Source organism: Sesamum indicum, linkage group LG4, assembly GCF_000512975.1.
Source record: "Sesamum indicum cultivar Zhongzhi No. 13 linkage group LG4, S_indicum_v1.0, whole genome shotgun sequence".
NCBI classification, from domain to species: Eukaryota; Viridiplantae; Streptophyta; class Magnoliopsida; order Lamiales; family Pedaliaceae; genus Sesamum; species Sesamum indicum.
Window position 1 is genome coordinate 14,405,862 of NC_026148.1, and position 126,123 is coordinate 14,531,984.

The 126,123-nt window shown below is 34.3% G+C and overlaps 8 protein-coding genes across 12 annotated transcripts; 5 read left to right on the forward strand and 3 right to left on the reverse strand.

Annotated features, from left to right (window-relative positions):
- Nucleotides 36,376–44,979, forward strand: LOC105161040. 2 transcript variants are annotated; one of them, XM_011078603.2, is made up of 6 exons: nt 36,376–36,535; nt 36,705–36,758; nt 37,453–37,573; nt 37,943–38,376; nt 38,828–39,149; nt 43,543–44,979. In XM_011078603.2, the coding sequence occupies exons 2-6, from the start codon at nt 36,724–36,726 to the stop codon at nt 44,602–44,604; spliced, it is 1,974 nt and encodes a 657-aa protein (XP_011076905.1). In that variant the 5' UTR covers nt 36,376–36,535; nt 36,705–36,723; the 3' UTR covers nt 44,605–44,979. The 2 variants fall into 2 exon arrangements, with proteins under 2 accessions (XP_011076905.1, XP_020549040.1); XM_020693381.1 differs by lacking the exon at nt 36,376–36,535 and having other exon boundaries at nt 36,542–36,758.
- On the forward strand, nt 50,135–51,707 carry LOC105161041 (beta-D-glucosyl crocetin beta-1,6-glucosyltransferase-like). The gene has a single exon (XM_011078604.1). The coding sequence runs from the start codon at nt 50,214–50,216 to the stop codon at nt 51,576–51,578; it is 1,365 nt and encodes a 454-aa protein (XP_011076906.1). The 5' UTR covers nt 50,135–50,213; the 3' UTR covers nt 51,579–51,707.
- On the forward strand, nt 57,271–58,926 carry LOC105161042 (beta-D-glucosyl crocetin beta-1,6-glucosyltransferase-like). The gene has a single exon (XM_011078605.1). It carries the CDS (start codon nt 57,334–57,336, stop codon nt 58,768–58,770), a length of 1,437 nt encoding a protein of 478 aa, XP_011076907.1. The 5' UTR covers nt 57,271–57,333; the 3' UTR covers nt 58,771–58,926.
- On the forward strand, nt 63,662–66,355 carry LOC105161043. Its single transcript, XM_011078606.2, has 4 exons — nt 63,662–63,950; nt 65,334–65,444; nt 65,831–65,911; nt 66,003–66,355. The coding sequence occupies exons 1-4, from the start codon at nt 63,696–63,698 to the stop codon at nt 66,084–66,086; spliced, it is 531 nt and encodes a 176-aa protein (XP_011076908.1). The 5' UTR covers nt 63,662–63,695; the 3' UTR covers nt 66,087–66,355.
- On the reverse strand, nt 66,378–81,023 carry LOC105161044 (host cell factor). Of its 2 annotated transcripts, none has more exons than XM_011078608.2 (16): nt 80,693–81,023; nt 80,510–80,607; nt 78,158–78,296; nt 78,033–78,061; nt 77,826–77,922; nt 77,686–77,741; nt 77,484–77,591; nt 76,752–76,808; nt 76,139–76,230; nt 74,887–74,971; nt 73,010–73,162; nt 72,572–72,648; nt 70,981–71,142; nt 70,787–70,890; nt 68,918–69,008; nt 66,378–66,765 (listed from the first exon to the last, which is right to left on the reverse strand). In XM_011078608.2, the coding sequence occupies exons 1-16, from the start codon at nt 80,758–80,760 to the stop codon at nt 66,697–66,699; spliced, it is 1,485 nt and encodes a 494-aa protein (XP_011076910.1). In that variant the 5' UTR covers nt 80,761–81,023; the 3' UTR covers nt 66,378–66,696. The 2 variants fall into 2 exon arrangements, with proteins under 2 accessions (XP_011076910.1, XP_011076909.1); XM_011078607.2 differs by having other exon boundaries at nt 70,787–70,899; nt 80,693–81,019.
- LOC105161045 (pleiotropic drug resistance protein 2-like) lies at nt 82,490–89,285 on the reverse strand. The gene is made up of 19 exons (XM_011078609.2): nt 88,730–89,285; nt 88,519–88,639; nt 88,305–88,393; nt 88,094–88,178; nt 87,714–88,004; nt 87,545–87,635; nt 86,560–87,460; nt 86,281–86,441; nt 86,086–86,189; nt 85,812–85,977; nt 85,516–85,697; nt 84,984–85,316; nt 84,441–84,731; nt 84,263–84,346; nt 84,027–84,160; nt 83,701–83,928; nt 83,448–83,619; nt 83,112–83,366; nt 82,490–82,903 (listed from the first exon to the last, which is right to left on the reverse strand). The coding sequence occupies exons 1-19, from the start codon at nt 89,110–89,112 to the stop codon at nt 82,634–82,636; spliced, it is 4,341 nt and encodes a 1,446-aa protein (XP_011076911.1). The 5' UTR covers nt 89,113–89,285; the 3' UTR covers nt 82,490–82,633.
- On the reverse strand, nt 90,731–98,806 carry LOC105161046 (pleiotropic drug resistance protein 2). Of its 3 annotated transcripts, none has more exons than XM_011078611.2 (21): nt 98,639–98,806; nt 97,695–98,197; nt 97,445–97,565; nt 97,197–97,285; nt 96,855–96,939; nt 96,468–96,758; nt 96,301–96,391; nt 95,285–96,185; nt 94,971–95,131; nt 94,720–94,823; nt 94,456–94,621; nt 94,254–94,370; nt 93,919–94,058; nt 93,130–93,462; nt 92,721–93,011; nt 92,540–92,623; nt 92,331–92,464; nt 91,994–92,221; nt 91,714–91,885; nt 91,367–91,621; nt 90,731–91,232 (listed from the first exon to the last, which is right to left on the reverse strand). In XM_011078611.2, the coding sequence occupies exons 2-21, from the start codon at nt 98,096–98,098 to the stop codon at nt 90,963–90,965; spliced, it is 4,437 nt and encodes a 1,478-aa protein (XP_011076913.1). In that variant the 5' UTR covers nt 98,099–98,197; nt 98,639–98,806; the 3' UTR covers nt 90,731–90,962. The 3 variants fall into 3 exon arrangements, with proteins under 3 accessions (XP_011076913.1, XP_020549080.1, XP_020549082.1); XM_020693421.1 differs by lacking the exon at nt 98,639–98,806 and adding an exon at nt 98,517–98,632 and having other exon boundaries at nt 90,963–91,232; XM_020693423.1 differs by lacking the exon at nt 98,639–98,806 and adding an exon at nt 98,598–98,618 and having other exon boundaries at nt 90,963–91,232.
- On the forward strand, nt 115,784–121,102 carry LOC105161084. Its single transcript, XM_011078659.1, has one exon. It carries the CDS (start codon nt 115,784–115,786, stop codon nt 121,100–121,102), a length of 5,319 nt encoding a protein of 1,772 aa, XP_011076961.1.

Genomic DNA, 126,123 nt, shown 5'->3' on the forward strand with positions numbered 1-126,123 from the left:
AATACTGAAAAAATAAAGTTGACATTTCTGCCATTTTTATTATCGTCGTTCTTTATTCATCATAACTTGTGATACTGCACAAACAGTGGCCTTCGGAGTGCTCTTGTGCTGACTGTAATTCACATAATATATATATATATAATTATATCAACTCAATTTTGAAAAAAGCTATTTAAATTAACATGATTACAGAAAGGATAAGCTTTAGATATACTAGCAAGATGTTAAATGCGGGTGTATAAATAATCTTTATTATATTAAATTAAACACATAAAATGAATAATTAGTCAAAATTAATAAAATAAATTAACTTTAATTTATATGAGTTAAAAATACAAATAAGATAAATATAGTTAGGCGTATTTTAAGCAATTTGTATTATACAACCATGGCAATTATTGTAAAAGTTTTCCTCTTAATAAATAGTATAAATATACAAAAAGAATTATATTTATCAATCCACAAGGAATAAATCATAATCAACAACAATAAAAAAGGAATAATGAACGATGGTTTTAATTATCTATTAATTTTAAGAAGCAAGGACAAAATATTTGATATTTTATAGCACGTATTTAATGTCTTTATTATACCAAATGCTCTGATGTAGAATAAATCCTTTAAAACAAGATAATGTTAAGGCCAAACCGAAGGGTTTTACGAGAATGACTCTTCGACGCTTAAGTAAGTCGAGGATTCAAAGTCTTTGATAGAAAGTGTAAAAGTTGAAGTAGCAAAAGTTGTACCTGATGTGGGGGAGCCAATATTTATAGATGTTGATTTATTTGTACGATTTCACGGGCATCCTAAATCCAAAACATGATCAACGGTGTGCAGTGGGGCGTACATATCCTATTCTAAATAATGATAGACTATGGTCCCAAGCGACAAGCTGATACTTTTGCTAAGGAAGGACAACTATCATTTTCACTAAGTATAAAGGTATTTGGGATATCTTAGGTACTTGGACAAATTAAACATGGTTACAAACTTACCCATAAAGTGTTCAAATATACCCCTCTAGAGTTCTCCTCACATACTTGAGTAATGCCTTCAAATCTACGAAGGTCTCTTTGGTATTTAAAAGGTCTCTGATGTGTCATAATTATCCCCACATCAGAAGTCCCTCCACTTATTAAGTAACGGGATCACAGAAGTTGGTAAGTGAGTATAACATGACCTTCAAGCGATGGAAATATTTTGGACTCCTGTAGATCTTAAAATACGTTCGGACTAATTAGAATAAATCTTAATTCCTAGTCAAAATGACATCACTTGGAATTTGAATTTCAAATCCTGAAATAAAGTCTGGCAATTGATGGACACCAATAATCACATCCTTACACTTGTCAGTTATCTATCGTTCAGTCGAGTTGTGGCCAATGCGAGGCGATGTGCCTTATTTTATTTCTGCACTCAAGATGGCAAGCTTTAAATAACAGAACTTAACTGCAAAGTAACCTTTCCTCTACTCCGACATTTTTGTTCCTCCCCTGAAGGTTTTCTGTCTATGCCAAACAAATTTTTATTCTGGAAAATTCTTCACCTTCATGATTTTTTTCTTTGTACGATTAGTTTGTGATGTTTGGTTTACTGATGGGTTCTACTAGTAATTCTGTAAAGAGGACTTTGAGTGAAATCCCGCTTGGAGTCAGATCTGATCCTAAGGATACTGCTTCTGTTCTTGTTGCGAAAAACTGCTTTAGTTGTTGTGGGTAAATAACTCGAAACTCAGTATAAAGCATGAGAATGTAGATCTATTTCTTAAGGAAACCATCACAATGTTTGGTTTTGTGTTTTGGCCCATTTTAGAGATGGGCGAAAACACAAAACCTTGTTTGTTTTTGTGTTTTGCACACCTTCACTAGGTGTGCAATTGTAATTTAATTTTTTTTATTATTTTTTATTCTTCTCTTAACATAAATATATATATTATATTTCACTAACAAACAAAATACTATATATACATACACATATATATTACTAAATATATATATTAAAGACATGATTTGACATTGAACAGTAACTTCTGTCTCCCAAATCTCAACATCAAACATACACCACTTATTTTACATTATTTTATATTATTCAAAACACAAATCCAAATATACCATCTATCTCAAAATACATACTTACTTATCTCTATTTTTCTCTCTCTATCTCCAAAACACCAAAACAAAAACATTCAAAACATTAATCCAAACATAGTGCATAAGTTCTGATCGTCCTTGTTTGGGTCTTTCTACTATAACCGCTTCTGATCTTCAGGCCATTAAATCTCGCATCTTTATTCCAGATGACTATCAACTTCTTTTACCTTTAATGTAGGATACATCTTCCTCCATTTCCGGTGTAGAATTCTCTTGCTGATTTCGAAGCTAGGTTAAGATTTGCTCTACACCCTTTGGTAGAGAGATCCTTAGGAACTTCGGTCTTTGTATGTCTCGATTAACTCTTAGGTCGTTTGCTACCATCTCTGCTTTCATAATTTTGATGACTTTCCTCAAGATAGATCTTTCTTGCAATAACCTTTGTGCTTTGCATCAACTAAAAACTAGTGTTGGAGATGAGAGGCTTTTTACCTTACAAGAAAACTTCAGATTTGTCATACCTTATTTGATTTACCTTCGTGATTTCTTCCTCTTCCACGGGTTCTTCCTTGATTGAAATTTTGACTCCTCTCGTTACATGAGGTATTTTTGTCACTTCCTTCTCTCCTTCATGACCACGTCCTCGACTTTGTCCTCGAGATCCTCCACATCCTCGATCTCTATAGGATATTCCTTGATTTGTCTCCTTCAAAGATAGATTTGTCTTTAAAGCTTGTTCAACCGATTCTTGAATCGGTTTCAACATTCTTTCTTTATGAACTTGCAATGATCCGGCAAGTTCATCGATGGTCATATTGTCTAAATCCTTAGATTCTTCGATGACAACCACGATGTAATTAAATTTTGGATCCAATGATCTCAAAATTTTTGCAACAATGCGATCATCTTTCATATCTTCTTCATATCTTTTCATTTGATTCGTGATAGTCATGACTCTTGAAATGTAATCCGAAATAGATTCGGAATCCCTCATGCCTAGAGATTCAAACTCCCCTCTCAATGTTTGGATACACACCTTCTTTATTTTATCAACACCTTTGAAGGAAGCTTGAAGAGTTTCTCATGCTTGCTTGGAAGTAGTTGCCGCAGCAACTTTTTCGAACATCTTTTCATCCAAACTTTGATGGATGAGGGTGAGTGCCTTTTGATCCTTCTTCTTGGCGGATGCATCATTTTCATCTCCGCCATTCTCCACAGGATCCCATGCTTCATATACTCCAAGCAAACCCTTCATTCTTATGCATCAATTATCATAATTATCCTTGGCGAGAGATGGAACAACAAATGGAGTTTCGTTCTACATCTTCAAGCTTTGTCTCCAATCACAAAGTGGCTCTGATACCAATTTGTTAGAAATTGGAGAGCATAAATCTTTCTAAAAATTCTAAGAGAGGAGAAAACTAATGTGTATTATCTTCTAACTTCTTACAAAATGATGAATACATGGGTATTTATAGGTGATACCCAAGATGTATCTTACACACATTCATGAATCAAAATTAACTCAACTATTAAATTAAGTGCATGTATTGACCAAGAGTTCAAAGGTCATTCATGCATTCTCCAATGTTTATCCAAAATTTATTTATGAACTTTGACTAATTATTAATTAATCTAGTTTATATTTTCAACATTGATAAGTCATGAACACGATTATAGGATGTTCATGATTGAAGAGATCATTTCTCTAGTGGAACTATTCCAGCTCAATTTAAACTTGACTCTAGTTACCTTGGTACATTATTTAATTTTTTCTATTATGTTTGATCTCTATCAATCTTGTTCCTTCTACTAATGCATCTTACTTTTTTTTTCAGCTAGAACAATTATGGTCCCTAGAACATAACGTATGACCGACTTATATAATGCTAGGAAGGGAAGTTCTAGTCCTACTCGTCCGACTGCCATTGGACCTACTTCTCCTCCAACAAGAGGCATTTCGAATGTGCCGCAAGGTCCTGCTAGTCGAACCAGGGGGATTCATCATTAGTTGCTCAATCTGCAAGGTCTGGGAGTTAGCTTATAACCTCTGTTGTTAGAATAAGTGACTAAAAGTCAATTAGATTGGTTATTTGCCATTCGTTAATCTTCATCAAAATAATATTGGAATGATGAATATAGTAAGAGTTCATCAAACTGAAATTGTATTTTGTTGTGCTTACTACATACATAGAATGGTGTTTCGATTCACAACGAAATGCCCATAGACTGAAAGGTTAAAACAGTGGAGTTGGAGTACGCATAAGTTTGACAGCTATGAAACTAGTTAGGGTCGTTCTGAAAATATTTCAAGTTAAGGACCTCGAGTCAGGGCATCAAGTATCCTATAGAGACTTACACTAAATATTGTAGTTGTGTTTCATCGACAGGAGATTAGATCGTCTATGCAATTTTAGTGGATTGATTGGCAAGGTAGCTAACTGACTGAACTGACTCGTGGAAATCATCATGTGGAAAGCTTTAATGGCTTGGTCGGTATGAATGAAGTTCTCAATTTTGATAGTACGGATTAGTCCGCGGATTTTAGGTATCATAGCAGTCACATGCATATGAAAACTATATCTTGGATCTGCAAAACTATATTGTTTTGTGAGGTATAGTCATCATGAGCCATATCCAAGGCAATTGGAGTATGTAGCAAGGGTGGTGAATTCTATGACAGAAGTAGTCCCCTATCAATATTGTGACAATAGTGCCTCTATACATTCTGAGACCTATTTAATCCCTAAGAATCTATGACCATACTGACTGAATGAATGGGATAGGTTTTCTCGTATCAATCAGTGGGGTAAACAAGGACTCGAGTTATGAGTATAGTTTTCTAATCTAGGATGAGAATTGACGCCCAATTCTATGCCCTAGACTAAGGCCGAGAGAAAGTTGATGGAAGGAGCGTACTTGTATGAAACTCGGAGCCTAAATGTTCACACATAATTCACCTAGTTTCTAGTGTCATGGACTGTTGCTAGATGATTACCATGGTAACGGGCTATTTCTAGTTATGGGATAATCAGAAATAATTAATTAAGCTAGATCAAATTAATTGTGTTGGTTACACACGCATAAGTCTAGTTGAGGGTGAACCTAAAGAGTCATACTCTAATCACAGGAATATAATAGAATTAATTTAGAATCAATTCAGAAGGAAGACATTAATTTAATTGGATTAAATTAATTTGTTAGAGAGAATAAATGATTGAATCATTTATATAAAGGGTTAATCCATTTTGACCCCCTGTGATATAAAAAAATATCAATAACCCCCCAATGAAATTTTTAATATAAAAAATTACCCTCATATTATGAATAAATAATCACACCGCCCTCGGGTCAATTTGAGCATATTTTTTAAAATAAAATGACTAAAATACCCCTCTAGTCAACTGGTAAAACTAGTCTTATTAATATATAATTATTTAATTTATAATGCATATAATCTAATACTATTAAAATATATTTATAATATATATAATTATAATTTATAAACAAATAAAATAATAATTATATACTCCACCTCCCCCTACCCTGTCTTCTTCCCCGCCCCCTTCTTCCCCCCCTCCCCACCCCCACCCTCCTCGCTTGCAACCCCTCCTCCCTCCCCTTCCCTCCCTTTTCAAAATACAGGGAATAATTTATTATTTTATTTTTCACAGAGATATTTTTGTCCATTTCTCATATAATAGGGAATAAATTGTATTTTTTCTATTTTATTAACACAGATAAATTTGAGCTAATTTCGCATAATATATGAAAATTTTATGTAATTTACCCAATATTTTAAGAATGCCTCCCCAAACATACAACATAAAAAATATAATTTTGGCAAGACTAAGAAAAACAGGGGGTGGGGTGGGGTGGGGTGATATCCAATTCCTTATTTTGAGTGGAAGGAAGATGTCGAATTCCTTGTAATAGATATTTGTCACTTGCCCAACACGCAAACACAACTTTCCAAATCTTGGGGCAGGAGACATTTGGCGACTCCTAAAGCATTAAACCTATTTTATATTCACCAAAAAAAGCTAAAAGTCAATCCAAAGTTTTGATGGTTAATAATTACACCCACCCCACCCTCTATATAATATTTTTTTATTAAAGGATGAGTCACATGGCTACTCCTAAATCAAATTTATATCATCTATGCTTTTTCATATTATTTTTTATTTATTCGTACAAAAAGTACTAGGTAGTATTAATTAATTAATTATATATATATGTATATGTGTGTGTGTGTGTGTGAGAATAATGTTGAGGGTCATGGCCTTTATCACTTAGATTAGGTGTTAATATTTGGCAATATACACTTGTTTTTAAGCAATTGGGAAGAAGGGTTTTCACATGGATGATATATATATATGTTAAAATTAAATAATTTGGACTACTAAATATATAATATTTTAGGAATCGGATCTTTATGTGAAGATATTATGTTTTAGAGGGAAAAATTAAAGTTGTAATGGGTAAGAACATGTTATATATATTTATTGAGAAAAGTATTATTTTAGTTTGCTAAATATGTCTAATTTTAATTTTAGTTTGATAACTATGTCCATTTTTATTTAGGTCCAGTAACTTATTAAATTACTTACTTTTAGTCCTTTGGCAGATTTTTGGACAATTTTACCGCTATGCAATTTTTGAAAAGCAGTTTTAGTCCGTATGCACCCATAGGAGTAAAATTGTCTGAAAATTTGCTAGAAGACTAAAAGTAAGCAATTTCATAAGTTAATGGACCTAAACAGAAATGGACATAATTATCAGATTAAAATTAAAATTAAACATATTTAACGGATTAAAATAATACTTTTTCCATATTTATTTTAGTATCCCAAGTTTGCGAATCCATACGTAGAGGGTACCAAATAATAAAGTTCTAACTAAAGTGTATATATTTATAGTGGTCCAAAAGTTATGAACACAATTATGATAGAATATTATGCTCGATTTTGATTTATTTACCTGTGTGTATATCTATCTATATATTTCTGATAATATTGAAGAAATATTCAATTTAAAAAAAAAAAAGATTTCTCTTCCACATATCTTTAAGGCATTTTCTTTAGTAGATGCCTAGAAGCTAGCTAGACTCAATATTTAAGTATTAAGTGATAATAAATTTAAAAAAATATATCAGTAAGAATTAATTGTATTTAAATCGTTCCTAATGACTGAATTATTACGGAATAGTTTTAATTTTGGTAAAAATTTCAGATCGGGTTGCTAACATTTGTATCTCTCATCACTGTTGCTATCCTTCGTTAGTTTGACCGTCAAAACTAACGATCAACCCCATTTTGGAGGGAAAAATAGACGGAGTGTTGTCAATAAAAGACCATATTTGATAGCCACAGACATCAATATACCAAGAGGTTGGAGAGAGTTGAACTGAGGAAAATTTAGCAAAATATGCTAGCTCAGTTAGCACATATGCATTATATCGATTGTGGCGTATCCCTTAGCCTATTGAGGGAACAGCCTGATTGAACGAATTGTTGTACTATACGTTTACTTATTAATGAAACTTATACTTACCAAAAAAAAATATTTAGCAAAATATGATTTTGACGAGTCTGACTCCAACGAAAAACTTTTCCCCGTTCCTCTCATTTTTTGATAATTTTTCTCGATTCAACTCTTTCAAATCTCTCTTGTGTATTAGTGTTTGTGACTACCAAACATGGCATCTTATTGACAAAATTCCCACTATTTTTCCCTTCAAAATGGAGTTAATCGTTAGTTTTGAAGGTCAAACTAACAGATAATAACAAGAGGAATGAAATTGCATACATAAGATATCAAATTCGATGATTTGGAAACTTGGAATACCAAATTGAAATTATCTTGAATTATTGTTATTCTTATACATATGTCATTAATTATTTATAATAATTATTTTACATACAATTATTTTGTCATTTATTACTCATGGATAGTCACAATATATAGTTTTATAATTTCTATCATTAATAAAATTATAGATATTTTATTAATATGATAAAATAATTCTTTTTTTTATTTGGTACATATTAACAATTTTTATATTTTATTTTCACTTTTATCAAGAATATTATTTTTTATTGTACAATTATTAATACTATTACTATTATTATCATTAATCATCTTGCCTGGAAATTTTAGAAGAAAAGAAAAGATTGCTAGCTTGAGTGGAGAGGAATCTCAAAAGTCAAAAATCAACCCTTTAGTTTCAATTCCCACTACAAGTGAAGAAGATTTAAAACCACTCAATTTGGTCATAGAATAATTAATGAAACAATGTAGATAGAAAATTAATTTTTTTTAAAAAAAATAAATTCCTAGGTCAAATATCAAGTGACTTTCAAGAAAAATTATAATTTTCGCCCTCTAATTATGTGAGGTGACACTTTTGTCACACCTAAAGTTTATATTTGTAATAAAAGACAATAATTTTGTAAAAATTGACGTATTTACGATATTTGTCGTCGAAAATTACTTTTATGACTGAAAATATTACTTGCGTGTCATATGATGATTGCAATCTGGGACATTTTCCAGCACCGAGGATGTTTCGGAGCTTATAAGATACAAGAAAAAAATCTTGAATGGCCTAAAAATAAGATGTTAGAAGCTTATAAATTCTTTAAAAAAGGTAAGGAGTTGGCAACTTATTTCTAAGATATCGGGTAATCCTGCCATATATTTAATCCCACCTAGATATGTTTGCAGCGAGATAATTGTCTTTTCACCACAGCCGCGTCTCTTTTCGGAAGACGGTTGAGTCTTTTCGTTTTTTGTTCCATTCTCAAATCCCTGAACTTATGAAGTCTCGTTTTTGCAGTTGACCAATTCGTTAACATTAGATCTTATAAATTTCTTCAAATTAATTTCAAATTATCATTATTAATATCTTATAAGTTTCATAATCTTATTTTATCTAAATATTTTACAAATTTATCTTTAGAATAAGATCTAATATCTTATAACTTCTTAAAGCATTTTATAAAATCTTTTAAATAAGTTTATCCAAATACCAATTGTCATTTTCTGACCATACACTCGATTGCTATTTTCTGTTTTTAATTATTGTATTTCACTATTAAAATAAATTTCAAGTGAATAAAAAGTATCACCGACTTATATTTACAAGACCAAAATTATAATTTTTCTCATTTTTAGTGATCAGGCACGATTCTTGATGTCCTATCATGACCATGTGCTTTGCTTTCGTACCAATACAACCCAAAATTCCTTGATTTGTTTGTTTCTACTTTATCATATATATATATGTATGTATATATATATATAAACTTTTTGTTGATTTCAAAATCATGGATTCCAGGTTTTGGGGCTGAGATATTTATTTATTTTAATTCATAAAGTACCTAAGTCGAATTAAAAATTTTCCTCACATGCATGCATTTATGATGATATGACATCTGCTCAATAAAATTGAAGATTTATTTATTTTGCCGAAAGTGGCTTTGAGTTATATACATAACGTGTACCTGAACACATGCCCCTGTAAAAATAAAAAATTAAATTGCTTAAAATGCTTTATGTTTTTAAATTTAGTTAAAATCTTTTTATGTTAAAAAAAGTCTTCTATTTTTTTAAAATATTGTATACTCTTTTCTTCTGTTAGGTAAATTTATTTAATGGCGTTAAATTTTGTGCAAAATTACCCGTTATACCTTTTTTGTAACAACCATTGATTTTTAATTATAAAAAATTAACGGTTTAAATATTAATAACTTAAGATACATCTTTTTATTTATATATATTATACATACCTTATATATATAAAACATATATCAATAAAGACGGTGACGATCACCGTGACTGTTTTGGACAACGTTTTCGTCAGTAGTTCGTCACCCTCACTAGAAGGGGGCGATCTCGCTTTGCCCATTTTAGTCATCTCGCAGAAGGGGGCAACCTCGCCACACACCTCCTCCTTCCAAGGGGTAACTTGCCTTCGTCGTTGTCACCGTCTATTTTTAGAAGGAGCAACAGCCAGATCTTAAGCAACGTTGCGCGATTGCCCAAATCCACGGCGATGTCGCCCCCGTAGCCCAAATCTATTCAGAAGAAGGGCGACCTCTATCGTCCAAGCACCAACGACGCAAAAAAAGACCAAAAATATCTATATTTAGAAAATAAAGTAAAAGATTTATTTTTTTAAATTTTAAATATTAAATAATTTAAATATTATTTATAGTAAATAATATAACTTAAAATACTTGATATTGTTTTTTTGGTATTTCGATATTTAACTAGTATATTTTATAAGTAAATAGAATTTATTGAAATATATTTAAATGAATAATAATTTAATTTAGTTAATAATTATAATTGTTATAAGTGACTTTTAAAAAATTTATATACATTTTAGGTATTTTTATAATTAACTTAATATATTTCATAAATAAATAATTTACCGTAATATATTTAAACTCAATAACTAATTTAAATTAATTAAATATATAATAAGATATATTTAAATAAATTAATTTTAAAATATATTTAAATATGAAAAAAAGGACAAAATGGACATTATACACTTAAAGTAACCTCAAAAAAGGCAGAAAGATGAAGCCCACTTTAGCACAATAGATTAGTGTTAGACACTCTCCCTATTAGTTTCTAATGAAGAAGGAATTCTTCGTTGTATTTTATAAAATACAGTGAGTTTCTTTTTTCCTATAAAATTAACATAGAAGAATTTATCTCTATTTCACCAAAACACAGGGGATGTTATGCAATTTACGCAAATAAAAATAGTGCTAGTTATTATTAACTTTTGTAGAAAATTCTTGGAGTTTTATCTCACTGTAAAAAAAAGTTGTTAAAAATGATAATTATTAGAGAAATCTAAACATTAATAAATAAATTATAAGATGAAATTTAAATAAATTAAAACTTTAAAGGACTAAATTGAAATTTTATGAAGTTATTAGGATTGAATTATAAATCTAAAAGTTATTAATTAAGTTGTAATTTTTATAGAAATTGAAAAAAAAAAATAACATAATACTTTAATGGCAGCACGTGGGTTGGGCTGGGCTGCATTCACCACTTAAAAATTTAAAAAAGCGAAATAGTATAATTATGAAAGAGACGCACAGACGGATTCATTTATTAACTAATTGTTATAATTATATTATTTAATGAGTAAATTTATTAGTAATTAGTTAAATATTTCATTTGAAATAAAAATGTTATAATTATTTAAGAAAATTATTTATTTATTAGAGTTAGTCATTATAAATCCAACTTAACTAAATTATTAATCATATACTTGATTATACCTGATGATAAATTACTAGAAGCATAGAAAATTATATTTAAAAACATTGTGTTTATTAAAAATACTATAAAACTTTTGAAATGTTATTAAGAACGATAATAATAAGAATATAAAGAGTTTTAATAAAATAAATTTTTATGAGTTATTTGACAAATTATATATATACCTGAAAAGCTTATGATGTATGATTTATTTATAAAAGACAGATGGCGATCGAGATTTTCGTGGGAACAAAATACTAAAAGATTGGTAAACAAAATGTATGCTAGACTAATGTTTTATTTAGAGTTATGATATTCTCACTATATTGAATATAAGCATTTTAACACATTAGGACACGGGAATAAAGTAGAGGGTTGAACAGCTCCTTCTACTAAGTAGATCATTGTGAGATTGAGGTAAGCGTAGTTAATTAGATATATATATATATAGATATACGTATGTTTGTCTGTATACTACGAGTGTTATTTACTTGCCGTGAGTACTTGATTACCCTATGAAATTATTACGATGTGTTTATCAATGATTATACGTGCAATAAAGATGGATGAATGATTTTGTTATACTATATTTAATTGTGGAATGAAGGTGAATGATGAAGGTGAATGATGAAGTAATTAATGTGGATACGGTAAATTAAGACGAAAAGATAACTTGCCCGAGCAGGGGAGTATTCAATGATTTATGATGATGATTTGATTGATGACAATGTGCTTGATGATATGATACCACATAAGTTCTATGCAGTCCGATATGGAGAAAAGAATATAAACCTAGGTAGCATGGCACGTAGGGTACCAGGGTATTTCGGATAGCGGAGAATATCCTATGCTGATAGCACTGAGGTGGTATAGGATGTCATGTTTGTTGTAATGTCCTGTGCTATTGCAACACACTAAGATGGCGTGAGGATATCATATTCAATCTGTATCATGTGCTCTATATTATATAGCATTGATTGAGATGATGATGACCTATAAAATCATTAACTAATGTACACCAGTTAGGGTACGCAGGACCCTAAAAAAGTAAACAAAAATTTTGAGTATATTATGTTGTAGATCGATTTATGATGTTGGAATCGGTTAGTTCATGATTCTGTTGTAATTGCATGATGAAGGATCATTGGTAGGTGTCAATTGTGTATAATTTCTCCTAGTGGGTATGTGTATGTGCATGTATATATAAGCTAATTAACTATACTTATTGATTAAACAACTCATTTTTTACTACACATAGACAAGGATTAGTCTTATTGGATCAAAAGTTGTGCCACCGGTCTTATTAGGTGGGTTAGCAATTTCATCTTGAGCTGGGAGTTCCAACTCCATAACTAAAAAGAGATATTAGACTTTAACTAAAAATTGTAGCTATAAACTTCACTTTTCTCCTTTCTTTACGTTCATAAATGCTATGATTGAGTATAAAATTCAGAAAATTTAATGAAGTATTTAATTCATGATGTCTGTGTAATATATTGCTAAAAATGGGGTTTTTTTTTGTTGGGTTAAATGTGAATTCATTATGAGATGGAATATATTATAGAGACGACGATACTACATTTTCAGTCGTTATTACAGTATGAAAAGTTTATACACTCTAATATGTAATAAATTCTGAAATCTTATTTAGCAAAATACGTTAAAAGCTTATTTTTAAAATAAGATTAAATATTTTTAAACTTTTAAAATATATTATAAGATGTAGCAGTTTATAAAACGTTTTAAATAAGCTTAGTCAAACATCCTCTTAATTGGTGAAGTTGAGCGTCATTAATTTATGATAATTAATGATATATATTAAGTATTGATAATTAAATTTATAATGTAATCATAATGGATTTTTTTTTTAATAAAAAATACAACATTAATTAGGTGGTGGTAGAGTTGAAATAGACCAATCGTAGATCATTCCATCATACATGAAAGTAAACATCATAATCAATGGCGCCAAAAGTGCTGAATAAACGTAGTAGAATAATGTACCCACAGGCGCTACACCTCTTAAACTGTGGTTTGACTTAAACTTTGCACTAAACTAATTATATATATAAGCTTGATATTATTTAATTCCTTAGTTATAATTGCAATTTGCATCTATAGTACATACATCTAAATGTGATTAAAATAAGACTAGGAAAAGTTCTACTTAGACTAAATTTTGCACACTAATTAATCAATTAAATAGTTGTAATTATCATATAATTGATTATTTGCTTTAAATTATGTACGTATATAAATGCTACATTTGATTTCATAAATTTTTGTTTAAAATTACTTTAATCCTTCAAATTATTTTTTAACTTTAGCATGCTAAACTTTAATTTTTATCTTAGGTTGATCCATCTTTCAATTTTTCGGCAAAACTGTGGTTGACTTTGAGATTTTGAAGGGAAAGATGTTCACTTTAAAATTTATTTTTTCATGTTAAACCCATAAATTTATAAAACTATCAAATTCGTCCTTTTTTTTAACAGCAAAATCAATGTTTTTTTATAATTTTATATGCTTAAAATGATGTAATTATCTTTTTTGATAATAAAAACTTTGAACTCTTGTGAATATAGTAATAACATATTGCGTAACTTAAAATAAAATCGTCTCTTCATTACAAATAAAAATGTGGAATTTGTAATGACTTTTTTGGAACGGACAAAACGGATGGCTTTTATTACGTATATGTAACGGTTATGATGTTATGACGTCATGTCAGGACTGATAACAATTTAAGTTATTTGTACCTGTCGAAACTGTTTAAGAAGCCATTACAATATTAACGTATCCGTAAAGCTGTTATAGGATGATGGCCGTTACAATGTGTAATGACTTTTGTAATTATTTCTGAAGTAGGGATGACCATCGTTTCGTATAATGCTAGCCGTTACTAATGTTGTACAAAAACTTGCTACAAATTCAACATGACAAGCTGTTACAAAATCTGTTACGTATATTTGGCCATTAAAATTTTCGTATGGTTTTTGTCACGGCTGGCAAAATTTATAACGGCTCATGGAGAAAATGTGAAGCCATTACGAGGACTGTGTAAAAAATTGGGAGAAAGAATATGTTGAAACGTGTTACAAAAATTGTGTGAATATGGATATCTTCTTTTACCAGATAATAACAAAAGTCGTTCAAAACGCGGGCAATATAATGACTATATTTTTTGTTCCAAAGGCCGCTACAATAGCCCGTACAAAATAGTTTTATATATGTGTATGTTGCAAGTTGTTTTCATTTTAATTCATTTGTTGCAGAATTGCATGTTAACTACACATACTATCAATATCTCTTTGTTTCATGTATATACACTTGATCAGGTAGATTGTTGCTTAATTTTTGGACAGGCAACTGATAATCTCTTGAGTTGGTTGACCAGGTAACAACAATTAATTTAACCCTTTTTTGTTAATTAAATTTTAGTTTACTTAATTTAGTTTTATGATTTTTTGATCTTATATGTTATGTATTCTTAATTAGTGTAATGTAACTTTTATAAATTTATAGGGCGGATTATATAATTAGATATATATATATATATATGTATAAATATTCAGTGATATATTATCATGTTACGACAACTGAGGAGATGATTGTCTGATAAGAACATTCTGGGGAGGGCGGGTTTTACACCGGAGACTTTCATAAAATGGGCCAAGTGTCAGTTATCACTGCGTATACGGGGTCTATGCTAGAATATTATAATTGGACCTTCGCATGGCGAGGAGAAGGTGCAGGAGTACTTTGATGCTGTGATTGACCATCTAGTGCAGGAGGAGCAGACCCTAAATGCTCATGAGGAGGGTAATTATTCACACTGGGTGATGAACAACAAATGGATTGGCCGCAGAGGATGGTTTTTGATACAACAAGGTCGGGTTATTTTTTTTCTTACCACGATGGTGTGCTTGATGATGGTATGAGGTCTTGTCCTATTAATGCCTGTCCTAGTTCATATTATTATAGCGGTGGCCCCTATGATTATGTGTCAGCGTTGAGAAACTGGTTTTACGATGTAGTGCATGCTGTTGACCATCCATTGAAGAACGGTTATACCCAATCCCAGTTGGCATCTGTTGTTGAGTTGGTGAGTATCAAGTCGGACAACCATATTCCTTAGCAATCTTATGATCGAATATCCCAGTGGGCTAATAAAATATTGCCCCTCAATCGTACCCTGTCGAGATATTACTACAGTATGAAGAAGTTGATAAAGAATGTGGGTTTACCCATTGAGAAGATTGATGCGTGTAAGAATGGCAGCATGTTGTATTGGAATAATGACATTGATTTGGAATATTACAAATTTTGTGGAAACGCTAGGTACAATCCGAACAGGAGCGAGACCCCGGCAGCAAGAAGTCCCCGTATGTTGTTATTAGGTACTTGCCACTTACTCCCATTTGCAGAGATTGTATGATCCGATAGCAACTGCGGATCACATGACGTGGCATGTCACACATCAAACAGAGGAGGGCTCAATGTGTCATCCTTCTTGTATAGAGGCTTGGAAGCATTTTGACCGGACGTATCCTGATTTTGCAGAAAAGCCGCGTAATGTTCGATTGGGCCTTTGCACAAACAGTTTGCACGCACGGGCAATACGGTCGTACTTATTCATGTTGGCCGATTATCATTACACCGTAGAATCTCCCCCCGATATGTGCATGAGTTCTAAGTACATATTTTTTAGATGGTGATCTCTAGCCCTTCTAGTCTGAAGTGTTTGATCAATGTGTACTTGGAATAGTTGGTCGAAGAGTTGTTGCAATTGTGGCATGTGGGTGTTCGAACGTATGATAGTACCACGGATAAGGCATGCATTATGTGGGCGGCATTGATGTGGACTATGAACGACCTACCCGCCTATTGGATGGCGTCCCGGTAGAAAGCATGCTGCTTCGATTGCCACAAATAATTTCTACCTGAGGATCATCCCTACCGAAGGAACAAGAAAACCTTCACAAAGAATCATGTGGAATATAAGGTTGCACGTCTTTGGCCGACAGGAAGCAGATCCGCGATTGGTTTGCAGACATCAATCTTACGGTCGAAATATCATTGACGCTCCCTTCCGACTATTGTAGCGACCACAAGTGGATGAAGAGAAACATCTTCTAGGATCTTCCATGTTGGACAATGCATCTAATCCGACACAACCTTGATGTCATGCACAATGAGAAAATGTGTTCGATAATATATTCAACACAGTGATGGACATAAAGGGAATGACGAAGGATAATTTGAAAGCACGAATGGACTTGAAGATCATCTGTAATTTACCGGAGCTTGAGTTGGATGAACGAATACCGAATGCTCTACCTAAAGCGGTCTATACCCTGACGAAGGAGCAAAAGATGAGAATATGTGAATGAATTCGTGGTCTTAAGTTTTTCGATAACTACACGTCTAACATTGCCCGTTACATGGACGTAATGGAGTTGAGGATGCACGGTATGAAGAGTCACGACTATCGTGTATTCATGTAGAAATTAATCCCGGTCGTGTTTTTTGAGATGCTTCTCGAGCATGTATGGAGCGCATTAACAGAGGTGAGTATTTTATTCTAGAGCATTTGCTCGACCACGTTTGATGTCACCAAATTACATGAGTTGGAACACAGTGTTGCCGTCATCATTTGCAACCTTGAAAAGATATTTTCTCCATCATTCTTCGACTCGTGAAGCACCTCATTGTTCACCTACTATACAAGGCTCACGTACGAGGGCTAGTGCCATCTAGGTTGATGTACCCTTTGAAAGGTTCCTGTGTGACTTGAAGAAAAAAGTGAAGAACAAAACACATGACGAGGCGTACATTCTCGAAAAAATCGAATTATTCTCCTCACACTACTTTGAGCCGGACGTTCTATCCAAACGAAGCATGCCTCATAGAAGAGATTATCTCACGAGCAACAAAGATAGAATCCAACAGTCTATTTTCAACCATCCTGACTGAGCTAGTGGGGCCTTAAAGGAAAGATGGCACAGTGGAACCGCACGCCACATAATCGAGACGTATATATTAACCAACTGTGAAGTAGTCACGCCATATTATGAGTGAGTTGTTATTTTCCAACTTTGCAATTTTAATATACATGTTAAGTGTATATATGTATTTATAATCAAACTGAATTTCCAAACAAATTGTCCTTGAATGAACTATATCAGCACCACCATTTGGATGACCCAATTATTGATCGATTTGTATTGACTGATTTCAAGAATTGGTTCAAATGATGTGTAAGTTTATGCATTTTTAATAATTTATTATATTGAAACTATATGTTGTGCTACATACTATAATACATGAACCTGTAGGTTTATCCCAAGTCTAACTACAAGAACTACGAGCTCCTAAAGTGTCATTATTGGGGTCCCAGTGCAAAGGTGACGATGTTCAATTGTTACTTTGTGAATGGTTGCAATTTCCACACGAAACATCACAACGTGGCAAGCCAACCATAAATTGTAGGGTGTGTGTAAAAAGTTCATCGTATACAGATGAGGACAGCACTTCTATGGGATAATCGAAGAGATCATTTAATTGACATACCCACTTATTCCGAACTTGCACATCGTTCTGTTCAAGTGTCGTTAGGTCGATCCAGTAAGAGGCATGAAGGTACACCCTATTATCACCTTGTTAATGTAGACTTCAAAAAGGTGCAATTTTTAAGTATTAATATTTTTTAAATTGTAGATCCATGACCACCGATGCTCAGCCTCCACCAGGACGAGGTCATGCACGCGGTAGTGGCCCTACCAGCCCTTCTTCTGCTGTTGGTGCGGATGCACCCCTAGCACCCCATTATTGGAGCCTACAGCCATGCCGCCGGCGGTTCTTACAGATCCCACCACAGCCAGGTCACCCACGGCACGCCCTAGCATATCACAAGCCCCAGTCAAGTCATGGGATGCACCACCACCACCACCAGTGCCACCAGCGACCCAGAGACAGTATATTAGCTTCCAGGATGCGAGGTACGTAACTAACAATATTTTATTAATTTATTTTCTAAAATTTTCATTAATTTTTATTAATTTTAATATTGAATTATTTTTAACGGTCCGACTGAGATTTTAACACTGCAATCCATGCAATTATTTTTGTTTAACAATGTAAATGTAAGAATAATATTTAATTTTAAGTAATACTTATATTTTTATCTAATATTTATATTTTTTTAATATGTGAAATTTACAGTTGTCTTACTGGTGGGACTGCGACGACGAGTCGATTTTCAAGATTGTCAAGTCGCAGGCGGGTAAGTTCCTACGGAAGTGGTTCGCTGATGCCTGAATTTAGTTGGTCCGACGTTATGGCTGGCTGAGGAGATCTAATGCCAGTTTCTGGAGTACTGGGTTAGCCCAGAATTCCAGGCAGAGTCAGCCAAGAATAAGACCGGGCAGGGCAGCCAAACGCAACTGCTACCGTCTACTAGGGGGGGGGGCTCATACTCCATTGGGGCCCACAAGCTTAAGATGGTAAGCATTTTAAACTATAGTATTAATTTAATTTAATTTTTTAAATTTTTCATCTTTTCTTTAAATAGTTTTTGAACAGGAGTCACAACTCAGATGCCCCATCAAACAAATAGAGGTATTCGAGAAGTTCTACAAAAAGAAGGAGGACGACCAATGGAGCGGCCCGGGCAACGGAGGTCACAGTATGTATAAAAAAATAATTTAATTTTTAAATTTAAAATTATTTTTTTAAAAATATAATCATTTAATCTATTCATAGAAGTTGTTCTTGAGGATGATGGAGGAACACAAAAACCAAAAAAATAGTGATTAAGACCCTCCATTGTCCTCTCAAGGCTCGGTGGCCCCGACCAGAAAGGGGCTAAATACTCGATCTTGGCTCTGAGGCCCACCGCGTTGTTGCTGGACCATCACAGCTCATGGGGTCCACTACCCATCGCCCTTGCCACCACAACTACAGCGCCCCAACCTTAATAATTGTGTAATGAGGCTCGAGGTGTGGATGCGGCAGATGGATCCCACCTAGCCCGATTCTCCAGTGCCCCAGCCTCCAGTTGATCCCCAGGTACCCGACGGCAACGACAACAACGAACATGGGGCCGAAGGGGATGCTAATTTAGATTAGAATTTTATTTTATTTGTCAAAATACAATGTAAAAACGATACTTTTATTTTTCTAATTAAAATTTATTTTTATTTTCTTGTTGTATTACATATTTTTTATATAATATTACACATTTAAGAAATTAAAACTACCTATTTAAAAAATTAATAATTTATTTTTATAAAAATAAATATTAAACTAAATGAAATATAATTAAATATTACAAAAATTGCTTTAAATTATGTATGTATTAACCAACAGTCTATTTTCAACCACCCTGACTGAGCTAGTGGGGTTTTAAAGAAGAGATGGCTCAGTGGAACCGCACATCACATAATCGAGACGTATATATTAACCAACTGTGATGCACCAGTCACATACATATTATTTTATATCAACAAAACGTATAGGATTTTATTTTATTTGTCAAAATACAATGTAAAAATGATACTTTTATTTTTCTAATTAAATTATTTTTATTTTCTTTTTGTATTACATATATTATATAACATTACACATTTAAGAAATTAAAACTACCTATATAAAAGATTAATAATTTATTTTTATAAAAATAAATATTAAAATAAATTAAATATTATAAAAATATTTTTTGTCATTGCATTTATAACGGCTTTAGGAATAAGTATAACTGTCATATAATTATGAAGCCATTACAAAAATCGTGTAAAAGATAGGTATCAAATTTGAAAAGACCATCCAAAAAATCGTTACATCATAAATATAATACATGTATCATATAATATAATTGAGTGTATATTTTTTTAGACTTATTTTTTTAACTATGTATATATTTTGTAGAAGTGAATGACAAACTTTTAGAATAGATACCTTTCTTCGAATTTAATCCAGACACATTGGTACTCTTATAATTTAATTATTGCCAGTGATATTGAGCTTTTGTATAATGATGGAACTCAAGTTGCTTTCTGAAATGTAATTATAAAAGTTCAAAATTTTAAAATATCTCAAAAAGTGAACAATCATATTTTTCTGGCCCAAAAGCAATTTTGTACTTATATGTTCTGCATGAATAATGAAAAAACTATTAGTGACAAGATCTCATTCGATAATATCAAATTATGGAAAATGGCAATTTTATAATTTTAAAAATTTGATAATTTTAATTATTTTTATTAGAAAAACACATGTGCCTTGCAATGACCTTTATAAAGCTTAATTATTTTTTTGTTATAATAAAATTATAAAAATATCATTTATTTAAAATATCTAACACTTTTGTATCAAATCGTGGTTGCTATCCACGACTTGACACAAAAATATATTTTTTAAGAAAATAAAATCCACGACTCGAAGTCGTGGTGAGTCGTGGAATCAGTCCATGGCTCAAATTTAATTTTTTTTAAATATATGTATATATATTATTATATATTAAAATTATTTCATTATAAATATTAACTTTTTTCTAAATTACAATCAATGTAAAAAAATTATCAATTAGAAAAATTACGACCAATTTGTTATAAATATAAATCTCATTTTTTCTTTTTCTTCAGAGTTGACCACAGCATTAAGCGTGGTCGCTTCTAGTTGGATCAGCAAATCTGTCACAATTTATTCCTTCCTTCATTAAATACCTTCAATTGCCGTTTTTAGCTCAATTTTGTCATTTTTACTCCTCATCATATCTTTTGAGCTAGAAATGCAATAAATCTATATGAGTAGGAGTATTTTAGCTCAAAAGAAAGGTATAATATTATCAAAATATGGTAAATTGTGCACTTATGAATAAAATTAATAACACAAAAAATTAGAGCCTAAAAAATATATATTCAAATTCCAAAAATTAACGTTATGCCCCCAACACGAGATTTGAAGAGGATTGTGCTGGATAAGAAGACTATAAAAATATATTTTTTTTAATTAAAAATTCACCTATTTCTTACTCTCTAAGAGAAAGTACATGAATAAAGTCCATACTTAAAAAAATTAGGTTTCAAGCACAGATCAAGATGCTCCTAACATAGGGTGTATTGAGGGCAGTACTGAACAAATAAACTAAAAGAACTCGTATTTTTTTTTGTGAAAATTCCATTATGTTTTACTCTACATAGAGAAAATAAAGTAATAATGTCCTTTAATAGAAAAGTTAGAGCTTCATAAATGTATTTTTCAAATTTCACAAATCAGTATACCCGCAGCAAGGTGTTTGGCGAGGGTAGTGCTGAATAAATAGACTATAAAAATATTATATTTTTACTAAAAATTCACATTTTCTACTTCCCTTAGAGAAATTAAATGAATAAAATTTATAATGAAAAAGATTAGAGCCCTAGAAATATAATTTTCAAGCACGTAAATAAGCATGCCCCAGTATAGGGTTTGCCGAGGACAGTGTTAAATAAATGGACTAAAAAAATGAAAAATTACAATTTACATTCTTCAACTTAGGGGTTGGACCATCTTTGTCTTACATGAATTGATCATTTTTTAAATTTAGTACTATAACTTTGAATGATTGACAATTTTCATCCATTTTGGCCAAGAAAACACATGTACTGGATACATAACCTTTAAATTGAAACTTTTCAGCCAGATAAACATGAATCACTAAAGTGTTTTAGATGTTATGTGAATAAGTAGAGAATCAAATGGATGGAAAGATCGAGGTTTTAAGAACTAGTACTCAAATGCGTGAATATCTATCTGATCAATTTAAGGATCTATGTTGTGAGAAATGAATATTAAGATAATTGATATTCATGCAAGAAGAAATGGTGTTCTTGTAACCTCAACAAAATGGTGTTATTGCAAGAAGAAACAAGACATTCTAGGAAACAATGAAGTCCATGATGATGTAAGCTAACTTGCCAATTTATTTATTTATTTTTTTTATGGGAGATGCATTGTTAACTACGACCATTGAGAAAAATAAAGCGGTATTGCAGTAGTTGTGTATTAGAAAGTCAAGACAAAAATTGAAATTTTATCTTTAAGATAGCACTGCATACATTGCCAGCCAACGAACCAAAATCATATTTTGAACTCTCTCAAATAAGAACACTAGAATATTTGCTATTGTAAGGAATATTTTAAATTTGAGTTTATGTAAATAAAGTGAATAGGGGAACCCTATTTGTTGAAATTGGAAAGGTGTCATTAAATATATATGTCCACTTGGAAAAAATACTTTTAAAAAGTATGACATTTGATCTTAATGGACACATCGTTTCACCAGAAAGACACATCATGTCAACCAAAGGACACATCACTTCAGTAATTGACACATATTCAATTGGTTAGACGCAGGTTGATGATGATTAGGCATCGTCAACTATCATCCACATGTCACAAACTTGTCATATTTAACACATTGTAATCAATCACTTGTTATGATTTAATCTAATTGTAATAAATCTAATAATTAAATTTATTCTTTAATTTATTATTTAATATTTTCCAATAATTTCCCTATATGAATGAAGATTAATGCATATAAGCATGCGGACACTTAAAAGAGTTTCAAATGAGATGTCATTGCATGAGGAAATGTGAGTCTTCCTTAGAGGCATACCATTCAATTTACATGGTTAATCAATGAAGATGATGCCTTGAACCATTCAACCATCAGTATAAACCAAGACTATACCTTGTCTATTATCTTTGGTTCCACATCATCTTGAATTCATAATTATTTTCCATTTGAAGCAGACCATCTACACAGTTAAATAGATGATTTTCTATCATTTACTTAGTTCAGTATAGGAATCATTAAAAGCTATGGCTTAACCTCTACCTATTAGTTAATAACACTTAATATCATAGGAGGAGGAAGGTATAAACTCCAAGTCTTTTTCACAACTTTTATGAGTTGGTTGTCCCATAAAACCAAGATCTTGGGATCACCAATCAATAAGGTTGGGTTATCGCTATAAAGATTTTAATTTGTGGGTTCCCATTCCCCTAGATGAACATATATTTGATTTCTATAAAGACTTTTGTTAATGGGCCAACTAGATTAACCTTCAACTTATATAATCAATGGATATGATCACACTAGAAATCAACGGTCTTACTATATTATGTCTTTGATGTATATATCTAGACTTATCATTATACATATTGCTTTTTGTCTTTCCTATAGCCAACTGATTATCATATTGTTTCATAATTACATGCACCGATTTTGTCCAATAAGGAATGTCTTCGAAGAATTGTGAAGCCATTTAGCTTCTTCTCCAGCTTTATTTAAAGTTATGAACTAGGATTCTATTATGGAAAGAGCGATACAAGTTTGTTTTGAGAACTTTCAAGACACTACACCACCTGCAATAGTATCCAGTTGTCGCTTAGTATCAGCTATCCAATTGGCATCATCATATGCTTTAACACAGTTGGATATCTCGTATAATGTAATTAAAGTTTCAGGTATATTTTAGGTATCTAAGGACCCTGAATCAAACATTTCAATGATATTTGCTATGATTACTTGTAAATCTACTCAATTTATTGATTGAGTATGCGAGATCAGAAAGAGTACAGTTCATGATGTATATTAAACTATTAATTATCCTTGAATACTCAATTGACCTTCAAGTTCACCTTTGTTGTTTGCTAAGTGTAGATTTAAATTTGTAGGAGTCTTAGCAGGTGGATTGTTATAAGCATTGTACTTTCTAAGTATAGTTTCAATTGTCTATCAAATATTTTAGACATTTTAATCCCTAATATTATGTCATCTAAACCAATCTCCCACATATCAAAATATTTTGCTATCATTTTCTTGGTAGTCAAAATAAAGTCACAATTGTTTCCTATTACCAACATGTCATGTACATATAGACAAACTATGACGAAGGAATTGGGAGTGACTTTAACTCATTTATCACACTCGTTGATCTTGAAACCATTTGAAAACATTATTGTCAAATTTTTCATGCCATTGTTCAGACCTTCCTTTCTTGACCAGGAACAACAAAACCTTCAGGTTGTTTCCTATACATTTCTTCAACCAACTCTCCATTTAAGAATGTTATCATAATGACCATTTTTTATTTTTCTATGAGGATTCCCAAAGATCTTTTATAATCTTAGCTAAGGTATATATGTTTTAAAACATACCACTCAAGCCATTGTCGAAGTAGTTTCTGCCTAGGAAATCCCCATATCCCCATGCATCAAATGTATCCATCTTTTGGGCATCAATTTCCCACTCAAAAGCAACAAGGCCTTTCTTACTTAAGAACCTAGCCAAGTTCAACATAGTGAGGTAGAATAACATCTTTTGAAGTCATCTATTAAAGTTTTTGCCGCAAAATTTCTCCGGTCCCTCCTCTTAGGCAGTCATTAATTATGCCATAAGAGGTTGTGCAACCAAAAAAATTGAAGTGGCAGCAACAGACTCAGTTGCCATATTACTCAGTAACAAAATATTATCTTAAAATTATTGTTAACACTAAAGCTATATGTGGTAATTGTATATTAAGAAACAAGAATTGGACTCTTTATCTTTAAAATAATTTTTCACCATACTGGTGCTAATGGTGATGGTAATTTTTCTCCAAGATGCAACGAATTCATAATCTCAAATTAGTAGCACACTTTGAGAATCAATGAATCAAAATGATAGCACGACTATCTCAAATAAGAGTACTAGGATGCTTGTTACTTCTACGACTACTTTGAATTTGATTAAAGTGCAATGCAGGGGGGGGGGGTTGTAGAAGTTGGAAAGGTGTCAATCAATAGACATGTTCAATTGAAAAATATAGTTCTAAAAAGTTATGATTTTTCTTTCGAATGACATATCACTTCACCCAAAGGACATACCATTTCATCATAAAGACACATCATTTCAACTGAATAACAACTAATAGATTGTGTCATTAAAGGTTAAGAAGAAAAAGTCTATAAATTGAATATACCAATTTTTAAGGTATTAAGCAGTCTTCTTGACAATGGTATTTAAGATTTCATAAAGTAATAATCTCATTATTAGTTCATCATGATAGATAAGACCATTGTGTTTATAGTAAAAAATCTAAAAGAAAGTTTGTAATTCTTTCTCATTATGACATCCTCTTAGTTGATAATAATAAGGAGTATATCTAGACCATCAAGAAACGAATGTCTTTTAATTTTGAAATAAAAGATATAGGTGAAGTAAATTACATGTTTTTTATTCAAATCCATAGAGATCGTTCTAAAAATTACATATGTATGTCAAAAAATAGCTGCTTACTCAATCTTAATGGTATTATATCATTTTTTTTTTATCATTTTACAACTAAAAAGAGTTTATTATATCGAACATTCCAATATCTTATTTTATCTAAACACTTTAAAATTTTATTTTGTAAATAAGATTCAACAATTTAAAGCTTCTAAAACATCTTATAAGATAGGCGCCATACACCATCTAAATTGGATGCATAATCTTTTTCGGATTTGTGATGAAAAAAAATTATAGATTATCTCAAAATTTGGTATCAAGGCCTTGAGGGTTTGGAGTTGAGGAAATGTAAAACAATCATAGTTGCAACACTTCGTCATGATTGAGAGCTTTGAATTTGAGAGATTCAAATTTTATTTGCTGTGTGTAGTATTGTGTCTTGAAGGCTCCTATTAGAGCACCAGCTTGGTTGGAGATCACTATGAGATTATGAATGATTATCTTATAATCAATGGGGAGGAAAAGTGTTAAACACGTGATTAAAATGACTTAAGAATCTACGAGCACATCTTAACACATCCATTTTTCATCAAATTAAATACTGACAGAAACTAATGAAATATTTGTTGGAAATAAGGAAAATTTATGTTCTCGACTGGCGCAGAGGTTAGATCCTTTATTATCAAGGGATGGGCTAAGCCTGTAAGGGAATCATATCTGAGAGTAACCCAACCTTTGTGATTGGAGACTCCATGAAGAAAGCTTAACGAGTAGAAACTTTGCACTACTTGACTTATATATAACACATTATTTTGAGAAGAGAGTATTATCAAAAAAATTAAATACAATAATTTTCTTCTCATCCCTAAGGTGAAGTATTATAAAATGTAATGTTCTATTGGGCTTTGACACTAAATGAGATCAAATGTTGGATTTGAAAGAGATATGGGTCACACATACCTTGGAAGCTCACCTGAGTGAGTTGCCATAGTCCGTGGCTATGGGTTTGGGCTAACCCTAAACACAATATCGTGTGTGCGGTAATTGAAGTTTGGCTCAATGAGCATAATTCAACACCAAGTCCATTATTTCTCCTTGAAATAAGCATTGTCAACACTGAGCGTATGTTCAAGCCTAAAAAGACATATACATTGATTACATGGTATAAGTTACCATCAAAATTTAAACTTTGTGGGGATTGTTGGAAACAAGATTTAAAATTTTCTTATTTTACATTTTTTTTATATTTACTTATTTAATAATTTTTATTAATGACCTCATATTATTGCCAGTTTATTAAGGTATTCATTATATAACCATTAGGCTTTTAATATTAATTTTATGACCCCTTTATTGTGATTTTTGATTTGATTTATAACCATATTTATGCTCAATTTATAATATAATTTAATAGGACCATTATCTCATGTAACGGTCATATTTTCTATCTATATAAAGAGGTCATTTGAGGTGTTTGGAAAAGTAAGAAGTAGATTAAATAATAAGAAAGTATATAGTAATCCTATAAAGGTCAAGAGTCGGTTATAGACATATTAAATAAATTATTAAGAAAGCATATATAGGGAAGAAAATATAAATGAAAAAGGAAAAAGGGAAGAAAAAAAAATAGGGGAGGAAATATAAATGAAAAATTGTGACAATCATCAAATGGGCCCAAAATTTGAATGGGCTTAAAGAATTAAGTATTTTTATTTTTTTTTTGGAAAAAGTCTAACTAAAAATTTTACAAAGATGAGCTCTGTAATATGGATTTTTGATAATATATGAACTTTGGGCTTATATAATTTGAATATGAAATTCTCTAAAATAATTAATTATTTTATTAAATTATTATATATATATATAGTTAAAAAATAATTATATAATTGGCGGTGCAGTTCGATTATTGACAATTTTTTTAAGTTTTTAATTAAAATCAAACCAATAGTACGATGCGGTTTTACTTTAAATTTAGAATTACAATTTAAAAAATAAATTATAAAAAATAATTTAATTCGATTTGATTTGACGGTTGTGGGTTGTTTGAATGTTTTCTTTATCACCCCTACCTTAAATTGATATCCTAGCCTGTAAACAAATAAGACGTCCATGTAATAATTTGATTCATATTAACTCGGTCTATTAGGGTTCTTCTCTAGTTGGACTGGTCACTTTTGTCATGTGTCCTTAATTCTTGTTCTACTTATGCAATGCAAATTTATAACCAAACAATGTAATAAAGACACTCATTAATCTTTTTTCTTTAAAAGAAAATATAAGCAAACAAATAAAAAACTATTGTAAAAATTTATTACATCAATAGTTACGAAACTCGAATCCGCGATCATTTTTATTATTACAATTTCTTTTTTTTTTTTTGAAGTAAGAGCGATAAATTTTTATTACATTAAAATAAGTTGATTATAATTATTCCTGTCGAATATCAATATCTAACAAACCATTACAACAACCATACTGTGGTTAGTAATATCAAATACATTAAATCAAACAACACCTACTATTACAGTAGAAACACCACTTACTATTCAATAAAAACAATTCGCCTACTATTCAGTAGAAACAACATCCCATGCAGACGATAAAGTCATTTCAAAGAAAATAATTATGTGCATATTATCTTAACTATTATGTACAATTATGAGAAAATTTAGTACATACAACTACATATTTTTATTTTCAATTGAATATTTGAGGGGAAAAAATCCAATTTCCAACAATTATTACAAATTATACTGGACATCCAAAAAAAAAAAATCAGAAAATTAAAAATAGAGAAGAAAAAAAGAAAGGGTAATACGGTCATTTCCCATCTTTAGACCCCTGTGTGGTCTGAGTCTGACCACCTTGGCCAGCGACATCCTGCCCAACCACAACCACATTTGGTGTCCTTACTTTAAATCTCTGAACTTTAAATCCATCAATCTCGTCATCGACTCCTCGACGCTTGACGGCTCTCATGCTCAGGCTTCGAGGCATGCTCCGTGCCTTCTTCATCTCCTTCTTCCTCCTCAATGCATTCCCAATTTTCTTGAACAACTCCTCATGAGTATTCCCGCCAAAAATTTTCTTGAAAAATTCGTGTCGTTCCACGTAGATCTCTCCGAACGATTCCAACAGCGTCAGAAGCCTCGGGTCGACACGTTTGCCCGACTTCCATCGTATGAGGTTCGACGTTTTCGTGTAACTCTGGCTTTCGGGAACGTCGTCTTCCATGCTCGAAAAACTTGGATTGCTTTCAGAACTCGACGAATTTAAGGATTTTTGTAAGGGTTAATGATATAGATTGTTGAACTTGTGTTGGTGTGAATATATATGAGTTTGATGATCACTTGGTGTGCAAGGAAGAAGGGGTTTCGTGTTGGCTCAAGCTGAAGGCAAAACGCGGGTTGACTTGGAAATACACATACTCTAATTTTCTAGATGATCTATTCCGATTCAACGTGTATGTACTCGGATTGGATTTGTTGTTCCATATATACAGGCTTAAAATATCTTTTTTATCCTATAACTTCTCGATATTTTGTGATTTGGACTTTTTGGGGTCAATTTGAAAAAGTCGTGGAATAAATTATATGCATTCACGTAGTTTAATTGAGATTTTTATTTTTATTAATTCACTTTTGCCAACATGGACAAAAAAATTAAAAAAGATGATGTGGCACATGATTTATTGCGGCAATTTTTACAAAATCTTGCATCGAAAAGATTACAATTACGGAATGTCAAAAAGTTATATATAGTACTCTTTTTGCAATTCCTAGAAAGATAAAAGATAAAAATGCCAAAACCGCTAGGTGCACATGATCTATTCAGACAACTTTTGCAAAATTCGGTATTGGAAGGACCAAATTGCTACATGTCAAAAAGTTACAGGATTATTTTACAAATTTAGAAAAATAAAAGGATAAAAATACCAAAGTACCAAAATTATAGGACCAAAAATATATTTAAGCCCATTTATATACCTACACCATGTATATAAAATATTTTCCTAAATAAAATAAATAGTGTTATTTTTGTATACGTCTTATTTATCTATTAATTAGCATAGAATATACAAAATAATGTGGAATAAATATTCTAATCCGATGTCACACTAAATATTATTGACTATGAATTAAAACTGTGTTAAATAGTTGTTATAATTATAGTTAAACAAAATCGCTTCAATAATTCAAATTATCCATTATGAAAATTATTTTTGTCATGACCGTGAGCCATGATTAATATTTTTGTTATTATTTTTAGCCATGACAAATACTTTACTCACACTTACAAAAATTATATATGACTAACAACCATTGCATGATCGTAATCAATAACTATCTCTTACACGTATTTATTAGCTTTGGTCATATGTTAAATTTGTTTCAGTAGTAGCTGTAATTACGTGTATGCTTATCTAGTTTTAATTGAATGAAGCCCATTATTGAAGTAGGGTATGAACAAGTCAAGTTGTCTTGAGTCCACAAAAGATCATATAAATATAATTTGAATTTGATCTTTTTTTCTTTTTAAATATGTTTTTGATAGTTATGTCCTCGAGGGTTAAATTTTAATTGCTCCTGTAAAATTTAAAAAATACGCAAAAAACTCCTTTTGACTAATATATATATAAAAAAAGCACCTTAATAATTTGAAAAAAAAAATCTAATTCTTTTATATCTTGATATGTTCTTTACTTGCGCAATTTGCAACTATTTTTATATTTGTAACTTATATATTATTTATCTTTTCACTTATTTACTAACTATAAAAGCCCAAAATTCAGCTAATATTTAATTTGCGCCTATCTCGATTTTTATAAGAAATAATTTGAATCTACCCCTTTAAATCGAAATAATTTAATCAAAATGAAGATTTAATTTTATTCTCTTTATATTCTTATATGATATGATATAATTATTTTAGCTTATCCAAAAAGGGTTTTCATAATTTTTTTAGTAATGGAATTCGAATAGTTTAATCTATTTCTTGATGATGGCTGCTATGGCTATGTATATGTACGTAGAGTATTGGCTAGCTTTGCACGTCTTCAATGTGTGGAATAGACTTTTCAGATTTGTGGCCCTGCAGGACCATTTCTTGCCACATGTTGCTTGGATAATTCGGTGTTGGCTGGAGGAGTAGGGGGCTCATCAATGGGGCCAAGGCCACTTTGGAGGACATTTTATAAGGTCTCGTTTACTTTATGTTATGAAATAATTAAATGGGCATAGGATGAATATTAAATGTATGAAAAAAATTTAATTAATTGTAGTCAGTTTACTTAGTTTATTATGTTGGTAGTATGAAAAATAATCATGTATTTACTTTGCTATATGATAATAATGTAGATGTGAAAGGACCTTATTATCTTGAATTTTACTAAATTAAATGAGCCGCCCGAAATACGGTACGGTGTTTTTTAAATTTGTCGCAGTACCGCATGTACTGAGCGTCGGTTGTTTAACGGGAATGGTTCTGGGCGGGGCTGCAAGAAACACATTGGGAGACCTTCCAAGGCAAGAAGAAGTGATCCAGATGAATCTATGATAAAGACTAGAAAAGGAAAAAGAGGCAATGCAATGAAACTGAAAAGACAACTAACAACAGTCAAATGCTCAAAGTGTGGTAAAGAAAAGCATAATGCAAGGACATGTCCGACTAAAGATCAAACACAAGCAACTGAAGAAATTTAAGACTTGACCATTGAAGAACCAACTATAGATGTCTTTGGAGAGAATTGTGGAGCTGATGAAGATTTACCAACAAAATCAAAGCTCAATGTAAGGAAGAGATGGAGGATTTTAACACAACAATCCCATAATGTGGTAAACAAAGAACATAAAGTGGTTTGTCGGCATTTTTTATGTTATTCTTTTGTTTGTTGGTTAGGATTTTGTATTTTTTTCTGTTTGTTTTTTTATAGTTTGTTCTGATGTTTCTTAGGGGGAAAGACAAAGAAAAAAAAAAGTGGTCACAAATGAGGCAGAAAATGTGCAAGTGGACAATGAGGCAAAAATTATTTTACCCCAAATTATAGTAAGTGTTACTTCACATCTATTGCAGTTTTCTTTCACAATTTGTAAAGCTTTATTTGACATTTGTCTATGTTTATGCAGAGCTTTGTCACCTCACAATCTGCAGAAAATGAGCTCTTGATCACCCTCCAAGTGCACAAGCCAGTTTCCAACTCTCCCCAATACAGTAAGGGACCTACAATGTACACTCAACTGCAGAGTGTTGGACATTCTAGTAGTGCAACATCAAGGGTAAATATCAGAGACCCCCTCCTATGCTTGGTACTCAATACAGTGTTACACAAGATTCAATCCAAGAACACTTTCATGCAAGGGGGAAAGAAATTTATGACACTATCAAACTTGCAGAGTTTGAGCTCAAAAGGGCCTATAGGAAGGAGTAGCAAGAAATAGGAAAAATAGACTTCTTTGACTTAGTTGTACTTTTGATTGCCACCAAAACTTTGGCATTTTGACTTATCCGTATCTAAGTTTGGTAGTTTTTTGAGCCCTTCTTATTGCTAGTGTTTGGCAATGATATTTGATACACTTTTGATTGGCAGTGTTTGGCAATTTTTTTCAAACTTATTCCAACATATTCCAAGATGATCATATTAATATAATCTACTACTTACTCTTTTAATATACTGTTTTTTTATGTCTTTACAAATTGCATATAACATGTTTATAGCTTATTATATTTGCAGATTGCTTGATCCAATACAGATTGCTTATTATATTCAAAACACAGTATACATATTGCTTGATCAAATTTTTATGTAATAAATACATTATTGATCTTACACTAAAGGAACAGAAACATAAAAATCCACTTTATAATCCTTACTAATCTCGAACCACATAGCAATATACCATCAATTACATAAACATACAAATCCACTTCCTTACACAATTTACTCCGTCTTTACACCACTTCCTAGCATCCAAATTAAAAAAAAAAAACATGAAAAAGCAAGCAACTTGATGTAAAATTTCATCTTCTTTTCCATCTTTGTCTTCTTCTTTTCTAGCTAATTCATCTTCCTCATCAAGCCAAGAATTATAGACTTTGCTCTTGATCACGTTGGAGGATCTTCCTGAATATAATTGATTTTGAGGGCCTCGTGTCATTGTAGGGTGTGTTATGATGGCATGATGATACAGCATCCTCCGTTAGAAGGCATGTCTCCCACCCATATCCTGAGTAATATATGTCAATATAACAGACGCTTGAGCTCACTCAAGAAGAAGATAGATAGCCTATAGATAATAGAAACTAACATAACATTGCAATAGCTCACTCAAGTCCTGTTGGAAATACAACTAAAGTATTGGAAAATAGTGCAGTCCTGGTGATAATTGATAATCACAATGTGATCCGGCTCGTTTACGTGTGATTTATATCAACAATCACGACCTTACCATGTCACCTCTCCGAATCTGACATATCTGAAGATAAAACAAAACAAGTTAAGCTAGTCAGGTTCGTCCCCAACGAAGACACTCCGATGCTTAATTTAGTTTGAGGTCAAAGGAAAATGGTGCATCTGAGTTTGCGAGTAAAATGATACAAGTGAAGATACCTCTCTCTAGTGCGCTTGGGGGTATTTATAGGACATGCATGGGTCCCACCACTCGACACGTATCATCTCTTGAATCTACCCCTGCTATGACTAAGCGTCATCCTTTGGTGCCATCTGTCCGGGTTGGTGTGCGGGTCGGATCCAAATAACTTGACCCGGCTGCCATGATCATAACCCGACACGACCAGCGACCTTCTCCTCGACCTTGGAATCTTGTCCTCAAATGAAAGATTTTCCTTGCCTTTACTAAAAGATATCCCTTTTGCATTTAGCAGTAAAATCCCCATCACGATGAGGGACATTCACTGCCACAAATAGCAACAGAATTGTGAACTTTAGAAGGTGAGCACCTCACAATCAAACACTTATCCCCTCTAAAACACATACTCTGAGAATCATAACCAGGAAATATGAACATTGCTATCCACTTTCCAATTAACAGATAAATATTTGCAATTTTAAATGCAAACTGAAGTTGATCGACAACTAAACTCTTTGGAAAGCATCTTCAGTATCACTAAAATCATTTTCTGGGGTTAAAAGAAAATTACAACAACATATTCTCACTCGTCAAGAATTAAGGTAAATTCTCACATCACAACATCTAAACACAGAACCCCACCAAGAGGCTGCAAAAAGATGGTCAGGGATGCTGGCGAAACACCTTCCAATGGCAGCAAAAAAGACCAACCACGCAACAATGGGAATCAACGATGATTATTCAGAACTTTGGCAGCCCCTTCTCTTTGATCGGTCTTTGGAAGAAAAAATTAAGAATACATTAACATAATTAAACAATTAATAAATTCTATATAAATTAAACTCATAAGGGAAATTTAGGAAAAACCAAAATAGAAAGAAACCAAAAAACCTTTTATATAGATGTAGAGTATAGACATGTTTATGGTAAAATACATAAAATCCCCCGTGTTTTAAAAACTCGGCTAGAAATAGCATAAAACACACAGTAGTTGCACCTCAAATGCTCACATTACATTTTTGCGTACCTTACTATAACTAAAGTGTTTTTTATAGGGGATAAGTGATTTAATTGATTCTCATTCGTCATTTAATTTGTTTTACTTTTCATTTTATTTTATTTTACATGATAATTTATTTAATTTATTTTTATTTGAATACGATAAGATAAGTGATCTAACTAATTATTTTATCTATGCTCGAAAAAATTTCTCAACGCATTAACTCCTTTCAATTTTCATGAACTTTTCTAGTTATTTCGTATTATATGATTAGGGTTCTTTCTAAATATTTTAGTCTATCTTACTACCAAAAGTACTATTTCTTTTACAGGGGATAAGGATTTCACTGATTCTCATTTGTCTTTTAACATATATTGCTCTGTGAACTATTATTTTGCATGATAATTTATTTAATTAATTTCATTTGTCACACAACCTATTTTAATATGACAAGTGATCTAACTAATCCTCATTTATGATAGGTAATTTCTCAATGTAATGAATATATTCAATTTTTGTGAATTTTTTTAGTCATTCGCATTACATTGTAAGCGAATTTTTGATCCAATAGGTGTATTATATTATGAATACAATATAGAATAAGATTAATATAAATAAATAAATATAATGTAAAAAGTAATTAATATGAGTAAATATGAAAAATAATTAATAAGAGTAAATATTTCTCAATGTATTAAGTCCTTTCACTTTTCATAAATTTTTTCAGTCATTCATGTTATATTATAAGGGAATTTTTGATCCAATAGATTTATTATATTGTGCATATAATATAAAAAAAGATTTATTAAGTAAAATAAGAAAAATGTGAAAAATAATTAACATGACACCTCAGGCATATGATACTCATTCAAGCATATCATTTACTAATCTCATATTTGAATTAAACATACTTTAAATACCATGTATAGTAGGGAAAAGTATTATTTTAATCCGTTAAGTATGCCTAATTTTAATTTTAATTTGATAACTATATTCATTTTTGTTTAGGTCCAGTAACTTACGAATTTGCTTACTTTTAGTCCTCTGGCAGATTTTCGGATAATTTTACCCCTATGAGTGCATATGGACTAAAACTGCTTTTCAAAAGTTGTATAGGGGGAAAATTGTGCGGAAATCTGTCAAAGGACTAAAAGTAAGCAATTTTGTAAGTTACTGGACCTAAACAAAAATGAATATAATTATCAAACTTAAAATTAAACATACTTAGCGAACTAAAATAATACTTTACCTTTTTATGTATATTTGTCTACTCACCACTTCCAGTTGCAGTGCCAATTGCTAATCACTCTCTCAAAATCTAATCTTGGTGTTGCCAAGAATCTCTTCAGAAAAAAGATTGAGAATTTGACGTCTTTATTATATAATAGGATTCTCTCTCAATAATTCCAAAATCTTTGAATTCTTTGAATCATGAATTGCAGTGAAAAAATAATTCAGGAAAATCCCTTTTCTTTATAAGGTGAACTATACAAATGGTGTTCAAGTTTAGGGAAAAATGCCATTTTAAAACTATAGGGTGTAAATTGTCAAACACACCAATTTTAAGGGTGCAAAATGCTAATTTCCATCATAAACTTGAAAATGAAAAAATATTATTCGTGAACAAGTTCGAGATCATGGGTACAGATCTTACTGAATATATAAGTGTTTGTCTCATTTTATATTAATGTGAGCTATGGTAATTTATTTGTTGAGTTGATGTAATTTATTTATTAATTTTAATAATATCGATGTATTAGTTGAATGAATGTACTATTAAGAAACAAAAAAAATGATAAAAAAAAAAGGAGAAAGCGTTCATGGAGGATATTATTATGGGGTGAATAGCAATTTATTCTCCTATGATATTAAAAATGAGCAGATTACCTCCCATGAAAAAAATATAGTAATTTACCCCCAATACTTTTTAAAATGAAGCAATTTACCTTCTTATATTGATAGGTAAATTGCCTAATTTTAAAAATCATAGGAGGGTAAATTGTTCTATTTTAAAAAATATAAGAAAGTAAATTGATATTTATTTTTTCGTAAGGGGGATAATTTACTCATTTGCGATATGACATGGGATTGCTTGTAATTTCCCCTATTATTATGTTTATATTCTCTTACAAAGTTGAGCTCCCTCTGTTATTTTTCTTTCTTTGAGTCTCTCAGTTTCTTACAAGAAAACCGGAAATAAATTACTGAATTGAGCAGAGAAGAAGGAAGAAATACTAAATAGAATGAAAACGGAGGACCCTACTTATACTTTGTTCTATTGAAGCTGACTTCAGTAGTCAGCGTACTCAAGGTCAGATACAAGAATTGCCTGAAAATTATGATTCTTTACTTTTCAACTTTGAAGGGTTCTCTATCTCTCTGTGGAAGACTCAAATCTGTCGGGTTGTTTGTTGACTGAATCTGGTCTTTAAGTTTTTGGGATTAATTTATAGTATCTGTGTTGTATTGAATTGTTGTAGAGACTGGGAGAGCTAGAAAATGTCAAGTTCTGCGGACGAAGATCAAGAACAGAGGTATGGGTTTTCTTTTTCTTCTTTTTTCTTTCTATTTATCAAGTCAAGATTGTCTTTTTATAGTCTTCTGTTGAAGGTTTCCCTTTGTGGGTCTTCATCAATTTCTGCAGTTTCTTATTTTCTGGGGATTTCTTTATCAATTTCGGATTTCTTCTCCCTTTTCATCTTTTTCCTTTGTGGCTTTTGATTTATAGCAACAAAGCTTTTTTCTTTTACCACAGAAGTTAAATATATAAGTGGGAGTTGAGTTTGTTGATTCTGATGTTTATCAAAGAAAAGGATAATCTAATACGTTCTGGGTACAACTGAGTTGAAGTTTCTGTTCAGTGACAGGAATTAGGTGTACTTTGCAGCAGTTAGGTAATATGTTGTCTGAATGTGATACAATATGGCACTAAAACTTATTTCAGTTGTTGGTGTAGAATGTTGACGTATCCTGTTTGAGTCTTGCATCTAAAGTGGGACAAATAACTATTGTTCCATATAAAAAAAAAAAAGAAGTGGGAAAATACTTGCTTCAGAGAAAAGTAATTAGACATATGCTATTTCTAGATGTTTTCTTCTGTAGAGATGAATTGCTTGCTGAATCCAGTGATCGAATTGTTTATATCTTGTTGCAAGTTCATTTCCTTGATTTAGCTAGCTGATAATATTCTTGTAATAGCTCTGATCCTTTGAGGTGTGATTATGTCAGGAAAACATCTAGCATGGAAGAATCAGATTCGATGACAATTGAATTTCTCCGAGCTAGGTTGTTGTCTGAAAGATCTGTCTCAAAATCAGCCAGGCAAAGAGCTGACGACCTGGCCAAGAGGGTGAGTTGCACTACTTAACTTACTCTCTCTGTCTTGCATTTGCTAGTCCTCTGCTGAATTATTTAGGTCTGCATCCTTTTTTCGTTCGTGTTATATTCCACGACTGATAGGTAGCTCAACAAAAATGTAGTTAACCCAAATCCTTAAACAAAAGAGTCATTTAAGATTTTATCTACCAAGTATAAGGTGGGATTGACTATGACATTTGACTGTCTAAATGAACATGGAAACAGATGAACAAGTAATATGAATTAGAGAAACTGTGCTCTTTCTCTGTCCTTATGTTTTTGACACCTATTTCAAAAACTTGTGTCTTTGAGTTATCCAACCAATAGATTTTGTGTCATCTGAATTAGTAAATGCACGCAGGTAGAAGCACTTGAAGAACAGCTAAAGTTTGTATCTCTCCAGAGAGAGAAAGCTGAAAAGGCAACAGTGGATGTTCTCGCAATTCTCGAAGAACGTGGAATAAGTGATGTATCCGAGGAATTTGATTCAAGTTCTGAGCAGGATGAAAGCCCACATGACTTTAAGGCTCGCAATGGTTCATTGATGATAAAAGAACCTTCAACGAACACAGAACTAAGAAAAAATGAAGTGGAGGCAGCATATTCCAGTTCTGAAATTGAATCATCGCCATCAACTGGTAGAAGCTTGTCCTGGAGAAGTACTAAAGATTCTCAACATTCCCTTGAGAAGAAGAAAAACATGGACTCTATTAGAAGAAGAGCTAGTTTTACATCAAATAGTTCTTCAGCAAGACGGGCTGGTAAATCATGTCGCAAGATAAGGATCAGGGACAGGTGAATTTTCTTGCCTAGGATGTCGATCATTAATTCATTACCCATATAAGATCAGTTATGGGTGCTAGAGTTATAAAAGAGCCCCTGATTAGTATCTTCTATTATTGTGATTTTAGCCTTTCTCTGAGGTGTAGACAACACATTGATTTACTCCTAAGGAACACTTGAATTTTATTCATGGAAGATGACCCAACCTGGACAGTTGCAATTCACGACGACATTACGCATTGGCTATTGGCATACAGTGAAAGAAAATTATAACATTTGTATCATTCTTCTTTCCTTTGGTCTTTTCTTTCTTTCGGTTCTCCATTTTTCAACTTCTTTTTCCCATCCTGTTGATATATTGTACTTTGCTGTTAAACCAAATCAATCTCTTAACTATTTTCTTGAGCTGCAAAGCTAGCTCCTCAACTCACAAAAGTTGAAATCAATAAATCTGTGGTGCCAGATCAATTGAAGAGTTACAGAAGGATGGAGCTGAGAAACCCACATGTTCAAGCGATGTTTACAACTCCTTTGATGGTGAGCCGGTCGCACCAAGAGGAAGTTCTGGATATGCTAATGGGAAAAACCCACTGGAAAGCTCCATAGGTGGGTCTAATAGTGAACCCCAAAAAGTTTACGAGCATTGTTTTAGTGGACATGAGAGAAATGAAGATATGGAAAGTGCGCTGCAACATCAGGCACAACTCATTGGTAGATACGAAGAGGAGGAGAAGGCCCAGAGGGAATGGGAGGAGAAATTCAGAGAGAATAACAGTGGCACACAGGTATGTTTATCAGTTTTCAACTGGTGCATCATCATTGCAGTCCAAATGTCCATCCTAAAGAGTGTAAATTTACTTTTGACCAACTTGCATCAATAGGAGTATCTTATCGGGGGCCTCGCAAGTTTATTTTGGTCTTTCAGGATGTCATTTTGCAATTATCTGTGTTCTTGAGATAAATCCTAATCCAACTCATTTAACTCATACCTGATTAGGCATATCTTTCTCAGTAATGTTAACTTTGTTTGTGTATATACATATGACGATATCTTCTTTCGGCATTTGATTGAGGCATGTCAAACACCTCATCAACATCGGAATCTAGAATCGTTTAAAATAAACTATTCTACACAACAAACTTTTAATATCCTTTTTAACTTTTCATTACTTATCATATTTACATTATAACCCTAAAGGAAAGAGAAAACTTTATCTACAGTAATTTACTCATATTATGACAGATTTTAAATTTATATTATTAATAGATAGGAGTCTATTTAACCAAATGAAATATAACATTAAAAAGTAAAAAAAATTAATAGTGAATAGAATTACAAGGGTATATATGCCAATTAGAAATAAAAATGAAACATCTATAAGATTTTGTTAAGTAAAATGAAAATCATGGTAAAACTGGGGTATAATATAGAACATGTGGAAGTTTAGACGTTAATATGAATTTATTGATACACTCCATTAGTAAAATAATTTTATTCTTAAAGGTTATAATTTTGTATGGCATTACAAATATAAGTAATTTTGGCATGACTATATGTATAGTTTGTGGGAGAATTATGATTTTGGTCCCTATACTTAACCCCTTATTCAGTTTTGGTCCCCAAATTTTTGAGCTTGACAATATTAGTCCTCAAATTGACACTTGTTTGATAATTTTTGTCCCTGCCCTTATATTTTTCATTAGAATTAACGGAGGCAGCATTGGAGGGAAAAAAAGCTCCTTTTCCCCACCTTGGAGCTTGGATGCTTCATGAAATTGGTTAAAAACATCAATTTCCACCATTTTTGATCAAGTTTGAAGGTTTACTTGAGTGATAATTGGGGAAAAGAAATTTCTCATTCTCAAAACTCCTGAGAGGCCTAGTCTCCATTCTTGTGCAATTGTGGATTTAAGCTTCCATTTTTAATATCATTGACTCCTAGCAATTCGGGGAGAAAAATTCATGTTTGTCCAAATCATAATTAGGGTTTGAGGGTTCTACACTTTGGGGATTTGGGCCTAAAAACTCAAAAATTTCAAATGGGTTTTGAAGAAAAATGAGGAAAATTGGTTTATTTTGGTAAATAATAGAAAATTGTCAGCAAATTTGAGAAAATCATGTGGAAATTGAGCTAGGGTTCCTTTGGAAAAGAATGGGAGTCATAAAAATGAGAGAATGAAGCAGGATTTGTTAAAAAATGGTTAGATTGAGGACTAATATTGTCAAGCTCGATAGTTTGAGGATCAAAACTCAGTAAGTGGTTAAGTTTAGGGACCAAAATCGTAAGTCTCCCTGTTTTTCCCTATCATTTTTGCCTCACGTGCATATCACATGACATTTTTCCGTCAATTCTAACACCAAATCTAACGGTAGGGAGTTTGAGGACTATTATTGTCAAGCCCGAAAGTTTGGGGACCAAAACTGAATAAGTTGTTAAGTTTAGGGATGAAAATCATAATTGTCCCTATAGTTTGTTGATCAAATGGGAAAAAGTATCAACAACTTTTATATTCTTTATATGCAATTTTTCTGATTTTCTTATATATGTATATATATATATATATATGTATATGTTCTTTGAATTATTAAATACTATTAAATATTAATCAATAATATCATATGCTGGTTTCTTAACATTTACTGTATTTTTTTGACTTAAATCTTGAATCACATTTCACTCAATATAAAAACTGAATATAAATAGAATGGAACGAAATTTATAAATATACACCATTGTAAGAAGAGTAATTAGTATATGTATTAATTTGAAAACATGATCTCTTTTTAAGTTTTTAGATTGATTAAATACGATAATTCAAAAACCTAAATTCTTCAAATAATCAGATATCGTTTCCTAGAAATTGATTAATCTAAATCAAAACATTTGAATTCTTCAAAAGAACTAATCTAAACAAAATATATGATTAACATGTAATAATTATGAGTTGATGTATGTGTTTATATAATTGTATTCTGAATAATGTGTATATATATGCATTATGCTTTGTTGTAAGTATATAACTTCAGAGGTAGGAAAAGTTTTAAATATTTCTATGTTCCTTCACTTCTTGTGAAGACAAACCTATATAGGGTAGGACTAGAAAATTATACACATTTAAAGTTTAATTCTTTTTTTCTTTTTTTATGGGCAAAGAAAACAATTTTTGTGTTTTACTCAGGTCACTCATGGTACATGAGATCATAATTTATTTTTGGGATAATTATATTTACACCCTTTGATCTATGGCATGTTTACACAAACTATCCCTATCTTTTAGATAATTACACATACACCCACCAAAATATTATACTTACACAAACCACCCCTTACTTTTCTGCAAAATTGCACACACCTCATAAAAATATTAGCATCATTACACAAACTATCTCTATTTCTTGGCTATGAGGGGTAGCATCTGTAATTCTGCAAAAAACAGGGGTGGTTTGTGTAAATAGGCCATAGGTTAAGGGACGTAAATGTAATTATCCCTTTATTTTTTTTCCCCATTTTGGTAGAATTAAATAATAGTAAATTAACAATGCAATTTGTTAGCAATAGGACGAGTTTAAAAATGAAGTTAGTAGATAACACAACGTCCAAAACTTTTGACCAGATTTAAACTCATGATCATATGATGATAATTTATCTTATTTAGATTATGTACATGGCCTTTGAATATTCTGGTATATAAACTTGAAAAACTACTTTGATATTATGATATAAATGGTAACTCTAATATATAATACGATTTACATTTAAAAAAATAATAGGCATTGCCACAGAGAATCCGCCGTATGGTAAGGACTCTATACTAAATTTTTGTATGTAAATGGAGTATCCCTGATTAGTGTACCCATTTTGTGAGTGAATGAATTTCTTAAATTGTTTGTCAAAACTATCCCAGCTCCTTGCTTGAATTTCTTTTTTTTTTTCTTCTTTATACCCTTTATTTTTGGTTGAATTGATTCAAGATATAACTAAATACAATTGTACTATATTAAAATTTTCAAAATTTAGCAGAATATAATAAAACATTTAACTTTTAATATACTCCTACTGAATGTGTATAACTTGCATTTTTTGATCAAGACGTATTAATGACACTTGGAAGTAATCAAAGATGAAGTTTAACTTTTCAAAAATTCAAGGTTAATCATAAAAGAACGGGAATTACATTTAAACCTCCTCTGAAAATGTGAAAATATACATTCCCAAAAAAAGTTCTCAAAATTACAGTTACCCCCCTCCGAAAATTTCCCGATTAAACGTGACCCTCTTCCTTTAGGGTTTGGATGAAAAATATTGACGTAACAAAACAAGTTACATAAATATCTAACTTTACCCCTAATTTAACATTCCCATGTAATAAATCACTTAATGTATTTGTATATATATATTATATATACATATATTATGTTTATCCTTTTATAAGTACAAAAATATATCCATGTTAAATGAGGGGTAAAATTGAAAATTTATGTAATTTCTTTTGCTGCGTCAGCATTTTCCGTCCAAACTCTAACAGAAGGGGGTTAGGTGTAAATAGAAAATTTCTGGGGGGGTGTAACTGTAGTTTCAGAACTTCTTTGGGGGAAATGTAATTTCAGATTTCTAGAGGCAGTGCAAATGTAATTAACCCTAAAAGAATTGTGATAAAGGGTGTCTAGCTTTATGCCTGAATTTACCTATCCCTGTTTGCTTTTAGGCTGTCGAATAAGTGTGAAATGATACAAACTGGCAGTAAGATATGTTTGTGAACTTATATGCCACCCTTATTAAGAGATACCTCGTGGGGAACATATGAATGACAGGGCTGCTGGTGTCGTGCAACTTTTGTAAATGTGGTATCTATTACACCCCTCCCCTTGGAGAAGAATTGAGCATCATCAGGCTGTTGAATAATTGTTTGCAGCAGTTTGATGCTTTTATCTTGTATATACATCACTAGAATTTAGAATGTAGATCCTATTCTGCACTTGGGAATGGGACGACAGCTGTATATGCTTCAACGTTTTGTTGCTTGTTTTGGTATTTCTTATTCATGTTCTGATTTATTTTCCCCCTCAAGTCATTTTCTCCTTGTATCTAGTTGAGATCTACATCTTCCAAGTCATTTTCTACTTTTCTTCCATAATTCCTTTTTAGTTCAAGTTTTTTCTTCTCCATGAACCAACAGGATTCATGTGATCCCGGTAATCATTCAGACGTGACGGAAGAACGATACGAGGTAAAGTCGCCTGGACCATCCTTTGCTACTGGGACGTTGAATTCAGATAATCAAGAAATGAAGGAAGAGCCAGCTGATGCTCATTTTAGTGAACCCCAGACTTCCAAGAGTTCGTCATCTCTCGCAGATGCCGGCAAGGGAAGCCTGCAGGATGGGAAATGCAACAGCAACATAAGTGCTTGTGAATCTTCGGCATTGGAATGTTCATTTCCCATGTCAAATGAGAGCAGTGATCAAGGGCTTTCAGGAAAACAGCATGAGGCTTCAGCAAATATATCTTCTTCTCATGTGGGAAAAAACACGCCACTGCATGCGTCTTCAAGGAGCTCTTCGTCCAGTGAGCTTCCAATCGTGCCTCAAGAAACTTCAAAGAATGTAGCGTCTGTCTTGGATGCACTTCAGCTAGCCAAACTTTCGCTGAATCAGAAACTCACTAGCTTCGCTCCTGTAGCCAGAGGAGCTTCTGGCAATGCTATTAAACCCTTCAACCAGGAAATAAACAATGTGCACAGCTTCAGAGTTCCCGTTAGTTCTCCTGGCCTTTTCAGATTGCCAACTGATTATCAATATGAAGCAAATGCTAGAGCCAATCTTGGCATTGGCGGACGATCAACTTTTGCTAATTTTCTGCCAGAAATCGCTCCCGGCAGACTCCTTTCCGAACCTTTTGTTGAATCTCAAAGTCTATTCCCAGGCGACCCATTTCTCACTGCTCCCCATAGACCCTTCACTCCTGAAATCAGGTCGGAAATTCCTCCTCAGAGGTCTCTCAGTCTCAGCCAGCATAGACTAAGTCAAGGTCCATCCTCTTACCATCTAGACCATTTCACAAGCCCGGTTCTTCCACCAGTTAAAGATACTTACCCATTTCTCCCAGATATTACGCTTCGTGTACCCTTGAACGAAGAAGGAACTTCGAGAGCCTTTCCACGTCCAGAAAGCAGGTTACCTCCAGGTACACGATTGTCTTCCTACGATCAACATGTTAGACCAAATATGTACAACAGGTAGCCCACCTGCTGCGACGAACGCCGCATCTTTTTGCAGGCACAGTTCTCTTATACATCCTTTTCCATCTTTTTTCTTCTTTTTGACCCAGAATATACATCTGGACATGTTGAGCAGGACGAATTAATACATTGGCTGTTTCTTGTTGTGGATATGTTGTGTTTGTACAATACAATAGGGTTGTGCTGCTGTCAAATTTTGACAATACTGTATGTTTATTTAGTCATTCTGGGATCAGGATCAGTACATGATGTTATTAATTATTACATATGTACCTTTGCAGCAACAGAACAGTTCAAATAGTTTCTGTTTTGTATGATATCCAGAAACAAGGTTAATTTCTTACTAGAATTGAAGTGTGATTCATGTTCTTAAGCATTTGATTGTTGTTGAGTCATGCAAAAATAGCCTTACTCTTACATAACATATTTTAGGACATTGACAGATTTTGGAACACTTGCAGATAGCAAGAAATGCAAATCAAATGCAAGACAAGATTTACGTGATTCACAGGAATATTTCAAAGTCTATTCCCGAACAACTTATACATGTGGTTTCATCTGCTTGTTCGGCAGGGATGAACGTTTATTTTCGTATAAAGTGGGTGGAAATTTGAAATAGGACCGTCGATCGTTTGGTAGAATGATGAACAATGCAGTTGATCAAATCGTAATAAAATGGGTGAAAACGATTTAGTGTTCGTTTTATTGTATGATTGAACAAGTTAAATCTGCATTCTGAATGTAAACACACTTTTTTGTGTTGTTAATTGCTCCTTTTCCAATCACTTCTATTATTAAATTTCACGGAAACCAAATTTTGATAAAAGTTATAAGTTTGTATTTTTAATCCTACTGCAATTATTTTTCATTTAACTACCCGAAGTTCATTAAATAATTTGTAATTCCCTCTTTAACCTTAAAAATGAGGTTCATTTTGAATTTAGCTACACAAACTGTATTTACATAATCAATTATATGAAATAATAAGTCTAAATATCATAATAGTTTTTTTGCTAAAATTTATTATTCCCAACTTCATTCCCTGATAATCAATTTATCTTATATAAATTATAAGACCACAGAGCTAAATTGGGCACAACAACCACACAACATTTCATAGCAAATTTGTCACGACTTTTGCAACGGATCATGTTCGCGACAAACTTTGCAACGAATTTGTGATTATGTAACGAATAATATCTCTTGCAAAATTTTTGCCACAGAAGACGCAATTGCTAATGAGCCTCATGGAAGATAATATAGTTAGCACTGGAAAATATTATGAGTTCATCAGAAGATAGCTTTCATTAATCTGCCATCCCAACCACCTCAAAAGATTGTGAAAATGATGATGACCCTTTTTTCTTTTATTGGATATATTGAATTCTCCTTTCTATATTTACTTTTAATTAAATGTCTGGTCATATTTAAATTTTATAGATTGTTTAGATGTTAAATATCAAAATTGAAAAAAATGTTGTAAAAATAGAATTATAAAATTTTATAGTAAAAATTTGCAACGGAATTTAGAGAAAATTTTTACCAAAAATTTTCATTGCAATTTTGCTATAATTTTCATTACATATGTCGTTGAAACATAATATGATTTCGAATAAGATTACTGCAAACTTTGGTATGAATATATTATCACAAATATCATTGCAAAATATTGTAAAATCCGCAGCAAAAGTCATAGTTTTCGTTGTAAAATTTGCTAAACATCAAAGTTCTCAGCGCCGTAATTTGGAAAGAACTTTTGCCACAGACAAATATTCGTGCCAAAATTTATCACGGATAAAAATTCATTGCAACTATAGCCCTACTACTAATAGCAACGGAAAATTTTCCATTTGCAAATTTTTTTTGATATTCTTTTTACGATCGATTTTATCTCAAATTTATCCCTAATTTAGTTTCTAAAATATGGTTTTTCATAGCAAATCAGTCCCAAAAAATTTAATACATTATTTGAAATTAGAAGGGAATTTTCGACAGAAGTCATCACAAAATTCGTCCATAAATTTTTTTGCTTTTTTTTTTTGTCAAGTTTTTAATATTTTATACTTTATTTTTGAAAAAAATAAATTAAAATTAATTTTAAAAATATAAATATAGTGTAACAATGCGAATAATAATACAAAAAATACGCCAAAAATCCTAATCTAGCAACTCGGGCTGATGCTCATTGGCGGGTTTAGGCTCGGTAGCATCCTCAGCTAGCTGCTACATTGATCCCTCAATTGGAGCGTCCTTGATTGAGGGGTGAGGTGCGTCAGCTACAGGTACAGAAACATTGCTGGGAAGCCCATTCTCGTGCATATCATGCTCAAGCATTTGCTCAAGCTGTGATATGATGTGAGGGTTTGTTACAGGTAGAACGATAGTGGACGTGGATGGTCAGGTGTTTGTGGTTCACGAGTGGGTGGTGTCTGATATATATTACAAATACGTCTTATGATCCTTCTGTGGCTCTTTTCACGAAAAAGTAGTGTATCGATTTTTCAACTTAGGTTTTCGCAAATCATTGGGGTTTACATTATTTAGCAAATGACTCGAGAGCAATTTGTTTTCTGTCTCAAAGCTTGCTAGATACACTAGATAATTGAAATCTCATGAAGCTAAATCATAATTGCAAAGATAAGGAGTCATAAATTCAACCAAAAGACACATCCAAGTTAGACTCGAGTCTATAAAGGAGTTGGTTGTAGATGAAGTAATCAAAATTGACCATGTGGGGACAAAGGACAATGAGGTCGATTGTTTGATGGAAGGACTTGATCTGTCATAGTTCAAAACTCCAGATTGGGGATGGGAATGAAAACCAACAATAATGTGTTCTCGATAGCAACCGAACATTCTAAATGAAGATCCCTTGGAGAAGGTTCAATGTGGTATTAATAAGTCATAGGATACATCTTAACACCTAAATTTAGGCTGATATTTTGTATCTAAAGTTTATCCCCTATAAATCTACTAGGTGTTGTAAGTCCTGATATAGTAAAAGTTCAACTCTCAACTGGGTTAAGTTTATTAAATGAGATGCAAGCAGTGCATCCTTGAGATGCCAACTAAGTGAATGTAGTTGTTTGCCGACAACCAAGGAAAGGGTTTTTTCTGAAAGCATTCATGAATGAGTCAGGATACAAGGCCTATAGTGTCAACCCTAAAAATCAACATATTGCCAGTAGCTTGTTACCACTAACTAACGCTGTCCTAACCACGCTCAAGTTCAAAGCTCAGTACCATTTAGCCCAGTGGTAACTGAGCTCAGATGATTGGAATTACATAATGCTAATTTTGATAGGTATGTAAATATATATTGGGATTGTAAGAGTTAAAATAACTCGTAACTTGTCCAACATTGGAAGTTCTTTGAAAAAGAATCTTCTTTTATTGAGTTCAAAGTTCAACTTGAGTTTGAAGTGTTACTAGAGACTAGAGTGAACTATAGAAACCACACACATGCACCGCTGCTCGCTCGCGCGCCTAGCCTGGCTCTAGCGCGGGTGTTATGACAAATGTCAAAATATACATGTTTTGCAGCAAAATTATTAGGATTGACTTAAATTTTGTAAGTGCTGAAATGTTTCGCTGTTACAGGTTTGTAACTATTATAAAGTTCAGACGTTTATGGCTGAAGTCTGGCGAGTTGTTGGTCGGTGATTATGACTGCTTTAATGCCATGAGCCATATATATAAGGATGCACCCAACAACTATACACACTTAAGAGTACAAGAAAACAGTTGTGCATTGCTACCTTCTCTTCTCTCTAAATTCTTTTTTTCTTGGATTTGCTTAGGAGTCCCCGCGACTGACTATTTCGAGGTGAATTTCAACATGGTGTAACGTGAAATTCTAATACCATCTTATCTTGGAATAAATGAAATTGTACTTAGTGCACATGGAAATGAGGTGTCTAATTGCTTTAGGGTAATCAGAAATCTTGTGTGATTCAGGGTAAAAAATGGCTTCACCCTCTCGACCAAGTACCTCATGATCTTCATCAAGTCAAGACTACTACTTGACCAATTTGATAGTTGAGTTGCAACGGCAATTACAAAACAAACACGATGAATTGGTTGAACTGAGGCATGAGATCTCCGGGCAAGCTTACTACTATCAATTGTCTGAGAGAAGAGCTAACAAGTTGGATGAGGAAAATCAGCATTTAAGGTGGGAGGTGGAAGTTTAGCACAAGGATGAGTTGGATCAACTCAACCAAGAAAACCACCTGCTCCACAACGAGTTGACTGAGCTTCGTGAAAATCTATAGAACTTAATAGTGGAGGATCTAAAGGTGGACAATGAGCTGACTAATGGGAGTGTAATTGACTGAGGTAGATATCCAATTGACATATATGAGTTGTTACTATACAACTCATAAAGCTAAGTTTTATTGCTTTATTCCATTTTTGCTCAACTTGTTATTTCATTGATTGTGATCTAACTGTTTTCAATGGAGTTGGTTTTATTCAATAGTTTGTTTTGGTTTAAAACACTGCCTCGCATGGTACCTATAGTTCATTTCAATGTATACTAAATTAATAACTAATTAATGGTATTAAAGTTCAAAATTATTGCGACTACGTTGATCATATATATATATATATATATATATATATATTATTAACTATATATGATTGACTTAAATGCATTTTTTATCCCGTAACTTAGGGCATTTTGCATTGTCATCCTTTAACTTTCTAAAATAGTATCTTGGTCTTATATCTTTTTAATTTTCGTGATTTTAGTCATTTTTTCGCCAAAGTTCACCCTTTTTGTTGGAAAAATAATCTCACGTGATATTTTTTAAAATTGGGGATTATGTTCCTATGGTCCATTCTACCAGCATTTGTTCCTTTAACCTTTTTGAGGTAGCATTTTGGCTATGTATCTTTTAAATTTTTGTAATTTCAGTTATTTTTCCCGCGAGAGTGAACCCTTCTTGAAGGTGAAGGTGATCTCCGGTGAATAAAAGGACAACAATTGCAGAAACTAAAAAGATGCAACCAAATTAACAAAGTTAGTACAACAAAATACGTTATTTCAGATACAGAATGAAAAAAGCATTTAATTCATATATGTTTAAAAGAGAATCGGTTATAATATATTAAACAACCCAAACTAACAAAGTTAGTACAACAAAATACACTATACCGACATACTAACCATACTGACAGCAACAAATAAAGAAAGGTCTATCAAAACATACGCGTGCTTTGACTGTGATTTCATTGATTACATGCATGGTAATACTAATAACTGCAATTCACTTGCTACGTATCGCGAAATCTTATGAATTTAAGTCAGAATCATTTTTAAGGGGTGAGTGAATTGCATTTATGAGTATATGATTGCTTGGGCAAATCGATGAAATCACTCTTTAATGATTCCCAGATTTCAGAATTCAGTCAAACCTCACAACATTAAATTGACAAGATCAGCCTCTTAGTATTTCCAAAAGTGAATAAATAATGTTCTTCAATTCAGAGGAATATGATTTTATGACCTGCCATGGAGACCTGTTTTTGAAGATTATAAAGCTTCTAACAGGCGAAGATGATACCTGCACTCCCTCTCTCCCTCTCTGTCTCCTCTCTCTCTCACATATGGGCACAGAAAACTCCTGTTGGAAAGTTATGATGTTGCCATGGCTGGCCTATGGTCACATCTCTCCATTCCTAGAGCTAGCCAAGAGATTATCAAACAGAAACATACAAACTTACCTTTGTTCCACACCTGCAAATCTCAGTTCTATCAAGAACAAAATCCCTGGAAAATACTCCTCTTCCATTCATCTTCTAGAGCTGCATCTGCCTGATTTCTTGCCTCAACTTCCTCCTCACAATCACACAACCAATGGCCTCCCACCCAACCTGATTTCCATCCTCAGGAAGGCTCTGGATTCGTCGAAACTGGATTTCTCCACGATCATGAAATCCCTCCAGCCCGACCTATTAATCCATGATACACTGATTGAATGGGCCGCGGGCGTGGCGTTTTCAAACAATATCCCGTCAGTTTCTTTCTTAACTTCCGGTGCAGCAATGTTTTCCTTCTACTATCATTCCCTGATGAAGCCTGACGTGGTGGAGTACCCTTTCCCAGCCATTAAATTTACAGGCCCTGAGCACGATATGATAAATGGTAACATTGAATCTTTCAGAAAGAGGAGTCAGGAGAGAGATCTTGATAATCAGGAAGCAACTGAACTCCTGCTGATCAAAAGTTCCAAGGAAATTGAAGGGAAATATATAGACTATCTTTCTCAACTTACGGAAAGAAAAATCGTGCCTGTCGGGCCACTAGTCTCCGCTGATCGAGGCCCTGATGATGAAAACTCTGACCTGATGGAATGGCTTGGAAAAAAAAGTGAGTTTTCGACTGTCTTCGTGTCGTTTGGGAGCGAGTATTTCTTGAAAACAGAGGAGATTGAAGAGATAGCTTACGCATTGGAGCTCAGCGACGTGAACTTCGTATGGGTCGTCAGGTTTCCAGGAGACGAGGAAAAAAGGGTTCAGGACGCACTGCCTGGAGGATTTCTTGAGAGGACGCAAGAAAAAGGTAAAATTATGGAGAAATGGGCACCACAGGCAAAGATTTTGGGACACCCAAGTGTTGGTGGATTTGTTAGTCATTGTGGTTGGAATTCAGTGATTGAGAGCATCCACTTTGGGGTTCCAATAATCGCCATGCCAATGCAGTTCGATCAGCCCATTAATGCAAAACTGGTGGTGGAATTGGGAGTTGGTGTTGAAGTTGATAGAGATGAGAGAGGGAGATTTAGGAGGGAGGACATATCGAAGGTGATCAAAGATGTTGTTGGAATTATTGGCGAAGAATTGAGGAGAAAAGTTGGTGAAAAGAGAGAAACTTTGAGGGCTAATGGTGAAGAAGAGATTGATGAACTTGTACAAGAGATAGCGCAATTGTGTGGAAAGAGTAGTGTTAAGGGATCATCCTTTATCAAGTAAAAATTGGAGCGATCGACAGCACATGGATGGAGATCAAGTTGTATGTTCCCCTGGAATGACTTGTATTCAAGACCTTTATTTGTTAGTATTTTGGAGTTGTGTTAACCTTTGCCTATGCATTCCTAGTTTACAAGGCACCAAAAGAAATATGACTATAACACAAATTGATTTGATAACTTTGAAGGTGGAATCCATATGTTTTGATCTTCTTTGAGTTTATTTGAGTCTTAAGTAACATCAATTCGAGAGTCCTTTAACTTATTTCCTAATTAAATGCTATAAATATAAAATATTCAGTGTTTTGACTGTCTTCTCGTCTTTGACTTGTGTTTTCACATATGTGTTTTAGTCTCTTACTAATAAGGAAAATTATAATTTTGACAATTTGGTCTTGCAATTTGAGAACAATTCCGATCAAAAATATCATAAATTGCCCGAAAACTCCATGTGTTGTAAGCGTGATAAGTTGATTCGGGGATTTGTAGCCATTTTGATGATGTGGCTTTTTGACATGGCTTTTGCATTGTTTCAGCATATTATGGAAAAATTCTTTCCAAATTTGGTCGAATCAAATCAATATACTTGCTCTGTGATTGGTCACTTTTCTTGAACTATACATCAATCACTCAACAAAATATATTACATTTGCTGTATAACTGGTTCAGGTTTGACCGAATCGAACTTGAACTAGAATTTTTCGCATATTATGTTGAAAAACGATCAAATATGTATAGTCCTACGATTTCAACAATTTTTCGCGTATTATGTGCTTATTTGTGGTTGTGTTTTATGAAAGTCAGATGAATGATTATGTAATCGTATAATTTAGTGTTGAATAAAATCGAATGAGAAAGTTATTGATGATAAAATAATTGTTAAATGAAATTAAATGATGATGATTGTTAATGTTGTGAATTGAAATAAAGAGATAGTTGTCAATTTTGAAAAAGGTCGTCTAAAAAGCTATTACTAAGCAATGTAAAAAACAGTAAGAAAGGAAGATATGAAACTAAAAAACCAACGTACGCATATGGAGTTACAAAGGACGTTATAAAAATTGTTGCAAAAAGAAATACAAAGGTCAATACGACAACCATTACAACATAATACATGACCGTTATGAAGAGTAATCCAAAAATCGTGCCAAAATTCAAGCACAACCATACATATATGTGTTACAAAGGCCGTTCCAATAACAGCTAAATCAAAATCAATTTAGTCATTCCAAAAACAGGTCCAAATGTATTTTTTGCTATCGAACAACTATTGTAACGACATCTCATGGCTGTCACAAATTGTAACAGCTTTCAAGCAAGCCTCGTTACAAAGAATTTGTAACGCCCAAAATAGCCATGGTATAAGGTGCCATTACAAAAGCTGTTACAATTTTCAAAAACAGTTCCAAATAATTAACTTGATCGTTAAAGGTTGTTACTATAAAATAATCTTTTTGTAGTGTATATAGCGAAAATCAGAATTTCCCCAAAAGAATTCGGACAAGAAAATTGCAATTTTAATCTTGAATTATAAAAGGGTGGCATTTTTAATCCTGTTAGAATTCAATTAGCTCAATTAGGCCTCGTAATCTAAAAAGAATTGGTATATATGTTAAGGGCAAAATTCATAGAAAAGTATAAATTTTGCCAAATTTGTGATTGCGACAAGTTTTGATGGTAATATATCAATTTCTTTTAGATTGCAACACCCCGAAATATAGGCTTTATTTTATTTACTACCTTGTATATTAGAAAATAGCAAAATAAGGATCATAAATATCGAAATGGCAAACAGCACCCCCCAAAATTAATTTTTTTTTTAAATTATAGGCCTCTGGCCACTAAATATTTAAAATGGCTAAAAGTTGCTAACGTGTAAAAATCTAAAACTTTTTAAATTGGGAAAAGACCTAACTAGACATGTTTTGAAAATATGGATAATTACATATTATGCTCCCTTGAGGTTTGGTGTAATTACACATATACTTTCTGTGGTTTGAAAATTAAATCTAACACCTCAGAGATTTGCTTCCGTCTAACAAATAAATCCTCCATTTAGTTTAAAATTTACCAAAATTATTGATATTATCAAAAACATAAAATAAAATCTATATTAATCCATGATTGTCTGATTAGTGAATTATGGTAGGTCAAACAATTATTTTCGAACTAAACTATCCTTATAATGGTGAAGATATACCTCCTCACATGCATTAACGCGTGGACGTATGAGAATAATTTGATCATAGCAAGATTTATTTGACCTGTCGTAAGTCGATATAAGTCAATTAGGGGTTAATATAATTTTTTTTTATTAATATCAGCAGATTCGGTGAATTTTGACTAACGGATTGACTTATTTGTTAGAACAAAGCAAACCTCATAAATGTTAGATGTAATTTTTCAAATTACTACAGATTTACGTGTAATTATACCAAATTTTAGGGAAGATGAGTGTAATTATCCCTTAAAAATAACCTTGAGCATAGCTAGGCGGCGGCGAGAGGGATGGATTGGGAGGGGGCCGAGGGTTGGGGGTTGGTTTTTGTTAAAATTTTATTATATATAATAATAATTTATTTTTTAATTTATAATTATATATGAAATATTAATTTTATTTTTTTATAATTTTATGTGTTTATATTTTTTGTTGCTAATACATTTAAATTGATTTTTTTTTCTTTTGTTTCCTTTTTTTTTTAAATTAAGGTATGTGTTATATATTTTATTTTAATTTATAATATATTTTAAAATGTATAAAATTATTAATTATATGCACGTTGAAACATTGTGTCACTATAGCTAGGTTGAAATATATAAATACATAGTTTGTTTTGTTACTAGAGAAGAGATTATAAAGAATATGTCCAATCACTAAAATATTCCAAAAAAAAAAATATGTGGTAGGGAAATTGTTTTACATAAACTCTTATGTGGCAGAAAAAAAGAAGAAAATATATTAGTTGACAGTTGATTTTTATTAAATTTTTATGTCAGTAAAAGCCCCCAAAAAACCACACTATGTTTGTTTTCATTTTCAAGTTATCTCAAGGACGAGTCAAAACATAACCAATAATTGCCATCATTCAGAAACACCTTATCTAGGTGTTTTAAACTGTTTAGTATAAATACATACATATACATAAAAATATATAAAAAAGACATGATTTGACAGTGATTTGACAATGAATAGTAATTTTTGTCTCCCAAAACATAACATTAAACATACAATACTTATTTTAAATTATTTTCAAAAATAAATCCAAACATACATAATATCTCTAACACACACTTATTTATCTTTGTTTTTTTCTCTCTATCTCCACAAAATACAACAAAACACTCAGAAAACAAATCCAAACATTATAAATAATTTTTGTACACCTAATCAATTTCCGCCCACTTCTAAAATTCGATGCCAAAGTCTCCAATTTCTATTTGTCATTTCTATATTTAAAATTTTTGTTTTGTTACCCCCTAAATATACAAGATATTAAATGCAATTAAACTACCCCAAATATGACCCCTCCCACAAAGGCATAAAAGAAAATTATAACTCAAATTAAATTTGATTGAACCAAATCAAATTATAAAATTATTATAATATATTTATTATATAATTAATTATTTTTTTAAAATTACATTATAATCACACAATAAATATATTGTATTTATTATATTATTAATTTAAATCGGATCAAATCCCACCTGAGTTTGAATTTTCTAAATGCACAAAACATGTATCATAGTACCTAAGATCCTTACCCCCTCAAACATATGATTTTCACATTTTGGGAAAAATTCTTCTCAAAAATATCATTTTCACATTTTGGGAAAAATTCTTTTTTGGCCCTATTAAAGGGTTATTTTCGTTTTTGGTACCATAATTATACAAGTGTCGTTTTTGGTACCATAAAATACAAAAATACGTCGTTTTGGTCTCAAGTTAACGACAAAGGCCATGTGCCTTGCACATGACTGTTAACTCCTATTGGCTCATGTGATTTTGACTGATTTTGAGTTCAAATGCCTTGTTTAATAGTACCACAAAATAAAAATATATATATACTTTTGTACCATTAAAAGAAAAAAATATTTTGACGAACTTTGACCACAAACAAAAAGAGTTTCTTTTTATTTTTTTAAAAAATAAATATATTAGGAAAAAATTGTTTTAATATATATAATAAATAGTTCTAAAGTTATAATTATTTTTATTTTAGATAACAATTTATCGCGGCGCAAATATGTCAAGTAAGCCGACTTACACGTGTCGAAAGTTCGATTCACAAATTATGAATTTCTTAATAAAAAAATTTATCTAATACTTTTATTCAAAAAATATATTTTACTTTTTATAGTTTGTGCTCAAATATTAATATATTTTTATACAAATAATAATTTAATTTTAAAAATAATAAAATAAATCCTAACATTATCTGAATAAAAATAATTATAATTTCATAAGTATTTATTAAATATGATGTGTATGGTCCAAGGAGACTTGGTCCAAGAATAAGCAAAAAGGCCCAAGGCCCCATAAACAAATATAATAGCCTATGAAGGAAAATCTACTTAAGATAGCCCAACTAGCAATAACAGGCTCAAAACCTATCTCTACACATCTTTCCATAGCACATGTGGCATGTATTTGGACCTTCCATGTGTACCCTTTATCCAGCATGGAGGACTCGTGTTGAGGGAGGTTCCCTCAAGAACTCGAACTCTTGAGCCAGCTAGACTCACTGCAGACCAGGAGTCATCCTCAGTCAAAAAATCTCTTTCTTACCTGGATAAAAACTTCAATTTCAAGATTAATTGAAAATACGGATGAATTATGTTTTATCTTAACTGTTTCTATCCACTTTACACCAAAAATAGGGCTCACGTACAATTTCTTGATGAAGAGGGACACTTCTCTATAAATAGAGGTTTAATCTCTTAGACGGGGATACCTTCTGAAAGTGAAACTTTTGCTATTATTCTGCTATATTATTTCTACATGCACTTTTGAAAACAAATTCCTCTTTCACATTTAGTCATTATATTTCTTTATTACGCTCTATCATTTAAACTTATTATTTACTAATTTGAACATTGGAGTGTTAATGTTGTTTTGCAAGTTCTGTTTTCCAAATTCTTTATTGGTTGGCCCAAGCCCATTATCGAAAGTCCAAGCTCATTGGACCCATGCTAAAATTGCAGGCATCAATACATATAAAAATAAAATTTTCATAATATTTTTATTTTTGTAAAAAAGAAAAAAAATTCTTATAGTTTGTGGCAAAGTTGGTTATATTCTTTTTCTTTTAATGGTATAAATATTGATATCATTAAACAGATATTTGAAGTCAAAATCACGTGACGGCTACATGCAAGACACATAGTATCTATTGTTAACTTAAGTCTAAAAAGTTATGTTTTTATATTTTATGATACCGAAAACGACACTATTATAATTGTAGTATCAAAAACAAAAATAACCGGATTTTTAGGGGAACAAAAAAAGATTTGCCCTCACATCCCATTTTCCAACACCTCTCCCCTCTATACATCCATCTCTCAACCTCCACTCTCCACGTATCTTATGTTCTCCCACGTGTATGTGTTACCAAAAATTCAGTCCCTTATCCAAATTTCTCTAAATATATAAATAAACAACCTTTGATCATTCCTCTGCATATGATACTTAAACGGAACTGCTTCCGACAAAAAACACAATATAAGGTTAGGGAAGAAGACAGCAATCCTTGTAAATCATGGATACAAGAAAGAGAAGCATCAGGATTCTAATGTTCCCATGGCTTGCTCATGGCCATATCTCAGCATTCCTCGAGCTGGCGAAGTCACTTGCCAAAAGAAACTTCGTCATTTACATTTGTTCTTCACAAGTAAATCTAAATTCCATCAGCAAGAACATGTCATCAAAAGACTCCATTTCCGTAAAACTTGTTGAGCTTCACATTCCCACCACCATACTTCCCCCTCCTTACCACACCACCAATGGCCTCCCACCCCACCTCATGTCCACCCTCAAGAGAGCCCTCGACAGTGCCCGGCCCGCCTTCTCCACCCTCCTCCAAACCCTCAAGCCCGACTTGGTTTTATACGATTTCCTCCAGTCGTGGGCCTCGGAGGAGGCCGAGTCGCAGAATATACCAGCCATGGTGTTTCTGAGTACCGGAGCTGCAGCGATTTCTTTTATTATGTACCATTGGTTTGAGACCAGACCGGAGGAGTACCCTTTTCCGGCTATATACTTCCGGGAACACGAGTATGATAACTTCTGCCGTTTTAAGTCTTCCGACAGCGGTACTAGTGATCAATTGAGAGTCAGCGATTGCGTTAAACGGTCGCACGATTTGGTTCTGATCAAGACATTCCGTGAACTGGAAGGACAATACGTAGATTTTCTCTCCGACTTGACTCGGAAGAGATTCGTACCAGTTGGCCCCCTTGTTCAGGAGGTAGGTTGTGATATGGAGAATGAAGGAAATGACATCATCGAATGGCTCGACGGGAAAGACCGTCGTTCGACGGTTTTCTCCTCATTCGGGAGCGAGTACTTCTTGTCTGCCAATGAGATCGAAGAGATAGCTTATGGGCTGGAGCTAAGCGGGCTTAACTTCATCTGGGTTGTTAGGTTTCCTCATGGCGACGAGAAAATCAAGATTGAGGAGAAACTGCCGGAAGGGTTTCTTGAGAGAGTGGAAGGAAGAGGGTTGGTGGTGGAGGGATGGGCACAGCAGAGGAGAATATTGTCACATCCGAGTGTTGGAGGGTTTTTGAGCCACTGTGGGTGGAGTTCTGTGATGGAAGGGGTGTATTCCGGTGTGCCGATTATTGCCGTGCCGATGCATCTTGACCAGCCGTTCAATGCTAGGTTGGTGGAGGCGGTGGGGTTTGGGGAGGAGGTGGTGAGGAGTAGACAAGGAAATCTTGACAGAGGAGAGGTGGCGAGGGTGGTGAAGAAGCTGGTTATGGGGAAAAGTGGGGAGGGGTTACGGCGGAGGGTGGAGGAGTTGAGTGAGAAGATGAGAGAGAAAGGGGAGGAGGAGATTGATTCACTGGTGGAGGAATTGGTGACGGTGGTTAGGAGGAGAGAGAGATCGAATCTCAAGTCTGAGAATTCTATGAAGAAATTGAATGTGATGATGATGGAGAATAGGGAAGGAATGTTGAGTGAAAATGCATGAGCATTGAGTTTATACTTACAAATAATAGTGGAATTATTTATATGTTATTTCATTATTACTTTAATATTTTTTTCGTTTTATTAGTTAGAGATAAGTATACTTTGTTCCACTGGGATTAGTGTATTTATACGTAGATTTCTTGTGGGTTGGAAAACATATGATATCTTTGAGGTTTGATTTTGTTTGATAATAAGTTTCTCCGTAGCTAAAATTCAATAAATTTATTGATATTATTAAAAATTTAGATAAGAAATTATATTAATCTTTCATTATCTATTATAGATTACAAAAAAATTAATAAATTCATTTTGATATTATCAAAAATTAAATAAGGAATTATACTAATGTTCTATATAGATTTGGTAAGTTAAATAAAAAATCTTTGTAATCATATTTTTCGTATATATTATCATACAATTAATGTACGCGAGGTATACTTTTATTTTTATGATACTTATTTAGTTAGAAAATTTTTTATTTAACCTATAAAATATTAGTACTATGTCTATCGATGGTGCATTAGAAAATTGTAGTTTATTGCCTGTGATTTAAAATTATAGTAAATAAATATTATTAATTATAATTAAATAAAACTTGATATAAAAATTATGGTTATGCATTATGAAATTATTTTTGTTATATCTATGAGCCAGAGTAATATTTTTATTAGAATTTTTAGTCATGATAAATTTTTACAGCATCCGCAAAAACTAGACTATCACCTATTGTGTGGTCGTAGTTAACGCTTATTTTTAACTAAGTACTTAATTATTGTTAAATATAAAATTTCTTATAGCATCATTATCAAGTTTTATTGAACTTTTTTGGTTCATATTAACAGCATTGAAGTTCAACTTATGGCGGGGTTTATTTGTTTTAGGAAAACAAACCTTAATATTATTAAATATAATTTTTTAAATTATAAAAATTTTATATATTACTATCAAATCTCATATAAAGAAGATGCAATTATCTCAATTAATTATGAGATGTTTTAGGGCTTGAGGTCAATCAAAGACCGTGGAACTCTTTATTTTGACAAAACAAAAAAAAGATGATGACCAATTATATATTCTTCCGAGGTTGGTGTAATTATATGTAAATTTTTACAATTTAAAAAATTATTTAATATTACTGAAGTTTGTTTTCTTATAACAAATTGGTCCTTCTATTCGTTACAATTCACCAAATTTGTTAATATTAAAAAAAAGAGGGATAAAAATTTATATTTACCTTTTATGGACTATTAGATTTATTGTACCTCACATAAATCTTATTATAATCATATTACCCTCATATGTCTTCACATATTAATGCATGTGAGAATGTATATCTTAACCATTATAAGGGTTATTTAGATGAAAAAAAATTGGTTGATCTCCATTAAGTCAGTAATAAATCAATCGAGTGTAAATATCAAATTTTATTAAATATTTTTTGTTAATATCAACAAATTCAGTGGATTTTGACTAATAGAGTAACTTATTTGTTAAGCGGAAGCAAACTTTAGGGGTATTAGATGTAATTTTCTAAACTACAGTGAATTTATGTGTAAATTACACCAAATTTTAGGGGAGAGAAATATAATTATCCTTACATATCATTAATGAGAATACTATTTTGTTGCTCATTTATTTTATTTTTGTAGTATTATAAAATTTAGGGAAAATTGAAATTTTAGTATAGTTTAGGGGGAGTGATATTGTTGGTCCTATACGAACTTATTTTTGTAATATAGTGTTATAATTTTAAAATTGTGAAAATTTTAATTCTTTTTAGGCCACCTTGGCCAGAAAACTGCAAGATTTACGCAGGAGCTAATTAAATTATTTTAAATTCGTAATTCGTATACATGATGCAGATGAAAATGTCAAATTCTCTAAGTTATATTATTAGAATTATAATTTAATTAGGTTATGTATAAGTTGTATATAATTATTTAGTCAAAATCGGCTTGAAAAGGATTGTAATTAATTGTCAAATATTTGAAGTTACAATACTATGAGAATAACTTATGTAGATTAAAGATATCACTCCCCTTAAATTGCAAGATTATTTTTTTTTTCTAAAATTTATAAGTTTCAAAACGAAGTAATGTAATTTTGTAAAATTTAGTAAAAGTCCTAAAATTAAGTGAGCAAGGAAACTTTAAAAAAGAAAAGACAAAAAACAAATCATTAAAAAAAGGGGAGTTTAATTTTGATACTTTAAAATTTTCCTATATTTAGACCAACTCTCAGAAACATCTTCTCAATCTTCTTCTCTAGTATGAGTAGAGGGTTTTTTCTCGTATGAGAGGTTAGTGTTTAGGTTGTGTCCAGTGTAGCATTGAGTGCTTTTGTTGTTGTCCCACTATCACTGAACTCGCCGTCCGACACTAATTCCAGCCCTACAACATGTGCTTCAATTGGAGTTCAAACGTACACTAATTGTAGATTATAGTCATGCGCTAAAATCAAGATTTACTTTCTCTCTCTTTCGATCTATCCAATGTTCGAGACCACCACCAATTGAGTCTCCACTTCCAGCGACTCAATTACATCCTTACCCATCCAATTCCGTCCACTATATGGACGATTCTCTCCTTTTTCATTTCCACCACTATTTAACAGCCCCGCCACTATTTCTCCGTCATATCTTCGCCGCAAGCAATCATCTTGCCGGCGGACCACTTCCCCTGCATTCGCCTCCCCATGGCACGCACATCTCTCTGATCAGTTTCTGTCAACAACTTGTCTACGTCATGGCCTTCTCATCATTTGACTTCTCTTGTTTCTTCTTTATTTTGCCACATCAATATTTATGTAGGATGTTGATGGGTAAATTATATTTTTAGTCCCATAAGTGGACCTATTTCTAATTTTGGTCCCACACTCAGGTTAATTTGCACATTGAGTCCCATATGTGGTGTGTTTGTTTTCAATTTGAGGATTATTGAAGGAATTTCGTCCAATACATAACGGCAGCTACTCTCTCTGTCACTTGCTGTTAAATGTGGAGGAAAATGTGGAGATTTGGAGGGTTCCTTCTATTTAAGTCTTATTTCTTCATTTCTCTCTTGCATTTAGTAGGAAAAATGTCATGATATATGGCTGCTAATCGAGAAGTTTTTTGTCATTGTGGAAGGCTTGCGATTTTGAAAACCTCATGGACCGACGACAACCCAGGTAGGAGGTTTTTTGAATGTACGAAAAAAGAAGCGGGTGTTGTTTTTTCTTTGGGAAGACCGGCCAATGTGTGCAAGGGCAAATGTTATTATACCCAGAGCTTCGAAAATTAAATAGAATGGAGGACAAAATTGCACAGATGCAACAAAGACAAACTGTTTTAGTTTATTTTTTGTTGTATCTTGACTTATGGTGTTGTTTAAGTATTGTTTTGGTTGAATCTTTCTCAATTTTTTTGGAGTATACGCTCCAATTTTTCATGTATTCGGCAATATTAGGTTGCTAATTTTAGGATATGTAATCTGTATTTTGTACTCTATCATCCTGTTGTTTTGTAATCAGCAATATGTAATTTTGTGACATTTTCCTATTAAATGAGAGAGAAATGAAGAAATAGGACTTAAATAGAAGGAAGATGATGTAATGGTTTTTCCCACCAAATTGCTGATTTTTCCTCCACATTTAACAACAAGTGACGAAGAGAGCAGTTGCCGTTATGTATTGGACGGAATTCACTCAATGGTCCTCAAATTGGGGGAAGAAAAAACAATATGGGACTCAATGTGCGAATTGGTCTGAGTGTGGGATCAAAATTAGAAAGAGGTCCACTTATGAGACCAAAAATATAATTTGCCCTGTTGTTGACTGTGTAAATGAGGTCTATTCTTTTCATAGGGGGAAGAATTTATTTATTTGCAATCACATGAGGATAAATTGCATTAAACCCTATTATAATACGATAAGAAAGAAGATGTATGACAAAATGCAGAACACTAAACTATCATTCTCTTTCATGAAAAGGGTACGTGGTATGATTTAAATCATGATAAATTATTTGAATTAACAAAAGTATATATATACATATGCAAATTAAATTTTTTATTTTAAATCATATTTCAGCTTCTATTTATTTATATTGTCTATTTTAATTAAAGCAAAATTGTATAGACACGAGGTGTATTAAATAAAATAGAAAATACAGCAAAATTATTGGAATATTAAAAGGTCATCTGGTTTGATCATAATATGTTTATGATATTTCATGGTTGAATTGAGTAATATGTTACGAAAACTCAAAAAAGAAAATAAAAACAAACAAACACACGGGAAAAATAATTAATAATTATCTCCAATAACCAGCCAACATTCACATGCATGACTTCTAATGTAAGGTAGAAAAAACATCTCCCTATGCCATCACTTGTCATAATTTGTTTCATTTCATGATCATCATAATCTGGAATGGATGGACGATTCTCAGTGTAACCAATACTGAGTTTGTCTTGCCCACATTTGAAGCAATATGATCTGTAAGAACTACATTAGTTTGTACTCTCCATCTTAATGCAAGAAAGAGACCATATTGTGTGTTCTAACATGCATATACTTAAGACGACTTTATTTTTTATATAAGGTTTTAGTATATTGAATCTAAGACAATCACAGCCATTCATTTATGTTCGGATATACAAACATCTGCAGTCTTTGAAATTTAAATTCCGAAACCTCCTAAAATTACAATAAGAAATGCATATAGAGCTCAAAGCTCAAAGCATAAAGTGGGCATAGCCCCAAAACATGTTGCTTTTCTTTTACCAAAAATAGCTTGAAAAGAAAGGGAGGGAAGGCAAAAGAGAGAGCAAGTATTAAAGCAAAAGCAAAAAAGTGGACAACCTTAAATGTGCAAGAAAATCATATATAGGTATATCATAAGATATGACAAAAAAAAATGCAGGCATATATATATAAGAAGCAGCCATGTTAGAGCACGGGTACAACTACAACATAGTCAAGTTCAAGAAAATGAAGAAGAGCCTTGCTGCAAGCATCGGGAGCAGCGGCCGGCTGTCGGCAGATGACGAGGACGACGACGAGGCGTCGAAGATGGCGATAGCATCTTATCAAGCGAGGGAAGAGGAGATTGAGAGGAGGAAAATGGAGGTGAGGGAGAGGGTGGAGTCTCAACTCAGTCGTGCAGAAGAAGAAGCAAAGCGTTTGACACAAGTTTGGGAGGTAAGTTCTTGAAAATGGTTAAATGCAATTTATCCTTTTTGATATGTGAAATGGGCAAAAAATCACTATAAAAAAAATTAGTAAATTATTTTTATAATTTGATAGGGAGTAATTTGCTTTATTTTTCAAAGCGAATGAAATAATTTGCTAAAAAAAATTCGTGGGAAGATTTTTGCTCATTTTTTATATCTGATGGGATAAATTGCATTTTTCTCTCTTGAAAACTATAGCAAATATTTGTGTAGAGTGTACATTGTGAGTTGATTTTTGATTGTGTGTATGAAAAATACATCGTGCAAGATACAATGGTTAATGATCCTAATCTTGAATTTTATATTATTTTTTCAGAAGTTTTAAGATCTTCTGAGCTTAAAAATATTACGTCTGTCAATATGATAAGATCCACATAGACCAGCATATAATTTAATAAATTTACATAATTTTTTTAGAATAATATAAAATTTTTAGGCTTTTACATTTGTGTTGTAAAGTAGACGCTCTTAAATGAGTTAGATTCAAGAAAATTGATTTTGAAATAAATGATATTTATGGAAGTATTGTATTTGTCAAATACTTGTTGTAATTATGTAGTTTCACAAAAATGCTAATTATAATATTTAGATAAGACAATAATAATTCCAATTTGAGTTATTCAAATAGCACTGCCGCAGTCCAATAGCAATTCAAAAGTTAAATTTCCAAACAAATTTACAATTTTTTTCAGTCAAAATGGAAATTTGGAGATTCTTACTCACTAGTTCGAAACAGTCCCTCAATCTTTTCTATTCTTTTGAGTACCAAGAATTGGACCTTTGACATGACTAAAAGAGTCGGAGAAAGAAGGATTTGAGACCCCGTCTGCGGCTTTATCAAAACGAATAAAAACAGAAAGAAAATGAGAAGCAAAGCCAATCATTAGAAGTCATTATTATTTGTCGATCAGGGCCTAGTTCAGTTGGTGAAATTGAATTATGGGAATGTTGTATGAAAACTCACCTTATACATGAGATGTTGTGTTTACTGAATAATAAATGTTGTATTTACTGTAATAGTAGATAAATTATTTAACATTGATTAAAGTATGATTGTTGTAATGATATTTGTTAGATATTGATATCCGATAAGAACGTTTTTTATTAATTTATTTCAATTAATAATAATCCATCGCTCTTCCTTATTTATTTATATGACGAAGATAAAAAATATTTATTTATTAAAATTTTGAAATCGTGATTATTTATAATGTAAGTAATAATTCATCTTTTTGCAGTTATACTAATATATATACTGAAAATTCAAATTGGAAACTATATTTATTTTTGAATTGTTTTACAAGTATTGCATATGCCTTATTCAATTTCACATTGTGAAAATTGGATTCAGGAGCTGGAAGTGTTCACAGATCCAATGAGAAAAGATGTGAGCAGTGTGCGGAAAAGACTAGACATGGCCAACCGTGATCTCAAATCTCTTCAACAGATCTGCCAAAAGAAAGTAAACATTCTTCTCTTCTTTTCCACAACAAAACATAAAAAGAAGGGTAAATTACAAATACTTCACGATATTTGCTATAATTAGAAATAAATCTCATTATTAAAAAATTATAAATACCCCTTGAATTTAATAATCATCTAACAAATACCCCATACAATGAATTGTCACGAGGTATTTGTCAGACAATCATTAATTTCAAAAAGGTATTTATAATTTTTCAAACAATGAAATATTTGTAATTATGATAAATCTTAGAGGAGGTTGTTGTAATTAACTCTACAAAGAAAAGAAAAGAAAAGGAATAAAACCATCCCTTTTGACCACATTTGAAAATAGAATCAATTCTTTAACCTTTTGTTCTCTGCACTGTTTGCACATTTGGACAGGAGAAAGAATATAAAGAAGCAATGGAAGCTTTCCAAGAAAAGAGCAAAGAGAAAGCACAGCTGACCACTGCCCTTATGGAGGTAATCTTGTTTGAAATCAAGATAAGCAAATTTTGACAAGAATTCAAGCGAATCACTGTTACTTCACTACCCTTTTCCTCTGGTTTTGCAGTTGGTGAATCAGAGTGAGAATTTCAGAATGAAGAAGCTGGAAGAGCTCAGCAAGATTGTGAACTTGAAAGCACAAAATACTTGAAAAATGTTATGTTTTTTCCTTTCTATTTTATAGTCAATGCAGCTTTTCTTGCCAAGTATGTCAAAGTATTTATGTCAGCACGGATGCAATAGACCAGGTTGTTAGACAAGTAAAAGAGTCGTCCCATTTGGCTGTAACGATCCAATAACATAAATCCAATCGTGCCATAAGTGTCACGACTCTGTAGCACTATAGCTAAGCACATCGTGTCCGAACCAAGGGTATACAGGATACTAGTTAAAGATGTTTAAGTTGATGGGATTTTCATAGTTTCAACTGCAATTCATAGCATATACAATCACAACTGACATAAACAACCCACTTGTGGACAGGACAGGAAAAGGTATCTCAATATCCATTGGAATGTAGTAGTAGGGCTTATTGTTGATCTTTCTTAGACAAATCAACTACAAATAACAAAAAGGTAAAGCTGAAATTGCGAGTGATTAGTGATAGATGAGTAATAACACTGTAGGCCCTGGCATTTGCCTCTGACTTTGCATCTCCCGTTTCTTAAAGGGAATGGCAAGAACACCCTTTTTTCCGGTTTTTTCTCTTTTCCTCTTTCAAATTCTGTCCCAATATATGTAAGGGCTGCACAAAGTGTTGGTCAAATATTTGTAGATGAGAGAAGCTCTTTGTACTCTGCCAATAGATTCGAGATTTCATTTAACCGCAACTGGAAATCAATAGAACAGATTTGCATTAGAACGTGAAGATTAAAGAGATACAAACTAAGACGTGTGGAAACCAGTGTATTCCATGATTTGCCATTTTGCTCACTAGGAGATCTAGAAAATTATCATTTCTGATAGAGTAGGAATTTGCTACTCTTTGGTACCCATGCCACCAAAAATAAACACAGAAAATAAAACCACACTTTAGTTCCACTAAAATCAGTCCTCGAACCGAGACCACGTTGTCAAGTGCCCAAGGAAAAGGTGCAAGGCACGGTAAACACATTTATGAAAGTAATCTAGAAATTTGAATGTTTTTCACACATATGTACAACACCAATAACTTTCAGCACATTAGGGCGCAAACAAACAAACTTAAGTACAAGAACAAGAAGGAGAGTATCTTATTCTATTGGTCCTTTAGTCTTTACTTCAATTTTCATATATGAAACAAATCTTATATATAATTCAGGCCTAGTGAAATCCCTCCAAGAAGCACATAATAATACTCACAACTAGATGGCTGGACTACATATGGATTAAACGTCATTCATGGAATAAAATTTCTTATAAAAGATTGCAATTGAATAAAGCATAAATAAAGTGGCAGTCACAAGAAGTGCATCTTCTGCAATTTTATGCCTTAACCAGGCAGTGGTTTGCAGGAGCAGAAATCTGAAGGCCTGAAGATAGGAGGATAAGAAAGAAAAATGAGAAAGCATGATTATGGTGAGAGCTGACAAGAGAGCTAGAGGATCTTAAGGGAGGGGTAGAGATAGAGACTTTGGCACATGAAGGAGAGCAGTAAATGAGGTGTTGCTAAATAAATGAGGGAAACTTGTCTTCAATTTCTTTTCGTTGTCAAGCAGCAGAGAATCTTCGTTTGGTCGCTAGCTTAAGGACTTTTACTGGGTTGACCAGTTGTATCAGTTCCAGAAACCAGCAGGTTTGAGCTGTAGAAGGTAGGGGTGTAAATGAGTCGAGCTCGACCATTTTTTATGAGCTCGAGCTCGAGTTTTCAGCAAATTTTATTATTATAAATAAATAATATTAAATATTGTTATATTAATTATAAAAAATATTAAACATATGGTATAACATAATTTATTATTATAAATATAAACTACTAATCAATTAAATAGTAATATAATTAATAAAATTATAAAAAATATATACATCAAATTATTAAAATACTTGCACATAATTTTGTATAGTTATTAATATTAATAAAAGAAATACACATAAGTTATTTTTAAAAGTGATTGATCTCATATATGCAAAAAGAAAAATAATAATTAAAAGATGATTTTTTTAAACTTAAGTACAAAAATAATGATTGATCTCATAATATATATAATAAAATAAAAATAATTAAAATTGTTCAACTATCATTACTATTACTACTACTATTATTAGTATTGTTAGATTAATTCATGAGGATCGTCAAAATATTGACATAAGTTTATAAGTCATAAAATAAGTTGAATACTATGTATCTTGGTATAAATATATACTCACAAATAGATATACAAAATTATAAGTTAATTGTTAGGACATGTTAATTTAAAAAAGTATAAGAGATTATAAATGGATATTAAAATCTAAAATAAACTTATATGCATGCGTCATATTAAATAATTATTTAATATAGTTTTTATGAACTAAAATGTTATTTTCCTTTAACATATTCTAACAATAAAAGTTTTAATACAATAATGAAATATTTTCAATTGTTAAATATTTAAACACCCGCGTCAAGTGTCATATGAACCTAATATACAACTATTAAGTTTGAGTGCCTTAAAATTAACTATTTTTGCATGTTTTTACATGAAATTAAATTTTAGACCCATCAAAGAAGATAAATTTAAGAATAGACATTGACTCTGCCAGCATTACTAGTTTCTAACAATGCTTTTCACTTGTCCCCAGTACAAACTTTCATGTTAAACAAATACCTCAAGAGGCAAGCTTTGAAGTTTATACTGCAGATGAAAATGATTCATGGTGCTGCGTTCATAATGCATGAAACAGTGTAGACATTATAAGTTTATAACCATCAGATATTCAAGGAAAAAAAAATGAATGGAGTCAAATATAGTCAAATGTGAAACAATCCATAACATGCTCCATGAGGACTAAAATATCTTGTACCTGAGTAGCACTTTTTACATGATAGAAGTGAAATGCATCTTTTCCAGGAAAACCAGATTCCACAAGCTCTAAATTAGATCCATCCTTTCCTCTGTCAGAGAATGAAACAGGTCACAAAATGTTAGACTGTTAGTCAAACAAATTACCGCAAAGTGGAAAGTACACCGTAATCTGACGGGAGATTCATAAATACTAACTACTTTAAGAGCAGACCAAGCTTATAAAAATCAATCAGACGGGAGATTTCAGAAAGGTTTTGTAAATTAAATCAAAATGTTGAAGATTCTTCCAACACAGCAAAAACCATTACTTTTTAGTATCATTGCTCAAGATTCTCTTATATGTCTGCATCTTGGATCTTATAGCAACAGAGGCCTGCTCAAGTTTCATAAAAACAAAAGAAGTGCTTGAGTTCTTGACAAGTTTTGCATTCTCTCTATTCTCCATCAAGAAATTGTTTCCCAAAAGCTACTTATCTTTGCTCATTTCTTAGAAGATATAGAGATCTGTACACACGCACACACATATATATATATACATACATGCGTGTTTGTGTATGCATGTATAAATCTTTTGGCTGTTAGCAGGGAGCACTCCTTAGGGGCCCATTTTATGAAGCAGAAACCACCGGGAACAAGCCTACAGGATGGTAAGTGAGAACCAGGAACAATGCTTCCAAAACTACCCAAATTTTCCCAGATTTAGGAGATTAATTGTAAAAACTCCTCAACTTGGAAAAACCTATGATGTAAAGCTTCTCCCCATGGGAGTGCAATATCTCCAGCTATATAACCATCAGAGTGAGCTAGTATTTTGACAACTTAGTATTAAATGGCAGTCAGACGCATCAATCACTTTAAGTGTTTGCCACCACTAGCTAAAGCTGAGACAATTACTAGAGAACATGACTTTTAACTTTTGGCTCCAAATGTCATGCATAAATGTGCTGATATACATTATTATAGTCATTTACATCCTTCTGTGAGCATACGAGCAGAATTTACATTATTGTGGGAGGAAATAATGCATTTGCAAATACCTCACAGGTAAAGTACATTCGTGGAGTTGTATCATTTGTGGGTTTGCTTGGACTCCTTGTATCATTTCATTATTTATGATTTGTGCAATTTACATTTACCCAAAAAAAAAAATACATTGCAAAGTTTGCACTAGAATGAAAGCTACAACACACAGAGAGAGGAAGAGAGATTCAGGTAGATAGATACAGAATGGATTCTGTATGAGTATGGAAGAAAACCAAAAGATGCAAGTGGCCAACTAGATGACCAGCGAAGAGGATATTAGGAATATGGAACATAATTATTGAGAACCAAAAAGAAGCAAGCATGCATTAGAAATGGGAACATGCAACTGTCCAGAAACAATGAAAAGGGTCCACTCAGATACCAATCAGGAAAAGTCCATAAAGAGCAGCGTAGTAGGACGGAGAAGAACTTAAGTGGGATAACCGTTGAAGACCCAAGACAGAGTATCATTTGAGAGAACAAAGCCCTTGTATTGTTTAAACCACTCGTAAACCATCCCCAATCTCCCTGTATTAGCTAACTCTACCATTGAAAGAGAACACTACATTTGCTAAAACAAATTATATACCATGCCACTTTCCTTTGTCCAAGTTTCTAATTATTAGCATCTCTCATTGTCCACAAGAGATACGTATCGCCAGTTTGTTTCCTTTATGAACTGATCAAAATTTATAGAATAAGAAACAGGCAGACACGACAATGTAGCAGTCTAGGGGAAAAGAATTTCGAATTTGTTTAGCATTATGTCAAAGAATTGACTGAATCAGCAATTTCACAAAAATGTCAATCAAATGCCTAGAAATCCGGAAGAGTTTAATCTCACATATGAAAGCGGGTGATCAACCGCTGATAGTCACGAAGTAATGGGCTAAGCTCTTTTAATTTAATAGACTGTGGTGCAGACTTCATCCAGTGTTCTCGGAGTGCCTGCACAGCCTTTAAACAAATAGGTTCAGAAAACAGCAGACAGACTAGCATATGTTAAAATCTATAAAGACAAATTAGATATTCAAAAACCTGCAAGTTACTGACAGCCTGTTCACTGTGAACTCTTGATGCTAGTTGGAGAAGTTCTTTGTCTTCCACTTCATCCATGATACACTGTGGAGTAGAAAGCAGATTTGAAATTTCTAATCTTTTCTGTAACTCTGAAACTGCAGATCCATATCTCTGGTTATCCTGTGGAAAGAGACACGGAAATTTTGTATATGATTTGTTATTTTCTCATACAAAGATTACGAATTAATTTATTAGTCCTATTTCCAAGTTAGGACAGGTTCAACCACTGTTTTAAAATTTGTAGACTGTTCTTGAATGACAATGGTACCGAAATAATTTGGCTTGAAATATTTCTTTCAGCTCTGTATTCATACTTTTCTGCATTTAGCTTAGAATGCAGTACAAGTTTGGACATTGGAGGAGTCAATTTAGAAGCGACAAGGCTCCTGAAATCCACTTCCCCACAAGATCCTGAAAAACTGTTTCCTCTTTTGATTCTTGTGGAATAATTAGGAAACAAGAAGTTTTCCATGTACATTGTGTTGGCATCAGTGCAGGCTCTTGTTCAGCTTCAGAGACATCTTTGGTGCCTTTGTCCAAATCTATTTCAATAGAAGCATACACAGCACAAGTGTCCACTTTGTTATGAAGATTAATATACTTTTTATTTATGTTCTTTAAGAATACTTTATGCTTTTGAGACATGAGGAAATTACATTCATTCTTAGTACATATATTTTATGCACACAAATATGATACATATTTACGTATAAATTTGTTTAACATTTATATTTATTTTAAATAATCTTTTCTTGATTTATTCTGTAAAAGTTGAAAATTTTAATTTTTTTTTCCAAATAATCTTTTTTGATAAGTTCTAAAAAATCTTAAAGTTACATTTTATGTCCATGACTAAACTAAGTTTACTTTATTTGGAATGGTAATTCAAATATAAGGGAAACAATAGGTCTCGATATTGTTACCTTCACAACAGCTTCCACACAAAAATATATGGAATTTATTTGTATTTTAGTAACACTATATATGTATACATATTATATTTGTGTAGCATAACTTATAAATGTAATGTAAATGTAGATTACATATTTACATTCTTAAAAAGAAAAAGAAAAAAAAAAGACATGCATATTGATGCATCAAGAAATTTACTTAGAAAATAAATTAGAGTTCAATAATTATATGTTAATCTATATAATTCAATGAGTTCATAATACTTTATTACAAAGCAAAGTTTAAGTTCAATGTATTAACTTAATATATTGTATTCAGATATAATATTATTAAAATAAAATTTTAATATTATAATAATAATAATAATAATATTAATTTACATCTTGATCTTTAAAAATAATAACATCTCAAGGATGATTTTGTCTAACAAAAGATTTAAAGAAAAATTAGTGTTTTCATAATAGAAAATAGATAGATAGATATAATATCCAGAAAAACGTGCCTTCACTCTTCTGGATTTTAATTACCTTTTTCAGAACAAAGGCAGCAATAGAATGTACTAAGAGTATAACGGCCTCCTGGACATGTTACTTATTGTGAAAGAGAGGGAGCTATGTTGGAAAACATTTTCACATACCTTTGCTCCCATGGTTGTGTTTCTTTCTTGAACAACACCAGATGAAGGTGCTGGTAACCTCTTTGCAATAGGATCATCTGTGGTGAAGCATATTATATATGTAACTCCAAACTAATAAAGTCCAATTTGGGAAATGGTTCAGAAAATGGAATCATTTTCATCATTTGAAAGCTTTACACCAATACAGGAACAAGAGTCATTATTTCAGCAAAGGATAACAGCAGCAGGCTTCAACTTTTAGAGAGATCAGGTTTGCAGAGACCATTAAGGAAAGAACAGAATATGATTTCACAGTATCCAAAAATCAAATTAATAAATGGATCAAACAACTTATTAGAATGATATTTACTGTAGTTATGAAATTAGATGACGCCAATAGTTAGCATGGTTGTTGATGCAAGATTCAGTAAACAATCATATTCTGGAAGTACTAAATACCCTCAGGTACAAGCCACCAGAGATCGCCATAAGTTGATTTTCCATCAAAGCCACCAAATAATAAATACCGAGAACCAATAGAGTTCATGGAATGGTATGCTCGAGCAGCTGGAGGTTCATTGCTAGTAGGTAAGCGTTTCCACTGCACGGACACTGCATGCAATTATGAAATAGTACACCATCAAGAGTCATACTTATGGACATAAGGAGAATGAGATTCATAGAAGGTGAATTAGAGCATCAATCCTGTACTCGCAATACACAGGAATTACAAGAGCTGCATTAATATCAACCCCGTCACAATGTGTAACAGAGACAAGTGCTCTTCTCATAATGATGATGCCAGGAGCATAATGAATGAGTTTTGCAGTTACATCACAACTACTGGGTGAATGGTTAGACAGACAAATTCCACAGTAGATGCGGAAGAAGGGTGCTAATGTATGCACAACCAAAACCTTTCAGTGCAACCACAGTTAAGAGAGTGCCTTTCTAGTAATCAAACTCCATCAGTAGTTTGCCGAAGAAAATAAAAGAGAAAGCCTTTGGTCTAGCACCATGGAATTCAAAGATCAGAACTAAAAAATTTAGAATGACGAAATATCACACGTTAGAATGACTCATTTCCGCATACTACAGAAAATATAATACTGATTTCACCCTTGACAACAGCACTTTGCCTTCATCAGCACTCAAATTTATCATCCCCTCCAATATCCAAGGCTTCATCACTTCACATATCTCCTACCTTTTCAAAAGTGACATGACTTCCTGATCTAATGTAACTCTCTCACAGTAAACCACCAAGTACATCCGCCCACAGTTAAACATAAGAAATAAACAATAATAGAGAAAGAAGCATATTTAATAAATGCATAAGGTTCAGAATAGCAAAGACAAGCTTCAACTTTTGTTAAGTCATACAATAATGATTTCACACTGTTTCGATCAAGTTTCTAATTAGTTGGTTTTGCTGACATTGCCAGGATTGCTTGGTTGACAGGAACTTTCATTCACCTGGTCCTGGGCTCACTAGGCTCGACAACCAGCATTTAACAAAATTACTAGAAATGTCTTCTTGCATGTCATTTCTACAGTTATTATATAGCACTTTCTTTCTTGAGTTACAATAATCTGTATGTCTAGTAATGTTAAATATATGTAACATTGTAACTTATCATTGAAGCACACTCATATCAGGTTATCATTATTACCAGCAGCATGTTCTTACACCTGCCAAAGTCAGGAAACTTTTAGACCAAATGTTAATGTCCTAAGTCAAGAAATAATATGTCTAGCAAGCAAGATTGTGATTCAATATTAAGAGTACATACCACATGAACATATCAAACTTTAAAATGATTTTCAACATGTAATAATATACAATTAGAAGATGAGGTAGGTAAGTATACAGTCAGTAATGACACTAACTCCTAGGGGAAGTTTTTGTAATTAAGCGTAATCTATTTATGCATGTGCATATTATGCAACATTTAGCATTATAATCTAAACCAATTACCCAAAGATTCGATGCTGATAAGAAGTAGTACAATGAGGGTGCTGCAACATCATCATAGTTGTGAAATCTGTTTCACTTATGTGTATATTTCGCGTCATACTGATTATTATGGATTCTGTCTCACTTTTCTCTTTTTCCTTATAGAATATAGATACATGAAATACTTTTAGAGGTAGAGCAACTTTCTTTAAGAAAGGAGAGGAGAGCAAGTGACAACATTATCGGGCAGCAATGTAAATGGAAACCAACACAAAACAAGTAAAAAGATAAATACAGGAAACTAGAAAGATCAAACCAAAATGATATAACATCTTAAGTAAAATAATAAGCCATGGTGGGTCAGATGCATAATACGCACCTCTATCTAATACAACACAATCATTGTGGTAAATGTCATAACGGCTCAGCCAACCGCCAGTTCCATGCCCACCAAATAATAAAAGCTGATAAAAGAAAACATTTATGAGTTAGCTTACATGACAAATACAAGAACAACGATCAAGAGAAACAGAACTTTTTTATCTTAAATTATACTAGTAGAAACATACAACAAATGATCATTTATACTCAACACTGTCAATTGATTCATAGGATTTTGAAGCTTCACATGAAAAAATTTCAGCTAAAATTCTGGGAACACAGGCCAAATAAGTGTGTATCTGGCCAGTAACTAAAATTTGTTCGAAGAGCCTTATGCTTGGAGAGTGCATGATCAGGAGAACTAAGGGTGTAAGATGAGTCAAACCAGCTCTCAAGCCTAACAAGTCGAGCCAATTGAGGTTCAATCCAAGCTCAAGCTTGACCTTGTCTACCTTGGCTCCTTCAGAACCAACCTTGAGTGAAAATACAAATGTGCAAACTCATGGAATGGATCAAGAGCTCTTTTAATTTTATATTATTTATATTATTATGAGTGCGAATAGTAACAATATCATTATCATATTCTCAAAAATAATATCAACGATAATAATAAGATTACATTTTAATTTTAAAATTCTATAATGTAATAAACACTACACTTCTATTTATTATGATAATATTGTACCAAAATATACCAATGATAGTCAATAATATAAATACTCAACTTAAAAAATTTAAAACAATAACGTTTCGTATATATTCTAGTATATACAATTATATTATGTAGCGAGATTGGATTCGAACGCCAATAAGCTGGATTGTGAATGATGTGAGCTCAAGCTCAGCATTTTTGAGATAAGATTGAACTTGAACTTGAAGTTTCAAGCTGGACAAGGTTCAAGCTCAGATTTTTTAATGACCACTTGAGCTTGAGCTTGAGCTTGAGATTGAGCTTGAGCTTGAGCTTGAGCCCTAAAGTCGAAGCTCGACTCAAACTCAACTCATATACACCCTGTGGAGCACAAATAAATGTCTGTACACTACAATGCCAAATAACTTAATCAAGCAAGTGAAGCACAACATTTATGCAGCCTACCCATATAAGTAATGGGATAAGGTTTTACTGTATTAAGTTGACTTGTTCATGAACCATCAAAAACAAAAGTTCACTTGTTAATGATAAGTGTAATGTGCACAAAATTTAGATCAAATATGACATGTATGAACAACTAAATAATATATAAAGTTACATAGTGCCCTCCAGAAGCGATGGTGTGTCCACAGCGGGGTGAAGGAGATTGACCAGGAAGCTTCAATTGGGTCCATCCAGGTGCTTCATTCTCTTCCTTCCACAAGAAAGACCCAATAATTACAAAATAGATTAAGGATGCAAGTAGTAGTTCTCAAAATGCCATATTCCAGAATAGAATCAGATCTTAATAGTGAAATAATGAACGAATAATAGTTATGAATCTTTAGGAAAATAAAAGTTGCCGGCTGGTGTAACTCTATATATGAGAAAGTCATTCTTCTACACCTTTATCTTTCTAATGACTTGATTCATCCAAGGAAGGAATGTAATTAGACCTTCAGTGATTGAAAAATATCACATTACTACACAAAACTAAGCTCAGGGTTAAGACTCATGATCTCAATCAAGTGGTGTAAAACTCAATTTAACATCTGACTACAGTCCCAATAATTCTTTAGTGGATGGAACATGAAATCTGTTTACACTGAAACCCCGTCATTTGATATAATACTTAAAATGCATTCCTCATACCTACACAGATATTAACCGTGATCGGCTTTCTGATTGCTTCCACTAAATGAAAGGATTAAACTAAAGGGAGAAAGATGTACCTTCTTCAATAAGTCCCTTTAAAGCCCATAGATCACCCATGATTGGCCCCCCACCACCTGCAAAATTTGAAAAGACAAATCCATAAAGCTATATTCAATGTAGACTAATCCAAATAAACAAAATAAATTTGAACATAGTTAACATGCCATACCGAAAATGGAACTACAAGACCAATCTATTCCCGCAGTCAAGATTCGAATTTCAATATAGGAATTGGCAACAAGTTATAGCAGAAAGTTCAAAAAATGAGACTTCTATGCATCCATTACAGTTTACCTTCAAATATTGAAGATTAAAGTTGCATTGTACTTTAGGGGAACTTTCAGACAGACGGTAAGTTGCAATTCTAGGAAATAGGAGATTACATGTGGACATTCTCAAAAGGATCAGGAGATTCAAGCATGAAGAGAGCGAGCATATAAAAGGGACAGCACAAAAGTAGTTAATTCAGGGTCATCTGCATCGACATTGCGCACAAAGAGGATGAAACTATCAGAAAGAATATTGACTCTACTCCTATCACAATTGCTAGTGTTTTTGGGGCAAAATATTTGAGAGAGAGAAAGAGAGACATCAAGAGCACTTTACTTCCAAAATTAACTTTTACCAGAATTGAGCAAAAGATGAACAGTACAAATTCCACAAACAGAAACTCCATTTCTTTCAGAAACAGAAGAGTCAATGGAAAAACAATTTACAGTTCCTGGTAGCAGTTAAGGATGCTAAATTACCTCTACCACCATAGATGAGCAACCGCTTTTCAATCATTGTGGCAGAATGACCACATCTTGGTGGAGGTATTGTCCCTGAAACAGACAACTCCATCCACTCAAGAGAAACTGCGTAAGAAGCAATGAAATATCAAGGTGCCGACTATGCTAGATTAATATGAAGAAACAAAAAGGACTTGGCAACACGAAAGGTAAATATTACTTGTGTCTAGGACATAGACATCTGAGAGCCACTTCTTACCATCCCAGCCACCATACCTGCAATGAATTTAGACAATCTAACACAACAAGCAGAATAAAAACCAAGTAAATAATCAGCCAGATATAGAAGCTGATCCCCACATCACAATTTTACGGTTTCCAATAGCTGAAGCAGCAGCAAAATCCCTTGATGAAGGCAAGTCCCCGAAACTGGTGAGCTCTGACCATTGCCATATATCTATAACCAGAGGAAATTAAGAATCAACCACTAATTTACATGTTTGGTTCCCATGTCATGACAAAGAAGAGAAAATCACCATTGCTTAGCCGGAACTAACAGAAGCTTACCAGTATCTAGAACCCAGAAATCACCTAACCTGTAACCACAAACTTTCTTATAAATAAAAAGTTTATACAGGCTTCACCGATTAGGTTAGCTGGAAGATACACAAATGTACTTTTTACAAGAATACCTATTGCCACCAGACCTCCCGCCAAAGACGAACATGTGACAATCAATAGCAACAGCAATATGAAAAGCACGTGGACTTGGGCCCACTTTCCCATCAGAACCACTACCTGTGCACTCTGGCTCAAACCACATATTGTTGTCTGTTACCAAATTCAGAAACTTAAAATAAGACATTTGTTGTAAATCGGTCATTTTATAGTACTAGTATGTTAAGTTAAGATGCATAAACATTTAACCAAAAATTTTAGAAGCATTGACTTTCAGATGTTACAATTTTTCCAATATAACAATAACAAGACTCTTAGCACTTCCAGGAAAAGGTATTATGCACCCCTGGCATGTAAGTTCAAGCTATATGTGCTTCTTGAGGATCAAGAATTCGCACAACATCATACCATTTTGAGGTAAAGGCTAACTAGGTCCACTTTCACAGGGTCTTGCAAAATTACAGCAGGCCCCATAAATGGAAATTATACTTACCTCTCTGTCACTCACAAAACTGGAAGGAACGGAAAATATTAGTGAACAAATTTTCAGCTAATTGATTAGTTATTTACATTCAGACGCCAAATATAAATAGGAAAATAAAGTGTCAAATGTAAAATCACTGTCTTTCCACTTTCCAACTTAGACGTACTTTACCGCCATATCTTGCCAGCAAAAAATCAATCACTATAACCGCTTAGTACCACCATGCGCAGCCAACTCTACCTTCTATTTCCAACGAATCCAACCTCAAAAATATCTAAGGTCAGTTCATATATTGTTAAACAGAAGCTAGTGTTCGTGTAGATGTACCTCGGCAGAGACCATCATCTGGACAGGAATTCCTCTAAAATTGGTGGACCTACAGAATTTAAGATTCACCACCGACATGAATACCCCCCCCCCTCCCTGGGGCTGACATCAAAAACCTCTTGGCTCCTCTCCCTTAATCCGACCCACTAACATATCCAGCATCCAACCTACACCACCATAACGCCCTTGAGAATATTTATTTCACTATAACATCAAAAGCTTTTCACCTGGAGAAACTGCCAAAGGGGCCAATTCCAGTAACCTATTACTTTAATTCATCTCCACAAATTTATCTTAATACTCTTTCTTACCCAACTAAAATCTGAGGTCTTACCACCTCCCACTTAAGCTGCCACGTCAATTTCACCCACCACCGTTGATCAAATTATAATGCACAAACATCTGTTGTAGTAAGATTTATTCTGTCAAAAGGAGATCAAAAGAGAGAAAACATGTTGTACTTAAGTAGGAAACTTATTAATAGCATGATTTATATCAAAATATTAGACAAGTGAAGCGAGAAAAAGAAAGCACGGCATCCATATCAACTTAAATGAAATCGAATATTCTTCAATCTGAATGGTACAATTATCCATTTTGATTTGATTTTGATTCTCAACAATTGGAATGAATGGACATATATGTGAGTGGGAAGCACGTGACAAAAAATGCATGTCAATGAGGAGCATTTATGTGCCTGTGGAGGTGAGTAGCAGGATAGGGTATTACCACATAGCATTCATGATTTTCTATATGCTGGAAACGATGGTAGTGATAATTAAAACTTTTAAAATGGAAAATACGCAATGATAAACAAAGGTGACAGGGAACAAAATGCACATCATTGGGGGAGACACATAGTTTATGTTTTTTAAGTCTGACAGTATTTCTCCTTTTTGGTGATCCAGAAAGCTTGAGTTTGTTTTTCTCTTTTTCCGTTTTCTTCATCTGTCTTTCTTCCTAAAGGCTCATTTTTGGGTCTTATAGCATAAACTATCAAAAGGAAGGAAGACTCTTAGGATGAACTCTCTGTAAGCATGTCAATATATTGACATTTGTAATAATTGACAGTTTTCTCTTGGTAGAACTTTATAAAATCAATCCTATAGCTGTAGGTAAAACTTTATAAATCCATGGTCTCCAGTTCTAGGACCCAGTTACATGCAGCCAAAAGTAGCATATAGTTAATGTTCAATCACGCCTGTAACCATAATCAACAAACCAAACCCCTCTCCCTTTACCAGAAAGACCCGAATTGGTGTTTGAAACCGAGGATTAAATCCACAGAATTTGGTTTGAACTACCAACGTCCAAAACTTAAACAGATTTTTGCTGAATTCTAGTTCAATCAGCTCAACATTTTGATTCCAAACACAACGCAATCCAAAACAGCATAGAGATCTTCTCAGGTTTCACGCTCTCCACTCAAGTTTCTCGTCAAGCAACTCGAATGCCCGTGTCATAAACTCAACAGCACCAACTCGTAAACAAAATCGCGACTTGCAGTAATAACATACCAAGCGCAACAAAAAAAAAAAAAAGAAACTAGTGTTACCAATGTCATAAACAATGACGTCATTGAGGAATTTCTTGTCCAGCAGACCACCGAAAAACACAATCTTCGACTTCCCGATGTTCACAGCTGTATGCCCGCTGCAATTCCAGCAAAGGATCAGACTTTACCAATGCAATAATATTCAATTTGTCAGAGCTAACATTTAATTTGATATGCATTTACCTTCGAGGTTGGGGCAGAGGTCCAGTGAAATCGGAAGCAGAAGCTCGAACCCAGCAATGGGTCTTCATCCTCTTCCTCCCTCTCTCTCTCTCTCTGGGATTCCACAAGACTACCAACTGTACTCGAGTATTATTGTAGTGATTTCTTGTTTCTCGTTTCTTTTCTTTTCCTTTGGTTTGGTATTAAATTTGTTCTTGTCAAAACAACATTTCAATTCAGAAATTGAATATCCATACAAGTTACAGAACAATGAAGGATAATTTCTATTATTGTCTCGGAATTGGATATTTGGCCCAACTCGACCTACTCAGATGTTTATATATATTTTTTCCAACACAAGATCAGTTGGGCTGACCTCTATAATAATGAATAGAGTTAAAAGCAGACACCCCTAACAATTGAGGGATTTTGCACTTTACCCCTTCTTTTTTTTTTTTGCATTTATCCGCCCAATTTTTATATTTCGTAGCACTTTGCACTTTACGACGAATAATAATAGAATATTCAGTTTGCATGAAAACATAAGGTCAGATGGAGGAGTGTAAAAAAAAAGAGGGTAAATTACAATGACCTCCCATGAGGTTTTGCATAACTACGAATACCCTCTCATTATTGAAAAATTACAAATACCCCCTAATATTTGATGAAATTATATAATCTTTGGATGGAGGTATGAAATTGTTAATTTTGTTCTTATCCTATGTTTTTATTTTTTAAAAAAAATTAAAAACTCATAATAAAAATCGAACGAGATAAATGGAATAATTTTAAGAATTATATAAACACTTATCCACTTAGTCTCAAAAAATAATTAATTTAAAAAATAAATAAAATTATAGTTTTTAATCTATAATGGCATTTGATTAGTTCACAATAAAAATGGATGGAAATCTAACAGATTGGACTGATTGTTAGACGCCGTTAAAATTAAAGTGGTAATTTCTCAAATAACGAATAATACTCGTAATTATGTCAAATCTCAGGAAAAGTCGTTGTAATTTACTCAAAAAAAATGATTAGGGGATAAATTGCAAAACCCCTCAGACATTGGGGGTGTCTGCTTTTAACCCTAATGAATAATTGGTTTTTGCCAAACCATACAATCAATGCTCGCACACATCAGCTCTCCTTTTTCTCTCCTCCATTTTGTGTTGTTCGAGGGAACCGCTGTCCAATTTTCGTTCAAGTATCCATGGAGGGGGAGTTGAGCGACTACCATATCCACCGTAGTGGCTTCGATGGTGATTTTGAGAATTATTGATGCTCCAATAAGGATCGAGAATAGAGAAAATGCTATGAGTGAAGAGGGAGAAATGGGATGAGTGAAGGTGGGAGACATTGTACTTTTGATCCCAGACGATAGAGAGTGTTACACTTTTGGTCCCACAATTTAAGAGCTCAGCACATTTGGTCCTATAAGCTAAAAAAATATAGCATTTGGGATTAAAAATGCTATAATTTTTTATCCCATGGGATCAAATATTCCACAAGTTTTTCTATAGTACCAAAAATACTACAAATTTCGTTAAACATTCAACAGAGCGCGTGCAAATCACGTGCTTCCTGCATTAAATCAATGATCAATTCCTTAACAAAGCACGTACAAATTTGTGGCTGGCACTAAAATTGCAAGTTTTTATGATTTACGGGACTAAATCTAGTGAGTGCTAAAACAATGAGACCAAGTTGCAGAAAGAGCAAGTCGTGGGACGTAAATTATAATTTTTCTTGCTTAAAAATATTAAAATGCGTAAAATATATCTAACCATACATTTATTTCCTTTTGAGGCAATCGAATAATATAATGAATCATAGAATCATTGCTTTGTAAGCAAATAGCAATTAGATGATTACACAAGAATTACAAGTGTAAATTTCACTTGTCATGTTATTCATATGAAACTTGATTTGCTTGCAAAGGTTTCTTGCATTGTTGTTAGCTTATCTTCTTTGGAAGTTTAGCAACTTGATACCATATACAAAGACGAAGAAGAAAAGGAGTGCCCACCCGACGTGCGCCAAAGCAACATATCCCAGAAACTCAGATTCGTAACCTAGATACTGCTTAAGATAGTACTTCACTGGGATGTCACCATGCTCAGGTACATGAACATTATCCATTTTGTCTCCCACTTGTGATGTTATGAGCCCGTAAATCGTCCATGCAACTGGAGAACCCCAATAGTACCACCTCCACCAAATCGGGATTTGCTGCAACATTTATAATAGGGTAAATCATGACGAGCTCTCATGAGGTTTGTCAACTACGGATACCCTCTTGTTGTTTGAAAAACTATAGATACTCTTCTAAAATTAATGGTCGTCTAATAAATACCCCTTGTGAGAAAGAAGACGCAAATTGTTTTTCTATTGAGAGAAAGAAATAGATGCAAAAAAGAGTTGAGAGTAGTATTCTTACCATTCTTGGGATGAGAAAGCCGGAGAAGAGGTTCCAAAAACTGAGGAAGAAAGACATGACTATCGCGGCTATTTGGTAACTTGGCGTGAGCGCGACAAGCATCATTCCATATAGAGTGAAGTAAACAAAGCACATGAATACGTAATAATAGAACCATAAGAACTTCGTTGCGCCCCACTCAAAACCAATCATCGAATAAAGGAGAAGACTGTAAACAAAAGTTTGGATGGCAACATAAATTGTTTCAACGCCCACCTGTTACGTTCACAAGAAGAAATGGAGCTTTCAGTTAGAAGATGGAAACAGAAAATCGATGATTATAACCAACTATATTACCTGTGCAAATGCATATGGCAAGGCTGAAAACATCCCAGCTGCTCTTTCACGGTAAAAGACTGTTCTTTCGATTGCCACTACTGACTGAACAGCAGAAGTGTTTGTTCCTCCAAGGAATAAAACAGCAGCATACATAGCTCCCATAAGATTGGACAAGTCTTGTTGCTTGTGCCTATTGGAAACAAGACAAAACATTTAGCCAAAATTCAAAAGTATATGTACACGTACACTCAAGACGAATAAACAAACTTACATTTTATCTCCTTTATCCCAGAAGATGACTCCAAATATGATTCCAATTATAGTGGTCATGAAAAAACGGATGACATTGTACTGAGGATTTCGCCAATACGACCAGTGTTGTTTCCAGAAACATGCCTTAAATTGAACGAGAAACGGTTGCGAGTATTTTGTCGGAAAGTATAGGTCTTGGGACTCTGGTGTAGGAGTGCTTAGCTCCTTATTAACTTCTTGATTTCTCCTATTGTTAGAACATCAAATGAGAAAAAACATTATGTTGTCTCCAGCAAATTGTGTAATGAAAGAGGTAGAATCGAAATTATGCTTCAACTTTAGTACCTTTGGAGATCAGAATTGGAGTATATTTCAGCAAAATCCAAGCCAAGTTGAGTTTCAACTGTCGAAGAACTAACTTCCAACATCCATGTTGCTGGATTGTATCCGTCTTTGATTTTAGGTACTCCTCGAATGGACTGCAACATATACATATTTCAATGATTAGGGATCGATCTTTTATTCGTTTCATGGCTACTGCATTCTGTTTGGGAAAATTCATAGAATGGAGTAATACGTACTTCAAAGTATTCTACTAAAAGTTGAGAATTACGACCAAGAGGTCCTGCGTAAATAACTTGTCCTCCTCTCTTCATTAGAAATAGCTGTAAGAAAATATAGAAATAACATGGTTTCCTTCAATGACGATGTTGGTGTGAACAAGTGCAAGCTAAATAGCTCAAAATTAGAAATACGTACCTCATCAAAGGATTCAAAGATATCGATGCTTGGCTGGTGAATTGTGCAGACAACGGTTCTCCCTGTGTCCACTGTATTCCTCACAGCCCGCATGACAATGGCAGCAGCTCTAGCATCGAGACCTGATGTTGGTTCGTCCATGAAAATAATAGATGGATTTGCAACTAGTTCAACAGCAATGGTGAGCCTCTTTCGTTGTTCAGTTGACAAACCATCTACTCCAGGAAGCCCCACGAGAGAGCCCCTTAGAGAATTTAGCTCGACTAACTCCATCACTTCCTCGACAAACATCTGAAATAAAGTGTCTCATTGTCCATGCTAAGTTGAATATACTATAAGATTCTGCTAAATGTTATAGTTGGCAGTGAAATCCACAACTCAAGTATATGAAATCATACAACAATCGACTAGCCATAGTTCAACCGTGGACCGTCATGAGAGCAAATTTTGTCACACAAGCAGATGAATATTATGGTGGTTTATTGAAAATTAAGAAAAGAAAGAAACGTAGATATAAAGTGATCAGATAATAAAATAACTTGCCTGTCTTGTTTCTTTGTTTACGTCAGCTGGAAGACGAAGCCAAGCTGAATACAACAGAGACTCGTATACTGTAACATGCGGAGAATGGATGTCGTTTTGTTCACAATAGCCGCTCACACGAGCAAATGTCTCTTGATTCTTCACATAACCAGATATTTTGATTTCGCCTTCAATGTATCCACCAGTTTTTCTTCCGGCTAGAACATCCATCAAAGTGGTTTTACCAGCACCACTTACCCCCATCAATGCTGTCAAAACTCCAGGTCTAAAAGCGCCACTAACATCTCTCAACAATTGGAGTCGCGTTTCCTCAACACCTTGGCCTTTCATTTCCTAACAAAGATACAACTATGATCACCCACGAGGCCGCCTTTCGCTCTTGCTAGGATAAAATTCTCATTCAAATACTAATCTCGTATTTATGTACTATACATTGTTTTTAACAGGAATAACGTACATCAATTTGTAGATAGATAGATAGAGAGAGAGAGATGCAATATCATAGAAGGAGGAGTTGAATAAGTTGACTTACAGGTGGCATATCAACGTAGTAATTGACATGATCAAACGATAGCGACAAGGGCTTGAACGGAAGCACCATTCCTCGCTTGCTATTTGCACTAACCGCATCGTTTGCATTTGTTTGTTGTGGGAGCCTGTGTTTCTTGCTCTCATTCTCTAAGTTGGAACTAGCAGATTTGGAATCTCCCAGTGCTGCATTTTAATGTTTTTGAGAAAGAGACAAAATTTAATCCAAACCTTCTTCAGGTTCCAAGTAAGTCATATTTAATTTGGTAAGTTTCTCAAGTTTAAAATCGTGTATCTTACGTTTCAAGTATGTCAACGCTGCAACGAAGCAGAGATTGAAGAAAAGAGAGAATGCAAACAGCGCGATGACACAGGTCCAATACCAATGTTCTTCTGTAAACATACCCCTAGCAGCTAGAAGCTCCTTCCCGGCCGTACTCCCAGAAAATCTTGTATCATTATTGGGCTGTAAAGCAGATTGTACGTCTTAAGAATCTCCAACATGGATCATGAATAACGTAGATTTGATGCATGGAAAAGAATGACTGTGTGAAAAACTATTAGTTTAGCTCACCGTTGACCATCTTGGATCAAGAAATTCTACGAGAACTATTGCATTCTGTCCATATGACATAGGAGAAAGATAGTATGCCCATTTCATCCAGGGTTGAAGGTCATCTGCAACAACAAAAGGGTTGCATATAATTAAATTTCAATGACATGACAAATCTATTAATGAAAGATCTGTAAAAGAACAAAAACTTCTAACCTTTGGCAATGATGAATCCACCTAGTACAAAGACCAATAACAATGTAAAGGTTCCAAGTGTATTTGCAACGACCTGCGTTCTTCCGAGGGCAGCGATGAAACGGAAGAGACCTAAGGCCATCTGATGGATGCCCACAAACGCCAAGAATTGGCGGAAGAACCTGGAGTTTAAATTTTTTTTTTTTTTAAAAGTTGTGGAATGATATTTATGAAACTTTCATTCGCTTGCAAATCTTAAGAATTATATAATTTGGCATTGAGAAAACTACCTTCACTTACCTACTAGCCGCAGGAGCAAATCCGACAGTATAATATGTTAGGATTATCCATATTCCTGACTCCATCAATGAGATAGGAATTCTGAGGAGCCAAATTGGTAGTGCAAAAGCCCAGGCAGGGTAAAATAGAGCATCTCTCTGTTTGAAAAATACAGGCAGCCTGAAAATGGTCATCGCAAGCTCAGCCATCCCGTTAAACATTACGTTGAGGAGGCTGAAGAAAAGGGCTCCGTAAAATTTTCCTCCATCGTCCGTGTGACCGGACTTCATAGTTGTTCTAAAGAACACTGTGAAGGTAAAAAGTGCCATAATTGTGATTTGTACAGTCTTAAAGATGTACACAAACGAGTTGCGCTTCATTAATAACCACTCTCTTGCCAAGCATGCCTTAAACAAATCTTTGTTGGAGATACCATACTTGTCTTTCACTAAGGCTGCTGGGTGAACTTTACTCTTGTCATAAGGAACTCCAAGCTCACTGAAAATCTTGTGGCCAATGTAAAAAGACTCGAAATGATGGACAAAATCAGATACTGAGATGTATCGATAAGGTTCATTTTTTCTTGACCAATACTGCTCTTGGTCCTTCTTGGAAGTAACCTCTTGCAAAAAATCAGCAACTCCCTTCCTCTCAGGACATTTGAATCCTATGCTCTCAAAAAAGTCCAGGATGTTGTCACGTGGACCTTGATATACAATTTGACCTTCTGAAAGCAATATTATGTCATCAAAAAGATCAAAAGTTTCGGGGGCTGGTTGGAGAAGGGAGACGATCATGGTTATATCCATTATGTGAACCATTTGCTTCATATATTTAACGATTTGAAATGTGGTGGAGCTATCGAGCCCGGTTGAAATTTCGTCCATGAAGAATACTTTTGCAGGCCCTACCAGCATTTCTCCTACATATAGAAAAAATTTAAGCATTTCTCGAATAAACAATGATCGAATAGTGGAACGAACATTGATCGTATCCTTTCACATACCAGTTGTGACACGCTTCTTCTGCCCTCCAGAAATCCCCCTTCTCATTTCATCGCCAACCATTGTATCAGCACATATATCCAGTCCAAGAATCTGTTTGCACAAAAATATGAGAAATTTTGTTAATTTGGTGAATATATTGAATCTTCCAAAGGGGACTAGAAAACAAACCTTAAGCACATAGTCTGTGACTAAACTAGTCTTTTGTCCAGCTACAGCAATGGCTTTCATGAAAGCATCGATCTCAGGGTCTGGTTTGATACCAGCATCTCTTTCTCGCCTCGATAATTCTGCCAGTAGTTCATATCGTGCACCGACTCCAAAACAACGGCTGGAAAAATCCAACGTTTCTCTAACAGTCATCTCACCGTGATGAAGATCGTGCTGGCTTATGTAAGCACATGTTCTCTGAGGGACAAATTCCCTCAGTTCATGGCCACAGTATGTGATCTTCCCACTAACCTTGTACATATGAAAATGATAAGAATGTTAAGATTACACATCTCAATTAGCTAATGTATTAACTAATATCTGCAAACATGTATGCACACCCTAAGATCTTGCTCCAGCTTTCCAGCAAGCGCCTTAAGTAACGTAGTTTTCCCCGAGCTGGGAGGTCCCAGAAGGAGTGTCATCCTGGGAATTAAACATGGTTAAAGTGAATAAAAAGATGCAATATTCTAACTATTTGTAGTCTCGCAAAACAGTTTATCTTTCTCAAAAACATTCCCAACCAAGCTTGGAATGGATCGTGTTTCCAACCTTGATGGTTTCAGTATTCCAGATACGTCGGTGAGAATCTTGACAGTCTTCTTTCGAGATGGAAACAACCTCAGAGAACCAAGAACTCCCTGTTCATAACCAGTATGAATTTAAGGAGAATACTTATTGTTAGCATGAAGATTACTTCAAAACATCCTGTGACAAATTTGTTAATTGAAAAAAAAAAAAAAAAAAGGCTGACAAACTGATCTACCTCAAGGGCATTTACTGTGGAATTGAAGAGAGTTGGAAGTGCCCTGTTTCCAGCAAATGCTTCCCCTTCAACAAACAAATGCTCAAACCTGACTTCACATTGTGGTACACTGATCCCCACCCTGTGTGTTTCAAACAAGAATGAGCTCACTTCAACTGTATCAAGAACTAGTCAAGATTAATAGGAGATGCATAAAAAAGTGGTTTCTTACCTACTAATCCTCTCACGAAGCTTCAGAAGTAGCATCTCGTTATCATCCTCAAAAGCTCTCAGCATACTGTCCATGATCTGCTTCTTGTCCTGTATGCCAAGATTAGCAAAGTCGACTTCTTCATGGACGACTCTTCCGTTGTCCAAAACTTGCTTCAAGATTCCCTTCCTCATTCGATCATAAGTCGGTAGCCTCTCAATTGCAGCCCACTTGAGCTCTTCCTCATCATCCCGTCTCCCACTTTTTTGGAAAACGTCGTCTCCCGTAGCAACAAATGCCTCCCGGATGCTGGCCGAAGCCCAACCCTTCATGCTGGGAGACGAAAAGCTCGCCCTTCGACTCATTGACCTCGTCAACTCGTCTCTTGTTACTGCACCTGCCATTTACGCAATCTTGATGTCTGGCTCCAAAAGAGTTAGTTTCGTGTGAAAGAATAGGAATGAAATGTAAGAATGAAAGAATAGGCTTGTTGCTGAGTAAGGTTTGAGGGTGGCTGGTTTTTGGAGACAGTATATATATATATATATATATATGGAAGTTTAGGAGAAGGAGACAAGGGAGATTAGTTCCAAGGATTGGTATTGAAGAGTTGTCTGTCAGACATATATTCCATGTTTTGTCAGCTTACGGCAATTCTATCAACTGTCTTTCTTCTCTGAAATATTCATGTTTTTGTCTTTAGTTTGTGAATCTGTTTATACTTGCCATGATTTTAAGCTGATTTTCATTGCACCTATATATTTATGCCCTCATGATGAATAAGACTCTTCCGACCTCTCTCTCTCTCTCTCTCTCTCTCTCTCTCTCTCTCACACACACACACACACACACACACTGGAAACAATTTGAAGAAACAATGCAATGAAACACAGAAGAAGAATAATTCGAACTTGCAGTCCTCACCACTGCAGAGAATACATCCACTCTCTCTCTCTCTCTCTCTCTCTCTCTAGGATAGCTGCTCTTAGCAATGTCCCAAAATCTTTTCACTGTGTTTGGATTCATATTTTCGTATTTTTTCAAACAAGATAAAATATATCAAATATTTATTTTTATATTTTTACAACTTATTTGTGTTTTTTTATTTTTCAATTTTTTATATATAATATATATATTTATCTATATAATATAAAAGAGACATGATTTGATAAATAAATAGTTATTTTTGTCTCTAAAAAATACAATATTAAACATATAATATAATATCTATATATTTAATATAAAAATATATATAAAAAAGATATAATTTGACAATGAACAATTATTTTTGTCTCCCAAATCCAAACATCAAACCTACACCACTTATTTTAAAATATTTCAAATTACCTCAAAATATAAATTCAAACATACCATCTATCTTCAACACACACTTACTTATCTTTATTTTTCTTTCTCTATCTCCAAAATACAAAACAAAACACTTAAAACATAAATTCAAATACTATATTTGTGTGTGTGTGTGTGGTGTGTGGCTTTGTCAGCGTTTTGGATATAGTACTAATACATGAATTTTGGATTCATTATTGATTAAAAGGGTGTTTACATGAGTTTATAAGTTTTTTAAAATATGTTATTAGACGTTGAGAATTTATAGGATGTTAAATAGTGTCGACAATTTTCAAAAAAATTATTTATAATAAGATCAAAAAAATAAAATATTAGGGGTTCATAAACTCTTTTTTTTAAAAGAAAATAAGATTAAGAGTTCTAGACTTATTTTAAAAATTTTGACCAGCTTTTTCAACATTGATCATATTAGTTCTGAATCATTGTTGCTAATATTTTATAAGTTTCATAATTATACCGACACTTCAATAACTTCTTTTTAAAATAAAATCAAACATGTTATAAGCTTCCAAAACATAAGTTTATAAGATGTTTGAAATAAATTTAAAGAATAAATTACGAGGACTCCTCTGAAATTTGTCATAATTACAAATACCTCATATAATTAACGGTGGTCTACAAATACTAGGATCATTAATTTCAGGAGAGCATTCGTAACTTTTCAAACAAAAAAACATATATTGGGTAAAATTATAGTTTGGTGTTGGAACAAAAGCAAGATTTCTCTCAGACCATCAAACATTTATTGCAAATAAACACTGTAACAGAATAATGAAAAGAAACTCTACCAAGAAAAACTGTGTACAGGCAACAATATCTGTAAGAGTTCTTGGTTCTTTACACAAGAAACTCTGTTGAGTTCAGTAACTCTCCCCCAAGGCTCCCTTCACCTCCTTTGGAAGTTGAGGTACTTGATGCCGTAAGCAAAGACAAGACAGAACAGGATTGCCCAGCCGACATGCGCGGCAGCAACAGCTCCTAGGAAGTCATATTTGAATCCCAGGAAACGGTCCAGATACTGCTTCACTGAAATATCAGGGAATCCAGGCACTTCAACGGGTTCGTTGCGGTCACCCACCTGAGACGTCACGAGACCGTATATAGTCCACGCCACTGGAGACGCCCAGTAATACCACCTCCACCATATAGGAATTTCCTGAAAAACGTCGAACAGTTTAGGAATATGGCCGATTTAATCTCCATTTTCTTGAAGTTAAGTTAACTGCATCTATCAGGTTAAGGTAGAATCCTGTTTCCAGTTTTAATATTAAATTCTGATGAGCCACTTACCGTTCTTGCAATGAGGAAACCAGAGAACAAATTCCAGAAGCTGAGGAAAAACGACATGACAATTGCAGCAATCTGGTAGTTTGGAGTGAGTGCGACAAGCATCATCCCGTAAGCAGTGAAGTAGACGAAACACATAAATACAAAGAAATAGAACCAAAAGAATGTATCGGCTCCCCAGTGGAATCCAATCATAGAGTAAAGGATAAGGCTGTATATGAAAGTCTGGATTGCAACATAAATGGTCTCAATGGCCACCTGCAGGATATGAGAAAAATTATAGATATCAGTTCATGTACCATCATATTGATTTTGCAGCCATGAGAAACGTAAGTTTCGATTGTTCTCACCTGGGCAAATGCATAGGGCAATGGTGAATACATCCCTGCTGCTTTTTCACGGTAAAAGACGGTCCTTTCCACTGCTACAACAGACTGTACAGCAGATGTGTTTGTTCCTCCAAGAAACATGACGGCAGAGTACATAGCTCCGACCAGGTTCATCAGGTCTTGTTGTTTAGACCTATACACCAGTAATAATTGAACGTGTGGATAATAAAAGACCGATAAATGGACATGTGAAGAGAGAAATCTACAGCCAATATTTAATACAAGAGTTTACAAGACTTACATTTGCTGCCCTTTGTCCCAAAATATGACTCCGAATATAACACCAATGATTGTCGTCATAAAGAACCTGATCGCATTGTACTGAGGGTGCCTCCAATAAGACAAGTGTTGCTTCCAGAAGCAAGCTCTACACTGAGAAAGGAAGGACTGAGCATATTCTGTCGGGAAATACAAGTCCTGCGACCCTGGGGCTGGAGTGCTGAGTTGTTTAATTAGCTCTTCGTTCCTCCTGTGATGACATTTATCCAAGAGAGAGGGGTAAATGAGTTAAATGATGTGGTCAGAAGGGCATGCAACGAAAGCATTACGTAAAGCACTGCATTCTTATATCTATTTACCGGTAACGATCAGAGTTGGCGTAAATTTCTGCAAAATCGACATTAAGTTGTGCCTCCATGGCAGGAGTGCTGACCTCCAGCATCCACGTGGCAGGATTATAACCTTCTTTGATCTCAGGAACCCCCGGCACGGACTATAGTATATTTCAGGTTCAGTTTCAGAGCAAAAAGGTATAAATACTTTCTCATGTTGAACCAGAACTACTTACTTGAAAGTATTCTATTAACAGACGAGAATGATGGCCTAGAGGTCCTCCATAAATAACTTGCCCTCCTCTCTTCATCAGCAGTAGCTGCAGGACAATTACGTCACAAATTGAGGATCAGAGTAGCGAACTCCAGTTGGACCAAAAGATCCCAAGGGGAAAAAGAATTTATTTTGTTAACTACCTCGTCAAAAGCTTCAAAAATATCTATACTTGGTTGGTGAATTGTGCACACAACAGTTCTTCCAGTGTCTACAGTGTTGCGAACAGTTCGCATCACAATAGCAGCAGCTCTAGCATCAAGACCTGATGTCGGTTCATCCATGAAGATTATTGATGGATTAGCAACCAGTTCTACGGCTATGGTGAGTCTCTTTCTCTGTTCAGTCGACAAACCATCCACTCCCGGAAGACCAACTAAAGCATCTCTCAAGGGATTCAACTCGATCAACTCCATCACTTCCTCCACAAACATCTAACGGAAGCAAAAGAACGTAGAGCGTTAGTAACTTTGTATCATCCATCACTTCTTTATACTTACTCGACTACAGAGCCGAACAATGTAATCATCGATCAGTTTCAAGATATTGTACCTTCCGTGTTTCCTTGTTTACGTCAGGAGAAAGACGCAACCAGGCAGAGTATACAATAGACTCGTAAACAGTGACATGTGGAGAATGGATGTCATTTTGTTCGCAATAGCCGCTGACACGAGCAAAAGTTGATTGATTCTTTGGATAACCAGAAATGCTGATACTTCCTTCAATGTATCCGCCTGTTTTCCTTCCTGCCAAGACATCCATCAACGTGGTCTTACCAGCACCACTTACACCAACTAATGCCGTCAGAACCCCGGGCCTGAAAGCTCCACTGACATCTCTCAGCAATTGAAGACGAGTTTCTTCAATCCCTGTCCTTTTCATTTCCTGGTGAACAAACAATCATGATCTACTTAGCTGCACAGTTGCAAAGATAGCTGTTTGCTGGTTCTCTCTCATGCTCTTTGTAGCAGAAAAGTAATAAACAGACGACTACGATGCATACTCCATCCAACCAGTTTATGGTTGACATTATATCATCTTTTTTCTATGCACTAATAACCCTCCCTTTTCATTGTTAGTTTTAGTTTCAAAAGTGAACTTATGTAAAGAAAGTAACGTGATTGAAAAGGATTCTTAACATTTGCTTTTGGGGGCTTACAGTGCAAGTATCATAATGTAAGGAATCTAAAATTTGTATAAATAGAAGGTAAAGTATGCGGTCGTTCCTGCCCCTTTATGCATTTTATCCTTAGTTAAGAATGAAGTGGAAGGCAATTCATTAGGAGAAAGCATGCAGTTAATAATGCTTCTTGCATTTAAATCGCATCAGAAGGGACTTACAGCAGGCATATCGACATAGTAGTTCACATGATGAAATGCTAGTGACAATGGGGTGAACGGAAGCACCATTCCTCTTCTTGTCATTGAATTATCTGCCGAGTTGTTTCCTTCAGATTCACTCCTTACAGACATTTCTTTGCCTGCATTTTCCATGTTTCCCATCAATTAGGACGACTTTAAAGAAAGAAGACGGGATTTCTGTATATATATTAAGTCGACTTATTGTCTAAGGCCTTTGGGTCTTTCTTGAAATCTTAAGATCAGAAAGCAAATGAAAACCACATACTCTGACATCCAATTTAACTGTAGGAAAGTAATTAGATATAGTCTCAGACCTTCGGCTGTGGGAGCTGCAGAGGCTGCACTCCTGTTACTGGTTTGAATTCCGTCGGAGGCGAGATTCTTTTTCTTATTTTTCTCATCCGGGATAATAGACTTTGAATCTCCAAAAGCTACACAATTTTGCATTAAATGGTGAAAAAGAGAACAAGATGTTCAGAACTCTCAAGCAGAAGGATAAGAAAAGCCATATCTTACGCTTTAGGTACGTCAGTGCTACAATGAAGCAGATGTTGAAGAGGATAGAAAAGGCAAAGAGAGCAGCAACACAAACCCAGTACATATAATCCTCCAAAAACATGCCCCTCATGCTAAGAAGAACCTTGCCCACTGTCGGTTCAGGAAACCTTGGATCGGTGTTCGGCTGAGAAGAATAAGAATGCAAGATATTAAGGCCAAAAACTCATTAAAAAAGCAGAATTCAACGCCATTAACATTCTGTAGAGTAGTATAAGAACTTACACTGCTCCATCGTTTATCGAGAAACTCGTTAATGGCGATAGCATTCTGACCATACATCATAGGAGACACATAGTACCCCCAGATCATCCATGGTTTAATGTCATCTGAAGAGCATCAAGTTGATTAGAATGTCAAATTATAGTGAAATATATGCAAAGACATGAGATTAAATGTACAAATTTATACGAGATCAGTCCACTTTCACAAACAAAAGAAATTATTTTATCAAAATGGAGTGAAGCAAAACTAACCTTTTGCAATAATAAAACCACCAAGAACAAAGACCATTAGCAAAGTGAAGGTACCCAGAGTGTTTGCGACAACCTGTGTTCTCCCAAGTGCGGCAATAAACCGGAATAGTGATAAAGCCATCTGATGCAGTGCAAAAAATGCCAGCAGTTGACGGAAGAACCTAAAAAGGAAGGAAATTATAGTCAACAATTCCAGTGTAAGTCCGAGCTTAAAATAGACGAATGATAAGTCAGTATAGACAACAATATTAGTTGCCATTCTGCTTCCTTGTGTGGAAAGAATATTAATGTTTAGAAGAATCAAAAAGACATACCTACTAGCTTCAGGAGCAAATCCAATAGTGTAATAGGTAAGAATGATCCAGATCAATGATTCCATGAGAGAAAGAGGGATCCTAAGAAGCCAAATTGGTAGAGAGAAAGCCCAAGCAGGGTAAAACAGAGCATCCCTTTGTTTGAAGAACACTGGAAGTCTAAGAACCGTCAGCGCAAGCTCTGCTGTGCCATTAAACATCACATTGATCAGGCTGAAAAACAGTGCACCGTAAAATTTTCCTCCATCAGCTAATTGGCCTGATTTCATCTCTGTTCTAAAAAATACCGTGAAGGTAATTATTGACATTACAGTTATCTGGAATATCTTAAATATGTACAAGAAAGAGTTGCGTTTCATCAAGAGCCACTCCCTTGATAAGGATGCCTTGAACAGTTCCATATTGGATATCCCATATTTTTCAGTAACCAAAGCAGCAGGATGGGCTTTAGTTTTATCATAGGGGACAGCGAGTTCATCAAAAAGCTTCTGTCCAATGTGGAAAGAGGTGAAGCAATCAACAAACTCAGCTACTGAAATATATCGGTAAGGCTCATCCTTCTTAAACCAGTACTGCTGTTGGTCTTTTATTGAAGTAACTTCTTGTAAAAAGTCTGCTACTCCCTTCCTCTCCGGGCACTTGAATCCAACACTCTCAAAAAACTCAAGGATGTTCTCACGAGGACCTTGATAGACAACTTGTCCTTCAGAAAGCAAGATAACATCATCAAAAAGCTCAAAAGTTTCTGGTGCTGGTTGGAGAAGGGATATTATCATTGTCACATCCATGATATGAACCATCTGCTTCATATACTTAATAATCTGAAATGTAGTCGAACTATCAAGACCAGTTGAGATCTCGTCCATGTAGAAAACTTTTGCTGGTCCGACCAACATTTCACCTACATCACCCCAAAATGGTTAGGAAAAAGAACTAGAAGATGCACTGGAACACAGTCAAATTAAGCAAGATTAAAGCTCTAAGAAAGTGGAAATCACAAAGATCTGTTCACACACCAGTTGTGAGCCGCTTCTTCTGTCCACCAGAGATCCCCCGTCTCATCTCATCTCCCACCAATATATCAGCACATATATCTAATCCAAGGATCTGCACTAATAAGACATCGGCTCAATCCTATATTTATATGACGTAGGTGCACATCATGGGTAAAAAGAAAACAAACCTTGAGAACGTAGTCCGTTACTAGACTAGATTCTTGGCCTGCCACTGCTGTGGCTTTCATGAATGCATCAATTTCAGGGTCAGGTTTAATTCCTGCCTCTTTCTCTCGCCTGGACAATTCTACAAGGAGGTCGTATCTGGTTCCAACTCCTAAGCAACGTCCTGAAAAGTTTAATGTCTCCCTGACGGTCATTTCTCCATGGTGAAGGTCATGTTGACTGATATAAGAGCAAGTCCTCTGAGGAATGAACTCTGACATCTCATGACCACAATACGTGATTCTTCCATTTACCTACCATTGCAAACAATTATAAAAACAGTGACTTTTTGCAAATAGGACACGAGAAGCGAAAACAGGATACAATAACAAGATGAAAAGATTATGCACCCTAAGATCTTCGTCCAGCTTGCCAGCTAGTGCCTTCAACAATATAGTTTTCCCAGCGCCTGGAGGTCCAAGAAGTAGTGTCATCCTACACAAAGCACAAAAAAAAGAGTCATGGTAAATATTTTCAGCATATAAGTCAATTGAATTTTGTCTTTTCATATACTAATTCCTTCTATAAATGTTTGTTTATTCGTCAAACTTTAACATATCAACATGCAAGAGTCGAGATAAAACTATACTTCTATGTGTATTATTTCCTTTCAGTTTGAAAGCTATGTACCTAAATAAGTCTCGAATTGAATGCTTGCTTATGTACAAATCAATAGATTTTCATAAACCAACCTTGAAGGTTTTATGATCCCACTAACATCATGAAGTATCTTGATAGATTTTTTCTTCGAAGGGATAATCTTCACTTTCTCAAAAATACCCTGCAGACAAGAAAAATTCCTGAATGTAACTTGAATGTGCATTTATTGGCAGAGATACTTTGGTAGAACATAAATACGACCCATCAGTGTATGCTATTCTAATTCCACATGACGTTCATCAGTAGATATTAAATAAGAGCAAGAATCAGATCAAATAACCTCTATCACATTCAAAGTAGCGTTCAACAGAGTAGGAAGAGCCCTGGATCCAACATAGGCATCTCCATCGACCGACAGATGCTCATAACGAACTTCTACTTTTGGGATATCGATTCCAACCCTGGTAGACAAAACCCCAGAATTTCAAAGTTTAATTTGGGATGCAATATAGATTAAACATCAATGTTGGAAAGAAAGAGAGAGACAGAAAAACAAAAAGAGCAACAAAACTTCAGAAATTGTTCCTCACCTATCAGTTCTATCTCTTAGCCTCTGCAAGAACCTCTCATTATCTTCATCAACAACTTTGAGTATATTATCCATGAGGTGCTTCCTCTCTTGATTGCCAAGATGAGCAAAATCAACCTCTTCACGAACAACTTTTCCATCCTCCAACACTTGCTTCAGAATCCCTTTTCTCGTACGATCATACGTTGGGAGCCTCTCAATGGCAGCCCAAATCAGCTCCTCTTGATCATCATATTCTCTCCCACTTTTCTCAAAGGCATCCTGTCCTGGTGCAGTGAAAACCTCCCTCACACTAGCTGAAGCCCAACTTCTTGTGCTGACAGATGCAAAGCTGATCCGCCTACTGGCGGATCCCCGGCTGAGGGACGTTGCCGCAGCCCGGTCGTCCCCAACAAGCGCCGCCATCTTTTTGAACTAAAAACTCACTTGCTTCTGCTTCAGTGCCAAGATTCACCTCCCAATCCAAACCCAAAAGGACTAATATCTTCTACTTCTACGCTAAAGCTGCACAAAAATCAGCACTGTATAAGAGCTATTAAATCAAATCTGCAGCAAACAAAGATCCAATTCTTTTACAGATTCCATAAATAATTGGCCACAGTAAGCTTAAACTTTCAGCATACATTATTCTTTCTGGGAATACCCAACTTCAAATATTAATAGTAATGATCTAAAATATCCAACCCAGACTTTCCACCAAAAATATACATATATTATATATATCACATATAAATTACAAGCAATGGCAGGATAGTCTAATACAAGATCGCAGAGCCGTTATTGAAAAGAACAGGAAACCACTTGTTTAATCCGACCCACATACAAAAACAAGTTCCAAACTTGAATCCAAAGCAAAGAACAGAACTTGATCAACCCAATCGACATGCAAAAATCAATTCTTTACATGAAATCCCTTCGACCCACATGCATACAAAGACTGATCACCTGCATGAATATGTGTGAAAGAACTTGCACACAATAAGACACCATAAAAGGGCTGCACAAAAACCCAGAGATCGGACGAATGACCACCTAGACGACACTTGCCCTCAAGAAAAAAGGTATTAATCTATTGGTATATATGTATACAGCTTGCTTTTGACACATGAGTGTGTACACTAAGAAAAGTAAAAAAAGGCGCAGCACTGAGATTTTTATATGCATTTTTGGTGGGCTATGATTGACTTGTTTATTTTTGGAACAAGCATAAAAGTATATTTCCAAAGGGTACAGAGAATACACAGTTGTTGATATTTATTACAGGATGTAGCAGTTGCTTTACACTGAAATTTAGTTGGGCAGAAGACGTGTGCTATAGAACTCTATCCGATTTACGGTCGCGGAAGAGTTGTATTTTGGAAAGATGTGTAATAACTCAGCTTTCCATGTTGGCAGTGGGCCTTCCAGAAGTGAGAAGACTAAAACCATTTGACCATCTAGAAGAACATATACATATATATATATATATATCTATGTAAAGAAGAGTATATTAGATTTTTATCACTAAATTATGGGGCGAATACCAATTTATTTCCTGTGATATTAAAAATAACACATTATTCCCCTATGAAAAAATAGTAATTTATCCCCTATACTTTTTAAAATGAAGTCATTTTTAAAAACATAGGAAGGTAAATTGTTGTATTTTAAAAAATATAAGGAAGTAAATCGCTATTTATTTTTTTATAAGGCGATAATTTGCTCATTTGCGATATCACAAGGGGGTTACTTGCATTTTTCCCCATTATGTAGCATTTTATCCCCGTCAATTATGAAATGTTACACTTTCCCTCTTCTTAGTACGACTTCTATTAATATTCTTGATCTCATCAGATTGCAGGTGATTTGGCGATGTGAGTTGAATGGGATTCAATATCCATGTCGGATAAACAATAAAGTGGGATCTTCTTCTGATCCGTGATCTAGACGATGGGTTGGCCTGCAACTAAGGTGAGCATCTGGGTCAGATTGTTCGGGTCCTAATTGATCCGAATAGGGTCGATAGATTGAGCGGGATAACTTTTTATAATTTTTTGATTTCGATTAACTCAAATTCAAATAAATTGAATTGATTGTTGGGAAGTAAAATATACTCGATTAGATTAATTAAGTATATGATATTTTTTTTTTTTATGAATAATACTTGATATTTATTTAATACATGCATAATAAGAATATAAAAATATCTAAAGTACAAATGAAGAAAAAAGAATCATTTTGTTTGTAGCTAGTAAAATAGTAAAGTAAGAAAGAAGGATGTTATATGAATTAGTCCATCTACTTATCAATTTATTGATATTATGAATTTGGATTTTATTAAATTCTGATGCTATACTATTTTTTAACATTAATAAGTTAATATTATGATATGATATTAAAAATTTGTACAATATTTAAAAAAATTAAAGTCATCACACATATATACAAACTACAGTTTGTAAGTATAAAATTACCAAAAGAAAAATATATTTTAAATATTTTTTTTATCGTCCCTACTTCACTTCACATTTAAATCACATAAAAATAGAAAACAAAGTCCGATTATTCGTTTCCAGAGTCAGGTACCAAAATTTATTATATAAAAAAATTGAGTATCAGATCCGTAAAACTTAAAATCTGAAAAACACCACCACCGGCCACCCTAACCCGCAACACTAGGCGTTGGACTTGGTGAGATGCCCTTCAATTAAAATCCTCTTATGACGAAGTTAGAGTTGTCTTAGAGCTTATAATAAAGTCGCAGAATTAATATCAGAATCAATAATGCACATTTATATTTTGAATCGCTTGATATTTATAAGAGTTATATAACGTGTCAAAAACTTGTGATCTACATGTCTCGTAATCTATCTTTGGATGAGTCGGGAATCAGCAGATATCGTAGCGAGTTGCCAACCCGACTCAATTCAAAGAAAGCGGGAACTCTTGTCCTAGTTTTGAAAAAAAAAATTATTAACTAAAAGTAGACCATTATATGTCGTTTTGTAGAAGAGAAAGTTGATTTTTTTTGTTTTTTTCTAACGTTGCAATAATATCTGCAAAGAAAATACAAAAAATTTAATTAAATCGATGGGACAAGGCGGCTAGGTCAGTTATGGAAGGCTCAACCGAGGGCAGATGGATATAAGGCTCTAAATTATTGTTATCGAATTCAATATATTATTATTTACATTTGTGAATTAATAATAACTAAACATAGAAAATATATTATTTAGATAATTTAATATCTAAATAATTACCATAGTTCATAATAAATAGTCCTAACAAATAGTTAATTATGACCCTGATTTTTGCAAGGATTACTAAAACATTTGCCATAGCTCTTAGCTGCGAGAAATAATTTTTTCATGGTGAAAAAGCTAGTTTTTTTGTCGATTTTATTTGACCATGATTAATAATAGTTCATTATTTTTAACGAATTAAGGGTTAACAGAAATTTCACCTTTTTATTAAAGAAGTTTACATTTTGACGGGGTAAAACAAGAACGTTGCTTTAAAAACTTCAAAATACCCCCCCCCCCCCCTATTTAAAATTTTAAATCATGACTAAGATCCTCGTATTTGTCTACGAGGTAGGACCTAACTCAGCATCACAGCCGTTGATTTTAGAATACTATTAAAGGAAAAAATTTCAATACGTGGGATTCGTTTAAATACGAATATATGTTCCATAAAAAATTCGGACAATCTAAAGGAAAGATTCACCATTTTGCTATTAAATTTTGATCTTATATCCGAACTAACTTAAACATACAAGAATTTCAGACAATGAATGTTAGTTTTCTGATGTGTTTCTAAGACATAAATAGAGTTTCCACTGCCTATCCATAAAGTAAAGGATTCGCCATTTCAAATTCTATTATTCCAATTTTATATTATATCACGTGTTACATATTATAAATGTGAAATAAATTTACTATAATCTTTTTTAATGCATCAACTTTGGTGCAGGTTACGTACACTTTAAGCAATACGATGTATACAAAAAAAGACCAAATTTGTATAAAAATTAAATAATAAAAAAGAGTATCTTATAATACTTGTCTTGCATTACATATATATATATATAATATAGAATAAAAAATAAAAAAAAATAAAAATAGAATAAATGGTTCAAAGTGTACATTGGCTTGAACGAAGGAGCAAAGTATATTTTCAACAAAAAAAAAAGGAAAAAATGAAAAAAAATATTTTATCTTATCTTGGCAAACAATCTAAAAATAATAATGATCATAGATGTTTTAATCTAGTGGTTAAAATTGATGTTCGTTAATAATTTTGAGGTCTAGTAGATGTGTGTATTTGTATCACTTTATATGATTTTATTATATTTTATTTTAATATTTTTGTTATATTGGGGTATTGTTAATTAATATACTGCTAACTTTTTTTTAAAATTTTGATGTAATTATATAATTATCTATAAAAAATTAGTAGATAATAAACCATGGATTACAAAAAGAAAAACTGAATATTGTGCAAAATAAAAATGACACTAACAAAAATGCTAGTGATGTAGGTCGTGCGAAATCTGGATTGGGTCGCAAGATCTGATCGCAAAGTTGGGTTGTTGGATCCTTCTTTCAAACTACCTGTTAGTGGATCCTGAGAATAAAGCAAACGTGAGACTAGCCGAGTAGCCATCGGCGATGGCCCTCCAATGCTTAAGTTAGAAAAGTGGGGTCGAAAAGATTAAAGTGAGGTCGAACGAGATCTCAAAATGGCGGTAAAACGATGAGATAAAACGTAATTTGAATAATCATAAATGAGGCTATTTATAGCCGTACGGTACCGTCTTGGAGAGTGACACGTGTCTTCTCGAGATGCTGCCACGTCATCCTAATCCAAGGGCCTTCATCTATTCCCTGGTCAAAATTGGTCAAAATAGTCAACTGTGAAGATGTAAATGCCTTTACAAGGTAGGGGTATTTAAGTAATTTAATAAATTCCTTCATCAGCTAGAAAGGAATCTTCTTTCTCAATTTTATTTTTTCAAGTATTTGAATCATAGAATGTGAACTAATAATAGGGAAATTTCTTCCCAGCCACGTCCTATCCTAATGGTTAAAACTAAGATCTATAAAAAAAGAAAATTCGATTTTATATGTTTAAGTCCCATAAAATGTGTGAGTATTTGTCTCATTTTGTGTGAATTGCTGTAATTTATTTTCGTGCCTTTTGTTATTAATGTCTTATTGAAACCGACAAATTACTGATATATATATATATATATATATATATATATTAAGGGAAATCATCTCTTTGATGTCTTTCTCACTTTTTGGTCTGCTTTCTTTTGTAAATACTTAATTTACTTTTTTTATTAATCTTATAACTTCCACTTCCCCATTATCTTTTAATATTTACTTATTTCTTTTTATTTTCATGCATCATTTTTACACTAATTTATTATAAATTTAATATTTACTTATTATTTTCTATATATTTTATTAAACAATAAATATTTCTAAAATATTTATTTTAATTAGTATTGTGAAATCTGTAGATATACAATATGTGCCACGAATACTAGTATATATATATATATATATATATTATCATATAATTATCACTCCTATAAAAAAATAGGAAAAATTATTGTATATATTAGTCCTGATCGGATCCAATTAATCACACAAATATATTTATTATATAATTGATCTAAATCCGATCAGACCCGACTTAAACAAGAATTTTCTGTATTAACGGAAACCATAAAGAAAACCCCTTCACTATTATCAATTTACATAGTTAGGCAAAAAAGAGTAGAGGCCTAATGCTCTTTAAGAGTGGTTGGACTTCATTGCTTTCACCATAAAGGGGAACTAATAATGAAAACACAAATATTTTATTGTGAGAAAATTGAGAAAAAAACAATTAAATTTATCTTTAAAAGGATAATTCAACATAATCAAATAATTTCTAGGAAATTTAATCATTTGAATTAAATGAGAAAAAATAATATATGATAAGTGAGGGGGAAAAAATTAAACAAAAAACTCGAAGAATCCCGGGAATGCAAAAAATGACGGCTCTCGATAACTGGATAAAAAATAAATTGGATAGAAAAAACAAGTAATTATTTTTTATTAATTGATTAATTAACAATTCTGCAAGTGTATAGGTACTATAATTCCCTTTAATACGAGGATTTTTTTTTTTTTAAAAAGAATGATTTTAATGTTAATGTGGAAAAAAGAAGTACGAACATAGCCTCAAAATTCAAAGAGCTGACAATTCTGTATTAAAAATGGTACTTTCTATTGGATTTGGAATAAAGTCACTGTCAAATCAGTAATTTTTCTAATAAATGTAATTAAATGTTCATGAAGAATATTTTAAATATTGATGTATGCGCACAATAGATAGAGTTTGAATAGGTTACAAGCTTTAATATTTTATCTTTTTAACGTAAGGTTTATATAAAGTTGGAATAGATAATACCTCACACAATGGGACACAGATCGAGTCGCGAGATGTCTCAAATTCTTTGAGAGAGAGTGTGCGTACGTGTATGTTTGAGAGAGAGATGATATTTTTGTTTTAGAACATATTTATTTAAGGTGAATAGGAATTTACCCTCTTTTGATATTAAAAAATGAACATATTATCCCCCTTTGAGAAAAATATAGCAATTTATCCCCTTATACTTTTGAAGCAATTTACCTCTTTATATAGGAAGGTAAATTGGTTCATTTTAAAAATCATAGGGGGTAAATTATTTTGTATTTTAAAAAATATAGGGAGGTAAATCGCTAATTTTTTCATAAAGAGGTAATTTGCTCATTTGCGATATCACAAGAGGGCTGCTTGCATTTTTTCCTATTAATTTATAGAGCTTATAAGATATTTTTAAAAAAAATTATATGATCGAAGTTATTTTTTTTTTTTAAAGAACTTATAAGATCCAAAACATTTTATTTTGAAATCTTATAAGTTATTTAAGATAAAATTTTCAAATGAAATTTTTGAGGTTAATACGCTCTCAAATATGTTTTAAGATGTTTTGAGGAGCTTATAAGCTTAGCCGAACACCCTCTGATGGAAAAAATTCAGTTTCGTGCAATGAAATAATATTTTGAAATATAACAATTGAATTTAGAAATAAAAAGCAATAAAAGCCACATTAGAACAAATAATATATAACAGTCGGAAACGCTATTAACGACAAGAAAATTAAATAAAAAACTTACAATGAGAATTGTATCGTAACAATTCTCAGTCCAATTAAAATCGTAAATTTAACCGAATCGCAAATTTGTTGCTTGTCTTGAAGAAAATATACGTTCCGTATCAGTAGTGCACTAGGTACGATGTAATTTCTCCCAAGATAAAACGGTTGCAGTTCTTTCAGTTTCAGCACTATACCGAAAAAATGACAAAACAATTTAGATGTCAATGTATAAAAATGGACATAGTTATGATGACAAAATGTAATTTACTCAACTATATATTATTCCGCCTCTCTCCCTCCTCATTTCACTTCTTTCCTCTCATTTGAATCAAACAAACCCTTAAATTGGAAATACTTCGACTTGATACTTAATATTATTGGATATATTGATTAAAATAAATATTAGAATACCAATTACATTAGTTAGTTTATCTTATAATTAAATTTGGTGAATTCCAAACATAACAACAAAATATAAAATTTTATCTTATGCTAAAAGTTTGTACATTTTAGGCCAATTTGTTGCCGGGGTGAGGGTAAATTTGCCTACAAAAATCACCCTCCCCACCAAGAAAATGGGTTAAAAATTAATAGTCGTAGCAAAAAGTTATCTGACCACGTCTTCGCAATGGTTGTTGGCGGGGTTTTTGCAAATGTGACTAATAATTTTTTTTTTTATAGTTTATAGTCATGACAGAAATAGTTTTTATCATAAATAAATTATATTTTTATATCAATTTTTATTTAATTTTGATTGATATTAATTATTTACCATTGCTACAATCTAATAAAATGGCAGTGGATTGGATTTGAAGATTAAATCTTTTAGGCAAAGTAAACAATGTGAAATTGGCTCTTTTTTCTCCACTGCGTTCACTGGGGATTGGGGTACATTTACACCTTTGCCCCCAAAATCATGTGGAGCTCATGTTAGTAGCTGGTGAGAGTGAGATTTTGCGTGAGGGTAATTTTGTGAACAAATTTGTCCTCACTCCGGCTAACTAGGGATGTCAAGGTGTGATTTTGATTTTTTTTTAAAAATTTATTTTCAAATCGAATTGCTATTGATGATTTTATAAAATATTTTAGATTGTCGCTTTTAAAACTAAAATCAAATGTGTGGTTTTGTGCGGTTGCGGATAGTTTCACGGTTTTAATGCTTATAACAAAAATAAGACGTTGGGACTTACAAATATTAAAAAATAAAATAAATGTTTTTATGTAGCAAGCAAGAAAAACCAATATTATGCACCATTAGCCACCAACATTTTTTACAGCTTTAAGTAGATTAAAATATAAAATCATGTATATTAATCCGACAAGGAAACACTTAATCCAATCAAAGGTCAATGGACAGTTTTAAAGAGAACAAAGATAAAAGACAAAAAGACATAACAAAGAAAGCGGTAAGAGAGAAAAGAGAGAAGAGGAAAAGGGGGAGGAAAAACAAAGAAAAAAAATAGGGGAAAAAATGAATGAAAAATTGAGACAATAATCAAATGGGCTTAAATAGTTAAATATATTATTTTATATAAAGTCGAAATATAAATTTTAAAAAAATAGGCTTTGTAATGTGAATTTTTGATAATATATGAATTTTGAAATTATATAATTCGAATATGAAACTTTTCTAAAAAATTAATTATTTTATCAAATTATTAAATATATAATTTAAAAAATTAATTATATATTTAGTGGTGCGATTTTATTCTAAATTTAAAATTATAATTTAAAAAATAAATTATGAAAAATGGTTCAATTCAATTTGATTCTCACGATTTTGGACGATTTTAAATTTTTTTTATCACCCGTACGGCTAACAAATTGTTGAAAAGTACAAACAATTCGTATATTCAATGTTTCTATGGTATAATTTGCATTATCTTTTTTTTTTTTGGAAAGTGGGAAAGGCCTATTTGGTTTAATTCCAGGGTTCATAATGCAATTTAACCCTTATTTACGTGAATGTGGTGTGTGCGTGCATGTATATATTTATGGGAAGTTAGACACCGCGCACGTAATATCTACGCCAATAATTTTACTAATATTTTTATTTTATTAAAATTCATAATTTGTTCTTGTATATTAAAATTTGTAATTTTCTTACAATCTCACGTGCAAAATTTCTGATAATTTTTTCTAATGCATTAATTTATCCATGCATATTTTACTTGAATCAAATTAAAAATTCAAACCTTGCACTATATATTATATCAATAGTGATGATTATATTTACAGCAATAAAAATACTAATATTGGTGCGTGCAAAAATCACATATATCCAATAATTAAAGTGGGAAGTGGTGAAATAAAAGCTAGAAGGTGAAAATGGTTAAATGAGTGAGAAGAGAGTGTTACTGCTTGATTTTGTGTATAATAGAGAGATTGATAGGTTATCAAGCTTTAAGTACGAAATTACAATGCTCCTTTAAGCTAACATGGTAACAAAAAGGATAAAAAGTATAGTAGGCAGACTCAAAGTGAAGAACATATGAACGTGTGAGGGTATGAAGGGTGCCCCTCTAAATGTGTCATTCTAAACTTGTGAATATGTGAATGTGGGAGTGCGAAATTGTGTGGATGAATGCATGAAGCTTAATGTCCTTCTGGCCATGCATGTCTTTCTACCGTTGCGGGAGAGCTCTATTTATAGGCATTTATAAGGTTGTTGGAGAAGATAAAGGATTTGGAGGGGATTAAGGCCTCAAAGGTGTTGGATAATGCAGATTCTCCCTCAGATTTGATACAGAGTCCTCCAATAGCTGGCTGGTCCTCTTCAAATTTGAAAGATAGCTGGAGGATACCCCCAAACTCGAGGGATTTGTTGGAGTCTATTGTGATCTTCTGGGGATAAGGCTGAGTCCCCTAAGGATTTTCAGGGAGGTGGTTGAGGAATCTTCTCCCAACTGAACTCCAAGTCTATTAGAGTTTAGAGTCTTTCTCTCTAAGGGCGCCATGTGTCCCTAAGTGCCTCTCTGGTCCTCTTTTTGTTAATCTATTCTCTGGGGGTCACTTGCCAAGTCTCCCAGGGCCTCTTGGGGGCCTTATGGGCTCTTCTCCTAACCCGGGCTTCTTGTGGGCTTTATGGCCTTGCATTTCTTTTATTCTTTATAGATTGTTTGGATCTCTTTGTGCTAGTTTATTTTGATACACATCAGTAGCCCCCCACTTTAATAAGTGGAGATTTTGACACTTACTAGAGTAGGCATCTTCAAGACAAGAATTTGGTCCTAAGAGAGGATATTTTTTTCGAGTTCTTGCAAAGAATATTAGTAGCATAAGCATGCTTAAAAAAAGAAGAGCTTACTTGCTGCTTGTACAGAAAAGGGCTTTTAGAAAGTGCCTCCATGGAGGAGGGCATAACGAGTTCCTTTTGTGTTTACTTCGGTGTAGGGCTTTATTTTTCTACAGTAGAATGTTAATGATAAAGATGTGTATATATTATTAATAGGTCTTGCACGGAGCAAAATTATTGTGCCTCCTCGGAGGAGGAGGGTACTTGAAGCAGAAGTTAAAGACTTTGTCGGAGGGAAGAATAAGGTGTTCGTCGGATACAAGGCCTAGACGCCACCACGGAGGAATGCTTAAGTACCTGCACGAGACAGAGCTTACAAGTCCCCTAGAGAAAGACCTAAGTACCTACCCAAAGGAGGGCTGGGGTGCCTCAACGGAGGAGGGCTCCTGTGCCTGTGTGGAAGACAGGGCTTTTTATGAAAGATTGTCTGCCCGTAGGTGGGGTTTTATTTTGAGAAATTTGAGAAAGATGACTCATTAGGGGCTGGGCTTCTTCTGAGAAGGCTAAGAAGGATGCCTGCCTACGGGCAGGGTTTATTCTAATGAGGCTGAGAATGATGCCTGCATAGGGATAGGACTTACTTTGAGGAGGCTGAGAAGGATGCTTGCCTAGGGTAGGGCTTTTGGCTAGAGGCTTGGAGAAGTATCCATCGTGAAATCACTACAAGAAGACACATGTTATCACATCGGAAATGGTAGAAACATACCTCCACGGGTAATAAATTAGAATATTAAAGATACTCTTTAAAGAAAGCTTGTATGTGAATATTTATTCATTGAGGGGCAAGCCCTCCTGCCTGCCCAGGGGTACTCCAAAGACATGCCTTTGTAGGTCTAAAAGGTTTTATTGAAGCTTATTAAAACCTGTGCGCCTTCTAGTCTCTAGAGGCACTTTCTTGTGGGGGAGGGTGCCCTCGCCTTCTACCCTAGAGGACGTCCTGCCTCACTATTTCCTACACATTAAATATCGGATTAGTAGGGACATTAGCATTGAGTAATGATAATGTTGGGGTCGTTGAAGTTGGGCCTTGAACAGGGCAATAATCATATATTAGAGGTCCTCCATCGTGAGGGGGACCATTTTTCCGGGGGAGTCATCGAAGGAGGTGTTAGCTCTGTTGTTGGTTGCTTTCATTAATCTCACGTTTTAGTTCTGTGTTGCCACAGACGGCGCCAACTGATGCGTGCAGAAAAAACGCATATATCGAATAAATAATGCAAGCAAAAAGTATAGTGCTCGGTCCACTTAAAGTGGAAAGTGGTGAAGCAAGTGCTACAAGGTAAAAACGGTTAAATGAGTGAAGAAAGGAATGTTATTGCTTGATTTTGTGTACAATAGAGAGACTGATGTGGAATCAAGCTCAAAGTATGAAATTACAATGCTCCTTTAAGCTAATATGGTAGCAAAAAGGGTAAAAAGTATAGTAGGTAGACTTAAAGTGATGAACATATGAATGTGTGAGGGTATGAAGGGTGTCCCAAAATGTGTCCTTTTGAACTTGTGAATATATGAATTTGGGAATGTAGGAATTGTGTGGATGAATGTATGGAGCTGAATGTGAATCTTGTTGTGCATGTCCTTCTCTCGTTGGGGGAGAGTTGTATTTATAGGCAACTATAAGGTTGTTGAATAAGGTTACTGATTTGCGGGGGATCATAGCCTCAAAGGTGTTGGATAATGTTGATCCTCCCTCAAATTTGGTACAGAGTCCTCCAATAGTTGGCTAGTGCGGAGGATACCCCCCCCCCTCCCCAGACTCGAGGGATTTAGAGTCCTTCTCTCTAATGGCGTTATGTGTCCTTGAGGGCCTACTGGTCCTCCTTTTGTCAATCTATTCTCTAGGGACCGCTTGTCAGGTAGCCTTAGGCTTCCTAAGGCTTTATGGGCCTTGGATTTATTTCTTGTTTTTAGATCGCTTAGACCTCTTTAGACTAGTTCATTTTGATACACATCAAATATATTATTTCTATTTTAATTAACAATAAAATTAAACAAAAGGGAAAAAATTTAATTGGTGAGTGCATATAGATGCATGGAATTAAACTCATAACAAAATAAATATAGCTAGAAGGATGACAACAATAATACGAGACGGTGTACATTGTTATGAATAAGGGAGCTAGCTCCCCTACTGACCAAACGCCGGATGGAAAGTGGTGGCCCTCGTCCCCTAAGACACAATTAAAAGGAGAAGGCTAAATTCAGATGAATTGAAAGTTAAATATGTTCTATCAATTGAAGAGCATTTTTGGTATTATAATAATTTGGTATAGCGGTAGCAAAACTATCACTTTGAATTAAAAATCCTCTTCCTTTCATAATAGTACTAGTCATTGTGACACGCTTTTCTTGCGTGCATATAATAAATAATCTTTTACACTTTAAAATATACAATAAATAAGAATATAATATATCAATCAATATATTACATTAAATAAATTAAATTAATTTGTCAATAAAAGTAAAGTTTAGAAAATCTAATAAATTAATTATCGTATCAATTAAATGACATTTTCCACTTTACAAAAATTTGGTACGTTAGTGTTATTAACCACCGATATGAGTATAAACGATATATTAACATAGATAGAAGATATATAAATGTGTACATATAATCACCCGTACTCAAATTCCTTATATCTATATGGGGAAAAGTATTATTTTAGTCCGCTAAGTATGCCTAATTTTAATTTTAGTGCGATAACTATGTCCATTTTTATTTAGGTCCAGTAACTTACAGAATTGCTTACTTTTAGTCCTCTGACAGATTTTTAGACAATTTTACCCCTATGAGTGCATATGGACTAAAACTGTCTTTCAAAAGTTGTATAGGGGTAAAATTGTCCGAAAATCTGTCAGATGACTAAAAGTAAGCAATTTCGTAAGTTACTGAATCTAAACAAAAATGGACATAATTATCGGACTAAAATTAAAATTAGGTATACTTAACAGACTAAAATAATACTTTTCTCTATCAATATGTATAGTCTGTGTATGTATCTATGCATAATTGATGTAGGTATATTTCTTGTCACTTCAGCATATAGAGTTATAGTACATTAAAATCAAATAGATCCAACTTTGAGGCCTTTTAATAGGTTACTATACTAAGTATTGGTTGAACGCACACCTAAATAAATAGCCTCATTGAATATTCTTTGCTACGTAGTTATCATAATTTACTTTTAACCAAAATAAAATAGACTTTTTGTCGGTACGACCCTACTTATTAATTCGATGTAGTACTATAATTTTGGTCGAAAAAATTATATTTTTTATCCTATAATCACGACGTGGTAAGAATTTAATTAGATAAAGTAAGTCATATATATTTTTTTTAAAAAAAAAATTGGTACCGCTTTCAGTTAGATCTAATCCCACAAATATCTCCCGTCTTTTATGAAATTATAAGTTCATCTCTTGGGAGGTTTAGTGCAATTTACCCAGGGTTTTTTTATGTGAAGTTTCACTACTGAGTAGGGTATGTATTCGTAACTCCAACTGCAACATCAAGAAATATACTTGTAATTTTACTAAATGTAAAGGGTGTTTATGTAATGCAACCTAACATCAAGGGTGTTAATATACTTCACCCCAAAAAAACGAAGCATTAAGGACAAAATTCACCGAAAATCATAATCTTGCCAGAATCGAGCAACGTGCAAAACTCCAACGAAATTTGCAATTTTCTGCAAAATTTGTCTTCGACGTAAATGGTACGACTTAATTGTCAAATTGAATTCTAATAAGACTAAAATTGCCACTCCATATAATTATGAATCAAAAATTACAAATTTTTCCATTTTAGTTTAAGATGCCATTGTTTTTCTCCCATAATTCAAATTTAATTTTTATCATGGCCCAAGGGCATTGAGATTTGAACACTAACATCTTAATTAATTTAAATAAATTCATTAAAAATGTTATTTATTATTCAATACCACGATTATTTTTCTAACGAACCTATTGGTCCCATATATAATTCATATGTTTATTTATAAATCTAACCTACGAACCCTAGAAAATTCACAGGCGTATCGAGACTCATTTAAAATATTTTTAAAAAATATATATATATAAAATATATTAAACAATTTTTTTTTTCAAGAATTCCACGTCACCACAACTTAAACCACTAATAATTATTTGACAACTAGAGAACATTCTATAGATTCCAAATTATGGGTCTAATTAGCTACAATCAACATTTACTTAAATATTAATTTGTGTACTACCAAATTCAACCCCTATCTTTTTAAATGGGGCCACACACATTGACAAGCCAATTCAATGACATATGTCACGGATGCAAACGTTTGATAAAACCGTCTCTAATTAATGCAACTGGCCGACGAGGTCTTGCTCGACTAATAACATTAATTTAATATATATTTTACTTTTATAATAGTTTTTGGACTTTGTTTTTATGAATATTTTCGTTGATTTAAAAATATCGATATATATTTGAATTAATTTATAAATTTAAGTATACTAAATGATGTAATGAATAAAATCTCTGAAAAAATTAAAATTAATGCATGGCCACTTTCTTATAAGATAGGTCAAAAATAAAATTATGGCGGAAGAAATATGATCCCTTGTCATAACTAATTAGTTGTCGTAGTTAAAAATAAAAGACGGGATATTAATTAATTACGGCTGTGAAATGATAAGTAGTCGGTGATTTTGTGGGTGAGGCCAAAACATCAATTATAAAAAAAAAAAATTCTGACAAATGCTTTGGTTTGGCCGTATTTATAACCACGGAATTTTTTGATTAATTGTGATTTATTAGTTTTATCTGACATCGAAAGAAAATATTAATTTATTATAATTTTTAAGTCATAGTTATTTATACGTCGAACCCTTTTCAAATTGTAGTAAAAAAAAGTCAACTAGCACAAGTGGAAAATAATTATATATATGTATATATATGAACATATAAAATATACTTCGTTTACTTTTCTTTGTAAACGTGATAGAAAAATAGTCCAACGAATAATAATTAACAATAACAATAATAATATTGTAGAGCAGACTTTCGAGAAATCTAATTTATCCCATAACTAATTCGAAATGTCAATTCGTACGAGAATTTTCAATTTATTTGGAGCCAATTATACCTAACAAATATCAATTTGGACGTCTTATAACGTATGGGTAAATTACATTTTTGGTCCTATATGCGGACTTGTTTCCAATTTTAAGACGAAATCCCCTCTTTGGTCCTCAAATTGAAAAAAAAAAAAAAATACATATAAGACTAAATGTGCGAATTAACTTGAGTGTGGGACTAAAATTAAAAATAAGTCCACTTATGGGATCAAAAATGTAATTTACCCTATAACTTATTTAGGTTCGATGTGAAAATATTTATACTTATAGAATAAGGTATTTTAAATGAAATATTTGCAAAACAAATAAAATCAAATACTAAATTGAAGGTAGGTAGCTGCCATTGGCGGGGTTTTTTTTTTGGCGGCTTTTTTTTTTTAAAAAAAAAAAGATTCCGTTCATTATAACACCATTTATTACATTTAAACTCAAATATAATCAATTCAATATATTGATATTTTTAGATCAGCAACATATTCACGAAAAAAAAATGATATTATTATAAAAAATAGATTATATATCTACATTTATGAAATTCGAACTTACAACTTCTTGATTATGAGGGCTCCGCTCCTAAATGAATAAGCTGTCGTTGGCGGCTTAGGCATAGTATTTGAAGATATTTTCTTTGTGTCAATATCGTTTGACAATGACCAAAGAGAAGCTGTTGTTAGTCTACAAAATCGACCCATCGTTTGGTGGTTAATTCTTCGTCTTGGACATTATTTGTACTAATATAAAAAGGAAATGTATTTCTAATTTATAAATAACACTTTGTGTCACTATTATATTATTTATTTTATTGTGTCGATAATATTTTTAAATTAATTTTTTTTTTGAAATATGATGTGTTGGTATTTATATTTTGTTCATATTTATAATATATTTTGAAATATGAAAAATTATTATTATATGCAAGCGGGGGATTGAGCATTATTGCTAGTGGTATAGGAAGGCTAGTGAAGCCTAATGCAATTACAAGGCATGTACGCGGTTAAGCTATGCAACGATATGTATTATGTTAGACTATAACTCGAAACGTCCAAAACGTCTTGTCGTTATACTATCAATTGGTGATAGTGAGAAAGAGGTGTCATGTCGAGTTGACGTGGAGTACGAATAGTTGCCATAATGCTGTGTTAAGTGCCAAACTTTGGGTCATACAATGGTTGTATGCCCAATCGCGAAGCAAACACACAGCAGATCAGCCCATTTTCTAGGTGATACATGATTGCTGCAGTTGTAGGGAATGTGTGCATGGGCTCAATCACAAGGATCACCAACTTGTGATTGGGAATTGATAGGGGCATTAGCCCCGTACGAATAGAAAGACAAAAATACCCTTCAATTCAAGGAAAATCATAAAAGGAGGACAAAATCTGTGTGGAAATAAATGGGTTGGGTCGCCGATCCTACCCAAAGCGAAGACCCGGGTTATTTATCGTTAGATCTTCTGACGGGCTTTCTCCCAAATTTTGCCACGTGGATCCATCTTATATGGTATGGAAAACTATAAATATCGTTAATCATTATTATTTGTGGTAGGTGCATTTAATGCTACTTCGATCATATTAACCTTCTAGATCGAATTCGACCCTACTTTTTCTAACTTTAAGTATCAGAGGGCCTTAGTTGGGGACTTCCAAGCAAGCCTAACGTGTTTCTCTGTTCTCAAGATCTACTTTACAAAGAGCTCTGGGAGAGCCGCGACCCGACCCACATCTATCCAAAGTTACGACCCGACCCATCATTTAGCGACCTGCATCAGGAATTTAGTTCAAGAGTACAAGATAAAATTTATGGGTTCGATGAGTGTTATATATGGAGATAATGATGTGCAAAGTAGAAGAGAACTCTGGTCTGGCATGGCATCCTACATTTGGCTGGGATTGTTCAAGATGAGCCTTGGGTTGTTCTTGGGAGGAATTACAAACTTTTTATTCTATGGATTGAAGAATGTGCCACAACTGCCGGACTCTCAGTGTGATGGGTATATGTATAATCCCCCCGCAAAAAGACCGAAAAGCCCTTCATTAAGGGTAGCATGGTCATTTCCGCGACCGGATCCGCGTACTTCACAACGGGCGGGTCGCAAAGGACCCGACCCGGGTCGTAGGAGCTGACAGAAGACCCGGACAATGACGGCCATTCGATTAGAATGGGATCAACCAGATGAGGCCACGTGGCCCAGTACTTTCCGTACAACTGTGTACTATAAATAGACCCCGATACGCCATAAATGAGGTAACTTTTATTGAGACTTTGAGATAGCATACATTTCTCTCGATCAACCTAACTTGAGCGTCGGAGGGTCATTGTCGGGGACATACCCGACGAGCTCACGGTTCTTGTTTTATTCTCAGGGGATCCAAAACCTGTTCCGGAAGAGTTAATTGAACAACTGTGAGATCGTCGCAGGAGATAGAATAATTCGACCCGGATCAGTTGGCGCCGTCTGTGGGAACATCTGAGAATTCTATCGTTATGGAGGGTTCATCGAGGAGAAATGCCGCCGAGGAAGAAACACCCAGGAGAGGGAAATGCCGCCGAGGAAGAAACACCCAGGAGAGGAGCAGGTGCAACCATCCAAATCACACAGGATGAGCTGCAGAGGATGATAGACGAGGCGAGCCGAAAGGCTATAGTAGAATATGAACGGAGAACAGCAACCCCCCTGGTCAAAGAGACTGCTAGAAGGCAGTTATTTGAAAACGTGGAGCCAATAAGAGAGTCCAGAGTCCAGGGAGAACATGAGCACCGCAGTAAGCGACCGGCATCATCCGATGCAGGTTCCAGCAGCCATGGACGCGCAAAAAGAAGAGAGCCGGTCATATCCAGGGCCGAAGTGGAGAGCGTGGGCAAACAGATACATAGCTTGAACAAACAGATAGACGAGTTGAAGAAACGAGGGGAGATCGTAGCACAAAACAAGAACTCCCCTTTCTGTAACGAAATCCTCGTTCAGACCGTGGAGCCCGGGTTTAGAGTACCCGATCTGAGGAGATATGATGGGATGAGAGACCCCCAGGAGCATGTGGCTGCCTTTGAGATGGTGATGAATCTTTACGGACAATCAGCTCCGATAATGGCTAAATTGTTCGCGACCACACTGACGGGGAAAGCTCAGGAATGGTTCACGAACCTACCCCGTGGAAGCGTCGAGTCTTACGAGCAACTCGTGCAAAAGTTTAATTTTCATTTTGCAAGCAAGAAGAAACAGAAGAGGTCGGCTACTCATCTGTTCAACATCCGACAGAGAGAAGATGAAACGTTGAAAGGTTTCATGGGTCGATTCAACAATGAGACCCTAGAGGTGCAGGAGTTGAGGATTGACATGCTTGTGAGTATCCTCATACACGGACTCAGGAAGGGATCTTTCGCCTCCGCCCTCGCACGCGATCCGCCTTGCGATGTTGAGCAGTTGATGGCGATAGCACAGAAGTATATTGACGAGGAGGAGATGAACGCGATGAAAGATTCGGAGCGAAGGGAGCGTGAGTATGTTCCCAGACGACCTCACGAGGGAAGAGGGGGAGGAAATGACAAACCAAAAATGGAGAAACGGAAGGAGCCTAAGTACGTGCCAAAATATCACAACTACACTCCGTTGGCCATGTCCCGGGAGAAGGCTCTAATGATGGTAGAAAACGCTGACGTGCTGAAATGGCCAAGACATACGAGGTACACTCCCACCAAGAAGATGTCTAACAAGTACTGCCGCTTCCATCGGGAGAGAGGACACAGCACAGAAGAGTGCTACCAACTGAAAGATGAGATCGAAAGGCTTGTTCGACAGGGGCATTTCAGAGATCGCGTGCCCCCGAACTGTAAAATTGGTGGAGGAAGAAGGAGAAGCCGATCGAGAAGCCCGGACCGAGACAGAAATCCGGGCCCGTCAAGGACAGACAAACCTCCGATGGGTGGGAACAACGCACCCACAAAAGGTGTCATATACACAATAGCGGGAGGATCGACTGCGGGAGATTCGGGTCGAACACGGAAAAGATGCGCCCGAACAGCAGGATCGATGAGACAGAAAGAATTCGTGATGAAGGTGGAGGGTGAAGAGGCCATCTCATTTAATAGTTCGGACAGATTGGAGGATGGCGGAGAGAACGACCCCATGGTCATCAAGCTCGACATCGCGAACTTCACCGTCCATAAAGTGTTGATAGACAGCGGGAGCTCGGCAGACATCATTTTCAAAAATGTCGTAGACCGGATGGGGCTGGAGAATGCGAGGCTCGAGCCCGTGAAAACTCCGCTGGTCGGATTTGGAGGAAGCGAAGTGGCCTCGCTTGGGACAATAGAGCTGCCAGTGTCCATGGGCGAAGAGCCGAAGAGAAAAACGCTGATGGTAAAATTCCTAGTGGTTGATACCCCATTCACGTACAATGTCATACTGGGTCGGCCGGGGTTAAATTCGTTCAGGGCGGTTATCTCCACATACCATATGAAGATGAAATTCCCCACTGAATATGGAATCGGGGAGGTATCATGCAACCAGAAGGAGGCTCGCAAGTGCTACAATTTGTCGATAAAGGGAGAGCCGAGGTCGAAGAAACAGAAGGTCAGGGAGGACGCGGAGCCCCGACCGTATGAAGCTGAACACCTTAAACCCAGCAAGGAATACAAGGCTATTCAGCTCGCCACAGAGGATCCCAGCAAGACGACCCGGATAGGTTCCAGCCTCAACGAAGGGGAGATGGCTATGATAGATTTTCTGAGAAAAAATGCGGATATGTTCGCATGGAGCCCGTCGGATTTCACCGGGATCGACCCGGAGGTGATCGTACATCGGTTGAATGTAGACCCCACTGCCCGACCTGTGCAGCAGAGGAAAAGAAATTTCAGTAAGGAAAAGAACGACGCTATACGGCAAGAGGTCGAGAAGCTGTTGAAAGCTGGATATATATCGGAAATCCAATACACGAGCTGGCTCTCCAATGTAGTGCTCGTCCCAAAATCTTCAGGAAAATGGCGAATGTGTGTGGATTTCACGGATCTGAACAAGGCGTGCCCTAAAGACCCGTACCCACTGCCCCGGATCGATACCATGGTGGATTCGACCGCTGGGTTCGAACTCTTTTCAATGATGGATGCATATCAGGGGTATCACCAGATCCAACTGGCAGAAGAGGACAGAGACAAAACCTCCTTCGTCACAGATAAGGGGATTTATTGCTACAACATGATGCCCTTTGGACTGAAGAATGCAGGGGCAACCTACCAGCGATTGGTTAATAAGATGTTCGGGGACCTGCTCGGAAGAACCATGGAAGTATATGTTGATGACATGCTGGTCAAGAGTAAGAGGTCGCAGGACCACATTGAAGACCTCTCTCAGGCATTCAGCATAATGAGGTCGCATGGAATGAAGCTCAACCCGGACAAATGCACCTTTGGAGTGACAGGAGGAAAGTTCTTGGGGTATATGATCAGCGAAAGAGGGATAGAAGCGAATCCAGAAAAGATCCAAGCCATTATGGGCCTGAGGTCGCCGAGTTCGATCAAAGACATGCAGAAGCTTACCGGAAAAATTGCATCTTTGGGCAGGTTCATATCGCGATCGGCAGATAGAAGCCTACCATTTTTCAAAGCCTTGAGGAAACCCAAGAGTTTCGCATGGACCCAAGAGTGCGAACAGGCTTTACAAGAACTGAAGGAGTACCTCACCAAACCCCCTTTGCTCGCAAATCCTAAAGAGGGTGAGATCCTATTCTTGTATCTTGGAGTGTCTGAAAACGCGGTTAGCTCCGTGCTGATAAGGGAAGAGGCTAACAATCAGAATCCAGTCTACTATGTCAGTAAAATGCTCCAAGGGGCGGAATTGCGGTATTCAGAGATGGAGAAGCTCGCTCTGGCATTAGTAGTGACTGCCCGGAAGCTGCGGCCGTATTTCCAGTCACATAAAATAGTAGTGCTGACGAACCACCCCCTCAAGCATGTGATGTCTCGACCAGAGGCCTCCGGAAGATTAATCAAATGGGCGGTTGAATTGGGGCAGCATGATATCGAATACCAGCCCAGGACGGCCCAGAAGGCACAGGTGCTCGCGGATTTTATCACGGAGTTATCCAGCGATCCGAAAGAACCTGAGGCTCCCGACCATACCTGTTCGAAGTGGATGCTGCATGTAGATGGGTCTTCGAACGCGAATAACGGAGGAGCTGGCATATTGATCCAAGGACCCAAGGGCATCGAGATAGAAGTGGCTGCTCGACTATCATTCCCAGTAACGAACAATGAGGCGGAATACGAGGCATTGGTATTAGGGCTGGAGTTAGCGTATGAGGCAGGAGCTCGCGATCTGGAGGTTTTCACCGACTCTCAGCTGATCGCTATGCAAATTGAAGGAGCATACGAGACAAGAGAAAGAACCATGACACGGTACAAAGAGATCGCGCAGCAATGGATGGCAAAGTTTAACGGATGTACCGTTTCGCAAGTTCCTCGAGCAGAAAATGACAAAGCGGATGCCCTGTCAAAATTTGGAGCAGCAATGGACGAAATTAGAGATCGCAAAATCACCGCCATAGTTCGCGATCGATCGGTGTTAGCGAGCGTGACAGAAATTCAGGTCGTTTCGGAGGGCGAGTCGTGGATGACAGAGATTATACGATACCTGGGAGAGGGCATCCTGCCCAACGACCCGCAAGCAGCAAAAAGGGTCAAATTTCGAGCCACCCGATTCACGATGTTAGACGGTCAGCTCTACAAACGAACGGCGGATGGCCCACTCCTAAAATGCTTGGAGGGAGAAAGAGCTTTGTACGTGATGCGGGAAATACATGAAGGAAGCTGCGGTAATCACTCGGGGGCGAGGTCGCTAGCACAGAAGGTGATGCGGCAAGGGTTTTTCTGGCCCACCTTGGTCGAGGATTCCAAGAACTTAGTGAGGAAATGCGAGAGTTGCCAGAAGTACGCCTCTTTGATACATCAGCCGGCAACACCGATGGAACCGATCAAGATAGCGTGCCCGTTTGACCAGTGGGGAATTGACATCGTAGGACCCTTTCCCCCTGCACAAGCCCAAAAGAAATTCATCATTGTAGCGGTCGAATATTTCTCCAAGTGGGTCGAAGCAGAAGCGGTAGCAAAAATCTCGGAGAGGGAAGTCATCAACTTCATTTGGAAGAATATTATATGCAGATTTGGTATACCGCGGATATTAATATCTGATAACGGCACGCAGTTCCAGGGCAGGAAAATTACAGAATGGTGCAAGGAGTTGAAGATCGCGCAACACTTCACAGCAGTCGCAAATCCTCAAGCGAATGGGCAGACCGAAGTGACAAACCGAACGATCTTGCAACATTTGAAGACTCGCCTCGAGAGCAGGGGGTCGTGGGTTGACGAACTGCCCGGGGTCTTGTGGGCTTACCGAACAACGCCGCGAACCGCCACGGGTGAAACCCCTTTCTGCCTGGTGTACGGGACCGAGGCCATCATTCCCGCCGAAATAGGGGAGGAATCGCAGAGAGTTATGCAGTATGAGCCCGAGACGAACCAAGCCGAACGAAGTTTCGATCTCACTGTCATCGAAGAGAAAAGAGAAGCTGCATATGCCCGAATCCTGCATCACAAGGGTCTAATGATGAAGAGCCATGATCGTAGAATTCGACCACGCCAGCTGCAGGTAGGGGATCTCGTGCTGAAGAAAGTGGAGGCATCGAAACATGTGGGAAAGCTAGAGCCGCCCTGGGAAGGCCCTTACAAAGTGACCGAAATCAGGAAGAAGGGCACCTACAGGTTGCAAGACATGCAAGGTCGCGATCTACCACGCCCTTGGAACATACAAAACCTGAAGAAGTTCTACACCTGAAGCTAGGAGCCTGTGAAAGGCCGTCAACTCGAACGAGGAGCCTGTGAAAGGCCATCAACCGAAGGATCGAATAAGGAGCCTGTGAAAGGCCATCAACAAATCGAACAAGGAGCCTGTGAAAGGCCGTCAGCAGATCGAGCAAGGAGCCTGTGAAAGGCCATCAACCAGAGGGTCGAACAAGGTGACTGATCGGACAAAACTACACGGGGAGAGTTCTAGCAGATTGTTAATTGTATATTCTGAACAAATCTACAAGGTTAGGAAGATCGCATCCATTTCAAACAATGTATTGTTGGGTATTCATAACCCTTGTAATTTACACGACAAGATTTATCAAAGTTTCTTTGTTTCTGCGCTTACATTTGTTTGGTGCCAACATTCGCGCGTACGTTACCATCTTTACTCGCTTTTCAAACAAATACGCGAACTGAAAAAGACGCGTCCAATATGCGATCTGAAAAAGACGCACTCAACCAATACGCGAACTGCGCGTCCAATATGCGATCTGAAAAAGACGCACTCAACCAATACGCGAACTGAAAAAGACGCGTCCAATATGTGACCTGAAAAAGACGCACACAAGCAAAAAGCGAATTGAAAGAACACAATGTGCAAATATAGCAAAGGAAGCGAGCTGACAAAAGTTCATTTTCATTTAACAAAGAACACAATGTGCAAATATAGCAAAGGAAGCGAGCTGACAAAAGTTCATTTTCATTTAACAGAATGTCCTATACAGGGGTCGTCAAAATTTCTACCCCACCCTCCTGTTTACAAAAAATGGTGTCCTAACAATTCCTAGGATTTACATATGGATCAATCAGCTCAAAATCCTACCACAAAAGTAGAAGAATCGGGACTAATCAGGCGTCAGCTTCTGCCTCCAGTTCGTCCCTCAGGACCATGAATTCATCATCTTTCAGCTCAGGATCCGGAGGAAGAGGTTGAAGGTCGCCATCAAGCGAGATGTCAAGCTTGCTGCGGTCAAAAGAGAGCTCGGCTCTCAGCCTTTGCACCTCGTCCCCCAAGGCCAGCAGGTTATCCTCCTGCTTGCGTTCTGTCTCGTCTCGTTCGGCCAGTTGAGACCTCAGATCTTGCACCTTCTGATCAGTCTGAATGTAACTCTTCCGGTAATGGGTGCATTTGAGGCTTAAGCTCCGAAGAAAGGTCATGGCCTGCAAAACCAAAAGCAATGAATGGCACAAAAGAGGGGAGGTCGAAGGAAACCAACCGATGAAATACCTGGACCAGGGAGTGGGCTGCGAACTCCTCAAGCCGAATAGGGTTATTCGGTACAAGTGCTCCCTGGTCGCGAACGGAGACGAATGAATTGTAGACTGCAAAAGTATCCCCTTCGGCCTCGCCATACAGCGACGAGCTCGACATATCCTGCCATTCGGGAGGCGGCACATTACCTCGAAGAGATGCCCGGCTATCCTCCCAACAGGTGGCGAGCTGCGCCACCCTCAAAAATTTGTCCCGATCTTCATTAACGCTAGTTTTGTCTGCGGCTTCCTTAGCCATCCTGCTCAGCACGCATGGGCTATGCGATTTCGAAGGCGGGTGAGAGGCCTCAGCGGGCTCCTTCATCTTGCCCTTATCGCTAGGCCCCAACTTGGACTTGGACTTGGGCCCTTGTCCCTTTTTGAGCGGAGATCGCCTCCTCTTCTTAGATCGCTCCTCAGGTGGACCGGGGCTTCCTTGGTCGATCCCGTGGCCTCCACTAGCCTCATCCAAGCCCAGATCTAACTCCGAGGAGTTATAGCCAAGATGATCGTCAACGGACGCGACGGTTCAACTTCCTCAAAGGCAACGAACTTGCACTTTGAAAAAGTGGGGGAGTAATGATGGGTATATGTATAATCCCCCCGCAAAAAGACCGAAAAGCCCTTTATTAAGGGTAGCATGGTCATTTCCGCGACCGGATCCGCGTACTTCACAACGGGCGGGTCGCAAAGGACCCGACCCGGGTCGTAGGAGCTGACAGAAGACCCGGACAATGACGGCCATTCGATTAGAATGGGATCAACCAGATGAGGCCACGTGGCCCAGTACTTTCCGTACAACTGTGTACTATAAATAAACCCCGGTACGCCATAAATGAGGTAACTGATATACATTTATTGAGATCGAACTTTGAGATAGCATACATTTCTCTCGATCAACCTAACTTGAGCGTCGGAGGGTCATTGTCGGGGACATACCCGACGAGCTCACGGTTCTTGTTTTATTCTCAGGGGATCCAAAACCTGTTCCGGAAGAGTTAATTGAACAGCTGTGAGATCGTCGCAGGAGATAGAATAATTCGACCCGGATCACAGTGCGTATTAATGGAACTATTCATGACTATTTTCAAGGAGCGAGAGGATTAAGACAAAGGGATCCAATGCCCCCGTATATTTTTGTCTTCGTCATGGAAGTGTTGCACTTGATGATGAAACATAAAGTGCAGTAACTGGACTCAAATTTGGATACCGCTGGAGATGTAAGGAGTTGCAAATTCTTAAATCGTACTTTGCTGATGATTTAATGTTGTTTTGTCAGGACACTCTCCAATCAGTTATGGTGTTTAAGGAAGTACTTGATATTTTTGCATAGTTTTTCGAGTTATGGACAATAGCATGGTCATAGATTGGAGGTTAGTTGCCTCACGGCCGTGTCTAAGGACTGTGTTGCTTGCAGGTCAGCATTGAGGTTGCTATGTCATTTTGTATGATTTGTACCTCCTCTTCGTTTTTTAAATTACAACTGCTTCTTTTGAAATTAGGCACAATTACGAATACTTTTTTATTGTTTGAAAAATTATATATACTCCTTAGTGTTTGATGAAACTATGGTATAAAATTGTCAACTTTGCCCTTACAGTATTTTTTTATTTTTTTTAAAAAATTAAACAACTTATAAAAAATCAAATGGGGTGGATGGAAAAATTGTAAACCCTAAACCCTAAACCCTAAAATATCCACTTAGTCTATTAAAATATTTTTAGAATAAATAAAATTATAATTTTTAATCTATAAGAGCATTTTGGTCAGACCACCACAAAGAATGGATAACAACCCAACGGATTGGGCTAATAGTTAAACGGTCGTCAAAATCAAGAGAGTGTCTATAATTTTTCAAACATTAAGGGTGTACTCGTAATTACGCCAAATCTCAGAAGAGGTTGTTGTAATTTACCTCTTTTTTTTCACTTAATGCATTTTACAGTTACCTATAAATGTAGCCTAAGAGAAAAGTAAAAAAATATTGCTGAGGATCTTCATAAAGTACAATTTTGGTAAGTACAAAGTAATTTAAATTATTTTTTAAGATGATATGCATACAATTTTTTAAAAGTAATATTTATTTTGTTCACATGCATCGAGTGTATCTTTGTTACTAGTAATGATGTCGAGGATGTGTATGTTCAGGTGGATCTCCTAGCTCTCTTGGTAGACTACCGCTCGTACTGGATTATTACTCCACATTTTATTTTATTTTATTTTATTTTATTTTATATACATATTGTGTATATATATTTTTTTAAATAAAATTATTTATGTAAGTTTCTACTCATAATATGTATATATTAAATAGAACAAAAAATTGAGTAAGATTTGGAACATAAAATTCAATTTAAATTAGGGACAGTTATACTCTTCTTCCTCGAGGTTTGGAGTAATTACACGTAACTTCTTATAATTTGAAAAATTATATATAGCACCTTTAAAGTTTGCTTCCGTCTAAGAAATAAGTCCTTCCGTTAGTCAAAACTCATCTAATTTTCTGATATTAACAAAGAAATAAAAAATTATATTTACCCCATTTGATTTATTACCAACTTGTTGTATGTCAAATAAATCTTTTTATGATCAAATTACCCTTATATTTCACGCGTTAATGCATATAAGGAGATATATCTTCACCGTTATACGGGCAGTTCAATCCGAAAAAAATTATTTGACTTGCAATAAGTCAGTAACAAGTCCATCGAGGATAAATATCAACTTTCATTCAGTTTTTTTTACTAATGTCAACAAATTCAATGAATTTTGACAAAACAAGAAACTTATTTGTTAGACAAAAGTAATTTCTCAAACCATAAAAAATTTACATATAATCATACCTATTTACGACCACATGACTTTTTCTTTGAAAATTCTAACAGAATTCAACAAAATGGTTAAAAGTGAGAATTTTTATATGTAACTTATGAGATAAGTAATTAAAATCTTATATATAAGTAATGTGACAAAAAATAATTTTAAATTATGAAGACAGAAAATTTTATTTTTCAAATAAAAGATGTCATCAAACACTGTCATAAAAAAGAATTAAATACATTTTTAGTTATATAATTATACATTTTTTATATTTTAATATTTTATTTTGTTAAGATTGTAAAATAGTAAATATGTATCTTTTTCAATTTCTCGATTTAAGAAGATGCCAACTAAAAATAGGAAATAAGACTAAAAATGCATTTACGCTCTATCTAAAATAACGATACTATGATGATATATCATTTTGTCTCATTCTTGATATAGCATAAATTGCAATAGACTTCCTCAAAGTTTTTCATATCACAAATACATTATCACTATTTGAAAAATTATAAATGTTTCTTGAGACTAATCGCCTTCTATCAAATGCCTCTTCATGACAGTCCGTTGTAGGGAGGAATTTGTTAGACGATCGTTAATTCCAAGGGAGTATTTATAATTTTTCAAACAACGAGAGCAAGAAAATATAATATTAATGATACAATACCAAGTGATCATTTTAAAGCTATAACTAAAAAAATATCTTAAGTGACAGTAATTTTTTGTTGTCACTATATAATTATTAGTAGCAAAAATTGTGTATAAAATATCGGATTAAAGGCAATTTTCGTCCCCTAACTATAGGTCATTTTCGTCCCCTAACTATAGGTCATTTGCGTTATCACCCCCACACCCCACAGACACACACACCCCCCACACGCACACACATAAACACCCCCCCCCCCCCCCCCACCCCCCCCACACCCACCCACCCAC

What these genes read in the sequence shown, in the direction of transcription:
- LOC105161043 (XM_011078606.2), top strand. Translation starts at nt 63,696, where the DNA reads ATGTTAGAGCACGGGTACAACTACAACATAGTCAAGTTCAAGAAAATG. An exon ending in AACAGATCTGCCAAAAGAAA is followed by an intron (nt 65,445 to 65,830) that starts GTAAACATTCTT and finishes ACATTTGGACAG; the next exon opens with GAGAAAGAATATAAAGAAGC. An exon ending in TGACCACTGCCCTTATGGAG is followed by an intron (nt 65,912 to 66,002) that starts GTAATCTTGTTT and finishes CTGGTTTTGCAG; the next exon opens with TTGGTGAATCAGAGTGAGAA.
- LOC105161084 (XM_011078659.1), top strand. Translation starts at nt 115,784, where the DNA reads ATGCCGCCGAGGAAGAAACACCCAGGAGAGGGAAATGCCGCCGAGGAA.
- LOC105161040 (XM_011078603.2), top strand. Translation starts at nt 36,724, where the DNA reads ATGTCAAGTTCTGCGGACGAAGATCAAGAACAGAG. An exon ending in CTGACGACCTGGCCAAGAGG is followed by an intron (nt 37,574 to 37,942) that starts GTGAGTTGCACT and finishes AAATGCACGCAG; the next exon opens with GTAGAAGCACTTGAAGAACA. An exon ending in AAGATAAGGATCAGGGACAG is followed by an intron (nt 38,377 to 38,827) that starts GTGAATTTTCTT and finishes CTGTGGTGCCAG; the next exon opens with ATCAATTGAAGAGTTACAGA.
- LOC105161045 (XM_011078609.2), bottom strand. Translation starts at nt 89,112, where the DNA reads ATGGCAGGTGCAGTAACAAGAGACGAGTTGACGAGGTCAATGAGTCGA. An exon ending in TGGGATAAAGGAGATAAAAT is followed by an intron (nt 83,620 to 83,700) that starts GTAAGTTTGTTT and finishes TGTTTCCAATAG; the next exon opens with GCACAAGCAACAAGACTTGT. An exon ending in GCTTTCTCATCCCAAGAATG is followed by an intron (nt 82,904 to 83,111) that starts GTAAGAATACTA and finishes TAAATGTTGCAG; the next exon opens with CAAATCCCGATTTGGTGGAG.
- LOC105161046 (XM_011078611.2), bottom strand. Translation starts at nt 98,098, where the DNA reads ATGGCGGCGCTTGTTGGGGACGACCGGGCTGCGGCAACGTCCCTCAGC. An exon ending in TTTTTGAAGCTTTTGACGAG is followed by an intron (nt 92,624 to 92,720) that starts GTAGTTAACAAA and finishes ATTGTCCTGCAG; the next exon opens with CTACTGCTGATGAAGAGAGG. An exon ending in GCCAACTCTGATCGTTACCG is followed by an intron (nt 92,222 to 92,330) that starts GTAAATAGATAT and finishes ATGTCATCACAG; the next exon opens with GAGGAACGAAGAGCTAATTA.
- LOC105161044 (XM_011078607.2), bottom strand. Translation starts at nt 80,760, where the DNA reads ATGAAGACCCATTGCTGGGTTCGAGCTTCTGCTTCCGATTTCACTGGA. An exon ending in TGTCTATGTCCTAGACACAA is followed by an intron (nt 77,592 to 77,685) that starts GTAATATTTACC and finishes CTTCTTACGCAG; the next exon opens with TTTCTCTTGAGTGGATGGAG. An exon ending in ATGTAAAAAGTGCTACTCAG is followed by an intron (nt 66,766 to 68,917) that starts GTACAAGATATT and finishes ATTGATTTCCAG; the next exon opens with TTGCGGTTAAATGAAATCTC.
- LOC105161041 (XM_011078604.1), top strand. Translation starts at nt 50,214, where the DNA reads ATGGGCACAGAAAACTCCTGTTGGAAAGTTATGATGTTGCCATGGCTG.
- LOC105161042 (XM_011078605.1), top strand. Translation starts at nt 57,334, where the DNA reads ATGGATACAAGAAAGAGAAGCATCAGGATTCTAATGTTCCCATGGCTT.